Below are 144,179 nucleotides of genomic sequence, written 5' to 3'. Positions count from 1 at the left end.
AGTGCTTAAATAGTCTTGGAGTGGTCTACCTTTTATCGGCATGTCTTTTTGTAAGTCCCATTGAGAGTTATATGCCATTATAGGAGATTATAAAATGTATACCCCTTTAACATTCCTCTTTAATTTTACGAAAGCCAATGATTTTACTCATTAAATGCCTTTTAAGAGTATATTATATATATTTTTTGCCATAAGGTCTTTCAATTTAAGAGTGAAGTTGAGGCGTTCCTCGGTCCAAGGACGGTGCTGATTGAGGTACCCTCACTTTTTGTGAAGCGTAGATTGTTTTTCATAAACATAGAAGGTATTTGATTCATGCCATTCTACATTCTTTTTAAATATATATATATATATATATATATATATTTAAAAAGAATGGCATGAATCAAATACCTTCTATGTTTATGAAAAACAATATATATATATATATATATAAAATAGAAGACCCTCATTTAGAAAAATATGGTTTCTAAAACTCCCCTCAGTAATCTTGGGGTCCATTTAGAATAACTTCATGGGATAAAAGATATTCTTCATTCATTATTCATGGACAAAACTGTCTTTCTGATTTCTTTATCATCATTAAAATATCTTATACATTAATATTTATTACATATTATCACAAAAATAATATTAATATTAATATTGTTCGTCTTAATTATTATCTTTGATATTATTATTTATTATGATTATAAGTCCAACGAATTACTAAAAAAATATTATAATTATATACATAGACGCACATGTATGTGTGTATGTATTGTGTGCGTGTGCATAAGCATTGCAAGAGCATAGAGGTAATTATTGTTATAAGTTTGGAAATATTTTTGGTAATCTAATTAAACTAATATTATATATGCATGTTATATAGAAGGAGGGCTAAGGTGTAACGGTAAGCACTGTGTGACTTGGAGGTCACGAGTTTGAGGTATGGAAATAACTTTTTGAAAAAATGTAAGGTAAAATTGCGTACTAAACACATTATGATCTGTCCCTTCACTGAACCCCACATACGTAAAAGCTTTGTGCACTAGACTGCCCTTTAAATATGCATGTTATATATAGATCAAACACTATGATTATACACATAAATATAAATTTTGATAACCAAACCAAATAAATTTTTTTTTATGAGATAATAAATTTATATTAATGTTAAAAATAATTAATATTAATTTTAAAAGGAAATTATAATCCTTCAACAAGAGTGGCTTAGGTCGTAAACTCAATAATTTCTTGGTTAAATGATTGGAATTCGAGTTTTGGAGGTTATGATTTTTCATTTGAGATAATATCTTAATGTTTAGGGTAAAATAGAGCAACACCTCCTCACTTTTTGAAATATGACACTTCACCTCTTGAAGTTTTCGAAAACTACCACAAAACCCCCTCAAAATTTAATTTTATTGACAAAATGAATCTTTTGTTAGTTGAATGTTAGTTAATTGTTAAGTTTAGTGAAAAAAACTAAATTTTATTTTTATTAAAATAACAATTTTACCCTTCTACTCAATTTTAATAAGTTAAATTAAGAAAATAACATTAATTTAATAAATTAAGTTAAAAAAATTGATCATTTAATTGCAGTATATTTTAAAAATTAAACTTATAAATGAATTGAATGCCTAATAATTAAGCCAGGTCAATTAGTTGACATAAGCATGATAACATATTAAATTATTATTTTAAAAAAAATTAAAAATAAATAAATAAAATAAATAATAATTAGAAAAAAATTTAAATAATTATATTGTTACAAAATATTTGTTATATATATTTCATGAAAATTAAATAACTAAATATATATTTAAAAAAATAAAATATAGTTTTAAAAATTTGCTCGAATCAAATAGTTTACTAACTTGTGGGTTACTTTTTAAGTCTTATTGAACATCATATTTATAACATAGCAATTAGAATAAAATTAGGAAAAGTAGGTGGATTGTCTCAAACAATAGTTAACCAGTTAATATAAATTTTAGTTTTATTTACTTATTTAGCATTCATATTTTACACACAGATAATCTAACATCCTATTTTATAGTTTAATTTACAGAGAATGAATTTTAAAGTTTTAGTTTATTTTTTTAACACTATATTTGACAAGTTATTCGAATTTAAAGATATTGAACTATGTTTTATTTATTTTATAATGTGTTTAGCCATTAAATTTTTATGAAAATCATATATGACAACATTTTGTAGTATTATAATTATTTGGTGTTTTTATAAATTATTAGTAATTTTTATTTTCTCACATTTTTTTTTAAACTTTGGAATAATAATAGAATTTTTTTGTTTCGATGATGTCGCTAATCCAAAATGATTGGATAAGATGGACCAGCTAATTAGAAAATCAATTAAATTTTTGAATCGCTTACATAGTCTTTATGATATTATATTGAATAATTTTTAATTTAATTTATTAAATAGATATTATTTTAAAGAATTATTTTATTGTGATTAAAATTAATTTTTTTATATATATACTTAAACTAGTGGTGGACTAAAATTAAATATAAGAGGATTCTTTGATAATTTTTAAAAATACAGGCAGTGAAGTGCAATTTTCAAAAAAACTTAAAAGTATTACTGGATTTTATCCTAATTTAAGTGGGGAAGAGTAGGGTGAACGTATTATTCTAAAACATTTCTATAGTGAAAAACAATTTTTAAAAGAATGAACAAAAACAATCGCATGAATACGATTGGGCCGGAAAGAGAGGCTACGGAAGGGCATGCTGGGAATAGAACCCAACGAAGAGGGGCAAAATTGGAAGGCAATTTTCTTCAGCGCTAGTTCCCAGTCGGTGCCGCAGACTGCGAACCGGACTCCGCCACCGAGACTAATTTCCCACTCCACGCAGCAAGGGTGAGACAGAGGAGAGGGGGAGGGGGAGGGAGAGAGAGGCGCACACATATCGTGAAGATGAAGAAGGACAAGGCAGTGATAGTGTCAAACCCTAGCAATGCCGAAGAACCCTTCGATGACAAAGATGACTCTGTTTTGCCTTTCGTCAGATTCAACACTCGCAACGCTTCATCCAAATATGACTTCGTCAAAGTTTGGATTCGATCCTCTCAATCTCCAGTTCAATTTAATTACTTCAATTTGCAGTATATTTGTGCTGTGTGTTTGAATTTCTTGAGTAAGCTATGTTGTTTTCAGGTGAAAGTATGGTTAGGTGATAATGCAGATCACTACTACGTTCTGTCCAGGTTTCTTCTCAGCAGAATGTTGACTGTCACAAAAGTATGGAAATACACTCAATTCAGCCGTTTATGTATTTTTCTTGTGGTGCCTTCTTGTGATAGTTGTGCGCGTTATAGTTCCATTTGATAACTGTTTATGCCTTCTAGTTTTTGGGATTTGTTCATTATGATAATTTTTTTTCCAGATTCCTAATCATGTAGCAGTTAAAATAGCTCTTGAACTCAAAAAGCTTCTCATAGACAACAGCCTTCTGGATGTGTATGCCATCTCTCTCTCTCTCTCTCTCTCTCTCTCTCTCTCACACACACACACACACACACTCACACACACATTTTCTTTGCTTTGATGTCTTAAGTAATTTTTATATTACTATTTTGCAGCTCACAATCTGATTTGGAAGCTAATTTATTTAAGGTATGTCAGATGACTGCTTAATTTGTATTATATGTTATTTTACATCAAGAGGATCTGTTGTTGTTTTTCTGTACTTCTGACCACAGGAATTGGAGGCATGCCTGGGAATTTAAATGTGTGTCTTACTTCACTATTATTTGTTCGTTTGCACACAAACCTTTAGGTCAGCTGGGGAATTCATATACTAGTGCATTGCTAAGTTGTATATAAGCTTCATTTCAAACTACTTTAGAGTTGGCACCCCTTTTTTGCTTACCAGAATTTCCCATTGTTTTCTTCCTCCTAAAATGTCACCAGTACTTCTTTTCACTATTATTTATATTTTTAATATAGTGTAGTGTGTTGCCGGCCAATGATGGGAATTTCAGAAGTCCTACCTACTCATTTTCTTTCTATTTCCACATCCCAAATACTGCATGAGTCATATTTATGCTGAGAAGAGCCAAATCATAAGAAATAAGATATCTGATACTGCATTCTATTGTCCATATATGATATCTGGAGTTACAGCGATCCTGACTCAAAAAGAGAGGTATTTAATATTGTCATCCAATTTTTCCTCTTTACGTTGTGGGTGGTGGTGTTCGCATTTGTTTTTTTTGAAGACTTTGAGTGGGGGATTCTGTGCATTGCATTTCTTTTCCTTGTTTATTTCAGATTTCCTCATTGCATAATGGAAATATCTCATTTTTCTTTTTTTATAAATCTAGTGGAGATGATTTGTCTTCGAATTTCCATTTTCGTTGGGTTATGATAGGGAATTGATGGAGCTCTCTCTTTTGTTGTGCTTGTTGGAGGTTTTTTGTCCCTCTATTAGGAGGGACTTTCGGTCATGGGTCTTTGATTCTTAGTGGGGGTATTCTTGTCAATCTTTCTTTGAGCATTTGACTAGTGACAACATGACCTTTCCACTTCATTTTACCATTTGGATGGCTAAGGGGCCGTTTGGTATCACCGTCAAAAATTAGACAAACGAAAACTAAAAACGAAAACCAAAAATTAGAAATAGAAACTAAAAATTGGAAACCAACAATTTGTTTGGTTAACATTTATAAAACTAATAAAAATTTAAATTTTAATTAAAAAAATGCTCATTTTCATCTTTAAATCGAAATATTATAAAATATAATTAAAATAATAAAATTACAAATAAAACACATTAAAAAATTACTATAATAGAAATAAAATTTAATTTAATTATTATACTAAGTTGTTTTGCTTTCAAAATTTACTTTATAATGAAAATTTTATTGAATATGATAATTGAAAAATAGTAAAAGTATTTTATAATTGGCTTTATTATTATTTTTTTGAAATTTTTATATATTTTTATTTTAATTATATTTAAATTCATATGATCATTGCATTTTGATTTTAATTTTAAAGTGTATAAAATGAATAATTTAATACAAATAAATTTTTCTGGATATTAAAAGTCTTGGCAATAGGTTGCCAAAATAACTGAAAACCGTAAAATCTTGTTTTTAGTTTTTTAACAAGCAGCTGAAAATCGGCAACAATAACAGAAACTGATAATAGAAACAAACACGTTTTTATACTTTGTTTTTTCACTGTGGAGAAACAGAAATAGAAAACAAAAAACAACAATGATACCAAACATGCCCTAAAGTCCCCAATAAGATTAAGGCTTTTATTTGGTTAGTTGTAGTTAGCAGAGTTTACACTAACAATCTGTTAGCAAAGTAGGAGGCCTTCTAAGGTTTTATCCCTTTACGTATGTGTTCTTTGCTTCAACAGTTTAAAATCTGCATCTTGTCTTTTCCCACATTGTTCCTTTTCTTGGAGGGTTTGGAGTAAGTTGTTTGGGTTTTTTGGAGAGAGTTGGATTTGTCCCCAGTCGGTGAAGGAGTTGTTGGCTACTTCTTTTACTGCATTTGGTTGGAGTAGAGATGATTTGGCTTTGTGGAGGAGGGTTTTTTCGCTGTTTTTGTGGGGGTATTTGGTTGGAAGGGAATGCTCATTTAGTTACAAGGAAGAGGATGCCTTGGTATATGTTATGGGATTGGATTTGATATGTGGCTTCATTGTGGGCTTTTGCAGATGGTTGCTTTGAAGGGATGTGTTTTCTGGACTTACAGTGAGATGAGATGGCAATGTTGGATTGATTTAAATTTTTTACTTATCTCTGTGTTCATCTCTTCTAAGTGGCATTGCTTATGTTCCATTTTTGCATTTTCTTTATTATTAATAAAATCTCTTATTTTTCTATTGCAAACTTAGGCGTTCAATTTGATCTACTGCATGAACTGGATGGTGCTGTATGATGATGTACTGCACCATCACATTTGGATTTTTTAAATGGTCGCATAAAGAAGCTAGAGATAGCTCTTATTGAAAATTTGAATTGCATTCTCGCATATGCTATATTGTTACAGCTCAGGATAGGACATAGGATTGCAATGAAATTACTAAAGCAGCTATATTTAAAAAATTTAGATATTAGATGTAATTCCACTGAGAATTTTATATCACTCTATTTGCAGCTTATGGAGCGGCGTGGTTATGGGGAAGAGTATATAAATCGTTATAAGATGATGACTAGGTCAGTGAGCTTTCTTAGGATATAAGTGTATAACATTGGATCATGAGAGATCGCCTGTTACTTATTTCACCTTGCATGTTCCTTTAGTAATCATCCGACAAATTGCGCTTTATTCTTATTGCTTATGCTTGCTTCTATGCATTTGTTTCTTTGTTTTGCTGTTGACCATGTACATGAAAAAAATATCCTAAGAACATATGAATTCTAAGCATTATATTTTACTGGGCCCATGGTTTGGATATGTTGAGATGTATTCATATAGACTTGGGAATATAAAGAGAGTATATATTACAATGATTTGTATATATTAGCAGAAGAGGGTAGGAAAGGCTTAGAGACATAGATTGAAATGGATGCATATGTGAGATTACTCTCTGTAAAGCGTCACAGTCATCTACAGAGTATCAGTTGCTGAAATAGGATTTCATCAGGAATAATTACGTCTAAAAATTCACTTGCCAATGAGAGAAAAAAACCGTTCGCTCTATTTTCTGTTCTCTTTTCCCTCTTCTCTGCTTGCCTCAATGATACCATTGATGTCGGGCAATTGGTGGTGGAGCGCCGACAGCAAGCTGTCTCTCCGTTCTGATCTCTCCTCCTCTCCCACCGGGTTTCTGTCTCATCCCCTTCTATTACGGAGCTGGTGGCGGTGGCGCGACTACATCGCCTGATCTCTCTCTTCCTTTGCCTTAACAGATCTTATGCAGGGATCTGTAGATGAATCCAAAAGGAGGACCGAGCTCGTTGGGGGGCACTGGAACTACTGATTCTTCTGCTGCTCCCAAGCGGGATTCCAGGAAACCTAAATATTATAGACTTTTCAAATGAAGCTCAGTGAACCCTTTGCTCTCTCTTTCGAAGCCTGGACGAAGCTTGACGAAGCCGACGAAGCTCGGCGAACCCTCTGCTCTCTCTTTCGAAGCCTGGACAAAGCTCGACGAAGCCTCTGCTCTCTCTCGAAGCATCTTCTCTCTCTTGAAGCATCTTCTCTCTCTCTCTCTCTCTCTCTCTCTCTCTCTCTCTCTCGTTTTATTCGTCTCTCAGTTTTTTGATAGGAAGATATCCTTTCATGCATGATACAAATTCATCTTACATGAGATACTGGAAATTGATAACAATATCGCCATTGCCATGGGTAGAAGAACGCCATGTTCATGGAGGACGATAATTCTGAAGGTTCTTGCAGTTTTTGAGAAAGTTTGAAGATTAACTTAGAGTGGTTGATATATGCTCAAGAATGGGGGGTTCTATTTTCTTTTTCGTAGAATCCAAGACTTTTGAATTCTCAGTTGAGGAGGGTGGTTCTTATTTCATGTTACGCATTTTTGAGCAAAATCGATACTCTCTCCGATCAGTTTGCATGGGCAAAGAGATTGCAAAACTTTTGCTAGCTATTGTGGAGGAGCTAATGTCCAATGTAATTCTTGGTAATTTTGCACAAACATTCAGACATGGTGAGAAAGTATTTATTTTGCAGTTGGGATCCAATGCACATGGTTGTTTTTTAATGATCTCGGAACTTATACATGGCCGTCGGAAAGGATTTCTGGTGGCGCTAGAAGGAAAACTGGGCAGTGGGTGGAGAGGGTTTGGATTTCATCTACGGAAAGCCATTGCTCTTGAGACGCTAGCCAGCAAACAGACATTAGCCAACAAACAGACATCCCAATCTGCACTTGAACTCACAGGGGAGAATTCCAAAACTTTTTTGTTGGCAGCGGTGGAGTGGGGTCGGAGAGATGATGGTGGTAGCAAAAATGGAAAGCAATTAATGCCAATTTCTCAAAATTCAAAATTGAGAAATCATAGCCATGATATTCGTGATTTGGGTACTGGTAAGGAACAAGCAAAATGAAAGGCTAATGTTTCGGTGGAAATTACTGAGAACGTTAGTGGTAACACAAACTCTTATGTATCTCTGAATATAAGACTCAGATTGCATAGTGGGCCGGATGGAGGATGGGAGGTCATATGGTCCAAAGTTACTTAAGCTTAGGAAGTGGGTTGTACAGAGAAGATCAAGGAAAACAATAAAAGTTTTAAGCCCAAAGCTCCCTTCAAGCCAAAGCCCATACCTAATCCCAAGCCCATCTCAGTCTGGCGGTCGAAACCAACACAAGCCCTTCAAAACAATAAGACCCAAAATCCAAAATCGTCATCTTCAGCCTTGGGGAGTTTAGTGAGAAGGTGCGATGTTGTGGTTCTCGATTCGAAGCAATTTGAAGTTGATCACCGAAGCGCGTCGATGCTAGCCCGTAGATGAAATCTTCCGATGACACCGGGACTGACAATATCGGCACCGATGAGACCGATACTGAGCTCTTAGGCTCCAACGAGACCGTTTCAGAGCACTTAGGCTATGATGAGGCCGATAAAGAGTGCCTCGGCACTGGTGAGTCAGCAAACACATCTGATGGTGAGGAAAACTTGCAGCGAGACATCCAATTGATTCGTCAAGAACATTCTGGCAATATTTTCATTAAGTGGGGAAATTCTGAGCAGTGGGTGCTTGAGCTGCGAGATGGAATAAGAGTTGCAGTTCCAATTTAGATTTCTTTGCCACCTGGTGATGTTACAGAGGGTTTGGAAGAGCAAAACAAATTGTCCTTGGTTCCGTTGAAGCCTGCAAATATTTTGGAGGTGTTACTAGCTCAGTTTGATGGGAATGATGTACTTGTGGAGGATTGGGCCTCGGACAACGATACAGAGGTTGCTGAGCTACCTAACAAGAGGGGTTTGTCACCTTTAGTAGTGGAGCCACTAGCCTATTCTTTACCCTTGACTATGGAAGGATGGGAAGTTGTGGATGTGGAGAGTCTAGTGAGGGAAACACCTTATTCCGAGTGGTTCCAAAGAAGATTTAAAGGGTTTGACAAACTTCTGGGCACATCCTTACAAGGTTTGGAAAATCAAGTAACCACTTTTTTGCTGGCTGTTGAGGCTGAATTACACCGTAGGGCTACTTTGGAAAAAAATGCACGTGACTTGAAGAGAACTGTTGCGAAAGGTTTAAGAGAACTGAAAGGTTTATTCAGTTCAATTAATTATGGTTTTGCTTCATCTAGGCGCAGTGGTATTAATAGGGAGCGGGATCTCTCTGTTTCTAAATAAATATGAAGATACTTTCATGGAATGTTAGTGGATTGAATGAGGTTGAGAAGAGGCTTTAGATTCGTAATTTGTTGCGTACATGGAAACCTAATATTGTATGTTTGCAAGAGACTAAACTTGAATGGATTACTAGAGGAATTGTCCGAAGTATATGGAGTTGTCCATATGTAGACTGGTTGTACTTGGGTTCAGAATGTGCTTCTAGAGGTATTGCCTTGATGTGGGATCGAAGGGTAGTGGAAAAGGTGGAGGAAGCAATGGGGTATTTTTCTGTTTCATGCAAATTTAAAAATGTCGGTGATCAATTTGAGTGGGCTTTCACAGGTTTTTATGTGCCAAATTTGAACAAGAAGCGTAGGAAAATGTGGGAGGAGCTGATAGGGCTGATTAGTTGGTGGGATTCGCCATGGTGCCTAGGAGGTGATTTTAATATAATCAGCTTCACATCAGAAAGACTAGGGGCTGTAAGTTATACTTGGGCTATGCATGAATTTTTGGATTTTACCTCCTTTTCATGGGCTGATGGATATATCTATGGAAGGAGGCCTTTACACGTGGTCCAATTCTTCCTCCGCTTCTAGAATAGATCGGTTTCTTTTCTCTCCGTTCTTGGCGGATCACTTCACTCAATTTTCATAGAGAAGGCTGTCCAAAATACTTTCTGATCACTACCCAATTCTGTTGGAGGGGGGGAGTCATCGGAGATGTAGAACTCCTTTTCGCTTTGAAAATATGTGGTTGAGGGTGGAGAACTTTGTTGATAAAGTGACGGAGTTGGTGGGCATCCTATTCGTTCCAAGGAAATCCTAGTTTCATACTAGCTAAGAAATTGGCAGCATTGAAGTTGGATTTAAAAAAGTGGAACGAGGCAGAATTTGGGAATGTCACTGTTAAGATATAGAAACTTTGGAACAAATTGAATGACTTGGATGTTAGAGAGGGAATGCATCCTTTAATAGCTGAGGAAAAGTTAGAACAAGCTGCTCTCCGCACCAATATTGAAAAGCTCACTCTTTTAGAAGAGATTTGTTGGAGGCAGAAGTCTAGGGTGCTACATTTGAAGGAGGGGGATGCAAATACCAAATTTTTCCATAGAGTGGTTAATTCTAATACAAGAAATAATGGTATTGAGAGCCTTGTGGTTGATGGTGCCTTGTCTTCCGATCAAGGTATGATTGCTGATTACATCACTCAATTTTTCATGAATTTATACTCTGAGCAACAAGTTAGTCGACCATTCCCAGAAGGCTTAGTATTTCCAAGAATATCCGGTGATAATGTAGATTGGCTAGATAGATCATTTGAGGAGGCGGAAATTTTTGATGTCATACAAAATTTTAATGGTGATAAATTGCCTGGACCAGATGGATTTACAATTGCTTCTTCCAAGCTTGCTGGGGGATTCTCAAACCTGATCTTATGGCTGTGTTCCATCATTTTTTTTTTTGCTAAAGGCCAGTTTGAGGAAAGCCTGAATGCTACTTTCATCACTCTCATTCCTAAAAAAAATGAAGCAATTGAAGTAAAGGATTTTCGCCCTATTAGTCTTGTTGGGGGGGGGGGGGTGGGGGTTTATAAGATCATTGCTAAGGTCTTAACCACCAGACTTCGCACGGTTATGGAAGATATAATTTCAACTTCACAGAATGCTTTTGTGAGGAACAGGCAGATTCTTGACCCTGTACTTATTGCTAATGAATGCCTTGATAGTAGATGGAAAACTGGGATGCCAGGGCTACTTTGCAAATTAGATGTCGAGAGGGCTTTTGATAATGTAAATTGGGGTTTTCTTATGCAGTTACTAGAGCAGGGTGGGTTCTTTGCCAAATGGAGGCTGTGGATTTTCTTTTGTATATCTACAGTTCATTTCTCCATTCTGATAAATGGCACTCTTTGTGGGTTTTTTGAGAGCTCTAGGGGTTGAGACAAGGTGACCCATTGTCTCCTTCGTTGTTTGTCTTGGTTATGGAAGCCCTGGGGAGAATGTTGGATAAAGCTGTCCATGATGGTCACATGTCAAGCTTTGGTGTGGGGCATATAGAAGGAAGAGCTTTGGTGGTGTCTCATCTTCTCTTTGCGGACGATACTCTAATTTTTTGTGACGCTGATCTGGATCAGATTTTGTTTCTCCGTGTGATACTTATGTGGTTTGAGGCAGTCTCTGGTTTAAAGATAAATTTGGGCAAGTCAGAGTTGGTTCCTGTTGGTACGGTGTTTAATTTTGACTTATTCTTGCACGTCCTTGGCTGCAAACAAGGCAATCTTCCTATGAAATATTTGGGTCTTCCTTTAGGAGCCAAATTCAAGGACAAGACAACATAGAACCCAATTTTGGAGAAGATAGAATGAAGGTTAGCGGGGTGGAAACGTTTGTACTTATCTAAGGGAGGTAGAGTCACATTAATTAAAAGCACTCTATCTAATTTACCCACTTACTTTCTATCTTTATTTCCTCTTCCTGCTGCTGTGGCTAACCGTATTGAGAAACTTCAAAGGAATTTTTTATCGGGTGGCATTGGTGATGAACCAAAATTCCATTTGGTTAAATGGGATACTGTTTGCTTTCCCATTTCTTCGGGTGGTTTGGGGATAAGGAAGGTAAGACAGTTTAATGAAGCTTTGCTTGGGAAGTGGTTATGGAGATTTGGGATGGAGAAGGCTGCTCTTTGGAGGCAAGTGATAGAGGTGAAATACGGCTATGAATGGGGTGGTTGGTGTACTAGGCCTGTTAATGGTTCACATGGTGTTGGCTTGTGGAAAAATATTAGTAGGGGATGGCCTTCTTTTTCTTGCCACGTTCTATATGATATTGGAAATGGGTCTAAGGTGAAATTTTGGCAAGACCATTGGTGTGGTGAGACGTCTCTTGCAGTCAGCTATCCTGATTTGTATAGATTTTGCTGAGATAAAGAAGCTAGTGTGGCTGAGCTTATGAAGTTTGATAATGGTGTCTTGTTTTGGGATGTTAGTTTCTTTAGGGGTATGCATCTTCGGGAATTAGAGGCCTTGACTGGTTTTATGGATACCATATATGGTGCATAGGTGAAGGGGTTCAGTGAGGATAAGATGTGCTGGAAATCTGATAGAGAGAAGGGCTTCTTGGTTAAAGGTTATTATGGTATTTTAATGGGCTCCAAAGATTGTGGTTTTCCTTGGAAAAGTATTTGGAAACAGAAAATTCCATCTAGAGTAGCTTTTTTCGTTTGGACTGCTGCTTTAGGGAATTGCTTAACGATTGACAATTTATGAAAAAGAAAGGTTTGGATATTGGATTGCTGCTACATGTGCAAGTGTAATAATGAGACGGTTGATCATCTTTTTATTCATTGTCCGGTTGCAATGGACTTGTGGGTTATGGTGTTGGGTTTGTTTGGAGTGAGCTGGGTTATGCTGCAATCTGTAGTGGGACTTCTAGCATGTTGGCCAGACAGATTTGGTCGTTATCAAAATGTGTTTATTTGGTTGATAGTTCCTCATTGTTTATTGTGGTGTTTTTGGAGGGAGAGAAATAGTAGGTGTTTTGAAGATAAGGAAAGATCCATTTCGGACCTGAAGCTATTTTTCTTTACAACTTCGATGGATTGGTCGGCTGCTTTGCGAAACCAATCATTTTCTTCTGTTTTTGATTTACTAGATTCTTGTAATTTCTGTTTTTGATTTGTTTACCCCATGTACACTCCTTATGTACTTGGCGTTCATTTTTTATATCAATAAACTTATTACTTATAAAAAATAAAAAAAAATTTACGTCAATAATGTGTGGAATATGATTGAACCAATATTGTTTCCCTTGTTCTTTTAATAACTCTTATTATTTCTCTTGTTCTTTTAATAAACCTTGTTAGTTGTCACTGTTATAATGTCGAGAAAAATAATTAGGCAAAAAGGGGAGAGGGTGCTGCATTGTATTCAAATTCAAATCTAATGTTTCTTTTCCATATGCTACCTGTTCAGATTTCACCATCAAAGGGTACCGTTAGTAATCCTTGTTTGTGGAACCGCTTGTGTTGGAAAGTCTACTATTGCCACCCAACTTGCACAGAGGCTAAATTTGCCAAATGTCTTACAGGTAAACCTACCTTACAGGCTTCTGTGAAAGATAGTGTGCCTTTCAATTTTCTTCTTTATATTGATGCCTTGAACATTTGCATTTCTCAATGTTGCAGACAGATATGGTATACGAATTGCTCCGCACATCAACAGAGTATGTAATAAATTCAGTTTTTTTCTTCAAGATTTAATACCATACTGTTTATAGTATGAGAATTTTATTCATATATATGTACAAACATGAGATGTTCAAATATGGTTTGAAGAAAATGTATCCTAAGACGCCTTGCTTCATTTATAAAGGGTGTTAGTTACATCTTATTGCAATGTTTAAAAAGGTGAAGGCATTATTTGAGGTTCTATAACCCTTCTGAGGTGAGGCATAAGTGTTAAGGAAAAAGGCGTAATTTCATTTTCATATAAAACTGCATAAATAAATTACTTATGTACTGAAAAATAGGGAAAATAAGAAAAATTACTTATGTACTGAAAAATTGAAAAAAATTCAAAAATGATTTGTAAACTGCTTGTTGGTCATTCTAATACAACTACAAGCTTAAATTTATTCAACTAAACCATGCTAGGAGCTAATCATAAATACAAATTGTGTTCATGATCCAAGCTACAACTCTGTTGTTTTGGAAAAGTCTAGGTTCAAGAGTTAGAGCTCCTTAGAGTTTTTTTTTTTTTGGAATAACAGCTGAAGGTATTTTAGATAAAGAGAAGGTACAACATGCAGAACAAGGGGTCCACAAAAAAAAAACATGAATAAAGAAAGAAAGCAAAAAAAAATAAAAAGTAGGAAGAACAAAAAAATGAACGCTCACAAAGTAGAACTAGACAATTTTAGCCTATTGATCCCCTTTTCAATTTTTTTCCCTCATAGTTTACTGAGCTCTTCAAATTTGCTAACTCCCTTTCTCCCTTCATCTTTTGATTTTTACCGCCATCCATATGCACTTCATTTCCTCCAATGTCACTCAATTTTAAATCCATTTTATCCAAATGATTTTGTGCTTCTAAATCCTTCTTAGGAATCTCCACCATTGGTGTAGGCAGAATTCCAGCCCTGCACTGAAACTTAGTCACCAACCCATCATTATCAAAAATAGAAACTCCCTCCAAACCTTCCAATGGGGAGGATGAACATACAATAAATCCCTTATTTTCATCACAGGAATCAGAAATGTACCCATATTGTTCTCAAATCTCATTCAATAGCAACCCCCGCCACAGTCAAACGCACTAATATCTTCACTCACTGAATTTGAAAAATACCCCCATTTCTTTACCATTTTTCTCTTTACTAATCTCATTACTATGTCCAGCCTTCTCCGTAGCATTTGGGTCTTCCATAATACTTAACTCTCCTTTAGAATTTCTTCTTACTAACTTTGGCACTGACTTACCCAAAATTTCTTTCATTTCTTCAAGAACTTCCTTCATCTCAGCACCCATACAAGTGCCTCCTATGAGCATAAACCTTATTTCCATCAAATCTATTGGTGTTAAAACGATGATCAACAGATTTCTTCCCAAACCGAACTTCTTTTTTATTCTTTTCCATACCAACTTCTACTACCCCTTCAAAACTTGATACGATTTTAGCAACACCATCTTGTTTTGAAATTAAACTGCTAGAATTCTAAATTTGTTTATCATTCCGACGCAGATCTTGGGAGTTTGGATGCTGGATTTGGATTCCAATATCAGGATTTTTAGGGACCTCCCTCCCCCATACTCATTTTCTAATATCCAGGAGCAAAATTTTGTACCTGCCCTTTACCTGGAACCAATTAGTAGAATTACTTGAGGCACCCCTACTGCACACTTGGGCTTGAGGACCCTCTTGACCCTTCTGCTGGAAGCTCATATGAAGAGAGCCTTCCTTTGGATCCATAGAGTCAGACTTACAAGACATTGGGCATGCTCAAATAACTGGCCCAATTTAGTCCAAAAAGAAAAGCCTCCTTTTTCAATAACCTTGGCTAGGTCCAACACGAGTAACATACAATCCGACCCAATTATTTTCATAGCCTCCTCCCTGAAAACCACCGTAGCCACCTCTGAGATATTCGCAACACCATCTGAAACCCTAGAGGCCTTCACGCTCTGGTTGGTCAATTCCGAACAATTTGTGAAGGCCCCAGGATCGTTCAAATGTAGTGCATCTCCACACAGGGGACATAGTCCTTTCTCAGTCAATGCACCCTGATTTCCAGGATAAACTTGGCCACTACAATCCTTTCCTTCCCTCTGTTTGCTTTCCAGCACTACTCGACTCCACAACCTTAGGTGTGAAGAACTATCAGCACCAGTGTGTTGGTGGTGGTGAGGCTTCAATGGTTGGCGTGATGGTGCAGATCTTGATGGCACTGGCAGCTCTCGCGCAGGCGATGATGGAGCGGAGAGAGGAGATTGATGGTGGTGGTTCCTTGTGGTGAGAGAAAGAAAGTGTGGGGGAGAGAGAGAGGTACCGGAGAGGCTTTGCTGTGGCGGTGAAGAGCTTGGCGGCTAGCAGTGGTGACTGGCGTGTGATAGTGTGTGCAGGAGCCCTTAGGGTTGCAGCTTCTGTCCGGACCATCCAAATTTTAGAACCGAGCTTCTCAGATTAAATGCTTATAGCATTCCTTATTCCTTTCACATGTACATCTGATTAAAATTTGTTGTCCCTAGATTACCTACCAAATCTGATTAAAAATTCTCAAACCAAAAATTGCACAAGTCTTAATTAAGAAAAAGTAGAAGTGCACTTTTTGTACCAATGCATACCACGTACTTTACTAGCTGTTTGGATTTTAAGAAGTTAGTATTTCTAGACTATGCCTTGGTGTATTTTAGGCACACCTTGTCTTGACGTAAGCCTCAAAGTGATCCTTGATTGCACCTTTTGAAAGATTTCTTTATTGCAGTGTTGTGGCTATATGTTGATAATTTGAAAGATGCTGTTAGCTGAAAAGTGCTATGAATGAGAATGTGCCAAGTGACTTTATTTCTATGTCCACATGCTTTATGTATGGTTAAATATGATTTTCACAAAGAAGTCCATGTTGAGTTGTTTTTTATAAATAGATACATTAGTTTGCTAAAGGGAAGCTAGTAATATTTGATGGTGTGATATTTTAATGAGAATATATATATGAAAGCAATTGGCATGTTTCACAAATTCCTTATTTATTATGGAGCCTTTTGATGTATGAAATCGTCCATGGTTTTTTGTTGCTACTCATCTTGTGAAAAGAAATTGTTGCATATTCTAGCATGTTGGAAATATAATAGAAGGAAAAATATTTAATAATAAAGTTCATATTAAATAAAAAAATATAAATACTTATTAGAAGTTGAGGTGTGGAAGAACCACTATTCTTAAAGCCGATTTCGTGCCTGCGGAGAACATTTGTCAGTGCAAATGGTCATTGTGCGCATGACCTCCAAGATTACTTAGTTGGCTTGGTTTTGTGTGCCCTCACAAACACCAAGCTATAGGAGATGTAGTGTTATTTAGTTACCCAACAAAATAAAAATCTCAAGAAAGAGTAGAAGATAAAAGTTATTTCAAAGAAGAAAAAAACGTATCTTGAAATGAAGTTGGATCACAGTTTATATAGGTAAAATTAAGTATAACTTCCAGCTTCATAAATATGAAACCATTAAAGTAGTAGTTAATATTTAAAAACGTTAAAACTAATATATTAAATTTAAGGATACTTAATTAAAATAAAATCGAGGACTGTCATATAATATTCATTAAAAAAATAAATTTTTAATTTGAAACATCCATCATTAATACTGTAATACCAACATAACATACTACCGATCAAAATGTTAATTCTTTTTTGTCAGATTACCACTTTACCTAAGAGGTTAAGCTGTTAGGTTGTGGGCCAACAATGTAGATTAAGCTTTAACAATCCCCGAATGTGCAGCCTGATTGCATGTGGACATATAAAGCAAACGATGAATAAAACCCATTACAGGAAATAAGATAATTTTTAACACAACACAAGGAATGCGGGCAATAAGGCTAGAACCTAGAACCTCCTAGCAATTGTAGCTTTGATACCATGTTAGATTACCACTTTACTTAAAAGCTTAAGTTGTTAGGTTGTGGGCCAACAATGCATATCAAGCTTTAACATTTCACTTTGTTTTGGATGGGATGTGGGTTTAAAATTTTCATCTAAAGTAATGGTTATAAATTGAGAGTACTTTGTAGTTGAGGCGCTTTCTCTCCATCCTCATGCAATTTGAAAAGAGAGCGACTTTATTAATTGTAAGTGTAATTTTTTTTTTTTGCATTTATTATGTAGCTTTTAAAGAAATATGTTCATTTTTTTCCTGTTAGTTAATATAACTGTTGCAGTTAACCCATGTATTTTGATGGATCCCATTAAAATTTGTATGCTTATTGCATGTCACTTGCAGTGCACCATTGGCATCTGCTCCTGTATGGGCACGAGACATCAGCTCCTCTGAAGAACTAATTAGCGAATTTTGTAGAGAATGCAGAATTGTTCGTAAAGGTAATTTTTCTGTTTACTATTGAGTTATTCTTATCTGCCTTTCACTTCTATGTAATCACCAAAAAAATGATTTGAATAGTCAGCACTTTACAAGTTTCCCTGTTGATATTAGTGATTTTGTCCTTGTACTGTAACAGAATATTGAAACCTGATGTAATTTTTGTTCCCTATAGGTTTGGCCGGTGATTTGAAGAAGGCAATGAAAGATGGGAAACCTATTATAATTGAGGCATGGCTAGCAGACTTAATCTTGTGGATTGTGGCTATATATTATATTACTATGTGTACTTTATCTATTCTCATGTTTTCTACCCACCTTTCTAATTTTTGGCACTTTGTTTCAGCGTATATCAGTCATTAAGCACAAAATATTTTCAAGGAAAATAGAAAAATTATATTTTGGTTATTTATGCATCATTTGGCAGAGATGGAATCTGATAAACAAAAACTGGATGTGAGAGTGTTGTGTGGAGAACTTTTGGATGTCTTTGAGCATAGACTTGAGCAAGTTGGTAGATAATGCTACTGTCTGTGTTGAAATTTTGGTAAAATGGAAGACCTAACATGACGATAGGTCTCTCCCTCTATTTATAATATATATCAAGTACATTCCAATAAACATAATACCCCTATTGACTCTCACTTATTAACATAACACTAACACACTAATAATGCTAAATGACTAAAATAACCATTAACACTCCCCCTCAAGCTGGAGCATAGATGTCATATGCTCCTAGTTTGTTACAAATAAATTTAGTACGAGCACCCCCTAAAGCATTGGTAAAAACAAATCAGCAAGCTGCATATCGAACTTCATATAAGTGGTGGTAATGAGCTTTTGCACAAGTTTCTCCCGAAAAAAGAGGCAGTCACCTTCAATGTGTTTTGTTCACTCATGGAAGACTGGGTTGGAGGCAATACAAAGAGCAGCTTGATTGTCACTTGTAAACTCCATAGACTGAGAATGTGGAAAACTCAATTCTTCCACCATGTTTTCTAACTACAAGCTTTTATGTGGTGTGAGCCATGGCCTTACACTTTGACTCAACACTTGTCTTGGCCACTAAAATTTGTTTTTTACTCTTCTAGAAAACCAAGTTAGCACCAACAAAGATATAGTTCCTGGCTGTGGATCTTTTATCTGAAGGTGATTTGGCCCAATCTGCATTAGCATATCCATGAATATTAGTTCGAACCTGATCTTGATATAAGAGACCTCTCCCAGGTGCACCTTTGAGTTATCCTAGGACGCAAATTATTGCGTTCTGATGACCTGTTCTCGGAGAATCCAGTAATTGATTCACATGTTACTTGTGAAAGATGAGTATGGATGAGTGATTATGAGATAATTTAGCATTCTAACAGGTCTTTGGTATCGTCCTAGTTTAGGCAAATCACCTATATCCGACGCTAACTTCTTGTTGGGATCTATGGGCGTGTCAGCCGGTTTGGATCCCAATAGTCTAGCCTCATCCAAAAGATCAAGAACATATTTCCTCTGTGACAAAACTGTTCATGTACGAGATCCAAATACTTCTATACCAAGAATTATTTTAATAGTTCCAAATCTTTGGCTTGAAACTTAATTTATAGAAAGTGTTTTAGGCTTTGAATACCTTGATTATCATCACCTGTAACTACAATATCATCCACATACACAATAAGAAGAATTGTACCCAATGAAGTATGACGATAAAATACTGAGTGATTGCTATATATAGACCTCCTCCTCAAGATCATCATGCAAGACATTCTTTGCATATAATTGATGTAGAGGCTAGTGACAAGCGGTGGCCAAGGTCATGAATAAACATATTGAGGTAAGTGTGGCAACTGGGGAAAAAGCATTTGAATAATCCAAACCATACAACTAAGTATATCCCTTAGCAACAAGATGTGCCTTTTGATGAGCCATAAAACCATTACGGTTGACTTTCACAGTATATACCTAGCGACAAGCAACCATAGATTTTTCGGAGGAAGAGATACCAATTCCCATGTATCATTGTCTTATAATGCACTGTTCTTTTTAGCCATTGCATTCCTTCACCTAGAGTGGTCTAAGGATTTAGAAACAAATTTAGGAAGGGCAGTAGATGATAGAGTAGTAGCAAAACAATAATAGGAGGGTGACAAGAAGTCATAGCAAACAAAGTTTGAGATGGGATGTTGTGTACATATGTGTTTACCTTTCTGGACATCAAAAGGAGGATCAAAATCGAGTTAAATATGGTCATTTGATGAGGAAACCAAAGGCGTGGTAGTAGAAGCTAGAGGGGACTCTCTTTGTTGGAGCTGCTGCCATGAATACACCTGCAAATTAGGACAATTGAAATGATAAGAAGGACTCAAACTACATGGAAACATGGGTGGATGACTAGGCAAGGACAACACACTAGAATATGAAAGATTAGGCAAAGGAAGAGGTCTCATTGAGATCAGAAGCAATTAGGGCCTGAGAGTAGTGTGGTGTAGACTCAAAGAAAGTAAAATCACATAAACAAAAAAATGACACAAAGTAGGACTATAACAACAATATCCCTTTTGAGTGCATGAGTAACCCAAAAAGACTCATTTTATAGCACGAGGATCCAACTTTTCCACCCCGGGAGGTAGTTTAGGAACAAAGGACACATACTTGAACATACGAGGAAATGAAGAGAATAAAGGTGAATTAGGAAAGAGAAAAGAGTATGGAATTTAATCACTAAAAATAGAGGACGACATCCTATTGATAAGATAGCAACCATTAAGTGCAATATCACTTCAAAACACTTTAGGTTCATGCATTTGATAAAGTAAGGTGCGAGTGAGTTCATGGATATGTCTATATTTCCTCTCTGCAACCCTATTTTGTCGAGGAGTGTGGGCACAAGATGACTAATGAACAATATCAAATTGAATCATATAAGTAGTGAATTGAGTATTGAAATACTCTGTAGCTTTATCACTCTGAAGTATCCGAACTGGTAAACCAAATAGGGTCTTTATTTCATAACAGAAGGCACAAAATATATAAAATAATTTAGAACAATCTTTTATTAAAATATAAACTATTCATCCTTGAATAATCATCCACAAAGGTTAGAAAGTATCAGAAACCCAACTTGGAACAACTTGACTAGGACCTCAATCATTAGAATGGAGTAACATGAAAGGGCTTGATGCTCGATTATTGACTCGGGAAGCAAAGGGTACATAGTGATGCTTTCCCAATTGAAAAGGTTTATAATCAAGACTAGACACAAGACTAAAATTAGGAACTAGTAGTTTCAACTTTTCCAACAAAAGATGACTAGGGCAACAATGGATTTGGAGAAGTGTTGCAGTAGCAGTGCAGGTGGTAGAAGGAGATAGTGACTCAAAGTGATAAAGTACACCAGCTTCACGCCCTCTGCCAATCATCTCCCTTGTCTTCAAATCTTGAATGACTAGAGAATTATGGAAGAACGTTAGTGAACAATTCATGGATTTGGTAATCATGCTAACTGATATAAGATTGAAAGGAAACTTGGGAATATACAAAACTGAAGGGAGAGAAATAGAGGAAGTGGGATTAACAATCCTATTTCCCTTAATGGCAGTGTGGATGCATCAACAAGAATAACAAAAGGTAAGTTTTTAGGATATTGGAGAGTAGAGAAGAAATTAATTTTAGCTGTGATATGATCAATTGCAGGGGAATCTATAGCCAAAAGGATTAGGACGAGAAGTACGGGATGGCAGACAAGCTGTAGGGTTACCTATTTGGGCAAAGGACGGAATGGGAAGAGAAGCTGGCTGGGATGCTTGATACTGTTGGAATGTGGAATACTCTTCCTCGAACATAGATATAGTACGCTACTCCCCACTTGGCCCCAAAGGTGTGGAGTTTGTGGTGGTTGCATTAGCAACACGAGAAGGTTTACCATGGAGATCCCAGCACTACTCAATAGTATGATCTCCTTGTCCACAATGAGCTTACCATATAATGCCATATCACCTAGGCACTTTCGAACTTCATTTGGGATGTCAATTGATCCTATAGTTTTTCCATTTTTTATCTACTTTAAGGCAAACTTAACTTTATTAGCTCTAATTTTGAAAAAAAACATTCATATTTTTATCCTTTTCCTCATTTGTCAATTTTGAATTTAAGTCTTCTACTTGGTTATTCATTAAATAGCTTACTAAAGTAACTTTGCTGTTTTATTTTGTCTCTTCCTTAACCAAGACAGCATCATCCTCATTTAAAAAAAAAAATAAATTTACATTACCTAAGTCCTTGGTCTTTTTAATTTTCTCTAACTCTAGCAAGTTTAAATCCTCATTTAGTATCTACTTTAGCATATAAGTTATTACATGATGTATGTTTAGCTTCATTAATGACCTTTTTTGCATCTTTTCTTGCCTTTTTGTACTTTTCAAAGTTTTCAATTTCTACATTTTTGCCATGTTTTACATAAAATTAGCAAATTCTTTTGTCTTTATGACTTTTTGGACATCTTCATCCCATCGCCAACTTTCTTTACTATTTGAGATTCTTTCTTAAGATTCTCCTAAAATCTCTTCTTCTATTTTTTATTTATTTTTTAATAAAGTAACTATCCTACTCCAAAGAGCGTTTGCATCTACACTATCCCATCTTATCCAATCACTTTCTTTGATCATTTTATCTTGAAATTTTATTATATTTTCTTCCTTTAGGTTCCATCACCTACTCTTGCATTGATTTATATTACCCTGTGTGTGTGCGTGTGTGTACAACACTAAAACTCTATATTGTGTAGTTAAGTTTTCACTTAGGATAGCATTACAATCGTTATAGGATAAACGATCTACTCTCCTAGTTAAGAAAGAATCTACTTGACTTTATTTTACCCATTATCGAAGGTTATTAAGTGTTCTCTCTTTTCTCAAAGCAAGTAGTCATCCTAATAAGATCATATGACATAACGAAGTCTAAGATCATATTTACAAACTCATTTTTATCTCTATATCCACGTCTTCTATGTATCCTCTTATAACCTTTATTATCTTTTCTAATGTGTCCATTCAAATGAGCTTTTATGAATATTTTCTCAATCCATGATATCCCTTGTATAGTATCGTTTATATCTTTTGAAAATGGTATTTTAAGGTATTTCCCTAAGCCTATTTGAGGAGCATAAGCGCTATTGACATTTATTATCTCTTTGAGACTAACTTGATTTTTATAATTCTATCCCCTACTCTTTTAACATATACAAGACCAATGTTTTAAAAGGCGAAGGCGTAATGCGAGGCATTTTACCCTTTGTGAGGCAAGGCGTAAGCCTTAAGACGTTGAGGCATAAGCATTTTGGGACTATATTTTTTTAAATAATTAATAAATAATATCAATTTATATATAGTAAAAAAATGAGGAAAATTTTAGAATAATGGAGAAAAAAATAAAAACATAATTTTTAAATATCATATAGGCCAAAACATTACAAAAATAATAGAAAAAGCAAAATTAAAGCATTGCAATGTCTCATCATCCAAGATTCTAACTTCTAAGAATCAAAAGCAGTTGCACCGAACAAAACTGGAGAGAGCGAGAGTTGAATACTCGAAACAAAAAGGTTGTAGGGGGTCGCGGAGAGAGATGAGAGGCTGTGGAGGACTGTTGGAGAGAGACAAGTGGCTGGAGGAGTCTTCGAAGCCAGACCCTAGCTTGGAAAGAGATGAGAGCTCTGAAGGGGTTGTCTGAGAGAGACGATACTTCGGAAGCAGTCGACGACTTGTCGGAGAGAGGCGAGAAACTAGAGGAGTCTTCGAAGCCAGGCCCTAGCTTGGAAAGAGACGAGAGCTTCGAAGGGGTCGTTGGAGAGAGACGATACCTCAGAAGCAATTGACGACTCGTCGGAGAGAGGCAAGAAGCTGGAGGAGTCTTCGAAGCCAGACCCTAGCTTGGAAAGAGACAAGAGCTCCGAAGGGGTCGTTAGAGAGAGATGATACCTCGAAAGCAGTTGACGATTGGTCAGAGAGAGATGAGAAGGTGGAGGTGTCGTTGGAGAGATACAAAGCTTTGGAAGAAAGAAGCTTCGTCAAGAGAGGGGGGTTTTGACGCTCGTCAAAGCCCTATCAGTCTTTTAGTTTTTTTATTTTATTTTTTATTTTTTAATTTTAACTCAGGTGCTCCCAAAAGGCATATGCCTCCTAGTTGAGGTGTAAAAGGTGCAATTTTTTCCCTGAGGTGTACGCATTTGAGGGTTTATGCCTTTCAAATCATGCCTTAGGGCATTTTATGCCCAAAATGCCTCAATGGGCACGCCTCATTTACGCCTTTAAAACACTGTACAATACTATCTTTTCAGTCTTTAACTACAATGATTCCTACCCCATTCTTAGATTTTTCTTTTCAACCCTCACATACTTGACACTATATGCAGGCGAGAACATTGCATGTCACTTTGAGTCGACAACCTATCACTAATGACATTGATAATCTCTTTTCCTCTGTGTCATGTATGCCTAAATTTCCCTTGAATATAGTCAATGAACTAAATCTCTTAACTATTCAATGACATTCTTTCCTTCTTATTGTGTTTGTTCAATGGAGGGCTTGACAAGATTGAGAAAATAATGAGAGATGTGGGGTTTGTCCAGTGACGGTGGATGGAATGTTGGCTATCTCTTTTGAGGGTTTCGGAAGGAAAAAGGATAGAACTGCTCTGTGGAAGTGTGGAATATTTGTAGCACTGTGGCGCTTATGGTTGGAGAAAAATGCACAGATTTTGTTAGGGATGAAATTGAGCAGGCAGCTGGTTTGGGAGAAGATTCATTATTTGGCTTCTCTATGGTGCATTGGTTCTAGTTGTTTTAAGGGAGCGAGCTTTTAGGAAATTAAGCAAGATTGGAGAAATTTTTTTCTTTGATATTTCAAAATATTTTTTTTATTTTTTATTTTATAGATTTTGCTGTAATTTTGATGGGAGATGTCTTATTCTCCTATTTGTAAATTCTTCTCTTTCTAATGAAATCTCTTCTTTTGCTATGAAAAAAAGGATGACAATAACTATTTCAATTGTGATAGTGGTAGATCCAGTTCTTGACATATGACTTCTCCAATTTCTACTCATGATGTTTCTTTTGATCAATGGCATACTCGTTTGGGTCATCCATCCTTCGACAAAATTTTCCTAACGTTCAAATCTATTTTTCATGTGTCAATTAGGAAATCATATTATGACATCTTTTCTGTCTAGAGTCCGTTCTCGTAGTAATTTATTGGTTTCTCTTATTCATTTAGATATTTGTCGTCCATGTAAAGTTAAGAATTTGACTAGTAATCAATATTTTGTGTTTTTGATTATTTTGCTTTTGACCTGGATCTATTTGTTGAAAAGGATATGTTGGAATTTCTTAATGTATTTACTCAATAATACCAACAAATAAACACTCAATGGACATTAGTATTCAAATATTTCAATTTGAGAATGCACTTAAATTTGTTCAAATTGAGCTCTAGTATTTTTGCTTGGCCAAAGGAATTGTTCATAAAAAATCATGATATGTAACCCTCAGCAGAATGGAGTAGCTGAATGGAAAAATAGATATTTACTTGACATAGCATGACCTCTACTTTGTTATATGCATGTTCCTAAAACCCTTTTAGATAGATGTGCTTCTTTCAACCCATTTTTTGCTTAATAGGATGCCTTCTAGTGCTTCAAGAGGACAAATTCCCCTTGCCTGTGTACCCAAAAACATCCTTCTTGTCTATTGTGCCTCATGTCTTTGGGTGCACATTTGTTCTTCTTCCATATACTGGTTAACACAAGTTCTCTCTTTGTGCTATTACACGTGTCTTTGTTTGGTACTCGAGAACCCAAAGGATATAGATGTTATGATCCCGATGCTTGCAAGAAATATATTTGTGCAAATATTTTTAAGGGACACCTTATTTCTCTATTGACTGGTCTTCCTCGGATGAAAACAATTTGAGTCCATCAATCATTTCTCGTTCCCCTTTTTGCACTGATTTTCCTATCCTTAACCCTTAGGAGAAAAATTTTGATCCCCTTCTGTATCATTTAGTCACCGACCTAGAGAAAAAATTGAGAGTTTATCAATGACAAAAATCAAGCCAAGACATAGCTACCACCATGCAGACACCTCTTTTTTCCTTCATTGTTTCGGCTTCCGGTTATGGAAATCAATCCCAAAATGACTTAGATTTGCCAATTGCAGTAATTTTTTGCTTTATCGTATTGCTTACTTATTATGTTTCAGCTCTTCAGATTCCTAGTTCTATGCATGTGCCCTTGTCTATTCCTTTGTCTAACCCTTCTTGACATGTTGAAGCACTCGCTAATCCTAGGTGGAAGCATGTATTAAATGTAGAAATGGATGCCTTGGCCACTTGAGGGACATGAATTTTGGTGGATCTTCCTCTTGGTAAGGAGTTGGTTAAATTAGGGGTGTACAAAATTTACCGAAAAACCAAAAACCAACCCAAAACCAGACCGAAATAAGTTTCAGTTCGGTCTTTCAGTTTTGGTTTCGATTCTTGAAAATAGAAAATTTTGGTTTTTGGTTCAGTTTCGGTTTCCAACCCAAAACCGAACCAAGAAACTGGAAAACCGAAATATCTTATGAAAATATATATTAATACTGTCCTGCAATATAATAGAAAACATTTAACTTAAATTAATACATATATAAATAAGTTCTTTAACTAATAATTTCCCTGTAAATTCAGTTTTGAATAAAATAAATGCATTTCATTTTCTTAGCTCTTTAAATTTTAGTTATCATAATAGAAATCTAAAAAAAGAGAGAAATAGTTAGCTTTTATAAAGGTGGGGAGACTCCCCTCCCTCACAAATTTTTGATGTGGGACAACAAGAGCAGGAAAAACACACATGCTAACGGATTGCTCATTGCTCAATGCTCCCAGCCTCCCCATCCATTCTTGTCTCACATCAGATATGGTAGAGATTTGAAGTTTCTCCCTCATCTATAAATATAGGTTCTCCACCTCCCCTTGATCACCATCTCGGCTACTGGCTAGGCTTGTATTAATTGTGCCTGGCCCACATTTGATTCCCATAATGTGGTGGAGTCTTCCCAATGTTCCCAGCTTGCAGGCTTCCATGTAGTGCACCAAGCAGACTCCCCATTTGCGGTTGAGTCGTTCAAACTTCTAGAAAAATTTTGGAAGGTTCTAATTATTGGTTAATTATCCAAACCAAACCGTAGAACCGCTAAACTGATTAGAGAAAAAACTGTTAGTTGCGGTTCGGTTTCAGTTCAGTAATCTAAGAAACCGAATTTTGCAGTTCGGTGTTCAGTATTGGCTAAAACCGAACTGTACCGAACCAAATTCACCCCTAGGTTAAATGTTGTTTGGTACACCATCAAATATCTTCTTAACAACTCTATTGAACAACTTCAGGCTTGACTGCTTTCGAGGTACACTCAAATGCATGGTAATTATTATTTTAAGATCTTCTCTTTGGTTGCTCGATTATACTTTGTTGGTAGTTAATTTCAAGTGGACCTTATACTAGTTCGAGTGGACTGTATGCCTCCTTGTATGGAGTTTGCAGGAAGAAGTATACATAGAGCAACCTCCTGCTTATATTGCTTTGGGGGAGGATATTAAGGCATTCGATTGCACAAGGTTGATCATTTGGTCTTTGTCCGGAAAAACGAGACAAGTGTTTCCTATAGGAATTTATGTTGATGATATCGTCATCACTAATAGTGATCAAAGTGGGATTGCAAATGTCAAATAGTGGTTTCAAGCAAAATTTCAAAGCAAGGACTTGGGTCTTCTCTCTGTTACTTTCTTGATATTGAGATTGTACATTCTAAGGAATGGTTAAATGTACCTTAGAAAAGATATTTTGACTTGCAAAGTGCGAATGGTATGTTTGGAGCTAAATCAGTTGCTACGCCTTGTCGATCCATGAAGTTCTCTACGGATTTGGCAAATTGATCTAATTGTCATTAGACCTGTCATATCTTTAGCTGTGAGGGTGGTGATGCATTTATAGAAAATCCCAAACAACCTGCACATGATGCTATTTGTAGGATTCTAAGATATCTCGAACACTCTCTTTGTAGAGGTTTGATATATAAGTGTAGTAGAAACTGTGATATCGTGGGATACTAGCATACAAATTGGATTTGCTTCATTGACCATTGAAGGTCTAGTATTGGATGCTATACATTTGTGGGAGGTACTCTTATTCCTTGGTGTAACAAGAAACAAACTTTTTCAGTAACATCTAATGCTGAAGCAGAATACCAAGCTATGGCTTAATTGAGCTTGTGGTTGAAGTCTCTTATGTTAGACAAGATATTCTTGGTAATGATGCCCATAGATATGTTTTGTGATAATCAAGCTGCCATTTATATTGCTAGCAACCCAATGTTTCATCAGAGGACAAAGTCACATTGAAGTTGACTGTTATTTTGTGAAGGACGCTGTGTTGAAGAAGGTTGTGACTTATGAGGACTCTATATATGAAATATGTGGATCAGCTAGGCGATGTTTTCATGAAGGCATTATTTAAGCCTTGTCAAGTGGATGTGTTAAAGCTCGATATACATTGTTGGCCAACTTCGGTGAGGTATTGTCTGCTTTGGCCCACTGACCTCATAGTTTTGTCATAAAAAGGTGCCTAAGATAGTTGGAGACCAAACCATCTCTACAAGCTCAAGATTTCACTTGTGCACATCCGATGTGAGATTTTGACATTCTCCCTTGTCTAATCTCTGGCATGCTCGTTAGATTGCCTCCAAGTGCTCTCACATGGTAGTGTCCCCAGGGTGGCTTTGATACTAAATGTAACGGTCTTGGGCCCAACTTCAATGAGATATTGTCTGCTTTGACCCACTGGCCTAGCGGTATTGTCCTATAAAAGGCGTCTCACATAGTTGGAGCCCAAACCATCTTTATAAACCCAAGATTTTCCTTGTACACATCTGTTATGGGACTGTGACACCTCCCATGGTGTTTGCTTTGGGAGAGGGTGGTCTTCTATGCCTCTCCTGGGCGTATGTGTGCAGTGCTTTTCTTGGAGTTCCCATTGTTTCTTATACAGAGTTACTAGCAATATCTGTTATATTAATTACAACTTTTGTTCTATTCTATACTATTTTTCTTTTTCCTTTGATGCGTGGACTTAAAAAAGATACTGACTTTCGTAGGGTAACCTTTTGTGATTTTATATGATGGTAGAGTGAGCTGCTTTTGTATGCATGGAGTGTATGTGACTTAAGTAGGCCCTTTTTATTTGCATTGAAAACAGCTCTCATGCATGTTCTATGGTCCGTCATCAGCTTTCTATTTAGTGGCAGATTATATCTCAACTAAACTAGTTTAATTTATGCCTGTATCAATTGCCTTATTTTTTATGATAATTGCAGGGAATACATTTGGATCCAAGTATTTATTTAATGGATGATGATAATAGAATACCAACAAACCTGCCTTCAAAAACTGAAGAGCCAAATTCAGTTTCTGTGGCAAGGGATGATAGTACCACAGCACACAAGGAAAATGATTCAAGTGTTTGTGGAAATCATAGTGCGAACAGTAATTGTTCTCCTGGGAATGTAAGCACAGAAGAAGGGATATATGCTGACCAAGTTAATAAAGTTTCTGATTGTCTGGATTCTATTCATATTACAGGAAGTTTTTCTGAGAATAAAGGTTGATTCCTACTCCAAGTTTTGCTAAACCTTTTAGAATTCAGTTTATTTTATTCTCTCTACCTGTTCATTAGTGCAAATGTGTGAAGATGCAATTTGAGAAAATGGATTTTTTTTCCCTGACTGCTAATTGGGGAATGTAGGTGAAATTCCTAAAGATCTGAAGACTGAAAGAAATGTTCCTGTTAAGAAAGAGAAATCTGGAGGTGAACCAATAATTGTACCTATAGTTTTGAAGATGGCTGAATTTGATCACAAGGTGAGGTAATTATTTTACTTTAGTTTTCTTGGATACATTTAATTTGTTTTGTTGCTTTCACTTGTTTAGAGAGTAGCAAATTATATGTTCTGGTTGACCATGTTAAGTTCCAATTAGTACCTCCTGAAAGTTGGAGACTGGGAGCCAAATGGTGGAATATGATTTTTTTTTTTTAATAGTAAAAGAGGAGATTTCATTAGAAAGAGAAGAATTTACAAAGAGGAGAATGAGACATCTCCCATCAAAATTCTGGAAATATCCAGAGGAAAGAAACAAAAAGCACAAAAAAAAATACATTGAAGTATTATCAAAGTGAAAATTTCCTCCAATTTTGCTGAATTTCTGAAAAGCTTGCTCCATTAAGTCATCCAAGATCAACGCACCATAAAGAGGACTTTTCCCAAATCAACTACCTTCAATTTTTTCCCTGATAAAATCCATGCATTGTGCTCCAACCATAAACCCCACAGCGCTGCAGATATTCCACGTTTCCAAAGAGCAGCCCTATTCTTCCTTCTTCCAAAACCATATAAAGAGATAGCCAACATTCCTTCCACCGATGCTGGACAAACCCAAGCTTCTCCCAACGTACCAAATAGTTTATTCCAGTCAAAATGTACGAACAAATGAGATGCCGACTCAGAATTCAAGTAACAAAGCACACAAACATCTGAGATAAGGTCTTCAAAGATCTCCCGATTTGCAACAAATTATTAGTATTGATTCTATAAAGCAGAGTCAGCAAAATGAAGGCCTTAATCTTTGGGGAAGCTTTGGCCTTCCAAATACATGACAATAGAGGAAAGCAAGAGTTGGAATGGGTCAAAAACTTGAAGAGAGATTTACAAGTGTAAACCCTTGAATGATTCAAAGCAGCAAAGCCCAAGGCTGAGGACTCCAAGCTGAAGAAAGATGACAATTGTTCAATAACTCAAGGAGGAAAGTTCCATCAACTCTCTATCATTTAGAGATCTTCTGAAATGAAAGTTCCAAGAAACTTGACGGCTAACTGAATCAACCACAAAGAAAGAAACCATACTATCTTGCCCTGAGCTCAATCAAAACAGATGAAGGTAAGATGTACATAAAACATCATTCCCCGACCATGGATCTTTCCAAAATCAAATCCAAGAACCCTTCCCCACCACAAAAATTAATTTAAGGAGTGGATAAGGGATAAATTTGAGAGATAGATCTACATGGACTCTTCAAAGGACATTGCAAACTAACAATGGTTCCCCACCCATTCAACCCCAACCCATGCTTACTTCTAATCACTTTATGCCAAAGGGAATGATCTTCTAAGGGAAAACACCATAACCATTTAGCCATGAGAGTGATGTTTTTAGACACCAAATTCCAAGACCCAACCTTTCCCTCCATTTATACCTACAGACCTCCTCCCACCTAAGTGATCCTGAAAACCGCCAACTCTTGATCATAAGAAATCTCTCATAATTTTTTCTCAAATATTTTTGCAATCCTCGTTGGAATCTTAAAAATAGACAAATAATATAAGGGGATGCTTGATAAACAAGCCTGAATAAGGGTGATTCTGCCCCCAAGGGAAAAGATTGCCCCCTTCTAACCATCCAACCTCTTGGCTTCTCTTTTTACCACTGGGTTCCAAAATTCCATGGATCTAGGATTGCCCCCTAAAGGGACCCCCTAAGGAAGTCGAAGGCCACTCTAAAAAGACCATAACCCACTTCAGAAGCAGCACATTAATATTAGCTAGACCATTCTTCCCTAAATTTATTTTAAGCCCCGAAACCCTCTCAAGACATGGTGGATACCCAAAACACATCTAAAAGAAGGCCTATGATCCTCTAGAGAGAAAATAGTATCATCTGCAAATTGAAGATGAGATACCACCTCACCCTCTCTCCCCACTTCCAAACCCTTCACCAATCCCTGACCCACAACCCTATCCACCATTCTGCTCAACACATCAGCTGCTAGGACAAACAGAAAAGGGGAAAGTGGATCATCTAATGCCTCTAGAAGCCCTGAACCGAGACTTAGGTTCCTCATTCACAACCACTGAGAACCATACATTAGATAAACAATTCTTTAACCACTATTGCCAACACTAACAAAAATTTTATCCAAACAACACCAACTAACTTTGTCATAAGCCTTCTCAAAATCTAGTTTGAAGGTGAATCCCCTCTTTTCTTTCTCCTTCAAATATCCTTCACCACCTCATTAGCCACCGAAATGGAATCCACTATCTGTCTGCCCCTCACAAAAGCACTTTGAGCTGTAGATATGGTCTTATCAAGCACTGCACTCAGCCTATTAGCTAGAACTTCAGTGATAATCTTATAAACATTAGAGACTAGACTGATATGTCTGTAGTCCTCTATCTTAGTGGATCTTGATTTCTTAGATAAAAGATAATAAAAGTGGAGTTAATGCTCTTACCCAAAATCACATCCCATAAAATTCATCAAAAACTTTAAGCAAATCATCCTTAATAGTATCCCAGCAGTCTTGGAAAGAAGTTAAAAATAAAACCATCTAGACCCGGAGCGTTATCCCTATTCATCCCAAACTCTACCCCCCTCACCTCCTCCTCCTTAAAAGGTCTCTCTAATCAAAGCATTTGATCCCTCGAAACAGGGTCCCACTCTAAACCCTCAACCCATTGGTCTACAAACTCTTCTTCAAAATTAAGATTACTGAAAAAATTAGAGATGCTATTCTATCAGGATCATTTATATTTCCCCCTTCTCGCATGTTTAGTTCCCTAATCATATTTTTCCTCATCTTTCCATTTGCTAGCCTATGGAAGAAGCTGGTATTACAATGTCCTTCTTTGATCTATTTAAATTTAGTCTTCTGTCTCCAACTCTTAATTTCCTTGAAAATCACCTTCTCTAGATCATTCTTTAAAGGGATCCTTTTAGCTCCCTCACTTTCCGAGAGGTTAGTTTCCTCTTCCTTTCTATCCAAAAAATTTATCTCACTTAAGATGCTGGCTTTTCTAATTCTAACATCCCTAAACACTTCTTTATTCCAAATTTTCAAGTTCTCCTTCAAATGCTTCAACGTCCTTGTAAACCTAAAACCTTCCCAACCCCTCCCTATGTCTTCAACTCATGAGCTCTTCACCAAGGGCTTAAAAGAAGCATGGTTCTGCCATATATTCTGAAACCTAAAAGGAGTGGGACCCTATGAAACCCTACTAGATTCTAACACAATAGGGAAGTGATCATAAGTAGGTCGTGGGAGAAATGATTTGAGAAATGGTAGGGAACTCATCCTCCCACTCACTACAAAACATAAATCTATCCAATCTACTAGCCACCGCTCTAGCGCTCCCTAGGGACCAAATGAAGGTAGTGTTACTTAAAGGGAGATTGCTTAGGCTATACTCCTTTATAAGCAAATCAAATTGTTTTATCCTAGCATGCTAGCATTAAGTTTGTGCCCCCTTTTCTTCTCCCCCACAAACCTAACCACATTAAAATTCCATCCCACTACCTAGCTAGGAGAGCTACCAAAAAATATAATAGAGCTTATCCTAGAAAGCACTCCTAAGACTAGGTCTAGGAGAACCGTACATAGGATACCCACCATTGATCACTTCCTTTCACTTTCACAAGAACAAAAGGGGAAAATAACCCCACTAAATTATCCACTTTTGGGGTAGACTGAGAATCCTACTTGACAAGAACACCACTAGAGGCACCTCGAGAGGGTAAAAGTCTCATTCCCTCATATGTTCTAGGGCTCAAACACAACCTCACCTCTTTCCCTAAAGGGTCTACTAATTTCAGGATAAGGTCTTTTAGGAGCTTGTGCGAGTCTATCGAGTCTCTTTCACCTCCACCAGAGCTAAACTCACAGCCCTCCCCACTCCAAGAATCCTCCCTCTGGTGTAAAATATTAGAGACAAAACGAGGCTGGTTGGAAGGGATACCTGTATTTTTGGTAGAGGAACCTAGATCCCCCAAAGAAGCATCTACCTTCTCATCATTAACCACTTCCCCCCCCCCCTTCTTTGCCCAAGGAAGAAACCAAATTACTGACATGAAGGAGATTAAGCACAGGGTTAGAAGAAAAATAGCGCCTTTCAAATAAGGGATTCAATTGATCTGAACAGTGATTAATAGTCCTTACCTGTCTGTGTATGAGCAGGATCCCTATGTTGGCTATTATTCTCCATATGTAGTGAGGTGTTACCAGCTAGAGCATTCTGCCATAAGCCAAACAGACCCTCATTTTCATTTGCTCCTTCGAATAATGGGAAAAACCTGTTATCTTCAGCAAGTTCAAACTCAGGTCTTATCTGATCAGCTGCTGGAGTAAAATCTGAATCCAAATGATGACTAACCCTCTCCAAAGGCTGAGAACTCGTTACTGGAAAATACGCTTCATCTGGCCCAAATGGTGGAGTATGATTGCAGGAAGAAAATATGAGGAAGACTATATCCGGAAAGAGTGGGAAAATTTCTGTGGTCTGGAACTTATTTTCCCTCATAATTTTTTGTCTAGCTTGGCTTATTATGTATTAAGATACAGAATGCATGCATGGTTGATTGGCCGTGAGCTGTTGGAGGCTCTAACTTAGAGGGTACAGGTTATTGCTGTTGTACTTTGTGAAACTAATTATTGAAATAAACGTTAGTGGGGATTCTCCAACAATGTTGACACATGCTGGTTGCCTTCTAATATTGCATCTGGTGGTTGGCATATGCAGCATTCAGGAGCTCTCTTGATATGGCATGCATAAGCTTCCATATTTTCACTCAGTTATTCATCTTGTGGCCTATAAATATTATCTAATACATTTACACCTTGTGCCCCTAAGCAATCTTGAAAAATTCAACACAATACCCTGGTGTATTATTAAGGATAATTATTTCCATAAATTTAACCATCATTTGTTCTGTTAGATTACAACTACTTTCGGTCAACTGTACACCTAAAGTGAGTCATCCTTATCTGATGCAATACAGTAATGTCAAAAGTTTGGTAAATCATTCTTGTTGAGTACAGAAACTCTAATGCATGCAATGTCATGCAGTCCTGTTTCTCCCACTTAATGTTGTGTGGTTTTTGGTCTGAATTATGTTCCGTACAGAAGTATTCAAGCCGATGGGCTGTTTTACTGTGGGAAACAATGATAAGGTATATTTTCGCCTTGATGAGCAATTTTTTTTTTTTGGGGTGGGGGGTGGGGGGGTAGGGTGTTGTTTTGTATTTGTTGCTTAGTATATTGTTTGTATCTTTCTTGATGTTTGTGTAACATGTAGTATTACTGTTTTGGGAGGAAGTTGAAGCTTGACAAAATGTAAAATTATGAAAAGAGATTACTGTTTTGGGAGGAAGTTGAAGCTTGACAAAATGTAAAATTATGAAAAGAGATTCACATCCATTGCTCTTTCCCTCTCAAAGGCTAGGAAAATCAAAAACTAAAAAGAACAAATGAAACCAGTGCAATCTAACAATCAAGCAAATACTGGTATCATGGCTGAATATCTGAAAAGCTCATTCCCCTTAAAATTCCCATGATCCACACACTAAAGAGAAGCCAAATAATGTATTTTCTCGGTAGGTTGTGCTTAATATGATAAATACTAATGACTTGTTGCAGATGTGGAGACCTTTGAAGGCTTTCCTTCCTGATATTTGTATGCTGTGCTTTAATTGTTCGGAGTCTGTTTCACACCTTTTCCTGCACTGCGATTATGCATGAAGGTCTGGAACAAGTTATTTAATTACTTTGAAGAAAATTGGGTTTGTCCTAAAACAGTGGAGTTCTTGGCAATTTCTTTTGTGGGGTTTAGGAGGAAGGAAGGAAGGAATTGCATTATGGAATTGTGCTATATTTGCAGTGTTTTGGGGCTTGTGGAAGGAACGTAATGCACGTATATTTGCAGGGAAGAAGTTACCATATTGGTTGGTGTGGGAAAAGATTCTGTTTATGGCTTCTTTTTGGTGTATGACTATAGAAATTTCGAGAGAATGTGTGTTTCAGAAGTTCAGCGCTCTTGGAAGTCTCTTTTAAGGGTGTCTCGAGTTTTTGTCATTGGTTAATTTTGAAATTTTTGTTTTGGTTGTCCTAACTCCTGAGGATTATCAGACTTTGCTAAAAGATCTCCTCTGCTTGTAGATTCTATCTTTATTTAATGAATTTCTTTTTCAAAAAAAAAAACAAGTATTTTCTCCCAAACCAGCAAATACAGCAACTTCTTCACTGAAAAATTATGTGCATTGTGCTCCATCCACAGCCCCCAAAATATTGCAAAGAAAGCATATTTCCACAGCGCTGCCATTTCATTTTTGCTGCCAAAACTAACAAAAGAAACTGCCAAAAAGTCCTCCACCGTTTTGCACCCAACATTCACCTAACAAACCAAATAACTTACTTGATACTTTCCAACAATAATCACAATGTATAAATGTAGGAAAAGAAGCAAGACCTTGGGAAGATCCATGTTGGAGACTACTTAAAAAGAATTGGATTGATAATTGTTGGGTTTAACTAGTAGTTTATTACGTATTTAGTTTACTTAGTATAGTATTATGTGTATTTTGGGGGCTTGTTTATAATACTGTATTCTAGGGGTTTTTTTGTAATGTAATGTTGTAGTTTTAGGGGTTTTTATGTAATTTCATGTGAATAGGCTTTCTTATAAATAGTGTGTGAAAGCCATGTTGTAGGCAGTTACTGATGAATTTGAATTGAAATTGAACGTGAGTTCCCACTTGGTATCTCTTCTCTCCTCCCTTCCTTTTCCTTCCTCTCTTCTTTCTCCCATGACCGCAGAACCTTGATGCTGCCCCTGAATCAATAATAGATGCAATGCAGATTCTGAACAGTTAAAAGGAAGTACACAAACATCTGGAGAGAGAGCCTTCAAAGGTCTCCTGGTCTGCAGCATGATATTGGTACTAATTCTGTCAAGTGCAACCAACCAAATAAAAGCCTTGATTTTAGAGGGGAATTTGGCCTTCCAAATGGAATTATAGAGTGGAAAAGAAGAATTAGTTCTAGTAAAAAATTCACAAAAAGATTTGCAAGAATAAACCCCCAAAGGATCCAAAGACCAAGACTCACAATCCTCCTACAAAGGAAACCGACAATTATTCAACATGGCCAGCAAAGAAGATAGCTCTACCAACTCTCTATCATTCAACAACCTTCGAAAGTGAAAATCCCACGAATATATAGAACCTCCAGGATCGACAACAAAAGAAGAAATGGAATCATCTCGCCCTGAGCTCAAGCAAAAGAGATGAGAAAAAGAGGTGGACAAAACTACATTTCCTAACCGAGAATCTTTCCAAAATCGGGTATTACAAACCTACCCAATAGAAATTTATTGTGGGGAATGAAAAGGGGATAAATCTGAGAGAGAGCTCCAGGGACTCTCCAAAGAACATTTAAATCCCAAATTATTATCCCACCCACTCTCATCTAATTTATACTTCTAACAACTCTAAGCCACAGGGAAGAATTCTCTAGTGTAAACTGCCAAAGCCATTTGGCCATAAGAGCTGTGTTTTTAGACACCAAATTACCAAGACCCAAACCACCTGCCTGTTTAGACTTGCACACCACTTCCCTAAAGGTTCTTAGAAAAAAAAAATTTTAGTCAAGATTCCTTAAAGCTCTCTACCCTGACTACAAGAAATTCCTCATTATTTTCTCAATCTTACTGGCAACTCCCACAAGAATCTTGAAGATAAGAAATTTAATGGGATATTAGAAAGACTAGCCCGCATGAGAGTAAAAAAAAGGCTTCTAAGCTGTTGGGAAGTTTAAAATTTCCTTTTATAATTTTTATTTACTAGTGGGAATCCCCACGTGCTTGGCAGGTGGAGCTTATTCGTCTAATATTTTTTGAAAACATTTATGGCTTGTAATTATGATAAAATCTTTAACTGCTTGTGGCCATTACAAAGTTGAGAGGACATTCTTCTTTCTATTGTTAAAACCACATGATCACAATCCACTGTGAGTAGTTGGTATTTTTAAATGGGCGTTGCTTGGATTGGATTATATTATACAAAATCAATCTTAGAAATGAGAATAAAAATTGGAGGTTGTCTTTTGTTGTGCCGAGAATTGTTTATTTTGTCACTTGTGTGGGAAGATGGAGGGGATAACAATATTCAGTACATTGTGCTTTAATGCTAATAGGTTCACTCACTGAAAACTAGGCCAGTGCATTTAAGAAACAGAAAAAATGACAGGAGATGGTGTCCTGAGGTTTGATGAACAATAAACTCATATTGAGAACTGAGAGTTGAATTGAATTAGTATGAAATACACAAGGATCCTCAGAGGTGTTTTCTTTAATTCTGTGGATGGTTGCTTATCTTTTATTTTAAGGTGACAGAATGCTGGTTGAAATTTTTTAAAAAAATATTCAAGAAGTTATTCTATAGTTTCAGTACTCAAGGGCCTGTTTGTTATTATTTTTGTTTTTCATTTTGTAGTTTTTGTTAAGTGTAGAAACAGATTATGAAAAGCGTTTGTTTATGTTGCTAATTTTCTGCTTATGTTGGTTTTTAGCTGTTTTCAAAAAAATTGAAAACCAGATTTTATGGTTTACATCCATAATTAATTTTTGTGAATTAAATCATTCATTTTATACATACTTTAGTTAAAATTTTTTAAAAAATAACCATGTGATTTCAAATATAATTAAAACAAAAATACCCATGAAATTTTAAATAATTTTTTTTTTAAAAATAATTCATCCAAATTTTTTTTTTACCATTTTTTAATTGTTATGTACGATAAGATTGTTTTTGTAGCACTAAAAAGTGAGTTTTGAAATATAATAATTACTTTAATTATTATAATAATTTCTATTTTTTATGATGTTTTTATTTTATTTTATTTTTGAATTAGAAATTTGTTAAAAATAATAAGTCATTCAAAAAATATTTTTATCATTTTTCAATTTTCATGTATGATAAGATTGTTTTTTTTTTGTAGCACCAAAAAGTGAGTTTTGAAATATAATAATTTCTATTTATTATGGTTTGTTATTTTGATCATATTTAAATTTTGTTTGATTTAAGGACAAAATTAGCATTTTTTAAATAAAAGTTTTAATTTGTTTTAGTTTTAGAAATATTGACCGAATGGGTTGCTATTTTCCAATTTTTAGTTTTGGTTTCTGGCTTTCTATTTTGGTTTCTGACTGCATAATTTTTAAAAGTGATAGATGGCCCTAAAATTGCATATATTTAGCTCACAGCTTTGTCACGGCATTTTGAGCTGCATCAATTGAGTCTCATGGATCTTCATATCTAGAATCAGCAATATGATAAACCAGTTCACAATATATCAGTTACTAGTCTTCTTTTTAGGTTCTCATTTTGATTTATGGAGATTTTATGAAAATTTGATGCACGCTCTGGAAGAGCAGCTGAATTTGGACTTTCTTTCCAAAGATTTCTTTTTTTCCTGTTTCTTAATTTATTTGACCTTCTCTTACCTTGTCCAGGCATTGCTAGAGGAATGGATTTCTACCCGTACATTCAGTAACAAGTGCCCACTCCAGGTATACAGAGTTTTGGCATTTTCAGGTTGTTTAAGGAGCATAAGACTTTCAGCTTATGGCCTGTTGTAGCTTCTGTGCTATATGTTAATTTCTTTACAACAAATATGCTGCATGATTTTGTCCTTGTAGAAATTTGATGCTTGCTATTTTGGTGTTTCTTGCTATAGAAAAGTTTGTTTTGAAATTTCTATTTAGCATTCTTGTTGAGGGTACCCATAAAGTTTAATGTCTTAAGTGAATTCTGGAGCTTGTATGACTCATCATTCCCTTGTCACAAAGTGATAACATAAAAGTGAATGCTCTAAAGACACTTGTGGCACCGGTGAGAGAATCTTTTAATGCCATAAAATAGTGATTCCTTTTTGGTTACTTCATTAAGAAAATGACTGTAGTCACTGAAGATAAAAGTTGAAAATAAAAAATAACCCTTACCATTTTTATTAGTTTATGTAACTATGTATTTGGAAAGACTCTACGAATGCCTAGCCAAACATTCACGAGAAAAGGAAAGAAAAAACAGCAAAAGAGAAAGGGAATATTTTAAAGTGCACTAACAAAAAGGGTACTATAACCAAAAAGGCAGAAGCCCTTAAGTTAAAAATGTTAGGTGGAGCACACGTAATGGGCTTGGAAAGATAAATTGGGAAAAAAAAAATCAAATTGAAGCATATATATATATATATACACTATTAATGACTCGTGAATGCAAGATCATGAAAGCCCATAATAGTCAAATGTGCAAGGCGCACTGAGGCACAAAGCGTATCTAGAGCCTAGGCGTGAGGTGTGAGACGAAGGCATGTGCCTCACAGAGGTGAGGTGCACATTTATTAAAATTAACTGTTATACCCTATATAATGGATTCTTGATTGTAAACACATTAGTTTGACTTTTAAAATATCAAAATACTCAATTCTAGGACATAAAAATGAACACTATAACCATGGTCTTAAATTTCCACGAAATTGTCGAAATTTCCATCGAAATTTCCGATTTCCGTCACCCTCGAAATCAAAATGGCAGTCGATTTAATTTCCGTCGAAATCTCAACGAATCATCCGAAATTTATAGAAATCTCAAAATTTTAGTGAAACTTGTCAAAACTTTAACTATTCGATGAAATTTCATCAGAATTCAAATGAGAAATTTAGGAGTGAAGTGAAATTTCTATCATAATTTATTTTATTTTATTACAAGTGCTTTTGAAATTGTATGAAAAAATAAACTTACATAACATTCTATTTAACCATTCATGTCTATATTATCATTTTTTGTACAATAAATAATATTTAAATGATTTATGAATTTCATTTGTATTAACTGAATATATTTAATGTACATTACCTTACAAATATGTTTGATACATATTCTATTTTACAACTTTTCCACCTCATACAAAACATAGATGTATTTAATTTGTAATATATTAGTCCAGAAACTTATATTATTATGTTTGTTAACCATTTCTATAGTTTCACAAAGAATTCCATGCTTTATTACAAATTTCCGTTATTTTTTCAAATCGAAATCGAAATTTCCGTTGAAATCGCCGTAGTTTTGGACTTCGAAATTTAAGTCAAAATCGAAATTTAAGACCTTGAGTCTATAACACAAATTTTCATTAGTTTGTGATGTTCAAGCCATAAGTTGTACAAGATAGAAGCAGAAATAAGCACCATGGAAATAAAAAGAAACATCAAAAGCAGCAGCAGTGCAGTTCTGACTGCGATACCAGAAATTCCAGATCACAGAAGCTGAAATGATGAGAAAAAAAAAATGCTTTCAGGGGAAAAAAAACAGCTCAGTTTCAATTAAAACTGCCAAAAAAAAGTGAAAAAAAAAAAAAAAAAACATCAAAGAGGACACATAGAGCAGCAGAGCAGTTCAGAAGAAGGCTGGGGAGCAGCAGATCAGAAATTTCAGGAAAAGAAACAGAAATTAAAAAAAAAGAGGAAAGAAGAAAAATGGAATTCAAGAAAAATGATTTGCAGCTTTGACTGAGAGCAGCACAGCAGGCCAGAAGAAGAAGAACAGACTAAGAAACCTGAGAGCAGCTGGGTATATATGTCAGGAAAAAGTGGCTGAAATTCCATAAAACAGAAAAAAAAATGAAGAGAGAAAAAAAGAAAACAGATGGCTGAGATTAAAAGAGAAGGGGAAAAAACAATTATATTGTGAACATGTGTGAACTGCGCCTCTTAAAGGTTGCCTTGCCTCGACCGCTGTGAGGCGCAAGCCTTATCGCCTCATTGCACCTCTCACCTAGGCATGCCTTTTACTACTATGTGAAGCTGTGCATTATTTTGATTGGAACTTCATCATAAACTTTGATGTAAACTCGTGATTGATTTTTTTTTTTTTTTTTAGTAGTAAGAAGAATTTCTTTAATAGATTAAGAATATACAGCCAGGAGAATAAGACATCTCCTTAGCTAAGTCTGGAAAAATCCAGATTAAAAACATAGAAAAAACTGGAAAACTAAAAAAGGCAAATAAACCTAGCACAAACTAAGTTTCTAGACACTAAGTTTCAAATACCCAAACCACCTTCTCGTTTAGACCTACCCACTACTTCCTAACTTACCAAGTGATCCCTAAAGCCCCTAGACCCAATCACAAGAAACCCCTCATTATCTTCTTAATCTTGCTAGATGGCCCACCGAAATCTTAAAAGTAGAAAGTATAAGGGGATACTAGAAAGAAAAGTCTGGATGAGTGTAGTTCTTCCACTGAAAGAAAAAAGAACATCGTTTTGCCCATCTAGTCCCTTAGAAACCCTTTCCACAACAAAATCCAAAAAATTGACAGATCTAGAGTTAACACTCTAGAGAAACCCCTAAATAGAACAACGGCCAACTACAACCCACCTCTGTATACAACTCCCTAACACTCTTGTCAAGCATATTGATAGCCATGATACTGCTCTTCCTATATTAATCTTATGCCCATAAACCTTCTCGAAAACGTGGAGGAGACCTAAAATATTCAAAAAGGAGGGTCTATGATCCTCTAAAATAAGATAGTATCATAAGAAAATTGAAGGTAAGAGACCTTAACCCCCCTCTCTCCCCACCTCCAACCCTTCCACTAAACCTCAAACCGGCCTATCCATTGTCCTACTCAAAATATCAGCCACTAAAACAAAAAAAAAACGGGGAAAGAAGGTCACCTTGTCTAATCCCTTTCATATCCTTAGACCAAGGTTTAGACTCACCATTCAAAATAACCGAGTATCTCACGTTCTGCAAACAACCTCTAATCCAATGCCTCCATCTCTCACCAAACTCCTTTGTCACAAAAATCTTTTCGAGGAAATTCCAATTCACTATATCATAAGCTTTCTCAAAATCCAACTCAAAAATTATGCCTTCTTCCTACTTCAGGTATCCTCAACAATCTCATTGGCAGCCAAAATGGGATCCTATTGAGCACCATACTCATTCTGTTAGCTAAAACTTTTGTAATGATTTATAAACACTAGAAACTAAGCTAATAGGTCTATAGTTCGACATCTTGATGGATTTATTTTGCTCTGGTATAGAGTTATGCAAGTGGAATTGATACCCTTGCTTAAAATCCCATTTCCGTAAAATTCATTAAAAACCTTATGCATGTCATCCTTAACCACCTCCCAACAATCTTAGAAGAAAACCATATCAAATCTGTTAGACCTTGGAGCTTTATCCCTCTGCATCCCAAAAGCCGTGACCCTAACTTCCTCTTCCTTAAAAGGTATCCCCGACCAAGCTACCTCATCGCTAGACAGAGGGTCCCAAAATAAACCTTCAACCATTGATCTACTATCTTCCTCCTCAGAATACAAATTAGAATAAAACTTAGTGATTTTAGAAGCAATTTGAATATGATAAAAGATATTATCCCCCCTGGCCACATCCAACTCCCTAATCAAATTCTTCCTCATTTTTCCATAAGCTATCCTATGAAAAAATTTAGAATTATAATCACCATCTCCAATCCATTTAAACTTTGTCTTATGCCTCCAACTTCTTATTTTCACCTCCTCCAATTCATTCTTCAAATATACCCTTTTCATCTCTTCCTACTCCAAGAGAATACTATATTCTTCCTTCCTATCTTACTCGGCCAACTCTCCTGAAATACCAGCCTTTCTAAACCTTAAATCACCGAACGCCTCCCTATTCCATTCTTTCAACATCTTTTTTAATCTCTTCAAATTTTTAATGAATTTTAAATCTTCCCACTCCCTCTCCACATCCTCATCGAAGAATTCCTCACCGAGTACTAAAAGGAATCATGATGCAACCACATATTTTCAAACCTGAAAGGAGTAGGACCCCAAGAAACCTTCGTTGATTCCAACATGATGGTAAAGTGGTCAAAAGTAGGCCTAGGTAAAATAGGTTGAGATAGATTAGGGAATTCATCCTCCCTCTCCACGCAAAATTGGAATCTGTTGAGGCTGCTTGCTACTCCCGAGCACCTCCTACTGATTCTTTAATGGAAAAAAGTGGTAGGGAGCAGTTTTCTGTGCATTTTGGTCAAGTGGATCTTCTTATAACAACTTTGGTTGCTTTGTTTTTCTTGTACAGAGTGTGTTTTGTGATCTTTGGCTGTTCTTAAACAGTTTTCCATTTGAACGTGGGTGAATCCCTCTTGGAGTCCTTTAGTAATCCATCGACAGCAATGACTACAACAAACCAAGCCTTAAGTCCCACTATGTGGGGTTGGCAACAAGAATCCTTTTCTAGCAATTTTTTTAGATCCTTTAGTAATCCATGCCCATTTTATTTATTACAAGAAAGTTAAAATTTTGAAAAGATGAGTTCAAAGCCAGAGTAGATGTGGAGCATTCTGTGGGGCTGGTTTTTAAATCCACCTTAAGTTGCCCATAAATATCTCTAGAGCTCAATGAATTTTCTTCTTTGAAAATTTTGAAAAAAATTTGTAATGAAAGCTTTCTTTAGTTGTGTAAGTGTGGATTATGGCTTGGGACGGAAACAACGTCACGACCACCAAAATTTTGGATTCAATACTTTGCAAATGTGTTTACCATTCTAAAATATGTCTTTAATTTTGGACACCCTGTAGTCATGTTTAAGTCGGCAATAACAGCAACAGTGACTTCTATGCAATCTCCATTCATGTCTATGTTTTGACGTGATTACTCCTTGGATACATATGTGACACTTTATGATCATGTTTAAAATTCTAAATCTGTTTTTAATTTTGGACGCTTATCCAATTCTCCTTGGACATTTTATAACATGGCTTTTGTTTTGTTAAGATCACAGCTGTTCATTAAAAATAATCAAAATTTTTTTTTCTTTTGTCTTTTTGAGTCAATTAGTCAGTTTACTATATGTTAAATGTTTGTGTTTCTAACTGGACCAAATTTTCTCCCCTCTTTTTTACAGGACAAGGACAAGCTGATAAGCAACTTAAAAACCATTCAGGATTATCTTTGCTCATTCAAGTCGCAGGTATGGTTGTTTCTCTTGGTTAATAGCATGCAAGCTTGATTGTAAACCCATGGAAACAAAAGCATTATAATCGATAGAACTGCCCTGCTGGAAATATTCATGAACAGAATAGGCCTCTTCGAATATGGTTTATAAAAGTAAAATCATCGAAAGTGTACTGCCAGTAAATCTTGGTTCATCCATAATATTGAAATATGTGTTTTCTGTTTCCATGAAAGTTGAGAAATATACAAAGAGTATGGAAATTTTTTTTTTTTTTTTCTTGTCTATGTGAGAGAGGGAGCTTGAAAAATCACCATTCCATTTACCAAGTTGTAGAAAAAAAATTAACAGAGATCAACTCTTTGAGGCTCATGAAAGGGCAAGATTAGAAATAGGCCAAAATCTCAATTTCACAGGACATGAATAGAATGATGTCTCTTTTCCTCCCATTCCCTCTCTCCATTGGCTATAGTGGGCGGAGCATGGTTTTAAAATCCAGACCATGACCAATCTAGCGAAGTCACGAATTGGTTGAATTAATCGGATTGGTGGGTCAACCTAGTGGTTGGACTGGCAGCATGACATATGACAATTATAATGTCATACGAGTGTATGTACAATTTTTTTTTTTCCAGTTTTGAAATATATTAAATTCAAAATGTTAATTTATTGTTTTTTTTATAGAAAAGGAAAGTATGTTAAAGATTATTTAAATATATTATGTTCATTCTGGTGCAAGGCTCAAACCTTTCTCCCTGCAAGTATGCAACCCTAACAGTTTTGCAACTGGGTCAACTCGGTTGAGTGGCTAGGTTAGGCCGGTTTAGGGGAATTTGCACCAGGTTGACAGAGTGGAAGCTCTTTCAGATAAAAAATGGGATTCACCCTTGATCCAGACCAGCCTAGTGACCCGGGTTCATTGAACCCAATAGTGGATTAATGAGTGATTATTGTATTCTGATGTCAGGTTAGGCCGGTTTAGGGCAATTTGCACCAGGTTGACAGAGTGGAAGCTGGTTCAGATAAAAAATGGGATTCACCCTTGATCCAGACCAGCCTAGTTACCCAGGTTCATTGAATCAAATAGTGGATTAATGAGTGATTATTGTATTCTGATGTCAGGTAGTTTTTTTTTTTCCTGCCACCAAGATAAAGATGTTGTGCATTAACCAACGGGAAAGAGATCTAAATAATCAAGGAACCACCCCATAGCTGAACTTACGATACAGACAATAAAAAATAAAAAGTGAAAAGTGAAATGGACCAGCTCTACTCTGTACAAGTAACAAGTTTATCTACTGACTGTTCACTGAAGTCTGAAAAACGACAATCATTTTTGCTCGCTTGAATGCACAAGCAGCAGAATCTGAAACTATCACACAATTACAAAAAAAAAAGAAGCACTGAACAGATCTACAGTGTACAAGTTTATCTACAGACAGTTTTTCAGCTTGCACATGCTTCCCATGCTTGTCTTTGAAAATTCTCTCCCAAATTTATCCTGCCTTTATTACTTTGACAAGGTATAAGATGGTGGATGGTTCTAAATCTGGTTTTGGGAGGATCCAGATTTGTGGATCGGGTATACTTTTTTTTGTGATGCATTTCCATGGTTACATTATCCATCCATTATGCGCGATGCTTCAATTATAAACTTCTGCAGTCAGGATGATCTCATGTTTCTTGGAACCTTCAGGCCTTTTATCATTTTAATGATAGAGAGGTCAAAGAATTTAGTTCTTTGAACACTATTCTTGATTCTAGTTGGTTCCTTTCTTCTTTGGATAGGAGAGACTTTAGCCTTTTGATAGTTCTGGTTCTTTTTCTTATAAAGCCTTTATATCTTACTGTCGTTCAACTTGTAGTTACTAATTAAATCTAGATGCCTTAGAAGTGAGAAATGGTCACTCTGGTCTTGTAGAAGAGCTTGAATTGTTGCTTTGAAATCTGTCCATAAATCAAGATGACTCTCTGAATAGAGTAATGGGTCTAATATGTAGAAAATGGGTTCAAATCCTTTTATTGAGCGCCTGTGGGACCATGTAATGGAGCATAATGGCTACAATCGCCCATAGCAGTTGACACAAGTCCTGAACAGCCAGCATTCATGTAAAACTGAGAGAACTGGTCTACCATTGCGCATTGCGCTTGAATTTCAGCATAAACTTTTGCTAATCATCATGAACAATAAACAACAAAATGTCGATTATACAGTGCTTTTGAGCTAACTGTTAGACTAAACATGGAAATAAAATTCATGAAATATTCATACATTAGTTTTGAAAATTGTTGCAAATCCAGGTAATAGACCATTTATAATCATATTATGGCATGAACTAAGAATTTACTAGAAGCTGTGGAGAACAGCGATTCTCAGGTGCAGTAGTTGAAGTATCATGTAAGTTCAAATCTTGAGAGCAGCAATTAAATGCTAAATTTTTTTTGAAGGTAATAGAAGGTGCCAAATTCATCCAATTTAGGTTGATTTTAATCCACAGTTCAGATAATTTTTTTTTACTAATGCTTGTGCTACCATCTTGAGTTGGAGAAAAATGTCCAGGATAAGAATGGAGGAAAGTATTCTGGTCCTTTCAGTTTATACTTAAAAGGTTAATGAAGCTGTGATTTTGAGAATAGTCCTAGTTCTCCATTGGGGATGACTTAGATAAATTTAGATTGACTGAGAATAGTCCTAGTTCTCCAATTTAGGTTGATTTTAATCCATGGTTCGGATAAATTTTTTTTTACTAATGCTGGTGCTACCATCTTGAGTTTGAGAAAAATGTCGAGGATAAGAATGGAGGAAAGTATTCTGGTCCTTTCAGTTTATACTTGAAAGGTTAATGAAGCTGTGATTTTGAGAATAGTCCTAGTTCTCCATTGGGGATACAACAACAACAACAAAACCAAGCCTTAGTTCCACTAAGTGGGGTCGGCTATATGAATCTTTCTCCATTGCGGATGATTCAGATAATTTGATTAATGTATTTTAAGGCTTCTCTTTTAAGTATTATTTGAAAATACAGTAACATTGATGATAAGATGTTTGCGAGGATGTTGAGGTCCTACCAGTTGCTTCTTCTTGAGCCTAACCTACTCGCAGGCAAATGTTTTTCGAAAGTTCTTTCTGCCTCCATTTGTGGAAAAATATCCACATAAGCCTTTGCTTAATTTGATTCCTCTAGAATTTGCACATTAACTGTAATTACACTTAATTTTGTTAATGTAACAATGTTCTTCCCTTTTGATCTTGAACAGGGTTTATCAGTTGTCAATATATCTGCAACAACATTTCCACAAACACTGGATTGGCTGCACAGCTATCTTCTTCAGGTATGGTTATCTTCCAGTGAACTTTTTTTTTTACAGTATTGAATTAATTGGGCCATCTGGAGGCTTTGCTAAGGAAAGAGAAAGGCATGTACATGATATCCAGATGACTTCCATATGGAGAAATCATTGGAACTGACTGTGCTTGCACTTTGAATTGACAATAGCACACTTGAACCTCAAAAGTTGGCCCTTTTTCTCCCAAAGACAATGAAAAGAAAAGAAAAAGGAATTCTGGTAGTATCCTCAAGTTTTTAAAAGGAATTCTGGTAGTATCATCAAGTTTTTTATGGTGCATTGCTTGCTTAGTTGACCAACTAACATACTTTAGTTTGATCAAGTTCTGGTTAGCCGTCTGCAGACAGATTTTGTGCATTCTTATAGAGAACTGAGTTGACATATATTCAAAAAGTTTGAAAGGTGATCATTTTATGAATGAATAATACAAGTTTAGTATTTCATTTATGGAGAGAGCATAGCATTTCTTGAGAGGTTTCCAGTGTTATGGAACTTCAACTGGGTTTAGAGCCTGTCAGATGCTTTCTAGTGATTTGTGTTGTTGTTGTGTTTTTATTTTTGTTTTTTCCTCCAAGTAGAATAATGCTAATGTTGCCATCTGAGTAAACCTTCTCTATTTTCTTTTCTTTTGAAAAATTTAGATATCAGATCATATATGAGCACAATCTGACGTTCCTTTTCTTTGTACTCTTATCATCTTGAATGCTCCTGTGTCATTTCTTGTGTGTGCGTGTTCCTTGTTTCTCAACTAGCAATGAATGCTGGGTTAAAACCACATCTTGATTCGTTTGTTTTCTTTGTTAGTGTATTGAGCAAGGTACATCATCTGCATCCAATGACATTGGTAGACAGCCAGCTGAAAGTTAGATTTTGTGCAGATGTTAACCCAGACTATTACGGGTAACAGTCTTCAATTATCTACTATTTCATGGAAGTACTACGGTTTTGTGTTTGTTTAACATTATGCATTTTGTGCTGTCTGACATAAAGCTGCTTGCAATTAGGTCTTAGTAGAGATTGTTTACCATAAAGTGATTTTATTCGAATTTGATCCAGCCCATTGATTAACTTTACCTTGGCAAAAAACTATTGACCTTACATTTAATTATGTTTTTCTTGTTTCCTACGCATCTTCTTTTCTATTTTTTATTTTTATGAATAGCCAGAACTGGATTGAGCATATTGTTGCGCAACCGAAAGCCACTGCATGGGGACAATCTGCCAATGATTAACTGCCAGAAAGCAAATGAGCAGAGTTTTGTTAGGATGATGCTTCAACGTCCCTTATTATGACCCCTGCCAAGGGTTGTGTTCATTAATTAAGCGCTCTTTTCCAATGGCAAAATCTGACCTTTTCGAATGATCAAAAGCTTTTTCCAATGGACAGAGCAAGTCACAGAACTTCAATAAATAGGCAGATCCCTGGAATAATGGTCAAACGTGTCTATTCAGGCAAACATTATTGTATTGCACTCGGAAATTTTCTCTGGTCTGTAAGAGGTTTTCTGGTCTGAGAACCCAATTAATATATTCAATGTACCTGAGATGATGTTGCTGCTCTTGGAATAATGTGATGGTGCACGAGCCATACTATATATAATATATCTTTCATGTAAAGTTTTATCCACATTATCTCTACCCAAATACTATAAAACATTTCAAAAGCGAAGCAAGAAAAAGAAGAGAAAAATCCTTGTTCCCATGATATAATCAAATGGTAGAATGTCATACATCAGCAGCATGTTCACATATCTCCTGAACATTTAGTGCCTGCTAATTGCATTTTCTTCGACATCGGATGGATTAAAAAATTTATGCCCATTTTCTGATGTTTGGATTAGCATTATTTTGGCTTTCTTGATGTTTCAAAGCTGCAAATTATAATGCTTCGGTTATATATTCTTATAGCTTCATTCATGATGAATTATTTTTTTGCTTTGGCATGCCTAAACATACCCTCCTTAAATCTCACCATCCCATAGATCCCTGAGCGTTTTGTATGGGCTGCTTGTTTCGTTAACATAAACCTCTCCCCTCATAACCTTCCTCTCCTCCAGCTTCTCTATCTCAAGTAGATCCTGATCGTCCAATCTTAGATCATGGGCTCCCATGTTCTCTTTCAGCCTGTCTCGGTTGAAGCTCTTCACTATCACGCTCGATCCCTTCGATAATCCCCATCCTAGAGCAACCTGCACAGTTCGAAGCTTGTTACTAGAGAAAGTGAGGAAAGAAAGAACTCCACGATATATGAGAAACAATTGTCTTAATCTACTTCTGATAATTAATTTGTTCAGACACAGCAACATATTGCGAGTGATATAACTTGAGGGGTTGGTTTAGAAACCTGAGCGGGGGTGGCATTGTGCTTGAGGGCAATGGATTGAATGATAGGGTTATTGAGCACAGCAGTGGTTCCCCATGAGTTGCCTGGCCCCCCAAGTGGTGAGTACGCACTTACATGGATATTGTGCTCTCTGCAGAACTCCCTCAGCTTCGACTGCCTCCACATTGGATGCATTTCCACCTGTTTGTGAATCGTGAATCATGTGCCGACCAACGTAATGATCATAAATTATATATTCGAATTTGTTCATAAAAAAGTTTGTACGCATGCAGAAGAGTTGAAATTGGAATAATTCAAGTGACAATAATTTCGGCATCCTTGGCACTTTTCAATTCACTTCAATAAATATAATATGGTAATTTCATGTTTGAGATGTTAGAGTTTAGATCAAATATGCAAATTTGAATAAAAATGCAATAGAAAAACATTTTTGACTTCCTTTCAAATTCATATAGATCTAAATTGTACATTTAAATTTAGGGCAAAAGATATTGATATTTTCTAAGGTTTGACAAAAAGATAATAATCTCTCCCCAGATTTTAAAAATTTTAGTGACCTCTTTTGAGATTTTTCAAAAAGATGAAAATCCCCTTTTGTATTTTTTTTTAAATAAATTTTTTTAGGGGATGTCTATATCTTTTTGACCTCAGAAGGCATGTGATATTTTTGAAATTTCAGAGAAATTTTCTTTCTTTTTGTTAAACCTGAAGAAAAAATGAATGCGTTTTGCTCGAAAAATTATGCTCTCCAACATGACTATATTGTATATTTGGGAGCCCACAATTCGAAATTTAGATTTGAAATAAGACAAAATGCAATACAATTTTATAGTAGAACAATTTTATTTAAATTCATACAAAATAGGGTCTGAATTTTAAATGAGAGAATTTGAAAATATGACATTTAAGAATCCAAACAAGAAGCTAATAAGATTTTGGCCATCCAGCGTCATTATCATCCTGGTTATATTAAGATGCTATGGTTAATACTATATTATTCATTCTCAGAAATCATAGTTGCAAAATCACCATTGATTAGGGTGTATCTTTATAAAGTATATTATATACCTCCTCTTTCAATTATTATTTATTTATATTTTCTACAAGGAAGAACAAGTTGCATAAAAAAGTCACAGTAGACAGCTTTGTCTTCAGGTTTTGGCAACCACACTGTCTCATTTTTAACCTAGCTAGCTAGAGCCTACCACTGTGAAAAGTCAAACTCAAGATAGTTGTCTCTTTCTGTAGGGTCTTTAGGTTTTTTTTTTTTTTTTTGGAGGGAAAGAGAATTCATACAATGCCTTTGCCTTTTTGGGTCTGCATATCTTTTCTAATTTTTTTTAATTTTATATTGTCTTGTCAACCCCTATGAGGCTAATAGGTTGATAGAACTTAGAAGGGGCATTATCTTGTATATATATATATAGCATTGTAATCATGTGAGTATATATATTTTTTTCCTTTTAGGTTTTGAGTACTCAACCAATGCCCATTAATCATACTTTTAGGATCCTTATATCTTCAGAAAGTGCAAAGATATTCATATTACAAATCTTTACGAAATTAAAAAAATTCAAAAAATCTATAGATTGAGTAATCTCTTTCTTTATCCAAGAAATCCATGTAAAGGTATGCACCAACGTTTTGGTCTTTCAAAAAATGGAAATCAAAATTGAACCGTTTAAAACTTTAATTAAAATTCAATATCAAAACTGAACCGCTTAAAACTTTAATTAAAATTCAACCAACTAATTTTTATATTAATATCTAATGATTAACCAAATGGAACTTTCAAACAATTTAAAATTTTAAATTTATCACTAATAATAAATATTTTTTATTATAATTACTATGTAAATTTAAAATATTCATTATTAAATTTTAGGCATCAATCTTAAAGGAATTTAAATTTTTTTTCAAATTTGAATTATTAAAATTCTATATATTATCATATAAAATATTTTATTTTATATATATTTATAATATATTGATTCAAGTGGGTCAATTATGATTATTGAAGGGACTAAACTAAAAAAATATTCAACCGATTTTTGTTTTGTTTAATTTGGTGGTTTGATTTAGATTTTCAGTTTTTCTTATCGGTTCACTCCTAATGTCGGTCCCATATATATATATATATATATATATATATATATATATATATATAAGATATTAATTATTGATAGAATAATTAACGATAGAATATTAATTATTGATAGAATAATTAAATAAAAGAAAATAAGAATTAACGATATAATTAACGAATAACCTGATTAACGGCGGGAGGGACGGAAGCAAAATCCAAGAGGCGGAGGAGTTTGCGGGAGGAGAAATTGCTGACGCCAATGCACCTGCAGAGCCCCATGTCCAAGCATCTCTCCATGCCTGCCCAAGTGGTCTCCAGGTCTACCACTGCTTCGAACTCATCTTCCGCCGGCACCGCCTTGTACGTCCCCGGCTTCAGCTTCACCGGCCAGTGCACCAGGTACATGTCCACATACTCCATTCCCAGGCTCCTATACACACACACATACAAACCAGTGCATGCATTTAATATATATATATATATATATATATATATATGCATATTTTCATTCCCATACTAGTTTCAATCAGTGGAAAAATTGAATGCATGCATGCATGCGCGTATGTATGTAATCAATATACACATAAATGTGTTTGGCAGGAGAGAAATGGAGAGAAAAGAAGAGAAACCCTAGCTCTAAGAGAAATTTGAACTGATTGAATTCAGGTGAGAAAAGGCAAGCTTTGTTGTACGTATATATATATATATATATATATATGACTTTCTCTCCTTCGTACCTCCCCACCGCTCTCTCTCTCAAAAGTACTTCTATCTTTCTCTTTCTTTCTAGCTTATGACTTTTTTTCTCAACTTTTTTCCTCTGCAATAAGTCATCGAAGACGACTCACAAGCATTTCTCTGCCCTTCTATTCTCTCTTCTTCTCTCTTTGTTACCAAATGAACCACAAGAAAGTCATTGCTATGTTGCATGCAGTGTGCGTGTGCCAGTGCGTGTCAATGTGTGTATTCTTAACGTACTGCAGAGTTTGGTTGAGGGCGGAGACAGGGTCATGGTGGTCGCTTCCCCATAGCTTAGATGTAACAAAAACGTCCTCTCTCTCTACCATCCCATCCTCAATCGCCCTCGTTAGAGCTCCTCCTAGGGCCGCCTCCGACCCGTATATCTTTGCTGTATCAAAATGCCTGTAACCCATCTGCAGATTAAGAAGAGAGAGAGGGAGAGAGAGAGAGAGAGAGAGAGAGAGAGCGTGTGTATTTATAACATGCTAGTTTACTGAATCGAATAGCAAACAAAAAAAACATGGAGCATGAAGCATGTATGAGTTAATTAAAATGAGGTAGGTACGGAATAGTGTACTTGGAGAGCCATATGGACAGCCAGTTCAGTTGTCTCTCTATCATTCTCGAAGGAATAAGTGCCCAGACCAACCACTGGTACTGTTATCCCACACTTCAATCTACTTACCTCCTGCTCCTTCCTCCTTATCATCATCATCATCTCTCTCTCTCTCTCTCTCTCTCTCTCTCTCTCTCTCTCTCTCTCTCTCTCTCTCTCAACTTAACACAAATCAAATGTATTAATCTCCCAGCTAGCCATTCCCCTATTTATACACGCAATAAGTCAACGTCAATAGCTGTTATTTTAAGGCGCTGCAGCTCAAAAAAGTAATCATAAATTATAATGTGTTTGTGTGTGTATTTATAAATAAATGTTAATTGGGAGTATACAAAATCAAAGAAGGGGATCTTCCATGTCTTTAGGGATCTTATCAGATGGGAGATGGGCCGGTTCTTCATTTCAAGCAACTCTTTTAAAATAATGGGGGGGAAAAACATTGTACAACTTCACTGTTTTGTTCAATTTAAAAATATGAAGAAAAAAAAAACACTCTCTTAAAGAAATAAGAACATCAATTAATTCGTATACAACTCCAATACTCTTTCAACTCTTACCATAAATATCTCTTCCAATGGGCGGATCTGCAGGTCTTTCGGTGCAGGCAAATCCGCCCTTAGATTTAAAAATTCTCCAATATCCATGTGCATGTAGGTGGGTACATACGTACATACATAAACATATATATATATATATATATATATATATATATATATATATATATATAAAACTAAAAGAGGGCGGTACCTCCATTTATTTATTAATATACCCTCACTTTTGGCGAAAGAATACCGTAATTACAAGTTAAAACAAACCAACCAAAATTAGGACAAACAAAATTAAATATAACTAACAAAGGAGATAAAAATATAAAAACAACCAAAATCAAAACGAAATACATCAAACGAAACTCTAAAGTTGAACTAACGACGAACGGAAACGAGACCCTACCTATCCATCCAAGGGATACCTTTCAGATAACGTGCTAGAAGGTGTTGTTCTTCATAAATTACATTGTTTCTCATTTCTCCTTCTTTAACAAGAAAATCAGTCGCACTATTGCCTTCCCTATATTGATGCATCATCATGACATTCACTCCTTCTAACTCTGCCACAAGCTCCTCTCAAAATTCTCAAAGATACTACAAAGTACATGTACTTTTCCGAAGTCAATCAACTACAATTCACGAGTCACTTTCAATAATCACATTAACATAATGCAAACGTTGACACAAACGAATTCCTTCCGTGATTGCTTTTAATTCCACACTATTATTCGTACAATTGGCAAAATAACTTGAAAAAACCGTTTTTACCATGTCATGACAATTCCGAATAATTCCTCCACCTCCTAAAATACCCGGATTGCCCCTACAACTCTCATCACAATTAAGTTTTATCCACTCTACTGGAGGTTTAACCCACAAAATAATTTTTCCAGGCCTATTGCAAATTCTCTGATGCTTAATTTGAAACTCATTCAAAATCTTAATGTTTGACTTATTCAATTTTTTAAAAAAATTGGTGCTCTCAACAATAAAATTAACCCAAAATCGAACACTTCTCCACATCTAATCTGCACTTTGATAAACTTCTTTCATTCTCGCTTTACATCTTCGATTCCAGAGGCACCACGTAATCAAATATGGAATCAGCCCGATTAAAATACCTTTAATAGATGCTTTTTGAGCATAGTGGAACCAATTTGCCATTTTGTTTTTTCAGGAAAGAGATCATTGGAAAGGAATCCCAACGCCACATTAGCCCAACGCCAAACCTCTGAAGCTACCTCACCTAAAGAAAGGATATGATCAATGTTCTCCTGACTTCTCTGAACGCAGCAATCACAAGCCGAAGCCATTGATATTCCTTTGGTCTGAATTCTATCATCCACAACCAAGCATCTAAACCAAACTCTCCATAAACACATTGAGATTCTTCTAGACAATAAAGAATGTCAAAGCTAGTCATTCCACAAAAAAATATCACTTCTGCTACTCACTACCTCCCAAGCTATTTTTGTAAAAGTTACCATCCGGGGCAGGCTTCTAAACAAAAATATCCTGCCCACTTTTACTCGCCGGCACCTGATGCAAAATTTCCCTTGTTTTATCAATACCAACCAATTCCTGTACTAAATCAGAGTTCCAATTATTATTTAGCCAGCAATCCTTAATACACAGTTTCTTATTCAAAATATCCTTAGTGCTCACAGATAACGGGCCTGATGACAGCCACCTGTTGAACCAAAAAGAAGAGTTTCCACCTCTCACCAAAATTTTAACATTATCCATAACTTCTGGAATGGTGGCTATAATTGATTTCCAAAACCGAAAGTCATTTGGTCTCCCTTTCCTTATTAATAAATGATCATTTTTGTAATATTTAGCTCTGAAAAAACTTGCCCACAGATTGTTAGAAGTGAGCAATCTGAAAGCAAATTTCATGAGAAGAGATTTCTGAACTCCCTTAAGATCTCTCAGGCCCAGACCCCCTTTCGAGGTAGGTTTATAAATTTTTCCCCAAGAGTGCCAATGAATCTTCCTTTTATCTTTCACCTCCCCCCATAAAAAATTAGAAAGAAGAGAGTTAATGCGAGAATATGTGACCTGCAAAACCTTAATAACAGACATCAAATAAATAGGCATGCTAGACAACACATGTCTTAATAAAATCAATCTTCCACCTTACGATAACAACTTAGATTTTCACCCTACAATTTTCTTTCTAATCTTCTCTACAAGGGGCTCCAATGTCCTGGAAGACAGTTTTCTAGACATCAAAGGCACACCCAAATATGTAACAGGGAATTTACCTTCCATGAAACCTGTGATTCTCAATAAACCACGCTTCCGGGCGGGAGTGATGTATTTTGAAAGGAATAACGCTAACTTAGTCTTATTGATTTTTTGACCTGACCACTTCTCATACCTTTCCAGAGCGTAAACTAAATTTCTAATAGACCTCTTTCCACCATTCGCAAAAATAAGAATATCATCCACATATAACAAATGCGAAACCAATGGTATCCCAATCGGACGATTAAATTTACCAATCCAACCAGTCTCATAGTTTTTCCTAAGCAACCTTGTCAAAACCTCCTCCGTTGTGATGAATAAATAAGGAGAGAGTTGATCCCTTTGCCGCAAGCCTATCGTAGATTGAAAAAACCCTTTAAAGGTTCCATTCATCAAAACAGAAAACCATGGGGACTCCACACAATTTTTTATGAACTTGCAAAACCTCTCAGGGAAACCAAAAGCCTTAAGAACCTCCAGAAGAAAATTCCAATTCACTCTGTCATAAGCTTTAGTCATATTGAGTTTTATCATCACATTGCCGCCAACTATTTTTTTGTGCAAAGACTGAACCATTTCTTGAGCCAGTGTAATATTTTCAAAAATACTTCGTTCAGGAATAAAAGCACCTTGTTCATGTGAGACCAACTTAGCAACAACCTCGGTTAGTCTAAAAACAATAATCTTGGAAAAAATTTTATAAACCACAGAGCATAAACTAATAGGTCGGAATTTATCAAAACTAGAAGGATTATCCACCTTCAGAATTAAAACAATAAATGAAGAGGAAAAAAAAACTTAGAAAGAGTAGTGCCCTAAAAAAAATCCATTGCCGCATCCAAGAGATCTTTTTTTACAATGTCCCAGCAAGATTTATAAAATTCATATCCAAATCCATCCGGTCCTGAACTGCTTTCTTTGGGAATAGAGAATACCGTTCTTTTAACTTCTTCTTCTGTCGGTTTGGCATAGAGGAAATTATTATCAACATCTGAAATTTGCCTTTGAATTTATTCGGAGAGATCACATGGTTCAACCGCTGAAGACTCTGAAAGAAAATTCTGAAAAAAAATAGTTGCCTCATTATGAATTGCTTCCACACCCTCCAATATCCTCCCATCATTCAGAACCATACGGTCTATACGACTCTTATTCCGCTATTGATTGATAACTGAATGAAAGAATTTAGAATTTTGATCCCCCTCAGTCAACCATTTTTTTTTCGCAATTTGTCCTAGGCAAGATGCTTCCCTCTTTTCCCACACCTCAATCTCCAGCTTAGTAGTTAAGTAATCAACTTCGACGTCCTCAGAAAAATCTGCTTGTAGTTGATTTTCTAGATATTCCATCCTTTCCTCAAGAGCTTTTAAATTTTCTTCAACTTTCCTAAAGACATTTTTATTCCATGCACGTAAAGCAACTTTAGTTCTCTTAAGGCGAATAGCAAGTTTCAGAAGACCCGAGGCCAAGTCATTCCTGATCCAGACATCTTTAACGTACGACAAAAACATATCATGCGAGCTCCACATATTTAAGAACCGAAATAGGGTAGGGCCATACCGGGAGAAAGACGTATTTGTATACACCACCATAGAGCTATGATATGATGATTTACGACTCAGATATTTGAATTGAGCCGAACCATATAAGTTGGAAAAACCATTATTAATAAGAACATGATCAAACTTAGCCCAACTATAAGCCACCCCTTCATGGCCATTGCACCACAACATTTGTGAGCCTGTGTTTGATAAATCAAAGAGACCACAATGATGTAAGCAGTCATTAAACTCCATCATAGGTAACAGTGGTCTTGGATTTCCACCAATTCTTTTAGTATCCGTTCGAATCACATTAAAATAACCCATGACCAACCAAGGAAAATCTTATTGGCACTCCTCCAGTTGCCCCATAACTCTCTTCTTTCAACATGAGAACATTTGACATAGACAAAACTCACTAAAATTCTTTGTCCATCCTTAAAAAACACCCAGAAATCTTCTGAGTCGTGATTGAAATCACCTCAAAGGCATTTATATCCTTCCAAAATAGTCACAATTTATCGCCCTGATTTTCACTAGATATAAAATGGTGATAATTCAAAAAATTACCCAGCATTACCATCCGCTCCTCAGCTACGAACGGTTCTGAAATAGTAAACAACCCAACATTAAAATTTTTAATTAACTTCTTTAACTTGCCTCTAGACCTGCCCAACCCCCTAATATTCTAGAAAAGATATGTATCCATCATAAATTTAATTTATGCGGTCGGATGAAAACCCTCTGAGATTTCTGCACCGAATTTTTTTACGGAAATCCATCCTTGCCCTGTATCAGACTCATACATTTTTTCTTTACCCTTTAAAACTAATATTTCACCTTCTTCCCTCTCAAACGAATAACCCCGAGTCAATTCCTTCTGTTGCAAACCTTGGTCCCCACCTTCAGTTAGTTTAGAACTATCCACGTGATCCACTTCCTCTTGAGATAGAGGTTCATCATTTGAAACTTGAGGATCATCATCACATCTGACTTCTTCACACTCTCCTTCATTCCTCTCTATTGAATCTTCATTCCCATTATTTTCTAATGCTCTCTGCGGTATATCAAAGTTTTGCCTTGCATGATCCCCTTTTTCTTGAACTACAGGAATTTTCGCTATTTCAGGGCCCCTATCATTAATCTGTTTCGTCATATGCACATTACTGGGTCCTGCTTCTTACACCACCTTCTTTGCCCCTTTATCCATGTCAGTATTGGTTCTATTACACACACACACACACACACACACACACCCATATATATTTGAATTAAATTTGAGCAGGTAATTTATATAACAAGGAAAAATTAAGAGGGCGACTTTATAGATTTTCAAAGTTTGGGTGTGACTAGATGGATCATAGTCTCGTCATTTTTTTTTTTAAATAATAACCGTATGTTTAAAAATGTATTAGATTTTGATAGATTAATATAAAATTGTATTAAAATATGTTCAAATTCATTCAAATCCAAACTAATACAAAGTCCAAAGAATTTATACTTCCAAACTCAACGTTAAGATATAGAAATGAGGTTATCCTTAATACTTTATATATATAAATTTGGGGACTTCAGCCACTATTACGTCACTTTTGACACTATGGTGCGACACCAAACCTGTGGGGTGAAAGCCGTCCACCCATTGACATACCCCTTATAATTCACCGGCGTAATGTCTCAAGGGGAAATGGAATCCGTGTCCTCGAGATTCCTAACTAGCTTTCTTTGAAAACCTTATTATCATATCACAACTCTCCAATAATCTCCAGATCTCCACCTGTTGATATATTTACATGCGTTTGACCTAGTGGCCAAGTGCCTTAAGGCCCGAGCTAGGTAGCTCGAAGCTTTTTGGGTATTAAAAGTTTTTTAAAAAAAAAATTAAAAATGTTCAGTCTTATATTTCTTACATATAGCAAGTTAAATACATATGAGATAGAATAACTATCGTAACCAAGTTATAACTCATGAGTCCAATTCTATTATATCTACTTAAATCAACATTGCAAAACACAATTGCTCTAGTTTTTAAAAAATTTACTTAGTAAAAGAAACTCATATGATTGCACTTACCAAAAAACAAAAAAGGATCATTCATCCGGTGCCCATGTGACAACCCTGTTTATGACATGTGGCTGGCCCCGACTTCATCTAAAACCTGATGGAGGCACTAGGCTGGCAAGAATTTGTCTTACAAAATCATAATTTGAAAACTATTCAAAAATCCATTAAGAGTGAAGATTTGTTGAAAACATAAGATACACATAATATTTTCATAAAACAACTAAAAATATTTTGCTTTCAGCGACAAATTCTTCGGGTTGTACTTGACATGCTACAATTTTCACACTTCTTAGTCTACATGTATAATCGTCAACAAAATACATGCTTAGTAGCTCTATTATCTTGCTGTCAACCTATAATGCAGGTTAAAAATGGTAGTCTCTTGGAGAATCTATTATCTTGCTGTCAACCTATAATGCAGGTAAAAAATGGTAGTCTCTTGGAGAACTTAACAAGTAGAGCTCTCTTTCAGTTCAAATTTATATTTATTAAGAAATAGGGTGAGCAACCATGAAAAGATATTCTTAATTCTCCTTTATTTGAATTAAGAATTTCAATACTTAACAGATGATTTTTTACTACATGCATAATCATAATGTGCAAGAATACTCTCTTTTTTTTTTTTTTCTAGGCAATATGCATGAACATACTATTTATTTTAAGAAATCTCTTCATCTAAAGTTACCATCACAAAACATCCTAAAGCATGCATTTACACATTTTTTCAACATAGTAGCATTGTCCCAACTAAGCGCACATTTTATTTCAAATGACTGCCAAATTTCAAATTAGCCAATCACCACTTAATGCAGAAATACCAACAATTGCCAAATTTCAGCTTGGCCAACCATCGCTCAATGTGAGAAAACACTTCGGAGGTTTAAGACCTTTCACCCAAAGGAGACGCAATCCCTGCTTGTTCATATTCAAAAATATTACAGCTACAAATGACACATATTGTCAGCTATTTCACAGAATAGCAATTTAACATATGCGTACACAAGTTATGTCATAACAAGTAAAATTATCATCCTTATGAGATGAGTATCTATTACATGAAATTTCTAACTAGACAAAATTTGCAACTATCTCAAGTAATTAGGAAAAAATAAGCCTAAGCCCCTTACCAGGATTCAATTCTATGCAAGTTTCTACCCCTGTTTCCTTTGAATATCCAAAATCCTATGTGAATAAATGAAAATTAAGAACACCTACCTTGATTTCCAACTTCTTCAAACTCAATTTGAATATCTTATATTTTCTCTTGATTTTTTTTGGGATTAGCAGATATGTTAATTTGATTGCTTTCATGAACAGCTAATTGGTTCATATGCATATATAGATATATATTATTGTGCTTTGAATGTCGGTTAGTCCAACCATGCAATCTGGTTGACTTTTTTTTTTTTTGCATATATATATGCTGTGCCAAAAATTAAAAACTAGTTGACTTGAGTGAAAGTCTAAAGGGATTGATGGATTTGGATGATGTACAACTTCTCTCTTGCCAGCCTTGAGCATTAATATATATATATATATTGATAACTCAGCGACATTAGTCATTATCGTGCCACTTTGAACATTATGGTACGGCACCAAACTCAGAAGGGTGAAAGTCGTCAGTCCATTGACGCACCCTTGATAATTCATCAGGATAAAATCTCAATGGGAAATCGAACTCGTGACCTTGAAATCACTAAAGTCACAAATCATCCTTATCACTTGAGCCAACCTGACCATATGTACCTATCTCATTATTTGTTATTTTTGTGGATTCTCAGTGAAACAATTAATATTTGCATTAGTTAGCCTCTCTTTTATGGATTGATCACTTATTAATGCAGATAAAAATTAATTTTATATAGAGATCTCGGAATTAAGAATATTTCAAAGAATTTTTTATGGAATTTCATTCTAAGGTGCATAGTTAGACCACGCACAAAGTGGTTAAAGCTTTGGAACTTTAATTCTATTATAATCTAGCCAGGTCTCAGATTCAAAGAAGGGAAAAATAATAATTAAACAACAACAACGGTGCTAACTAGATGATTACACATTTTGTGATTTATTTTATAATTATTTATGAGATCACCAGCCACATCACACACCACACATCTTAAAAAAAGGAAGGCAAAAAGAGAAATGCAATGAATGTCGATGAGTTCCAAACAAAAACTTATTTTTTCTTTATTTTTTGATCATGTATATTATATAATTTTTATTTTTATTTTTAGCAGTATTAACTTATCAATATAGAGAAAAAATATAATAAATAATTTATTCTCCTTTCCTATTTGTTTACCAAACAAAATTCTTAATTTAAACTCGTACTCTAATCTACTACCAATTTTTTTTTTTTTTTTTTTTATTATATAGGAACTCCAGCTACCAAGTCCTTCGGACCCCTGGGTGCGGCACCAAACCTACGGATCAGCATCCTCCCCCTAAGTCTCGCTAATGAGGTGAAGTCCTTCACTACCAAATTTTCTTAACATGGTAGATAGTTGTCTGTGTATAATCTCACAGTATTATATGGCAAGAAGAAAAAGAAAAGGATTAAAAGGAAATAAATGGCAAGAAAAAAAATTAACTTTTAAGAATTAATAAACAAGAGAAAATTTAAATAAAAAATAAGAAAAATCTTTAGATCTTCCTCCAACACGAACACCCTGGCATGTTAAGTATCCTCATCAGTCATCCAACCTCCCCTATATATGTACGTAGATTGTAGATTGTGATATGATGGATGATCTGCAGAGTATAGCAATCGCACCTTGTTACTGAGTTTGACCGTCCAATCGTAACAATATTAAGTACATCCATCTGTCCTCTCTTTCTCCCTCTCTCTCTCTCTCTCTCTCTCTCTCTCTCTCTCTCTCTCTCTATATATATATATATATATATATATATATATATATAGGAATCCCAAATATCCTGCCATGTGAAAATAGGATTTTTTTTTTTTTTTTTTTTTGCACGTTGCTATAATCTCAAGCATGTCCACCGTCCCTTGACTAGTTCTATCGTATATACTTGGTGGTGCTTAATATTTACAGAGAAGGTGGATGCACTTGGGGAGTGATGATTTTATTTTGTTTTTTGTTTTTAAATAAAAGTTGAGTGTATATGTATAATATATATATGATGAAGAGATTTTCTGATTTATTTACCCTTTATTTTAATAAATTCTAAATTTGAAGCTGTATTGAGTTTGAATAAGATCTAATATAAATTTGTATTAAAATTTATTAAAATTCACTTAAATTTAAATTTAAAATTTAGAATTTATGCTCTCAAACATAATTTTAACTTTTTTAATAAAAATTATTCTATTCCAATGGATGCCTTTAATGTTTTTAAGTATTATAAGGACGTAATAGTCAAACTCTAAACATTATAAAAGCATATATAAAAGCAAATTTTCAATTGAAAAACTAAAAATAAGGGGGTAAGCTCTCCTTTTCTAAAAACTCATGAACCGGCAATCCTTTTTTCCTTTCACCATTAGGAGCATGTGTAGAACTCACATTACCACATTATATTATTGCTTCAACGATTTTGAACCATGCACAATCATTTGTTCCTCAGATGTCTCAAAACATCCACCATAAATTTTCATTGTTTAAATAAATTCATATTAAGGATTTTTTAAAAAATTGCTTAAATTGAGACTCAATATTTCTATAGAATTTTTATTCCTTAAAAACTTTCAAGAACTCATACCTCATGTTCGTGGGGTAGGTTCTTGATCCTTCGAATTTATATTCATCTAGGTTCGATAAAAATACATACAAATATACTAAATATTCTCTAAATTCATTCAAATCCAAATTCAAAGCTTGAAATCCTTGCTCTCAAATACAACAATAATTTCAATTTACATGGCACATCCCACAACTAGAAGTGTGTACACGAGAGAGAGAGAGAGAGAGAGAGAGAGAGAGAGAGAGAGAGAGAGAGGTCCCCAGGTAGCTGAAAACATAAACCCGAAAACTATCAAACGAGTTGCGAAATCTTCTCATTCTGTACATTTGACAGTTGATGGGGACGATGGAATAATATACATTCGGTTAGTAATCACAGATCTATTGTTTTGAGGGGAATTTACAGATCCCTAAATTACACAAATCAGATCTGGAAAAGTTCAGTGCATGTTGTCAGAGATTCCACCAGCCAAAATAGACTCATCCACAGGTTTAGGGCCACCACAGGATCTTGAAACAGATTCAAAAAGTTTCTCAATCTCCGGAGCACACCTCGTAAAGGATCGGTTCCAGAAGTTGTATCTAGAATTCTGCACAGGGAGAGGCAACTCAGTTGGTATGAAGAACAATGTGCCAGCAGCAAAAAACACACTTGGTATCCAACAGGCAACTAATCAAAAATGAGGGAAGGGGAAAAGGCTGGGAGCTTGGGTACAGTGCCCAAATTACCTTAATGAGTTCGATAAAGGTGATCAGAAGGCCCCATGGATGGGGTTTATTAACGATTAAACGTTCAAGCAGAACTCTTGTTATTTGCTCCTGGATAATTTCCTGGAAAACAAATTTAGGTACCAAAATAACTAGTAAAAACATCAAATCATTATCAGGAAATAAAACATAATTGGCACCAAGTTCCCTGTGGTTATTGCACAACATAGACACATCGTCATTAATTTCAAAACCATGACAGCTACAGCAGGCCATTGAGTAGAAGGGATCACCCAGCAGTAATGGGCTCACCCCCCAATGTACTTGAGTAGTTTCAAAACTCACCAACTCCCATTCTCACTTACCCATCACACGGGCACAGCGCCAAGGCTAAAAGGATTTTGTTTTTCCGAGTATTTCTACATCAATGACAAGCCATGATTCCACAGAAATACCAAGCAATAGCCATGACAATTACAGTACATAACCTGCTCTATTGCAACAGGATAAGGGCAGTAAATTAATCAGGTATGAGGAAATGAATCGACTAAAAGAGCATCCTGCATTTGGGTAAAATGGGCATGGCAGCAGTAGGGTTGGATAAGACCCCAAGAGGAAAAGGATGGGGGAAGGAACCAACATAGTTCTTAGACAAGGTTTATGCAAAGTGTCACGGACCCCCAATTTAAACTCAATTAACAGGCTGCGCGGAACTCATCAAGGCTCTCCCTCGACCGAGTCAGCCAATAACAACACACTCAATCCAGCTGTCATGAACATTCAAGAGGTTTTCGGAAGCCATTCATAGTCATGAAATATCGGTTCCAACAATAATGAATTCATTAAGACAAGCGACTTTCATACTCAATGATAAGTGGAACTAGTTATATTCAATCAACAAGACAACCACACAAGTCATCATCTGAATAATTCGACTAGTATAAAAATCTCTGACAAGGACGAGTGAAGACATCTCTCCTCCCCATTTAACCGAGGTCACACTGTCAAGCCCTAACATTCTCCCCCACTCACTCTATCAACAGCATCGTCGATGTATTTGTAAGAAGACTTCCCACTCTTCTTGTTGATGACCTTCGTCATTGACTACATGTCTACCAGGTTATACTCTACATATTTAGTCCCTACTCTATATGACTCATCCACAGCATGAGAGAAATACAACCACTGACTTGTAAAGACCTGAAAAGGGATACGACTCATCCACTGTGCTGAGTAATTACAACAACTGACTGGTAAAGAACTGATAAAAGTATTCGACTCATCCACTATGCAAGGTAACTACGCCAAATGGGAGGTAAAGGACTGAAAAGGATATGACTCATCGATTGTGTGAGATAACTATGAAAACTGACAGTTAAGGATCTGAAAAAGGATACAACTCGACTACGTGAGGTGACTACGACAACTACCAGGTAAAGAACCGAAAAGGTATACGACTCATCCACTCCAGTTGGTTGTCTTTTGGGCATTGAAATCTACCGAATCTCGCATCATACCATCGTTCAAGTCATCAGAGGCTTCCAATTCACTATATTAATTTGGCCAGAGCGTGCAACGTTCACCCTGCCTACCCTTTTCGCACTTTGGCATGTCACCCTGACTACTTTCCTAGGTACTTGGCATGAACCATTATCCTTTCCCTGCAATACTAATCGAAGCATGCATCGTTCACCTTGCCAACCCTTAGCACATGGTGACACCCTACCTACTTTCTTGGGCATTTGGCATGAACCATTACCCTTTCTCTGCCATGTTGACTTACCAGAGCGTGCAGCGTTCACCCCGGCCAACCCCTTTAGCACTTGGCATGACACCTTGCCTACTTTCATGGGTGCTTGGCGAGAACCATTACCATCTCTCTGTAGTCCTACTGGAAGTCCTCTGCTCACTTACCCATCAAATTGTCATGGATTCTTTTCCAATCTCTGCACGCACATACATAAGCAATGATCTCCGTAACTCCCGTAGGAAGGCCTCAAGCTCTATTGCCTCCACCCCATAGGATTATGGATGGCATCACGCCCATGATGTGTTTCAGCCTATTCAAGGTTTTCAACAGCTCCATATTCTTTGACAAACCTCAAGCTCTATTGGTCTGTTTCCCGTAGGGAGGCCTCAAGCTCTATTGGCTCTACCCTTTGGGACAATGAATTGCATCACGCCCTCGATATGTTTCCTACTCAAGGCTTCCAATGACTCAATATTCTCTAGCAAACCTCAAGCTCTATTGGTTTGCTTCCCGTAGGGAGGCCGCAAAGCTCTATTGGCACTAACCCTGGGGATGAAGAATGCCATCACGACCTTAATGTGTTTCAGGCTACTCAAGGCGACAGCTCAAAACTTTCTGGCATACATCAAGCTCTACTAGTCTGCTTCCCGTAGGGAGGCCTCAAGCTCTATTGGCACTACGCCTTGGGATTATGTATGGCCTCACACCCTCGATGAGTATCCGGCTGCTTAATCCTCCTTTCGAATACCGCAAGCTCTGTTTGTCTTTCTCCTTCATGAGTTGGCAGATGGCATCATGCCCTTAATGTTTTTCAACCTATTCTCGAGGCTTTCAACTACTCCATACCAAGGATTCTTATACATGGACTGAGGTACTCAAGTTCCACAATTCTATTTTCAAATTCAATTTTCCCTTTGGCGGCCTCAAACTCTATTGGCACACCTTTCTCTCGAGTCATCCTTTGTCTTACATGCCTTCGCATTGTTCTTTTTTACAAAATTTTAAATTCTCATTTTACAACTCAAAGTGTTCACGCACCCCGGGCTCACGCACACTGTGCTTTGATACCAAGTGTCACGGACCTCCAATTTAAACTCAATTAACGGGCCACGCGGCACTCATCAAGGCTCTCCCTCGACCGAGTCAACCAATAACTACCAAGTTCAATTCAGCTATCATGAACACTCGAGGTTTTCGGAAGCCATTCATAGTCATGAAACATCAGTTCCAAAAATAATGAATTCATGAAGACAAGTGACCTTCATACTCAATGATAAGTGGAACTAGTTGTTATATTCAATCAACAAGACAACCACACAAGCCATCATCCAAGTAATTCGACATCCACTATAAAAATCCTTGGTGAGGACAGGTGAAAACATCTCTCCTCCCCATTTAACCTATGTCACACTGTCAAGCCCCAACACAAAGCATTATTTTTCTTTTGAAAATGTTTTGACTAATCTGGGTAACATTGAACTTGGTAAAATAAAATGGTTGAATAATTGAAAATTGAGATTATTCAGGAATATACATTGAATGCTGAGATTACGCATTGAATTTCTGGTAGTCGATCTATAATCAAAAAAGTGTTTGTGATTGTTCCAAATCACCTAGCCCTACAAATCAGATTGAAGAGATCCCAATGACAATGGAGGGATGCTAAAAAGGAATGCACTTTTGCAATGGAAGACGAAAGCAATGGAAAATAATTGTGGTGGCATAAACAAGGCAGTTATTGGGCATATCAGCTGCAAAAAATTTCAATTCATCATAATTGTATCTGTAGCTTGTCAGAAAGGGCTGAGGAAGAGACCCAGCTGATAATGCAATCAATGGACTCATAAACTATGTGACGCAAAGAATAAATGTGATCATATAATTCTGTTATTCCAATGTTCTGTAGTTTGTGACGAAAAAAACTAGTCCCAATAGCAGGAAAGACAGCAGAGTCTCTTTAGAAAGTGTTGCCTCTAGTAATCTAATTTTTATTTCAAGTAGACAATGGAAGCAACTTGTACTCTGGCACATCTTATAAAATAACAAAATAGGAATTTATTGAAAACAATTAGCCAATCTACCCTGCACCCTTTTCTCTATTGGAGACAGGTATAAGAACAACAAATATTCCCAGTCATCCATAGACACTCGAATCCTGGCCCCTTCTCAACCCATATACAACAATCACAACCACCATGCCTTCACTCCCATTAAGTGGGCTTGGCTACATAAATCCTCTCCCCACATTCTGCAACATCTAGGACAATATTCTCCAAAATCTAGTGTTGTTAAATCCTAATTATCTCAGTCCAAGTTATTCAAGGTCAATCCCTCCATTCCTTCTATCACTAACAACGACTCACTCAGGACTTCTCACTCGTTTGTTATTTGACTACATTGCAAGGGCCAAAACCTTTTTAACCACCCTTTTATTCCCTACAGGAACTATTGCCCAGCTTAGTGCAAATATGTTCACTCCTTGTCTTTTAGAGTTACACCATATTCATTTCTACCATTTTACTTTTTCGATATGTTGCTTCTTAGTTGTCCAAAATTATGGCCCATATAACATAGCTGATCTTATAGTCATCCTATAGAACTTCCTTTCTAATTTCAATGATATTTTGAGATCATAGAACATGCCCAAAGTACTTCTCATTTTTACAAACTGCTTTAACTTTGTGTTAAAGTACAATCAACTAGAGCTAAGAGTTTATTGAACATCAACTTTAATTTTTTCTCCAATATTCCCCCCAAAAAGGCTAGAAACTACATTTTATTATTCTATTTTGCAATTGCGCCTGCTTATCCTAAAACCTCTAGGATTCTAAAACTTCTCTCCATATTTCCAACTTAAATTCTACTCCACAATTAATTTCATCAATTCAGATTATAATATCTGCAAAAATATACACCATGGAACCTCATTTAATATTCCAAATAAGTTCATCCATAAGTATAACAAAAAAGAAAATAACTTCAGTGAACCCTTGATGTACCCATTGTGATTGAAAACTCAAATAAACCCTCCACATGTAGTCCTAACAGTAGTAGTCACTACTCCATCGTACGTATCCTTAATTGGCATCAGTAATAAATACTACATACATTTCTTTTATAGAAACCCCATCAATAGCAACTACTACAAACATTTTTTTTTTTTATAGAACCCACCATAGAACTTATCTAGTTACCTTTTTAAGTCGATAAAACCCATGTGTAAGTCTCTCTTTTTTTCCCAACACTTTTCTGTCAATCTTCGTGATAGATATATAGCTCCAATAGTTGACTTCCCAAGCATAAAACTAAATTAATTTTCAAAAACCATCACTTATAACATATCACATTTGGTTCACAAAATGGAATAGGGTAAAAATGGAATGGAAATATATATATATATATATATATATATATAATTAAGAACATGCATAAATCAAGTGACAAATTGGATTCCATTCCTTTTCCAATTTGTTCCTAAATACAAAATGTATGATTAGCCTTTGTTCAATAATCCTTCCCCTAAGTTTCATGACTCAAAATTTCAATTCCAAGACAATTAGTACAATTTGAATATTCTTTCTATTTTGTATAAAACTATTGAACAACTTGTTCTCCATTCATCCAACATTTTGTTAGTCATTCCTTAAAATCAAGTATTTAACCATATTTTTCCATTATTTCTTAAGCATTTTTGAATATGAATTAGGATGTCATTCGGCCCTATCCATCCTTTACATTTTTCACCTTCTTTAACGCGCACATGTATTTTCATTCACATTAATTTTGGTGCATAAATCTCAAATTTTTAGCCTTTTCCTCCTACTTAAAAAAAAAAAAAAGAAGAAGCAAACAAACTGAAATAAAGAAGAGAAAAAACAAGCAAAAAGATAGAGGGAAGAAAACCATGCTTTATTTCAACATTTTAAAGTGGTGGTGCACTATAAAATCTATCCAATCCAGAGTGGCTAAGTTTCAAATACATTTAGTTTTAAACTGTTTATTACAATCAATGAATGATGAGCCAGTATAAACAAGTTCTAAGACAAAACCAAAAAAAATATAATCAATGTAGGCAGGCATTTGCATATGCGGGAGAGAGGGGGGGGGGGGGGTTATCACCTGATTTGCTTCAACAAACAAGTAGAGAAGAACAAAGGAAAAGAAATGTGTATGGTTGTTTGGATAGCGCAGCTGATTAGCAATTGCATTGAGGAAGAGATAACGTCCTTCAGTATCTAAATCCACAATCAGAGTTTGGAAAATATCCAAGACAGCGCCCATTGAATACAACTCCATTGGACCATTGTGGGCCATCTGTTGTGCAAGAGAAGGTGGAGTTTTTGTTTGTAGTTGCTGAATTGTCTGCAATGAAACCCACACCAATGAGCTTCAAATGAAAGACTCATTCTTTGAACAAGATAAAAGAATATTTACCATGTTACATTCATTAACCTATAAATATAGGCAGAAAGAGTTCTAAAAGACAACGCACTATGCTTCCGTTCCAGTTAAATCAAAAGTTTGTTATAAAATCAGAAGGCAATAGGAATCAGTACTCAGAGGCCCCATTCGCTCTCAACAATTATTTGTTTTTTATCGAAAAAAAAATTGAGAGAGAGAGAGAGAGGATGAATATGAAGAAGAAGATAAAATTAATGTGATTGTTTCAAATTGCATCAATCTTCTGCAAACAAACTAATGGGAAAATCCTAAGAGATGTCTGAGATCTGCTTCTCAGCTTACCTAGTTGACCTTGTGGCTATTTCCACTATACAAGCATAAAAAACAATGAAGATGTAGGTTAGGGCCTGTTTAGTTGTGGAAACAATTCTCATTTTTCATTTAGTTTTCCAAAAAATAAGAAAGAAATCATTTTTTTTTTTTTACAACATTTGTATCAAACAAATGAACAACAATAAAAAGTTTTGGCACTATTTTCTTGTGGAAACAATATTATTTTTCATTTCTAATTTTCAAATAATTACAAAAATGTCACCTTGTGTTCCAATTTTATAAATTTATATAGAAAATTTGGAAAACATCTTTTACTATTTTCAAGATTTCTAACTCTTGCTTTGCGTATGAGATTGTGAAATTCAGATCTTGGGCTTTTATTTGTGTAGATTATGTACTGAGTTTCTTCAAAATCCAAATAAATCCAAATTCAACACCCAAAATATATGATCCTAAATATGGTATTATATAATTTTTGAAAAATCAGAAAACAAGTTATCTCTCTAGTAATTATCTTGAAATTTAGAAATTAAAATTAAAAACTTTTTCACACATTTAAACAAACTCTTTATTTTATGCCTTTTAATATGAATCTTCAAAAACTTAAAATAAGATAAATTTTTACAATTCTTTGAAAACTAAAAAATGGAATAAACGGACCCTAAAAGTTACTGACGCATACTATGAGGCAAAATTGAACTTTACCTGCATCCCCGTGTAAAGCACAAGGGAGTTCATCAAGGGCACATTGTAACGAGTTCCAGCTTGTGCTGCCTCATTTTGTGGCAGCATCAATCTCGACTTCAGCTCTGATAAAAATGAAGATGCCTGATGCCTTGTCTGCAGATTAATCTCAGAATTATATTTCTGGACAAATGGTGATTCTGCTGCTTGTTTTTGTATTCTTTTTTTTTTTTTTCTAGTTGGGATTTGTCTTTCTTGGGGAAGGGGGTGATTATGGGGAAGGGGGTGATTATTGGTGCTGGAGGGGCTCAAAAGTTCTTTTGGGGTGGATTAGAAAGTGCAGAACAAAAAATTTGATTACCTTGAGATATTCATCTACATCAGACTTCATCTGCTTAACTTTGAGAGCAGCATCAACCTCCGAGAAAATACGTGGTGATTGATTGATCTCTGCTAGCAAATCAATCTACAGAAACTAATTGAGTGAGAGAGAGAGAGAGACAGAACAGTGGGGTAAAAACAGAACACCCGACTGCTGGTGCAAGGTTGATAACTGGGAAAGCTAAAACACGCAAAAAGAAATGTATGAACACAACACCTTCAAATTAGGAGTAGAAGGATCAGGCAGCTTCATATTACGTGGAAACGCACTGAGAATAACATTTCGCATCTGGATGCAGCTGGAGGGAATAACATCACAGAAACTGAAGTGATAGTCACAGAGAAACTCTGGGAAATCATGAAGCAGCACAAGCAGCACCCTCAGAGTGCCTTTATACAGAACATGTGTCTGCACAAAATAGAAACCAGTTATTCCATCGTAGAAAATATCAAATTAACACATTTGGAAGTACAAAAGGATTGAGTGATCGGGGGCAGGGGCACGCCAGGGGTGGGGGAGGAGGACTTGGAATGAGAATTAAAGTATAAATAAATTAGTAAGCCAAACAAACCGATTCTCCTAGCTCAGCATTCCTCAGATATGGTTCCATGAATTTGAACAAATCCACTAGCAAGCGTTGAACATAAACCCAACCCTTTGGCGGGCTAACCATGAGCAATTTAGGCATAAAACTCCTGTGACTAACCAGCTCAAGCCATGCAAAGCTGCAGTGAATTTAATGAAGTAATTAGAAAATAAAATTAAGAAAATCAGAAAATTACTCAGCACAGGATAATTCAGATATAAAGCCTACAATCCCCTATAGAGTTGAACATGTCAGAACAGAATCTACACATTCAGATGCAAAAATGCAAACACCTTTGAGTGATATTCAGGACCATGGTTATCAAAGTCTCAATCTGGATCATATAATCCTACAGCCCAACGATCCAACTCGCCTAATGGATCCAGATCGTATGTAGAATCAGAATCAAATAGGATCCTAGGATCCCAATAGGATCATAGGATCGCAATCCTTCTTGGGATCCTACCCATCCTACTTGGGCAACAACTGTATGGGAATTGAAAGAAGAAGTACCAAATTATATTTTATTGGCCCAAACACTTTGCTTTTGCAATAGACACAAAAATTGGTCCAGTTGGCCAAAATGCATCAAAATTAGGGCAAAATAACGAGCATCCATCTCCCGGGATTAGTTTGTTCCAAGTCAAGAGAGCAGCTGAGCATCTCTTGAAAGCTCTCTTCTTCCAAAACTGAAAGCTCTCTTACGAGTTTAGGGTTCCTCTTGATAAGCAGACCCCAAGTTATGTATCAGCAGGCTAGGACTGTTACTTCTTCCAGCAGCAGAGACAGCTGAGAGCTTTGAGATCAGCAGAGAGCTTCAACAACCAGGGAGTGTAGCTGAGAGCACAAAGTTGCAAGCTGGTAGTAATCTGAGTAGCTTTTTTCTTATCATTGAGAAGCCAGAGATTTTTTTTTTCCCCAAAGCAGAGAGCAGAGAGCAGATAGCTTTCTTCTTTTTCGTTTCGACTAACAAAAGTTCTTATTCCTTCAACAAAAGGATTTTATTTTTCTTCTTTTCTTCCTCTTCCTATATTTGCTCTTTTTTTTCTTCTCATGGTCTGATGACAAAGCCACAGAAGTTGACAAGTTTACAAAAGTTTGAATTAAGATTAACAGTTTCTTCTTCCTTTTCAATTACAATAATTGAATGAACAAGCTAGCAACAGTTTGCCCCTTTGAGGAGCACTTCGCAATTCAGACCATTTAGACTCCTTTTTAGAGTCAACATTGTTGAAGAAACTTGCTAGGTGCTAGCTAGCAAGCTACCTACATTCCTGAAATTTGTTTTAATTTCTCAAGCTAACTACCAAGTTTTTAGGCTTATTCTATTGACAACTGTCATAAAATGACAAATACATAAATTTTTAATTTATTTTACATTGCAAGTAGAATCTTCCGATTTGCGATCCTATCCTGCCGACTCCCCCTATGATCGTACATAGGACCCCAATTCTAACAACCTTGTTCAGGATAGATACCATTTTTTATAATAGAAAGATGTATTAGATAGAAAAAAGAGAAATTACAACCTAATGGGGGCAGGAAGTCTTCCAAGAATTGAGAAAAAAAAAAAAAAAAAACATCAACAGAAAAAAAAAGAGAGAACAAAAACAGTGAAATAAAAAACTAACAAAACTTTAACAAGAAAACCATTTTTAATCTCTTTCAACCATAGTTCACAAAGCATTTCAAATTAGTGAGTTCCCTTTGGCCCTTATTCACCTTGCTATTACGACCATCAAGTCGCACTTTATTTCCTACGGGATCAGGCAGCAGCAAACTCGTCTTATCCATTAATGTCTGAGCTTCTAAATCCTTCCCAAAGATCTCCTCCACAGGGGTCGGCAGAATTCCATCCTTACACCGTTATTTATTAACCAATCCATCATCCTCAAAAATAGAAACCACCTCCAATCCTTACATAGGAGATGGATGCACGTGTGGTGAATCCCCAAAGTAAATCCGAAAAATCTGAACCATACCATATTATTCCCAAGTCTCATCCAAAAGCAGTCCATCAAACTCACCAAGGTCCTCGCTATCATTATCTGAGAGATTCTTCTCCTTATTGCCCTCTGGAGTTGCACCATCTACACCCTTCTTAGCATGAATTTTCCACCATACATAACTTTCCTTTCATTTCTCCCCCTAAGAACTTTGGCACTGCCTCCCCAGATTGCGAACTTCTCTTCAAACCCTTTCCTCGTTTCCACACCCACATGAACCCCATTCCCACGAGCCTAAACCTTTTGGCCCCAAAATTTACCCAATTATGTTCCCATACCAAAAGAATCCTCCCAAGCAACCATCATTCTTCCTACCTTCCAGGAAAGCATCATTGAGAAAAATGCTGAACATAGCAAAAAGATTTTGCAGGAAATAGTTGACAACAACATAGGAACAAGACTTATCGATAACATAATTTCCATACATGTTTAGACTAAAAGCAACAACATACATGATGGACATAGCAACAGCAACATGCTCAGTAATCAGATGCTCCCCCCCCCCCCCCCCGGCTCCCCAAAAAACCAAAAATAAAATAAAATAAAATAGGTATCATGACATAGCAATCAAAACACACCCTCTCCCAAAAGAAATAGAAACTCCAGATAATTCTTTTACATTACCAATGACAGGTGAACCAACATAAGAAGCATCATGACAAGCATCTAAGCAGCACTTCAAACATGTTCAATTTTCCTTGTTTCGTAACATCTTTTTCCATAAGTTAGATGACTAATGAGGCGCTAAAAACACTAGCTAGCACTATCTTCGCAGATCTTGATAGTGATAAGCATGATGCACAAGCACATGAAATTATAAAACCGCATTAAAACAGTGGAAAGCAGACCATTTGGAGAACTCTACCAGCAGGACCAACCAGCGTCAGGCTAGGTCAAAGTTGGCAGGCTACTGCTGAATCACAGTGGAAAGCACAAAGGTTTTAAAAAAATTTTAGAAACAGCATCAACCAGAGCATCATTTCAAATGATTCACAGGTCGGCAGGCTTAACAAGCGTGTCATGGTGACTCAATCATCATGAATTTCAACAGGTGTCCTAATGGTTAAAATAAACACCAGGTACCTACCCTCGTGATGAGCAAAATAACAGGATGAAAATTGTGTGAATGAAAGGCTAGCACCATAAAACCATGGGGCAAGCCCCAACAAAGATACAATTTCCTTCAATAAGGTAAACAAGCCATCACGCTCAAAGGAATAGCTCATCTTACAGACAAGATACGTGACAACTCAGACTGAACCCCCATTCCAAATTAGGTGTAGGGAAAGAAGTTCATGGTTAGATCATTGCATATAATATAGACTTCTTGAAACACAACTACGAGTGTTTGGCACACTAACCTGAATGCAGGAATTTTAAGAGGTTGCAATGCATGAAAAGCATTCGCAAAAGCAACCAACACCTGAAAAAACAACCCGCCTAAATTAGTGTTATGTGGAGGGTATAATAACAAAGGATTAAAAAATATACCCTTCAGACCTGAAGGTTAGCACCATCTAGAATGGAGTCAGAAGAAACAAGGTCAAAAAGCCAATCAATGAATAGCCTGAAATATGGCCTTGGGTTAAAAGATGCCCTCTTCTCCTCTGCATCTCTTTGAATGACTCTCACAGTTATTGATAAAATCTGACAAATTGCAAAAGTGCTTCATTAACTAATGATCCCAAACAAGCGTGAAGAGTACCAAGACCAAGTCAAGCAGGCTCACCTTTGGTAAAAGGACAAGTTTGCTTGGCCCCTGCTCCATGATACAGTACTGATAATCAGGAAGTAAACCACAAATTTAGTTACGGTGATGGAAAATATATTCTGAAAAATGTAACAGGGTCCTGATGCAGGGAAAACATACCCTAACTAGATTTACTGTAAAAGAGAGCAAGAGAATTAAAAGATGGAGCAATAAAGAACAAAAACTTAGACCTGAGGCTTGTCTTCTGGATTCTACAGGAAGGAAGATTGTATATTTTTCACAATATTATTTCAAACAATAATTCCCCAATTCCCCCTTATATTCCTGGGAACAAAAGTACCTTCAGAATCAAAACAGCGAGCTTTGCATACACATCTATAGCAAGAAACGATATGCTCTGGGGTGTTGACAATGATCCAGAACTTAGCACCTCAGAGGAAAGGCAATGTGCGACAGAAAGTTCCTGAAACCAGTACAAGAGTGATGATACATACATAAGAATTTTGGTTCTTCACCAAAATAGATGCAAACAGGATGGAGATATTACTGTGAGGTGGCGGAAAAAACGATCTGACATGTCATCTCCATTTAAAAATCCAGTTTGCTGCAATTGCGCTATAAAATGAGTACAAGCAGCATCGTTCGTACTGTGAAGTTCATATATCTGGTACCATTCAGTAAATAGAACAGAAACCTACAATATAATCACATAATAAGTACGGAGTTAAGTTGGAAGTTTCAATGAGCTCAAAAAGGAAAAGGCACAAAATATCATCAGAGAACTCTTAATCAAATCAAGGAAAATTCACTTCTGTTTTCTCTTTTTTAAAAATTCCACGCCATAAAATGCCACATCACATTCTCATATTTTAAAGCATAACCATGAAACTTTGCATAATAAGAGAATGAAAATCTTAGAAACACTGGGAGATTTTCTTTGAAAAGAATTACAATGAAAAAATATATATGTCAATGGTTGTTTAGTCAATTAGCATTATTATTTATGTGTTATGTTTGCAAGTGTGAGTTAGTAAGGGTATTTTGGTCATTGGAATTCTACTTGACATATATTATAAATAAAAAGAGAGACCTATCATTGAAGGTAGGTCTTCCATTTTACCCAATTATTCAACATTGAATCAGAGCAAGATCCAAACTAAGCCTTAATTGCATGACCGCTGCTAAATCAAATGCTATTTATCATAATACCAAGCAACCTGCTGCTGTAGAAGCGTCATCAGCATCACCAAAGCCCAGAAGCAGGTTCAGCAGTTGCCAGAAAAAGCTGCAGTGGCCGGAAAAATCCTGGACACCACTATCCTCTTCAACACCTCAAGAAATACCTTATATTTTGCAAAACTAACCACATAGCAAGCCACAGAACCGCTGATCTGTCAGCCCCCAAAATTCCACAGCCAGAGGAACCTCCATGCGCCGGCCAAAAGATAGCAGTGCCGGACCCACGTGCCAGCGCATGAAACACTTTTGGGCAGCCATTTTGTGCTGATTTCCTCCCAAATGTCTTGAACCCTTCCTCACACCATAACCGAGTTGTTTTTCATAACTTTTTTTGCCCAGAGTTATAACGTTTTTTCAGTTGCTCATATGCGGCATTCTGGGAATGATTGCTTGCTAATGCCTGAAGCTGTTGGTCAATGCTTTATAGGGTTCATTGAGGCCTGAAACAGTGGTATTGCTGTGTTCTTGATTTGGTTTTATCTTTCTTGCTCATTCTGTGCTCATGGTTTGCTCCAATTGTCGAACGTTGTGTGTTGGGATGGTGTCCATGAATTTCAGAAGGATGTTGTTCACTGTGTACTTCAGATTTTATACTGTATAGAGGCTGTTTGGTACTGTTAGAGCTGTGTTTGGTTTCTTAGGACAGTGTCTAAGTCTCTTGGAGCAGTGGCAGCATTCATACATTGATTTTGCAGGGTTGTGGCAGTGTTCTGTCCAGTTGTTGGTGACTCATTTGTGGTTGAATCAGCAGGGGACTCATTTGTGTTTGGTTCAGTTGGTCTGGATGTTCACTTGTGGTTGTTTCTGTTGGTCCAAAAGTTCACTTTTGATATCCCAATAGTATTTTGTCTGCTGAGTATTTCTAACTTCTTGTTGTATCATGGTTGTGTGTGTGTTGGGATAGCGTCCTCGAATCCCAAAAGCATGTTTCCATCATGAGGCATTTGTTAATGTGAGCAGCACACTATAACTATCTCGGAGGAAGTATTCAAGGTTCCTGTATCAAACATCCCAACAAGCATCTCATCAGGTCGCATTTTTCGCTCAGAGGGTTAATCCTATAGCTTGTATGTCATCTCATCTCTCTCCCACTAGTCCTTCGATTATCGATTCTGCGGCCATTGACCATATAACAGGAGCAACCAACTTCTTTTTGCCCTCCAATATCCTAAAAATCTACCTCAAGTTACCCTTACTGATGGGTCCACTATTGCTGTTAAGGGGATAGGAATAATAAATCCTAGTCCTTCCATCTCTTTTTCTTCTGTTTTATACACTCCTAAATCTCTTCTCAATCTCATGTCAGTTAGTCAGCTTACATAGTCACTAAATTGTTTCATCAATTTCTTTCCCAATTACGTGGTTATTCAAGATCTGAAGACGAGGAAGACTATTGGCAAAGGATGTAAAGCTCATGGGCTTTTAACTACTTTGAGTCACTTTCTCCTCCCATTGCCTGCACAGCCGCAGCTACACCACATCAAAATCAATTGTTGCCGCCTTGGTCATCTGTCCTTGGACAAATTGAAACAACTAGTTCCTACATTGAATTTTGTGTCTAATCTTCAGCATGAGTCTTGTCAATTGGGAAAACATCATTTTGTTCCTTTCACTTCCTGCAACAACAAATGAGTAGTTAGCTCTTTCATGCTAGTCCATATGATATTTGAGGTCCTAGTCATGTCGCATCAAAGTTGGGATTTCAGTACTTTGTTACATTTGTTGACGACTACTTCAGGATGACTTGGTTATATTTAATGAAAGATCATCCTGAGTTGTTTAATATCTTTTGTGTCTTCTATTCTCAAATAAAGACTCAATTTGATATGCTAGTCAGGATACTTCATAGTGATAATATCAAGGAGTACTTCAGTATACTAATTTTGGTATGATCCATCAGTCCCCTTGTTCCCACACTCCACAGCAAAATGGAGTTGCAAAGTGGAAAAATAGACATATTCTTGAAGTCACTCGTATCGTATTGTATCAAATGAATGTCCCCAAAGTTTTTTGGACTAATAATGTGCTCACTACTTGCTCCCTCATCAATAAAATGACATTCTTAGTCCTTGGTGGTAAAATCTCATATTCAATTATCTTCCTTAAGGCTCCTTTGTACTCCCTTCCTCCTTGTATATTCGGTTGTGCGTCCTTCACCCATCAGTTAACTCCAGGAACGGATAAGTTTGATCCTCGTACTAATGTATTTTTCTATGCTATTCCTATACTCAAACGAGATATCAGTGTTATAGCCCTACTTTACATCAATATTATTTGTCTCTGTTGATGTCACCATTTTTTGAGTCTACACCATACTACTCTAATTCCTTGAGTTCTATTGACCTTGATGAGTCCCTTCTTCTACCTTGCCTTCAAGATCCCAACCTATTCTCTGTGCCCAATCCTCCTACATTTTCCTCTAGTTTAAGTCCTCCTCGTCGCTTGGATCATAGTTGTTAGAATCGTACAATTCTTGATTCGAAACGTACGATTCGTATTGAGAAAGGCATAAATTTGTTCGAATCGCATGGGAGAATCGTAGAAGGCAGTGAATCAAGGTGAATCGGTAAATTGAATCAAATTGTACGAATTGTAAGATTTAGATGCAACTCCTCTAACACCCAACTTAAAGATTTTTAAAGCCTTTTCTTTTTCATGTTGGCCTTCCATTTACTATTTACATGAGTTCTGTCCTTCAAGAGGGAAGAAAGAAGTTTGCTGGCCCTCTCATTCTGCACCTCTTATTTCTTCCATTAGGTAAGATTAGAATAAAACCAGAGTTAAAGAAGGAAACCTGTCTTGAGAAGAAAACCAAAGTCAACTAGGTGGGTGAGCTTTTGGTTGGCACGTAGCCCTCTCCACTTCTTTGGATTTAAAGATCTATTTTTCATTAGTTTCTATATTTTAGTAAGTTTTGTTTGTGTTTTTTATTTGCTTTCTCTTCTTGTTTTAGTTATTAGAGCAAGCCTATGCATTAAAAATGACTTTTCTTATCAAACACCATGAAGTTCAACCTTTTGATTGTTGTTCATTGATTCATTCCCTTAAAATCCATAAAGTTCAACTTTTCATTAAGTTTTTCTTGTTTCCTCTCCTTGTTGATTTTTAAAGAAAGCATACACATGAATATTTTTATTGTTAAACTTGTAAACTGACACCATAAGCATGAATTTCAATTTTTAAAAACTTTTTGTGTCCTTATCTTACTTTTTAGTGTATCATGAACTCTTAAACTTGGTGCTTTAGTTCTGAGTAACCTAACAAGTGTAATAGTTTCATAAAAATTAGCTTAGCTTGATACTTTATAGAGGGGGAATGGTTAGATCACAGTATATCTTGTTTATATGGCTACTTTTATTTTTATGTCAATATATGTATAATGGTAGGATTTAGACCTACAAAACTTGCTTCGAAGGCAAGCACCATTCCAATGATCAACATGAATGATCCATATTTGTTGAAATTTCAATTTGTTTTACTATTTTACTTGTTTTACATATATGCAAGTCATTAGGAATCGATTTTTCAATTTTTGCACCGAATCTTACGATTCGATTCGATTCTTGATTCATGAAATTGGGATTTCGATTCACGATTCCAATCTTGATTTGACAACTATGGCTTGGATCATCCCAATTTATAGGTATACACACGGCAACTCAAGGGAGGAGAGCCTCCTCCAACTTCTACTATTGCACCTCTAGTTCCCTTGCAGATGATCTTAATTCCCATGATATTGATCTTCCAATAGCTGTTTTGGAAAGGTAAACACACTTGTACCCGACATCCAATCTCTAGTTTTGTTTGTTAAGATTTCTTTTCACCCTCGTTTCACTGTTTTGTTAGTACTCCGTCTTCTATTGCTCTTCCAAAATCTATTTGTGAAGCCCTATCCCATTCTGGGTGGAGGACTACAATGGTTGAAGATATGTGTGCGCTACATGATAATGATATTTGGGATTTGGTACTACTTCCTCCTAGTAAGTTTATGGTTGGTTGTCATTGGGTGTATAATGTTAAAGTCAATCTTGACATTTTGAGGCCCGTTTAAAGGCCCCCTTTGTTCCTAAGGGATATTCTCAAGTGTACGGTTTGGATTATTCTAACACATTCTCTCTAGTCACTAAACTTGCCTCAGTACATTTGTTCATCTCTTTAGCCACTACACGTCATTGGCCTCTACTTCAGTTAGATGTGAAGAAGTTTTCCTACATGGTGATTTTCATGAGGAGGTCTATATGAAGCAACCACCTGGGCTTGTTGCTAAGGGGAGTAAGGCTCGGTGAGTTGACTTAAGAAACCATTATATGGGTTAAAACAATCTCCTAGAGCATGGTTTGGCCGATTTAGTGTTGTAGTACTTGAGTTTGGCCTCCGACAATGTGTAACAGATCACTTTATATTTTATCAACATACCCCATCTAGCAAGATTTTGCTTATTGTGTATGTAGATGACATTGCGATCACTGGTGACTATGATCGAGGCATCTAGGACTTGGAGTTTTTCGTAAAAAGTAAGTTTCAGACCAAGGACAGGGGACCATTGAAGTACTTCTTGTACATAGAAGTATCGAGATATCATATAGGAACTATCTAGTCGCAGAAGAAGAATGTTCTTGATCTTTTAGATGAGATAGGGTTGTTGAGATCCAAACTTGTTGATACACCCATGGATCCCCATAGTAAGTTAGTACCAGATTTGGGTGATTTGTTGCCTAACTCAAAGACCGTACTGAAGATTAGTTGGAAAGTTGAATTATCTCACAGTCACTCGAACGGATATATCCTTCACAACAAGTGTTGTGAGTTAGTTTCTTTCCTCGAGCAAGTCATTGCGATGCAATAACTTGCATGTTGAGATACCTCAAAGGCGCACATAGGAGAGGTCCCTTATATCAGGATTTGGGTCTCACTCGTATTCAAGGATATACAGATGTAGATTGGGTCGCGTCACCTTCCGACAAAAGATCCACAACCACGTACTATTTATTTGTCGGTGGTAATTTGATGTCTTGAACAAGTAAGAAACAAACTAAGGTGGCCACGTCAAGTGTTGAGTCAAAGTATACGGTTATGGCACACACTACATGTGAACTTGTTTGATTGAAGAACATGTTGAAAAAACTAGGATTTCCACATTCTCAACCTATGGAGTTGATGTGTGATAATCAAGTTGCTATTCATATTGCCTCCGACCCAGTCTTCCATGAGTGGACAAAGTATATTGAAGTTCATTGCCACTTTATTCAAGAGAAATCCGTACAAAAGCTCATTATTACCACTCATGTTAAGTCTGAGTTTCATCTTCCTGATTTGTTCACTAAAGTTTTGGGAGGTGGTCGTGTGTAATTCATTAGTAACAAGCTAGGAGCATATGATACATATACACCAGCTTGAGGGGGGAGTGTTAATAGTTATTTAGTCATTTAGTATGATTATTATTTGCTAGAATTATGCAAGTGTGAGTTAGCAAGGGTATTATAGTCATTGGCATTGTACTTGACATATATTATAAATAGAGAGAGAGACCTATCATTGAAGGCAGGCCTTCCATTTTACCAAATTATTCAACAATATAAATAAACAAGGGTGAAAGAAACGTATTAATAAACAAGTGCAATGGAGAGGGGAACACATTGATGAGTAAAACTCAAATATATAGTCAAAGACCAAACTGAAATACAACACCATCATGAAACAGACCAAATTATTATTTGCAAAATTAAATAAACTAGAAAGTAAATAAATAACATAGTTTCAACAAGTGTGTAAACAAACTATAAATAAACAAGTGTAATGGATAAAGGAACACACCGATGAGTAAACCTAAAAGAAAAACAGTCCATCAAAAACCAATCCCATCATGAAGTAGACCAAATTACTATTTGCAAATTAAATAAATTTAGAAAGTAAAAAAGTGACAAACATAGCATGCATTAATAAAATAAATCATGAATACAGGACTATGTCATAACACAACCATATAAAACTTCAGAATAGTGTGTCAGACAATAGCTTATATTCAAAACCCTAAATTGATGCTTAAATATAAATGGTAAGTTGGTAACTAATGTATATCGATATTAAATTTAAAAACTTGAAAAATGTTAAATGCATAATAAAAAAAACGAAGACAAAATATTCTTCTAAACAATAGGTGTTGCATATGTGAATAGACACATCATTATATTATCCACCCCTCCCAAGAACATAGTTACACAATATAAGAGGAAAAGCAGGAACAAGAGCAGGTGCAGTAGCAGCAATGAGCCAGAGAGGAATTGAGGAGGCGTAGAAGAGTAAAATGCTATGATTAGGAATAATCTAAATGAGTTATACATAAAATAATAAGAAAAATGGTGATGCAAAAATCCTAAGACACATAAAACCATTAACCAAACCTAACTCCAAGAACTAAATTAACAAAATTACGAGAGGATGGGGATACCATAATTTTCCCAAACAATGTACAAGATGTTGCAAAACTACAATGTGGCTCCATCTCTATTCAATTAAAAATAATATACTTTTAGACCTACTAAAAGTATTTCATGGATTATAATTACAAGGGTGAGACTCCATCATGATTGGAAGAGGAACAAAAGGTTTGAAAGCTTCTATAAGGTTCCATGTAGGAAGCTCAGAATTAAGATTCTAAAATGGGAAGGAAACATCAACTAGATAGAAGGCTACTGTAACCAAGCCCAAGTCCAGAATTTGCAGGACTAGAACTGGGTAAAGGCCATTTCATAGCTATATCAATGGATATTTCTCACTGTTTGTGCCAACATATACCTGTTCACGGAAACCAGCAGGTTCCACTCCCATGGATTCTGAATTGCTATGATCCTCCTTGCTTGCCATGGAACGATCAGAAGCCTGCACCAAAAGCTACAGAGTAACATTTTTTTCCCAATAAATTTCACTGAACCAAGAAATTAGTTAAAAACCAACACTATGGCAATAAACCTTCTTTTCTCGAGATTGCTTGGCCTTGTCCTCCTTGCCAACAGTTAAACCACTAAGAATTGCCACATTAGCCGTGGGATTTTTTGCAATCTCAACTAGCTGTTGTAAAGAGTCAGGGTATCCAGGTCTCGTTGCAAGCTGCAGGTTGCCATCAATTATTAATCATAAATATGTTGAGCATTAAAACAATCCTAATGCAAAAAAATGATGAAAAAAACACGATACCTTTGCCAAAGCATCAACAAGGTTGGGAAGTTCTGATACGCTGACTCTTGACTCCTGAACTAATAAAGCCTGGAGGAGAGAAACTGCAAACTCCGTAGCAGCTTCTGCACATAAAATGCAACTAGTTAGCTACGTTTTGAGGCTTACAAAGATATCCACAGCCATACATTCTTAGCACATACTATTTCTTCCAGCATCAATTAGCTTTGCCATGTGCATGTTGTATTCTGCAAGGTTTAGTAAGTCCTTGCGAATGAGACCAACAATTATATCCGTGTTAAACTTCCTTTCCTCATCTGAATAAATCACCTGGAGGGGATTAAAGAATGATCACATAAACTGATAAAAAATTCAAGCAAGATTGACAATGGAGTCGTCCTCCAAAAGAATATGGCTTTCCAGATGATCTGAAAGTATTTCAATATCCATCGCATTGAAACCTACCCAACTTGTGAGCTCCTTAACAACAAGCTTGCAGACATCTCGAATTGCAGCCAGGATTACAAGATGTGCACCAACATGTAAACTGTTTGATGCATTCTCGTATAAACTCTTAAAAACCTGTCACAACAGTATATACATAATCAGAAAAGGGAAGATGAAGTATAAATTTTGGCGGCATGGAAAATAGCACACCTTTTGGGCAACAGCCAATGCAGCCTCATCTCTGCTTACGCATTTAAGTATTATTTCAGGAATCTGAGCAACTATTCCCTGTACATATGCAGACTAAATTATTTTTTAATCAACCTGATAAATTTCTGTAATGAATTAATGCAGAAATTAGAATAAGAGAATGAAAAGATGCAAGATAAGGTTTCCTCCCATTGTCAAGTAGGCACCTGACCATATTAACCAGATTTTGCAAACTTGTCTCAACTTAAACCAAGCAGGAAGACGAAAGAATACCTGAATCTCCGCATCTCCAGTCTCCTTGCTTATCAAGGTTTCCACCTAAGTTGAAAAGCATCTCAAAAAGTGAGAAGAAGAAGAAGAAGAATGAAACAAATAAGACAGCATGGGAGAAGCTAAAATAGAAAGATACGAAACTGAATTAGTAAAATAACATAGTATAAAATATAAATAAAAGCATAGAAATTGAAAACAATTAGTGCAATTAAAACAAAAAAAAAAATTGTTAATATTTTAAAAGTCTACATGAGAACAACATAAACTGCTCCACACACTTAGAAACCAACTGTGATACAAACTGAACAAGATATAAATAGTAAAACCAACAGCATAAAACCGACCTGAGAAAAATGCAAATACTGCATAAGGTGAAAAAAGGAAATTTGAGAACAATTACCTTCTGTGCAATGTTTTGGTACTTCTCTAACACATCCCCCATGTTCAAGAGGGGTTCTGAAATGGAACTTCCCAGGTGCTCAGTACTTGCAGGCAATGACAATGCTGCACCTCCCAAGTCCTTGCACACAAGAGAATGCATCAACATAAATGAGTCCAGAATCATAAGATATAAACACAGACAAACTTTTAAGGAAAATAAATAGTAAATGAAAATTCATAACTAACTTTAACAGCAGGAGTCATCTCTGCCAAATGCACATCAGAGGCGGCAGCTGTTGAAGCAAATGAAGCAACTGAATTGAGCTTAGAAGAGTTAACACCATCAACTGCTCCAATACGTGCTGAGGAGCCACTGTGAGAGAAACACAAATAGATAAGAATGTGAAGCTCTCAAGCTGAACACTGCAAAACAGATCATCCAAATTTCACCTAAGAAGCTGTGCAGAATTAGCATCCATATCCTCAGGAACAATGTCTAAAGGTTGAGTAACAGCACTCAATCCAGTAGCAGCAAGCCCAGATGAATAGAAGCCAGGATTAAGCTGTCTTCCAGATGGAGCATAACCATGAGATATAGCAGAACTGACAGAACTACTAGATGAAGCAGGCGAACCAGCAGGCACAACATTTGAATTTTGTCCAGGTTGATTTTGCCAGGGAAACCGAACAAAATCCTAAAACAAAACAGAGTAAGGCAACAATGCAATAGAGGGGAAAAGAATTTCAATCCCATACTGGACATCACCTAACATAAAATGACAGAAATATTACCTCATAAACTCGCTGCTGCGAATGGGACAAATGACCAGGCCTGGGCCGGAGCGCTTCAGGTATCACACCCATTGGACCTTGGGTGTACATGCTTGCATCATAATATGAAGGACCAACACCCTCCCTATGCTTCCTCCTTAAAGAAAGTTGTTGAGCTATTTCCCCATCAATGGTTTGCAATGCCTAAATCGCATTCAAATGTGCAAGAGGGAAAATTACATGAGGTAGAACTAATATTACAAAACTATTTCTATAGCTAACTGATCATTTCACGATTTTTATCTGTATGTCCAAAACAAATCTCGAACAAAATATTAAGAAACTAATCTTGAACAGAGACGATTCTATGTAATACTCTTATTTATACCTCAGTGAGGAGCATAATAAACACATGAATTACTAATTGTTAGCAGGTTTATTTGTCTGAACCAAAAATTGTATAACACTGCCACAGAAATATTTCACGAATGTAAAACACAATTCCTAGAGAACATTTGGTTTGGTTAACTAACCATTTCAAAGCAATTTTCAGCAGAAAATTTTCTTTGATCATCATTAACCACCTGGGTTGCTTATTCTCATCGGCACAACAAAACATTCGTGAAGATTTCCCCATCACACACTGATGTAGTACAAGAAGCAAGACCTTGTGAAGATCCTTGTTGGAGAATAATTAAAAAGAATTGGGCCAAAGGATTATTGCGTTTAGTTTACACTTTATTATGTGTTCAGTTCAATTAGTAGTATTATGTGTACACGGGGGCTTGTTTGTAGTATTTGTGTATTCTACGGGTTTTTTTTGTAATGTAATGTAGTTTTATGGGTATATGCGTAATTTCATGTGTTTAGAGCCATTCGTATATGTGAAATGCAATTGCAGACAGTTGTTGATGAATTTGAATTGAGTTGAATGTGATTTTCCCCCTCGTATCTCCTCCCCCCACCCCTCCCCCTCCCCCTTCCCCTTCAATTCCTTCTTATCTCTCCCATGGCTGCAGATCCTTGATGCTGCCCCTGCATCACATTCTTTTGTTCTTCATTTTCTGTCCTGTCTGCTACATGCAGACAAACTATTACGAGATTTCAGAGAGGTTTACAACAAGTGTTTAGTAAAGGCATTATCGACCCTTGCTGTACATAAAATATATTATAAATAAAATGGAAGACCTAACTGTTCAGTAAGTTATCAGCTATTAAAAATTCTTCACCGCAGTATCAGAGAAAAGATGTCTTATTTAAAACCCCACAAAGCCACTGTCCCCGCTAAACCAAGCGCTATGTCCCTTAGGCTTAGTCCCCACCCCCACCCCACAGTGGCTTATGAAAACAACTTTTACATGGAAAGGGAGCTGTTAGAAATAAAAAGCAAATTCTGAGTGTTTGGTGAAAGTTATAGAGTGCCTACAAATATTCAAATGGCAGCTTCTCATCTTCTTTTGCAATGTGAATTTGCTTGGAGGATAGGGAATATGCCTTATGGCATTATGGGAGAAAGCTGGGTTTGTCCTCCTTTGGTGGAAAATTTTTTAGATATATCCTTTGTAGGCTTTGGTAGAAAGAAGGATAGGGCAGCTTTATGGAAGTGTGGTTTTTCGCGGTAGTATGGGGATTATGGACAGAACGTAATACTCGGATATTTTCGGGGAAAAAATTAAACCAGATGCTGGTTTGGGAAAAAATTAAGTACTTGGCCTCACTGTGGTGTGTCGATTATGGATTTTTTAGAGAGGCAAGCATTCAGAAGTTTCAGAGAGATTGGAGGAATGCGCTGACTTGATAATCTCTTTTCTCTTGGGTATTTTCATTTGCCTAGTTTTGGAATGTCCCAGCTTGTCTCAGGAGACATCTCATTCACCCTATTGTAAATTCTTTATCTTTTAATGAAATCTTCTTTTGCTATGAAAAATATATGTATTTAAAATGACAAACAGATATATATTTTTAGGAAATGTAATTAATGCATTGATAATTTTGTAATATTTAAACAAACTAAGAGCAACAATGGAATAGAATAATTTGTTCCAAGAAAAAGCTAGCTTTTATCTTTTAAAAGCTTCAAATCCATAATTTTTTAAAAGTTCCCAAAAATGCTAAAAGCTGGCTTTTTGAAAGTTGAAACTTGTTTACCAAACACATTATATGCAACTTTGAAAAAGGAGAAGATGAGGCAAAAGGGGGTGAAGAGAGAGGAGGAGGGGGGGGGGGGGGAGCAAACTCACCATCAATCCTATGTCTTTCCATCATCCCAAGAGTGCTATTAGTACCTAGACAAGCAAGAATAACTGACAGACCCATACAATAACCTCCTGATGTCATTCTAGTTCATTCAACAAGCTCTGGTGACTTCAAAAAGCCACCATTGCAATCCATATCAGACACTGTTGATCTTCCTGGCCCTCAAACATCATCTCTGGCAGCAGTCTTCCACGCCAATTGAGGGCCCACCCTTGCTTTGCCCCCATTTAGTTTGTAATGGTTTGAATCCTTCCATAAGAAACGCTAACAGGTTGATTTCCATGTTATCTTGCCCAAGGATCAAGCTTAGTGATTTCTTGCTTGCCCATGCTTAGATAGTGCACGTAGAAGCAGCATGCCTCTGACTTATACTGTTTGTTAGTCCAAGCACCTCATCGGTGATCGTTAGGATGTCGGTGTGTCTTTAATTTCATTATGCCTTCTTGAGCATGACCATAAAGTTTGTGGTTGTATCACTACGTTTGCTCCTAGCTGCTTTTCAGTTTTCCCTTTGGAATGGAGTCCATGAATCCCAAGAGTAATTCTCTCCCTCATTCCCACAAATCACAACATAGAACTAGAGATGACATGAGGAAGGATAAAGGGATTCAAGAAAATGTGTATGTTGTTTTGTTGCTATGAACTTCTGTCGAACCCAAACTGCAAGGATGTCTATGCACCTTGATCTATGTATGATCTTTGGAGTACTTCCAGCTGCAACCTGTAAGTGCAAATATCTATGAAATGCAGAAACGGACAAAACAGATTACAGTACTTGAAGTCTTGGCATGTTTGAAGCCTGAATTTGAGTCCGTCCAGTCGCAGATTCTCTGCAGTACAAAATTACTATCATTTTCTGATGCTTATTCTCATGTGTTTCATGCTTCCCCAAGCACCCATACTTCAAGTCTTCCTAATCTGGCATTCCTAATTCTCACTTAGATATCTGCCCATACTTACCGGGAAATGAATGTATTTCGAGTCGTGCTATAGGTACAGGTACAACATATGCAGTCTCAGCATGGTAGGCTTACTCAGTATGCTGTTTCAGGTTGTGGTATGCTTGAACCACTATGTTGGATCCCAGTTGTTTAGATTATTTACTTATTATCAATATTTTTCCTATATCTGTGTGTTGTACCACACTAACAATTACAATTTTTTTTTTTTAAATTCAAATTTTTTTACAAAATTTCAGCGAGAGAAATGTAACTATATAACTATTATTCCTAAATAAACAATATTAACTAGTAAATTAACTTATTTCATTTATTACTTCGTAAAAAAAATTTCAAATTTTTTTACAAAATTTCAGCGAGAGAAATGTAACTATATAACTATTATTCCTAAATAAACCATAATTAACTAGTAAATTAGCTTATTTCATTTATTACTTCGTCGAGTCAGATCCATCCATGATTGCAGCAGGCCACCAGCAGGAAGTCAGAGCCTCTTCTATGTGTCACACTGTATGGAGCAGCAGGAAATCCTCTTTTCTCATCATTGCAAACTTCACAGCAGTTTCTGACAGTGATTTCATCTATAGTCTAGAGTTATTCCTTCAAGGTTCACGCACAACTCCATTTGCAATTTTTATACAATTCATCTTAAATCATCTGAATATTTTCGTACGATTTTTATATGAAAATTGTTAATTAATTTGGGTCGCCACTTCTATAGTGACGACCCCCACTGTTTCAGGACACTATCAATCACCGAACTGGTACCTCCAATCTGGATTGGGCTTCGAGGAGGGGGTAGAGTGGGGTGGGAGGGTGTGGTTAAGCAACCCAGTAACTAAGGATCTGCCTTCATTACTGAGGGTGTTTCAGGTACACAAATGAAAAGTACCAGATTAAAACTCAGTAATGATTCACCAATCATCTTGTGCTCATACTCCACAAAAAAATGGGGTTGCTAGAAGGAAAAACAGACATTCTGCAAGTCACTCATACTGGGTTATACAAAATGAATGTGCCTGAAGTGTTCTCTAATGATGCAGTTCTAACTGCTTGCTCTCTTATCAATAGGATGACAACATCTGTTTTTGGAGGTAAAATACCACATGCCATCCTATTTCCTGACAAATCTTTTGTTCTCCATACCTCCTTCAATATTGAGTTGTGTGTCCTTTCATTCATCAGTCAACTCCTAAACAATTATGATCCCCGTGATTTTGAGTGTGCTTTTTTCTAGAGTATTGATTTTCTCAAAAGGGCATCAACGTTATTGTCCTACCTTGCACCATTTCTTTGTCTCCACCGACATCACAATCTTTGAGGCTGCTCCCTACTACTATGAATCTTTGAGCCTCAAGGACCTTGATGATCCCTTTCCATTGCCTACTTTTCTTTCCCCTCCTGATTTGGGCTTTCTGTCTCTGCTTGCTCCTCGTTCTTCTGAGCCTTCATCTCAATAGAGTCCTTTTGGCTGTCAGGATTATCCTAATTTGCAGGTATATACACAGCAACTACAAAAAATAGGTGAGAACCCTCCAAATTCTAGTGCTACATCTTCATCTCCTTTGTCTACAAAACATGTTTCTCTTGCCATTGATCAATTTATTGTGGTTTGGAACTGTGAACACACCTACTCAACATCATATCTCAAACTTCGTGTCTTATAATTCTTTGGCACCTATATTACGGTTTTGTTTTTTCTTGATCATCCATTTCTATTCCCAAATATGCGCCTGAAGGTTTGTCACACTCTGAGTGGAGAACTGCGATGTATAAAGAGATGCATGCATTGAAGGCTACTGATACTCAGGAGCTTGAGCAACTTCCAGGTAATAAGTTTGTGGTTTGTTTGGCGTATACAGTGTACGTTGCACAATTGAAGGCTTGACTTGTAGACAAAGGGTACACTAGTGTATGGTTTTAATTATTCACATACATTCTCCCATGTGGACAAACTCACTTCGTGCGTCTACATATATCTTTGCCACTACATTTCATTAGCTTTAACACAAATTGAATGTGAAGAATGCATTGTTAAATGGTGATCTTCAATACAAGGTCTACATGATGCAGCCTGCCAGATTTATTGCTCAAGGGAAGTTAGGGATGATGTGTCCTCTGGAAAAGTTTTTACAGATTGAAGCAGTATCCCAGAAAATGGTTTGGTCCAGTTAGTGCATAGTGATTGATTTTGATCTTTGAAAATGCGCACTAGATTATTCTGTATTCTACCAGTGCAAGTTTTATGTGGATCATATTTTAGGAATAGATTGTCATCAGAGTAATGATAGACATGGTATATAACATTTAAAGCACTTCTTCACACTTCCAGACTAAGATTTGAGACCATTGAAGTACTTCTTAAATAAGTGGTATCTAGATATTGTTTTGGAGTGGACTATTTGGTCACAGGGGAAACATGTTCTTAGTTCATTGCATGAGAAAGGGTTGTTTGTGCCTAAATATGTTGACAAATCCAAAGATCCTAGCAACAAACTAATGTCAGGTGAGGGTGTAAATTGTTGACTGATCAGACCTAACACTTGTTAGGAAGTTACATTATCAGTCATTTAGCCAGATATTTACTTTAGAACGAGTCTTGTGATTACGTTCTTTTATTCTCCTTGAACCATTTGCAGAGACGCTATCATTTGTGTGTTGAAATGTCTCAAACATGAGCACACATGAGAAGTCTCTCATATCAGGATCAAAGTCATACTCGTTTAGGAATATGCAGATGCAGATTGGGCTGGATCACCCTTTGACAGCAGATTCACAACCGGCTACTGTGTATTGTAGGAGGCAACTTGGTGTCTTCGAAAAGTAAGAACCACTGCCACGTCAAGGTAAAGAGTGGAGTTTGAGTATAGGGCCATGGCAGATACTCCCAAGGAAATGGTTTGGTTAAATAAATTCTGGAAGAGCTTGGACTTAGCATTCACAGCATATGGAGATTGAGTGATAACAAGCCACAGCTGTTCATATTGCTTAAAAAATAAATTTTCAGAGGACAAAACACGGTGAAGTTGATTTGTCAAAAGCTTGTGCAAAAGCACACTAGAACCACTCATGTTTCGCGTATCTATCAATTAGCCGATTGTTTACAAAGTCCTTGAGGGCGCCCAAATCCAGTTTATTTGTAACAAGAGCAGGGAATGCTAACATGCAACACTATATACGTATATTGCTAATCATCCCCTTCTCAATCATCTATCTGTGTCTTTCACACACAACCGAGCAAGTGGGTGCATGTCACCAGTTGGCAATTGCAGTGGCTCCAGGGAGACCCTTATCAGGCTGGGTGATACAGAACACACCACATACCCGCTCCATCCAACTGCAAAATGCACACCTCAATGCCAGGCCACACTTTATCAATTTTCAGATCCTTATTCGTCACTTTGGGCTGGAGGTGAGCAACAATCACTAAAATCTCTTCTTTAAAATACCCAACAAGTTCCCCTGCCAACCCTCAATAAAGGCCAACTGACATTGGGAATTCACAAGGATTGTGATAATATATAAAAGTATGCATGGATATCAGTGCGCACAGAACAAAATGGAATATAGCTTTTCTCATTTGGACCAAAGAGCAGCAAGGGAACAAACCTTCTCTGTGGCAGCATGCTCAATGGCTGCACATCCCAAATCCAAGTTATCATTCATAACAAGAGGCACAGCTTGTTCCAGAAGTTCACTAGCGATGTTTAAACCTTGAAATGAATTCCGGAGTTGAGTTGAAATGGAAGTGCGAAGGGGTTCCTGGCAATGACAGAAAACATTATAATCCCAATTAGAAGCAAACAAGGATAAGTTGACCATTTTACAGCAAAATTTCAGAGTTTTAAAACATAAGAAACAAAAGGAACTTCACAATGAACCTTGCACGTGACATGAGCTAGACTTCCGGCCAAACTTGCAACCATCAAGTGTGCAGCATTATATATGCGAGTCTCATCTGACTCCATGGCATAGTCCTGCAATTGCATATGGCACATTAAATACAACAGTCAATATATGACAAGTCTAACAGTCTTGATCCCAACTTCAATGAGGTATTGTCTGCTTTGGCCCATAGCCTCACAAGTTTGCCCCTATAAAAAACGCCTCACATAGTTGGAGCTCAAACCATCCTTATAAGCCCAAGATTTTCCTAGCACACATCCGATATGTGACTATGGCATCCTCCCCCATATAATTTCTGATGCCCACATTAAAGTGCCTCCAAGCAAGATCCCACATGATAGTATCCCCAAAGGGACTCTGATACCAAATGTAATGGTCTTAGGCCTAACTCCAATGAGGTATTGTCCGCTTTGGCCCACTAGCCTCACAGGTTTGTCATATAAAAGGCGCCTCACATAATTGGAGCCCAAGATTTACCTGGTACACATCTGATGTGGATGTGGGACTGTGACAATAAGCCAAATGATGAAACACACACACACACAATTTAACTGAAATTACCAATATGTGTGTGCGTGTGTACAGAGAGAGAGAGCAGAGAGTAGCTGAACTAACTTTTAAAACAAGTTCCTTTGTTGTCTGGATTGCTATGGCAACACTCCGTTGAACAACAGGTATTGTTACCTCTTTAATAGCCCTCTCAATGGCAATGGGAACAACTCTGCCACAGTTAGCATATTAGGATTTTTTGCAGGACAATTGGTCAAACTAGCCAGAAAAAATAATGATGATATCAGCATTTTCAAACCTCTGAAAATAATGCAAACCCAAAGTACTTAGTTTTTGGTTCAAAATTATATGACTTCCAATATTGGGGATCGGTGCTGGAAGCTGCTGCACAGATCACAGATAGATGAGCAGAGAACAGTGATTATAACACTATTTAGGAACAAAATACAGAAGCAACAAACATACCTGGCCAACTGAATAGGGTGACTGAGATGGAGCAACCTGAGAAAGCCCTTGACCAGAAGGAAGCCGATCAGAAAGGCTTAAGGTTGCCATCTTTTCATCCTCTGCCAACTGTCCAGAGGCAAGATGAAGACCAGCAGGATACTGGAGTTCACCAGATAAATTGACTTCAACATTTTTAAAGTTGAAGATAAAAGCTTATGATGACTATCAAAGATTAGGAATAACAAACCTGAGACAGAACATTTAAATGACCACCTGGATGAGACTGGTTGACAATTTCAGTCTGTAAATCAACCTGATTCAGTGTAGACATGATTCCAGAATTCATTTCAGAAACTATTTGTGATTGAGATTGCCCAACATCTTTATTGGAAAAATCAGGGTTGCCTTCTATTTCCCGTACTCGGTCTTTGAGAAGAGAAGTTGGTTTCACTTCCTTCATATCCACACCAAGGTTCTTAAAAAGGACCTACAATCCAAAATATCATTAAAATATGAGAGAGACTGAATGAGTAGTGAATACCACAACTCATTTTCAATGGGTTAGAAACGAGATAACAACAGTATTCACATACCTCAATGTCAAACTTAAGATTCATTTTCAGATTTGGCAGTGCATAAATTTCAGTCAGTAAACCAAGAATTGCCATGGTCCAAGGATTGGGAGGCCGATATGCGAGACTACTTTGGCATGGTTCCAATATCTGCCACAAGTATTAGACAGTAAAATAACACACTATCAAGCTGAAAGCAACAGATCAAATATGTAAAGCAAAATATACCTTTGAGGTAAATGGAATCACTGCAATCATCAATCCTTTCTCATATGCCTGGCCAATACAAAATATACAAGACTCTTGAGAAAAGGCTGAAAATGTTGCGGGTGTGCATATTTGAAAATAATATATAAGATGCTAGAAAACAAAACGGATTAAAGGAACACTCACCTCTATTATCAAAGATTTTGGATCTATTTCTCGAGCCCTGAGAACTTGATTTCTACCAATAGTGAATTTCCCAAGCCAGCTGCCCAGGTTCTTCAGCAAGGAGCGCTCTTCTGAACTAGATTTTATAAGATCTGATCTCAAAAGAACCTATAGAAATATTGTTTTAGATAAACAGCCTATATATAGACATATATATATAATGATATATAGACAAACTATATATGAACGCACACACACACATATATGCATACGAGTGGATGGGTGTGTGGGTGGGTGGGTGTGTAAACAACCTATGTATTTATATATATTGTTTGCAATCACTTCTATATATACACATATTACAAGGCTGGATCCGAGTGTCGTAGCATATAAACCTTGCAGTTCTCATATGCAGCTTTGACAATCTCCTTATTTAATGCTTTTGAATTAACTTTGTCCAGAAACTTCAAGTACAAATCATGGAAATTTGGTTCAATGCTTGCCCTGAAAAGAAGTTTGGTTGACAGTTAAAACAAGTAGGATAACAACATAAATTTAAGGAAGACAAGAACACACACAAAAAATATATATATATAAATATGCTAAAAAGTAAAATGGAGATTAAGATTATGCACAAGCTTACATGCATGTGTGTGCATGCACACACACACACACACACACATATATATATATATAAATGTATTTACATGTGCATCTGTCTCAGTATGTATTTACATATAATCTTACCTTTTCATAACCATGTACTGTGCAAACCATGGATAGTACTGCTCGTTTAGAATCTCATTGAATTCTTTGGATTTAGCCTCAATATTTGCAGAAGAAATATTATTGATCATAAATAATATCTTGTCCTGTGTATCCGATGCAGGAGCCTGTATAGAAAAACCATAAATAAAAAGAATTGATATGAAAAGTAACATAATTAACAAATATATAACAAGAACACAGTGAGGAGATCCACTATCCAACACATTCTTGATGGACAAGTTCTTATTACGTATACAAAGGTCTTATCAAGAACAACAAAGGCAGGAATATTATAAAAATTGAGAAATAAAAAAAAAATTAAACAAGAGATGAAAAACACTACACGTCAATTTGTATGTGAGCAAGCTCTTATTCTAATTCCTAGCTCACTTAAAAAAATCACCTAGCTTTGAGAATGCACCAGACTAATCACCATATCCACCCAGAGTGAATTGGCATTCACGTATACAGACAACGCATCAGAACATCCAAATACCTGTGACCTGGTCATCAAGATGCAGCCTAGCATATAAGCACCCACAACTTCGTCATCACAGCCAAGCAAAAGAAGACAGTTATCTAGACAGGCAAAGCAATCTAGTGATAAAAATCCAACTTGCAGAGTTTTTTTATTATATCAAGAATTTCTGATCCCCCATTTCATAATCTTTATTTATTGTTCTTAACATCTCTTTTTAAAGCCCAAAAAAAAATACAAGTGAACAATATTTCAGGTAAACTAAAACAGTGATATTTATGCACAACAACATTTTTGTTGTTCAAGTCTCAACAACCAGAATCCTAACATGAAATCAGTTTCTCAATGCCTAAGAACTTCATCCCAAACTTTTATTTCTAAGACGTCAAGAATTTTCCAGTGCATTTCCAAAAAAAAAATCATCAAACAAAGCAGATACATAGATATTTGCATTATTACATAGGTAGCAGAAAAAGCATCGACACGTAAACACACATGATAGAAAAAGAGAGCTGCTCCAATTTAGAATTTGAACAATTAACTGATTGCCAGGAAGAATTATGATACTAGAAGGCAGTGAGGGGAACCTCCCTCTCCCCAACAACACCCCCCCCCCCCCCCAAAAAAAAAAAAACACACCTCCAAAAAAAACCTAGAAATCACAGCCATAAAATGGAATAAGTGGCACCAGTCATACATAAAAAATAGAGACCTAGATGCAGGGCTTGGAAACAGGGGTACAAGGGACAACTGAACAATAAAAAAAATTCAGTTCATTCTGGAAATCAAAGTTCAATAAGTAAATGATGCAAGGAGAACATGAAGCAAATATGTAATATGGTAATATATGCCTACACCCGTCCAATCTATCGTTCACCTTTCCAAGCACTTGGAACAAAGTCATGAAAAGATAATGATTTTTGAGAACTCACCAACAATATACAGCGGTATATATTTCACATTTTTTTTTTTTTGGAAAATAAGTAACTGCATTTTTTGTAAATCCACAAATGTCTTGAATTATTGCAATAGGGTGGATGCTAATAGTAAGTGCAAATAATTTAACATTCAAGAAACACAAAAGGTCCTCCACTCCATACATTTATGTGGTGTAAGTGCAAAAACCAGATAAATTTAATGAAAAAGTTGCATTAGGTCATGCACACAATGATGAACAATAGTTGGCAAAAAGTATGCATATGGTCAATTAAGATTTTTTATAACTTAATAGAGATAGTACACCAAGGATATGATTTATATATGATCTCTAACAAGACAAAGGGAGCAAGAGACGAGTAAATAGAAACAAGAAACAAAGCAATAGACACAATAAGGGAGAGAAAAGGGGAATCAACAAGAGAGGAAGAGAAAACATAGACAAACAGCTGCACCACAGGTTAAACTCTAGAATTCCAATTTCAATTTTTTCTCCAATCCATCACATAACCTGGGTATTTAAGACCCCTAATATGCTCAGGAAACAAAGCAAATTGAAATTATATTACTTAAAAAACACCAGGATACTTCTTCCCTGGTAATATCCCATATCTACAAAGTTAAGAACTTATGACCAATAAAGTACTGCTAATAAATACCACAAGATAGAAAATTAAAACTACAGCAATATCCACTACCCCCAAAATCCCAATCTCAGGCCTCATTCCTCACACTGCATCATCCTCCCTTGTAGGAAAACATTCAACCTTGAATATTATCGAGAATTACCCAAAAATGTGATAATAACGTTGATCAAACAAAAATTGATCCCAAGTTCCCAACAAGAAACTAAAAAGCAGTTCTAGCTCGCCCATATTGCCACAGACTCAATGTGTAATGATGACCCAAGATTAGGAATTTCTAAGAGCTTTTAAGCATTCTTAGTCACTGAATAATTCTCAGGCAAATCTTAAGTTTTGGTTAGCTTGGAGAGTTTTGCGATGGATCTGATGCAGACCAAGCTCTTAAACATTCTTAGTCACTGGCTCATTCTAAAAGTTCTCTCTCGGCAGTAATTCCTTACTGCTGTTCTGCTTCAAGATGTTTTAACTTTGCCCCTGGATAGTACAAACAAAGCCATAAAAAATTTACCTGCAAGGTTTTCCGCTTTTATCATAATTTTCGCCGCAGCATGTGCTGGACTAGCCATTCTCTCTTAATTCAAAATGGTTTATTTCTCACAATGTTGAACACACAATTCTTTGATATAAAATAAAAGTACCAAAAAGAGCTCAAGAAGTCAAGTGCTTACCCATTTCAATAGAAGCCAAACATCTCTACATGACTAATAGATTTGTCTTGGTCACCCAAGTAAAAGTAAGTGGGTTGATTTGGTTAGGTTGGCAACTCAGTTGTTTAACAGCAGCTTCTGACACTAATTTTGAGGAATATCAGTGCTCAAACACAATCCTACAAAGTTTAACTGCCCTTAGATGTGTATGGATGGATCTGATCTGATCCCAAGCATGACATACTCTAAGATAGGAGTAAATGCAATACATGATGATTGCACCTTGGAGAATATCTCAAATTACAAATATCCATGATCATTTAAAAGCAAAAAACTTTTTTCTAAGCCTACTTTCCTTTTTTTTTTGCAACAACTTTTTTTCTATTCCCCAACCCACCCCCCCCCCCCCCACCCAAAAAAAAAAATATTGGGTGATGGATAGGCTTGGGCTAAATGGACATAAATTTAAATCAGTCAAGCTAGAAAAGAAGGAAATTTTGCATTTCAATAAAGCTGTGGTGTGAGATTCAGTCAAATGTTAAGAGCGCACAACATCTGTTAAAGGAAAAAGATATGTGTGAACGAAATATATATATATAAAAGCCTGCAAAGACCTGAAAAGGAGCGATGAGGGCAGCTACTTGCAATAAGGAATACAGTACAGCAAAGCTTGCTCTCAAAAGTGGATTTCTTGATAAGAGGTTAAGGATATCTGCAATGTGAATCAAATCCAAGATTTGTTTGAATTGTTCTTCTCCTCAGGCTCTCATGGCATTGGGACTGCTGTGCACTGCTGGGATGATTGAGGGTGATTCCAAGCCTTTGTCACTATTGATGGCTCTAAATGGCAGCAACTAGACCACAAGGATCAGAGCAGCTGGGATCACCTTCAATTGCAACCCTTAGGCTCAATTGATTATTGTGCCAAGAAAGGTCGTAGCAGCACTCTGATTTTGTTCAGTGGCAACATTGGTTTTTCTTCTTTAAAAACTAAGAATATTAATGGACTGCAGTTGAAATGTGAACAATGATCGAATTGATGTTGAATGGAGGAGATGGTGGTGGTCAATTTTGATGGATAATGAATTATAAGAACAGGGAAAGCTTTGATGGATGAAGGAATCATAACCAAGGGTAGGGTACCAATTGACAGAAGCACAAATTCATACACAGAGAATGGCAGAGGAGAAGAAACAAGATGAGGGAGAACAGACATAAGCATGCATCTACACCAAAGGATAAAACCCTAGAATTCCAATTCCAATCCCAAGTCTTTTTTTGTTTTTAATAACAAAAGAGGATATCATTAATGGAAAGAGAATTTACAAGAGGGAGACTGAGAAATCTCCCGAGACAAACTGAGACATTCCAAGACTAAACAAAAAATACGAAAAATGCCCAAGCAAAAAATCAACCAGTCAACATGTTCCTCCAATCTCTTTGAAACTCTTGAAAGCTTGCCTCATTAAAAAAATCCATACCCAACACACCACAAAGAGGCCAAATATTTTTTTTTTTCCCCGAACCAGCATCTAGTTTTTTTTTTTCCCCAAAAAAATCCAAGTAATATGTTCCATCCATAAACCCCACAACACATAGAAAAAGTCACACCTCCATAAAGTTGCCCTGTCCTTTCTCCTACCAAAGCCTGTGAAGGATATTTCTAGAAAGTCTTCCACCGAGGGAGGACAAACCCAGCTTTCTCCCCTAACGCCAAAAAGCAAGTTCCAAATACTCCAAGAAAATTTGCATTGCAAAAAGAGGTGATAAGTTGTCTCAAAGTTCTTGTAACAGAGCACATACATTGGGGAAGAGAACCTTCATAGGTCTCCTAACTTGCAACAAGTTATTAGTATTTATCTTATTAAGCACAATCAACCAAGTGAAAGACTTTATTTTAGGGGAAACCTTAGCCTTCCAAATAGTATAGCGAGAATTTCAAAAAATATTTACAAGAAAACACGCATGATTGGTCCAATGACCAAGAACGAACGCCCCTCCCCGAAGAAAGGTTACTCCCACTCAATAAAGATAACAAAGATGACAATTCCACCGTCTCCCTACCGTTCAGAGGTCTCCTAAATTAAGATTTCAAGAAACCAAAGGGCTACCCTATTCACCAACAAAAAATAAATAATAAAATAAAATAAGGCTTCATTTTGTTCAAAACATAGATGAAAAAAACAAGGGAAAGAAGTAGAAAATGGTACATTTCCCAGCCAAGGGTCCAAAAACGAGTATGAGAACCCCTCCCCACCTCAAACTTAGTGTGAGGGATGAAAGAAGCATAGATCTGAGAAATGGATCTCCACAAACACCCTAAAGAGCATATTAAATTAGCATTGGTATCCCACCTCATCCATCCCAAACTTACTTCATATTACTTTACGCCAGAGGGACAATTCTTCTAGAGGGAAGCCCCTTAGCCATTTAGCTAGAAGAGCGGTGCTTTTAGACACCAACTTGGAAAGACCCAAACCCCCCTCCTTTTTTCGATCTACAAACCTCATTCCAACTCACTAAATGGTCCCCATGACTCCCCTTGCCAGACCACAAAAACTCTCATGATCCTCTCAAGCCAGCTAGCAAGCCCCACTAGAATCTTAAAGACAGATAGGAAATTTAATCGGATGCTAGCAAGACAAGCCTGAGTCGAAGTAATTCTACCCCCAAAGAGAGAAGAGGACTCCTTTCCACCCATCTAATCTCTTCGTCGCCCTTTCCACTATCGGGTTCCAAAAATCAGCTGCTCTAGGGTTACCCCCCAAAGGGACACCTAAGTATGTCAAAGGGTATGTCAAAGGCCAATCCGAAGTACCACACCCACTTTGTTAGCCCGCTCCCTAACATGCTTGCAACAGGCACATTCATAGCCGCTAAACCACTCTTCCCCATATTGATTTTGAGCCCAGACACTCTCAAAAATGTGAAGAATACCCAAAATACTCCTAAATAAAGACTGATCGTCTACAAAGAAGATGGTGTCATGAACGAACTGCAGGCGTGAAACCACCCCCCTCTCTTCCAACTTCTAGACCTCTAACCAGACCCCTTTCCACCATCCTATCCACCAACCTACTCAAAACATCAGCTACAAGGACAAACAAAACATGGGTACGTAAAGGCCTAATATCCTTAGAAATCAAGCAAATAAAAATTAAGAAAAATTAATAATATTGGGATACAACTTTCTTAACATATAAAACATAAATTTTGATGTATTGATGACTTAATAAAATACTACTAGATACAATAAAAATAGGAACTTGAAAATTACAGCTCTATCCAAAAATCCCAAATATCTAAGATTTAGAGCTTCAGTGACATTCTTACATTGCATCAGATGGTCCCTGTCACAAGACTGTAGACATATAGCTATTCAACTAAAGAAACATCCTTCTAGCACACATTAAAATGACCTAGTATAATTCAGAAACAGATAAATGGCATGTTTAACGATTGCTTTTATGCAAGTAAATAGAGGAAAGGAAAGATGTAAATTTAAAACAAACATTAAGATACCTCAATGGGTGTATCCCTTCTCTCAGCTGCTGCAATGAGAGTTTCAATGTTTAATGCAGAACCAAACCCTGTATTATATGAAGGTTGTCTAAGCATGCCTACAGAGAAGGAATATATAAAAATCAGAAGCAGAAAAGTGAAGTAAGGGATTTTAGATTGACTGTGAGGAAGATATATAATCCAGAATTTCAGCCATATCATTACGAAGTATAGAAACGTTATAATTGAGATTAATACAGCCATATCATTTGAATGAAGCAGAGAAACTTACTAGTTGAACTAATTCCACGGGAGGAATGAAGAAACCCAGAAGATGATGAAGCAGACGCAGGAACACTTGCGGAACTTTGTGATGGCCCTGCTTGCAAGGACTGGGAGACGGTTGACTGTAGAGGGAGCAAATCACAATTTTATTTTTTTTTTTTTGAAACAAAAAGTTACACAATATAAATGGCTATAATAAAAATAAAATTAAAGCAAGAAATACCTTCAGATTACTGGCTAAATCACCAGTGGGAACATTTAATGAGTGTCCAGAGGGGGATATAAGTGGTTTTGAATATCCAATGGATGCTGCAGATGTTTTATGCCTATCACCAAGGAAACCTTGATGTCTCTGTTGCATCTGAAGTTGGGAGGAGAGTTGCTGTCCAGGCTGTGTAGACCTAGATCCCAATAACTGCCATGAGGAATCAGGCACCTACAACAGTGAGAAGAACATCATAAAGATCGTTATTGAAGGTGTTTTACTTGAAAAACCATAGTATCTGAACAAAAATAATACAAAATAACACCTTATGCTCTGAAAAAAAGATTGAAAACAAATCAAAAGAGAGAGGAGTGCATTCATCTTTTGAGCCTTTTACTAGATGACACTCAGCAAAATAAACATATCCCCCTGTGTGCAATGCTCCCACGCCACATCAGGGGTCTAGGGAGGAAAAAACATGCACAGCATTACCCCCCACACATTGGAGATGCTGGAGCTCTCCAAAATGAGTGGATCACCGTTACCATTGGGCCAAGGCTTCCCCCCAAATAATACATTGCTGAAATGTCTACTCCTGGCATGCCTTTGTGGAAAAGCCAAAGGAAAGATTTCTGCAATTTCAGTTGGCTCTTGCTTCAAATGCATCCTTATTACTTGAGAATTTCAAAATGGAGAGGTGATTTGGCAACTGTTGCTCAGGTCATTTTAAGACGTCGAGATTTACTCAGGTAGATAGGTTGTCACAGTGGTTCCAAGAGGTCAAAACTCCTGCAGAAGTTTGGCTTGGAATAGGCTGGTCGGGGCTACTTCTTAATAACAAGCTCTATCTATGGCTGTAGAGGTAAATTTTCTGCAGAAGGAATTTAGAAGACTGAAGGAAGTGACTATGGCTAGTTTTTAATACCAAGCCCAGCCTATGGCTAGCTCTTAATACCTAGTCCTGTGATTTGGGAAGGTGAAGGAGATAAAAGCTGTGTTATGGAAAGAGAAATGCAAGAATTTTTAAGGCTGTGGTTACTTCTCTAAATTTGCTTTGGAGTAGAGTGGTGTTTCTTGCTTCATTGGACTGTTCAGTGAATTGCTTCTTTTGGCTTAAACTATGGCAGATTTGCAGTGGATGGGATTGCTTTGCTCTGTTAGAGCTGTATTCTAATGATCCCCTTTTTTTGTCTTCTTGTTTCACTTGTGTATTGGAAACATATCTTATTCCCCCTAATTCCATTTATATTTTTCTTTGCATTCTTTATCTCTTTCTCTAATACATTTCTTTGTTTGTCAAAAGTAGGGGTGTTAATTGACTAAGTTCAGTTTGGTTTTGACCCATACTGATAACTGAACCAAAAAACTCAGTTTTCTAAAATAATAAACCGTAACCGACAGTTCTAGCACTGTAAGAATTAGCGATTCAGTGGTTCAGTTTGGTTCTTAAACCGATAACTGAACCAAAACCCAAATATTTAAAATTTCTAACGAAAGAAAACTATTTCATATTAATTACTGCTCTTCCGTGCTTGTTTTGGCCCGCTTTGAATGAATTCAGGCCACGCAGAAGGATGCAGTGAATCACGGGGAAGAGGGGGCAATTTGAATTTATAAGGGGAAGAAAGCTAGAACAATTCTAATGTGGGACTAGGATAGGGACTCAGGAGCAATTGCAATCAGGCAGAGGCAGTAGTTAACGTGTGCTTCCTTAGCTCCATGTCCCACATCGAAAAATGGGAAGCTCTCTCCTCTATAAAACCTCACCCACTCCCTTATTAACTCCCTGTGTAACGAGAATTAAAATTTAACAAGAGTAGAAAATGAAGGAAAATAATAATTCAATATTAAGGCAAGTTATAATTAAAATTATGAGGACAATATATTAATGTATAAGTGTAAAACCAGATTTTGACATGTAATATATATCATAGCTCAAATATTTTTTTACTATTTATTAATACAATTTTTCGGTTCAGTTATGGGTTAGAAACCAAAACCAAAACCGAAAACCGAGATTTTCAATTTTTAAGAACTGAAACCGAATCAAAACCAGAAAAACCGAATCAAAGCTTATTTTGGTCCAGTTTCAGAACAGTTTTCGGTTTTTCAGTAATTTTGGCACACCCTTAGCAAAAGGAGGAGCATGAGAGAGTACTTCTTTGCTTGGGAGAAGTGCTGGAACATGATCTCATGATATAATTTTACAGCAAGAGACTAAGTGGCCTTCAACTGGCAAGCATCTGTTCTATGTGCAAAGTGGAATAAGAACCCAAATTTTTCTATAGAAGCTTGTCTTTTTTTTTCTTTTCTTTTTTTCCTTCTGTTTTTTGCATTTGAAGAGAGAGGAAAAGAATATTTTTTAGATTCCAGAGTTCATTGTTGCCACATTAAAACATTCTACTTCGAGACTATCGTTTTTTGTGGATTACAGGAAATATGAATATCAATGTGGATTCCTTTGTTGGTTTTTAACCTTTTTTGGTGTTTCAAACAAGGGCACGTAAGAGAAATTTGTGCGTAGCCCCTATTTTTTTTGTGCACCCTTCGTGTACATAGATTGTTCCTCTGCAATGGCACATTTCTTCATAGATACAAATTAAAAAATATAGAACAACAAAAAAAAACCAAGTCCAAGTTCCACTAGGTGGGTCCGATACATGAATCATTATATGATCTTGGACAGTTTCCTCTAACAATTTGAAGCCTGCTAAATCCTTACAAACTCATTCCAAGTTATTTTAGGTCTACCTTTACCCCTTATAATCAAACTAAAAATAACTAGCTCACTCCTATTTAGTGCAATATTTGACCTACATTTCAAGTGCCCAAACCATCTCATACGACACCCCCCCCCCAATCTCATATCTTCTACAAGCGCTACGCTTAACTTACGAAATAAGTTCATTACTTAATTTTTCCTTTAATGCATATACTTATACCACCAATCAGCCTTAGCATTCTCATTTTGGATTTGTTGTTTCTTAGTTGCCCAACATTCTAATCCATATAGCATAGCCGGTATTATAACCATTCTATAAAACTTTTTTTTTAATTTTAAGGGTATCATACGATCATACAACATATTCGAAGCGCTTCTCCATTGTACCCAACCTATTTTAACTTTATGTATTAGATCTTCTTCAATTTCTCCTTCAGCTTGCATAATAGATCCAAGGTATCAAACTCTACTAGTGCTATTAATTTCTTGACCATCAAATTTAATCTTTCTCCAATATTCCTCCTACCATGACTGAAACAACATTTTATATACTATGTCTTATTTCTATTTTCATAAAACCTCTAGATTCTAAAGCATCCCTCCACAATTCTAACTTAAATTCTAGTACGCACCTAGCTTCCTCAATCAAGACAATACCATCTGCCAACAAGCATTTAACAAACCTCATTTTGCATACTTACTAATGCAAAAAGATAAGGCCTCAAAACAAATTCTCAAGATACACATGTTGTGATTGGAAATCCCTCAACTCCACATGCAGTCCTAACACTATTCATTAATCTTACATATCCTTAACGACATCGGTATGCCTACATCATACTCTCTTTTTATATAGAATCCATCGTTGAAATTCCCAAGGTATCTATCATCCGCACATCAAAATAAATAAATAAATAAATAAAATGTAAAATCATGTTTAGTGGAAATGCAATATGTTCAGCATAGCAAGGAACCTCCCTAGGGTTTTGAATCTAGCCGGTGTTGCTCCAACAATTTCCAAGCAGTGCTCTGATGCTGGTGCCACTATGCAATCAATGGCCCTATTCGTCTCTCTCTCCCCCTCTCTTTCCCCCTCGCAATACCATTCCTCCCTCCCCTCATGCATTTGCTGCGACAAAGATTGGGTAGGTTTTGATGAGCCGAGCAATTCAGATCGAAGGAAATCTTTGATCTATGTCTAGATAAGGGTGAGGGGAGATCATTGTTGCTCATGGTCGAGAAGAATTATGTTCATAACAGATGGGTTCAATAATCGGAAGAGGCTGTTTCATGGCTTTTCAAAGGATTGATGGTTTTTGGTCGGGCGGAGAGGGGTCTTCAGAGTTTTCGCAAGGGTATTCCAAACTATTGGCTGTCGATTAGGTAGACGAAGGTGGGAAGTTTGTGGAGTTAGGGTTGGGTTCGATTCGTAGGAGATTTTATGTGTTCATTCCCGGCGGCACAAAAGGTGAGGGATGGAGAAGATTTGCAAATGTTTTCTGCGACTTGGCAAAGGAGTTACAAAAAGACTTGGGAGCAATGGTCATTAACATTTCAGATCATAGAGGCAGGGCATGCTGGAAGGTAATATACAGGGAGGCAAGGGTTGCAATAGTCAAACCCTCCCTGGAGACCGAGTTATGGCAACCGTTAAGGAGGATAGGAGCTGTAGGTGTGGTGGTGTAGTTCAGATGAACAAGGCTGAGCTTCCTAAGTCAGCAGTAGTTGCTGTTAATCTGCAGGAACCAACCATAGCCAACCAGTCATCAGTGGAAGGAGTGGAAGGAGGAGGTTAGGAAACAAGCAGTGGAAGGAGGAGGTTAAAATTCACGTTCAGAGTTCATCACTTCAAACTTCAAGTCGAGATGACCAAACTCGGGCACATACCCAGATTACTAATAGTTCAGAGCTAAAATTAGACTATGGGATTAAATATGTAAAAAAGCTGGAAGAGTATTCAAAAAATGGGGAGGTAAGATGTAAAAATCCAAGAGCAATTATGGCGGAGATTGATAATATCTTGAGCCCGGATCTTGATAGATTTGAGGGTAGCAAGGTGTATGCTCGCCAGAAGCTAGTTTGTATGGGCGCCAAGATGAGGAAGGTGTCTGATGAAAAGAGAAAATTCTGGTGCGACAGAAACAAAGCTTTTAAGGACAGACTCTAGAGGAGAATTTAGCATAATGGAAGACTCTCTCACAAGGGAGGAGGTTGGGTGCAACAATAGGGAAAGGAAATAAAAGGAGGTTAAGAAATAGGGGGATATTTCAGATTCAGAAAGTGACGATTTGAGTGAATTTGACTCTGGTGGGGGGTTACTGTTGGATGAGATTCGGAAACAATATCGTACGCTTCTGATTATTGTGACGAAGTAGGGGATTTATCTTATTTTCATCCTGCCCTGTTGGAAGGCTTGGAGGGCGCCAAGATGAGGAAGGTGTTTGATGAAAAGAGAAAATTTTGGTGCAACAGAAACAAAGCTTTTAGGGACGGACTCTAGAGGAGAATTTAGCATAATGGAAGACTCTTACAATGGAGGAGGTTGGGTGCAACAATAGGGAAAGGAAATAAAAGGAGGTTAAGAAATAGGGGGATATTTCAGATTCAGAAAGTGATGATTTGAGTGAATTTGACTCTGGTGGGGGGTTATTGTTGGATGAGATTCGAAAACAATATTGTACGCTTCTGATTATTGCAACAAAGTAAGGGATTTATCTTATTTTCATCCTGCCCCGTTGGAAGGGTTGGAAGGAGTTTTTTTTTTTAAAATGATGGTTTCATCCATGGTCTTAAATTTCCACGAAATTGTCGAAATTTCCATCGAAATTTCCGATTTCCGTCACCCTCGAAATCAAAATGGCAGTCGATTTCCGTCTTGCATAATTTCCATTGAAATCTCAACGAATCATCCGAAATTTATAGAAATCTCAAAATTTTAGCGAAACTTGTCAAAACTTTAACTATTCGATGAAATTTCATCAGAATTCAAATGAGAAATTTAGGAGTGAAGTGAAATTTCTATCATAATTTATTTTATTTTATTACAAGTGCTTTTGAAATTGTATGAAAAAATAAACTTACATAACATTCTATTTAACCATTCATGTCTATATTATCATTTTTTGTACAATAAATAATATTTAAATGATTTATGAATTTCATTTGTATTAACTGAATAAATTTAATGTACATTATCTTACAAATATGTTTGATACACATTCTATTTTACAACTTTTCCACCTCATACAAAACATAGATGTATTTAATTTGTAATATATTAGTCCTAAAACTTATATTATTATGTTTGTTAACCATTTCTAAAGTTTCACAAAGAATTCCATGCTTTATTACAAATTTCCGTTATTTTTTCAAATCAAAATTGAAATCAAAATTTCTGTCGAAATTTCCGTAGTTTTGGAGCTTCGAAATTTAAGTCGAAATCGAAATTTAAGACCTTGGTTTCATCAATAATTCACAGCAAAGGGATGGAATATTGCCTACTACTATGAAAGAAATTCCCAAGGAGGATTTAGAAGCCCAAGATCTTGTGGAGAAGCTGAATTTAAAGTTGAGTGAAATTGGAGGATATAAGGTTCGCTTAGATGGTGGCAAAAGTTGCAAATTGGAGGGTCAAAATGAATTAGCAAGTTTGAAAACTTCGATAAATTATGTTGGAAAGGGTCTAAAAAGGGGCTTTCTTGGTTAATTTTATGTAGTTTTATGGTGTGATCTTCTGTTTTTTGCTTTTATTTTTATTTTTTATTTTATTTATTTTTCCTGTTTTTTTTTTGTGGATTCCTTGTCCCCGCACATTGTACCTTCTTTTGCCCTATCTATATGCTTTCTTTTATTATAAAAAAAAAAACCAATGGAAGTCTTGCAGTGCCTTTTGCAATGACATCCCACACATTTTACGTAGTATCAGGTAGTTTTTTTCATAGCATCATAGGTTAAGGAGGGTGATTCTAATTCATGTTTTTCATAGGTTGGATGATGGCAAGAGGAGAAAGAACACGATTAGGGAATTGGAATTTTGTGTGCATGTTTTATTCTGGGAGGGGGTTAACTGCTGATTCTTGCATGACAGCCTATGAGATTACAGATTTTTTGGCTAATTTGTTAACCAAGGATGATCTTTCTAGGCCTATGATCAATGAGTTGGAGTGGAGTCCCATATCTAGAGATCAGGTAATTTCGGAGAAACATGCATTTGAGGAAAGGGAGGTGAAGGCCATTGTGTTTAGGACGGATAGGGACAAAGCTCTCGTTCCGTATGGGTTTAGTGTGGCATTCTTTTAGGATTGTTGAGATGTGATTGGAAGGGAGTTGACAAAGATTTTTAATAAGCACTGCTTTAATAGGATGTTGGGCAAGAGTATTAACTCAAATTTTTACCACCTTGGTGTGTAAGAAGAATAGGTCCACTAGCAGAAGATTTTCAGCCTATTAGTCTACTTACCAGTGTATATTAAGATCATTGTAAAGGTTCTGCAGATGAGTCTGGTTTTGTGATAGGAGACCCTATTTTTGAGGTTCAAAGTGCTTTTGTGGGCGGCAGGTGGATGCTATTTTTAGTAGCTAGTGGGATAGTTGAGGATTTTGTAGAGGGGGAAAGAGTGGGGCCTTCTGTTTAAAGTGGACTTTGAGAAGGCATATGACCAAGTTAGAAATTTTTTTAATCGAGGTTTAATTAGGAAGGTTTTGATGAGAGATGGCAGACTTGGATGAGGATATGCTTATATAATGCCACTTTTTCAGTTATTATTAATAGACAAATCGTTGTTCAGAGCTTCAAGAGGGGTTAGGAAGTTTTCCTTAGGGACTTCCCATTGGCACAAAGTTCTTGAAAATAAAATTAGGCATGCAGGGTAATGAGAGAGATACTAGTTTTTTTTTTTTTTGGGGATAAACAAAGAATTTTATTTTAGAGAGAGAGAAGAAGAAGATTACAACAAGAAAAAACATGAAGGAAAACAGGGAGGATGAGATATATCCTGCCAAAACAACAGAAAAAAAAACAAACTAGAAAAACAGAGAACAGAGATGCTAATATGGGGTTAACATGTTCCTTTCAGGAGACTTGGAAGTCTATTTCACAGTTATCCTCTTTTTATCCCTTGCACTAAATTTATAGTGGGTAATGGATATTGCATTCGGTTCTGGGAAAGCATTTTAGTGAGTGATTCTGTGCTTTGCAGTTCCTTTCCTCATTTGTAAATGGAACTACCTCTTCCTTTTCATTTGAAATGGGGCTGATTTCTCTTGGGATGTTCAATTTTGTAGGTCTCTTGATGATAAGGCATGTTTGAGCGCTCCTCTTTTGTTTTTGTCATCTTTCCATCAGGAACATGGTTTTAAATCGCGGTAGCGGGTAGCATAACGTAACGGTAACGGGTGTAACGGGAAGCAGAAGTAGCGCATGTTACATAACGGGAAGCAGGTGTAACGGCTGTAAATTTTTTTGAACCATGCACAACCTTGTGCATATTAGCTTACTTGCATGTTTTAAGCTTTTAGCCATTCTTAGAAAGAGATTTAGTGTATTTTGGATCCTTTAGTTCGGGAAACTAAGTTATTTTGTAAGGGCAACAAGTTTACATTTGTTTTAAACCACCATTGATAGAAAATTACGTGTGTGTGTGTGTGTGCACGCGTATTTATACTTCTCATTGTTCTTATATGTGATAAATTCTCATGTGTGCTAAATTAATTAATAAAACAAAATACATTATACATTCCATTAATCTATTAGAGACATAATACATACAAATAATATAAACATAAAATAGCTAGAAAAGAAAGAAGGTTGAAGTTACAAAAAAAAGAACATAAATATCACATTACTAATGTTATCCAAAAAAAAAATTTTCATAACAAGTAAGTATTTTGAAATTGTTAATTAATGCATCTATTGTGAGTATTTAAAGAAATAGTAAATTTTGTATCATTGTCAACCTCATCATAATCTTTTTCCCCTCTTACCACTTGGTATATTGAGAATGATATGTGAAAGAGAGAGAAAAAGTGAGACGAAAAACTAAAATAAAATATTTTTTTGGTGTAACAGTCCTGTAGCGGTTATGTAACGGTCGTAGCGGCCTTTATGTAACGGTCGCGGTCCGTAATGGCCACTACGGCCATAATTTTTCTTCCCACCGATTTCGCGGTGTGTAACAGTATTGGTAACCCAAAAAACCATTACGTAATGGCATTACGTAACGGTCACAGCCTTTATTTAAAACCATTAGAAATGACTGGCGATAATAGCTTCTAGACTCTTCAGGGGTGTATTCTTGCAAGTCATTTTTTGAACATTTAATCCTTGAAAAATATGTCTCTTCTCCTTTACTGTGCTATTTGGAAGGCTTCCCCTCAAAGATTAACGCTTCTATCCAATCAGTTGCTTTTTATAGAGTAGTTAACACTAACAATCTGTTGCCATGTTCGAGGCTTTCTAGGGCTTTTATCTCCAGGCATACGTTAATTGTTCAGAATCTTTTTCCCACCTGTTCCTTCATTGCTCCTTTTCCTGGAGGTTTTGGAACAAATTATTTGGGCTCAGAGAGAACTGGATTTGTCTAGACTGGGTGGAGCATTTGTCGGCTATTTCATTCAAAGGTTCTTAGGAGTAAAGATGGTTCAGTTTTGTAGAGTTATTTGACAAGGGTTTGTGTTGCAGCCTTGCAGGCCCAACAGGGCATCAAGTAAAGTTACTGAGATCAGGAATTCAAGCCCTGCTGTGGATGACTCCACCATCTGGACAATTGATTCTACAGGGTCTCTTAATTCAGCCAGGAACTATCAGAGACAGAAGAAATCCTGAGGTGGGGTGGCACTCCATGGTCTGATTCAAACTCAATATCCCAAAGCACTCCTTCATAGGCTGGCTTGCCATGTTGAGAAGGCCTCCAACCTTGGAAAGAATGGTCTCTTGGGGGGGCGTGCACTCTCCCTAATTGTTTTGTAAAACACATCCTGAAAATAGGAACATATTTTTCAGCTGTGTTGTCTCAAAGAGTCAAAAAAGATCTATCAACAAGTCACGGCATCTTTAAAATGTGCAAGTATTTTCACCAGTTGGAATGAGGAGGTTCCGGTTATCAATCCTAGGAAATTCATACTCCGCCACCGAAAGCTGATTTATAATTCTGCAATTTAACATGTGTGAGGAGCAAAAATACCTGGCTTTTTGATAATTCTCTTACTTGTGTGAACAATATTTTGATGTTTTTCAGCTTGTTTCGAGTGGTTGCATCCTTGTACGTCCATTCGTTGTTTTTAGCTTTTAAGCTAATATATTCTCCTTAACTCTATCTAAAAATATACTGAGCTAAATATTACCCCATTAGATGCAATAGCATTCAGATAATTTCCAAATAAAAATCTGAATCATTGGAGACAAATATACCTCTACATTTTCCAAGGTAGCTGAAGTAGAACCGCTGTGCGGGTCATTAGCACTATTGCCACCATTTGCTTCTGAATGGCCTGATGATATTCTAGCAAGAGCACGTTCAATAAACGCAACAAGCTCTGGATGAGTATTACGTAGATGAGATATTTGCAAAATGTGATTGCAATACTGCGGCCACTCCACCAATCGGTCCAAAAATTGCTCCAAAGCCTTGGTCCCAAAAGCAAATATCTACAAGCAGAAACAAAAAAAATTGTCAAGCATTGACAAGAAATAATTAAATAGAAAAATAGAAGAGCCATGCTAACTTTTGAATCTGTGGGCTTGCGCAACGCATCCAACACACCACGCAGAGCAATACCAAGTGTAAGATGAGTTACGAGTTGATGCTTTATTAGGGAACCTGCAAAACAATAAAAATCAATATCTTTCTTTTATGCTTTCTCTTGGTCACTGCGAGAGGACCTCTGGTCCTCCTGATGATTGTAGTTTCTCTTTCCTCCCTTTTAATAATTTTCTTTTGTTGTCAAAGATAAATAAAAAAATAAAGATCAGTATGATAAAACTAGCCAACTTCTAAAGAAAAAGATATATAGGGTCATTTTACTAGAATAGTTTTGCATTTTTATTTTTGATTAGTCTGCCAAGAAATTCATATAAAATCTTGTGGTAGACATAGAACTATTTTCAGAAGGAAATTTATGTGATTTTACTTTACTCTAGGTCCAGCCATAGCTGCACATTAGGTTAGACCTCTTTCAAGGTCTTTATGATTAAGAAATTAAGTCTGCATAAGGCTTGATATTGGGACTGATTTTTTCTTTCTTCATTTTTTTTTGTTTGGGGAGGAGGGAAGAGAATAAAGGCATAAAAAGGAAGATATTATCCTCCTTGGGAAAACAAAAGAACAAGAAAGAAGCAAAGCAGCAAAGAGATATTAACAATAAAAATATCAGGCTAGCAAAGCCATCCAATTGCACTGAAAATGCAAGATGTAAATTTTGTTAAAGCATCCAAAAGAATAGACCTACAGAGAAGCAAGAAAAACAATTATATCCCAAATAAAGTGGAAAGGTAGAGAGAAACCATTAACAATACAAGCATTCTTATCCAACCAATGCCTCAAACACAGTGCACACAAACACTGCCAACTAGCATTCTTATTCCTCCCAAAAACTCTAAAAGAAATCAACAAAAGCATCTCCCAGGAGTTCAAAGTTTACAAACACACCTCAACATTCATGACAAAACCAAATAACTTATTCAATAAGCTCCGAGCTGCAGCTTAATGCACAAATATATGAGAATATGACTCCTCATTACACACATATCAAGAGAAAAAAGTCTCCGAATTGGCAACAGATTGTTAGTGCTAACTCTCTTAAGTGGGGGGGTGGGGAATCCTTGACCTTTGAAAGTAAAGGTTACCCAAAAAAATGACCTTGGAAAGAACCTTAACTCCCAAAATACCATTAACAAGAGGGAAAGGGATAAGGAAAAGAAACATCTGGGAGTAGAATGATTTACAAGATAATGCTCCAAAAACACCCAAAGCTTAGATCCCCCTCCCCCTTTCTCTCTCCTTCCAGTTTCCTTTGTACCTTTTGCTCACAATTATTTATACCTTCACCCTAATTTTCCTATACTCGACCATCCAACTTTAATTTCATAACCCTAACTTTAACAAAGAGGAGGATGCACCATACCCCCGACATATTTACATACTTCCAATTATCAATCATGAATTTCTAAAATTTGTTTTCCCTTTCAACAATTTGTATTTGTATCCCTGCTATTCCAATCTTTGGTTGGAGAGAAGTGAAGAGAAGAAAAGAGAAAACAAATTGATTCCCCTTCACTTCTCTCATTTCATTCAACATAAAATGGAGAGGAGAAAAGAAGTGAAGAAAAGAGAAAAGGTGACGAAATAGCCATTTTTTCCTCCCCCAAAAATCAGACAAACTGGGAGAAGCTAAAGACAAACAACCTTAAACAATTCTTAAAAGTAGCCTTGCGGGAGGGGTATTCCTGTAAATGACAACGGATATCTGTTTTTCCCCCATGTTTCTTTCCACTCTCTCTTATTAAACCAAACAATGTGGAGATGAACTAGTTTCTTTTCTCCTCTTCTTGTACAAGTTTCTTTTCTCTTCTATCCATTTCTCCAACCGAAGTCATTAAACTCTTATCAAGTTGACTAAAGGACTAAAACAACCTTAATCATGTCTGCTCAAAGGCACATGGCAAACATTGGATGACATAAAAGATAGGCCTCGAAACCAGCAAACAATGTACCTAAATTTTGCCCCAGAATCAACATATTGAACTTTTGAGTTTGGTATCACTTTCAAAAATTACAAAAATGAAAACCAGAAACGAAAACCAAAAACTAAAAACCAGAAGCAGGCAACCTAGTTGGTTAATATTTTTTTTTTTTTAAACCAAATAATATTATAATAATATGATTAAAATAATAAATTTTCAAAATAATACACATTTAAAAAATACTATAATAAAAATAAAACTTATTATAATCATTTTACTTTATTGATATACTTTCAAATTTTACTTTACAATAAAAATTTTATTGGACATGGCAATTGAAAATAGTAAAATTATATTGTAATTGGATTTATTATTATTTTTTGAACTTTATGCATATTTTTATTTTAATTATATTTAAATTCATATGATCATTTCATTTTAATTTTTATTTTTATTTTAACATGCATAAAATGAATGATTAAATCCAGAGCTATTTCTGAATATTAAAATTTCTGGCAACATGTTACCAAAGCAACTGAAAACCATAAAATCTAGTTTTCAAATTTTTCGCAAACAGTTGAAAATTGACAACAAAAACAGAAAACCTGTAACACAAACAAACACATTTTTTATAATCTGTTTCTTCAACTCTAAATCACTACAAGGTTAGCAGAAGCAAGTACCGCACTGGTTCAAGAGAAGAAAAAAAAAAAGAGGTTCCAATCCTACGAGCAACAGGATAAAATTTTAGTAACCCATACCTAATAGAACTGCTGCAATCTTAAGCTGCCTTTCTGGATACCTAGGGAAGAACCTGTACTCCTCAAACAGATTTTGAATCATGCACTCAAATATCGCTTGTTCCCTGCAATTTTACAGGATCAAGTTAGAATATATTGTTTCCAAGTTTACAATTAAAACAACAACTAATTTATAAAACCAGCACACATGGCTCAAGTTCTTTTAACATTTTGGTTTACGATACAGAAGTTCACAAGTTTCTACATAAAAATATAAAATTAAGTAGGCAGAATTTGATCCTGTGATTTATTTCATTAAAAAAAATGAAAATTTTACCACTAAACAAAATAATAATAATAATAACATTAAATAACATACGAGTGATATGAAAACAGCCATGAAAACCATTCTATAAATAAATCTTAAAAGTAAAGTAGTTAGGGGAGGGGGTTTGTTGGTTCTGAAGACTCTTAATTTGTATGATAAAAATATTATCAGGAATCCAATGATGAGATAGAAATCAACCTTTTCTCTGATGATTCCTTGAAACGAGCAAGCATTTGAATCATTGCATCAATAGTCAACTGACCAGAGAATATTTGATGGAAGTAAGAATTTGCTTCTGCCTCTATGTCATCTGCATATCCATCAGGTGGTTGTGAATCAGAAGCCCCAACATTCTGTAGTCTGGGGCTAACATGTAGAGATTCTCCTTGCAATCTTTTCAATTCCTCAGATAGCTGGGTGGAGCAAACTTGTTCAGTATTAGCTTGAAGGACCTGAAAATTTTTTATATGTTACAAAGTGTAAAATGGTCACAAATTATATAAATAAGTCTACACACCCACATACAGAGAAAGAGAGAGGGGCAGAGAGAGAGAGAGTGAGAGAGAGAGAGAAACACACACACACAGAAGGAGGATAATTAATATGGGGGGAAAGAAACTCAAGTAAAGCAGCAGAACCCTCAAAAAGGTTGAACTTGTGTCCGAATACAAATTTCCAGCAGCACCAGAATGCTGAAATGGATTGGCAGAGACATCATCTGCTGCATCCAAGGATATCTCCTTCAAAAACTTGAGGCACTCCTGAAAAGTGGCAGGATGAGAACAAGAAAGTTACAGATTTTCCTAAATATTTCAGTGATTTTGATAAGCCTTTAAAAAAAAGGACTTAAGAAGCCAACCTCAAAGAAAACATCTCTGTAAGTACTTAAATTATCATTCAACCATTTTTCGAGACTTATGTATTCTTTAAGAGAAGCAAGGGCAGCCAGTCGAATACTAAAAGGAAATGGAATCTGCTCCAACAGAGATGAAAGAATCTGTGATAGGGAGGGAAAGGACAAAAGGTTAGAGCAGCAGAAATCAGGAATAACAACAAAGCAAATGAAAAATAAACAATCAAAGCTTAAATCGCACAAAATGGGATTGCCTATATGAATCCTTTCCCCATTCCACATGATCTAGGGCAAGACCCTCACAAAGTTGAAGCACTGTCAAGCCTTTATTTACAACCCTATCAAGTTATCCTTTGTCCACCCTTTCCCATCCTACAGCCACAAACATGAACCATATCATTTTTTTCTCACTAGGGGATAAATTGGTCCAAATTGTGAGTACCCAAACCAGAGGGGAGTGAAGTACAAGACAAAAATAACAGTTACTACCAATAATAACCCCAAAGAAGAGCAACCAAACTCATATTTCACAAAATTACAGACAGAACAATTATAAAAAGGCAAAAAAAAAATTAACAACAACATGCATTTGTATTCATAATATCAGAGGAACATATATGATCTGTCACTTTCATTATGTGCATTACACCTTGACTCAAAACAAGCATGACCACTTGAAGAAGAGGGAGACTATTCGTTTTATGCTACAATTAAGTATGATTCTATCAACCTCTTAATCACTGACTTCCCACAGGCAAGTTTCAACATATCAAATTTCAGTTACTGTATGATGGTATCACATTGATACTCACATGCCCTCTTGCATTTTCCATTTGATGACCTATCTAGCCCTGAAGGCAAAGGGCACAAAAAAAAAAGTGAATATCCCAGCAGAGACAAGTATAATTCAAATCAGTAATTCATCAAATCAAACATTGTTGTTTCAGCCATGCAACATTCTTGTGCATGAACAATTGGCACTAGGTTGTGCAAAGCATCAATATTCCAATCGATATTTAAAATATACTACAAGAATTAAAAGCATTCAAGGAAAATATATATTGTAAAAAGGGATCTCTGTAAGGTTAACTTGTCCAGATCAAAGCTTTCACCTTTAACTCTTGGCAGATGTCCAAAATTCGAACGATACTGCCTTGATCTGTTCTAACCATATCCGTGAATCCATGCAATACAAGCTTCGGGTTAGAATGCCAAAGGTGAAGAATCGTACCACTTCCCATGACATTTCCAACTATCAAGGGAAAAACCGTGGAAGACACTTCACATTGGAGGAGGTTATATGCGGTCTGAAATAATTAAGCGAAATTTTATCATTCATCACCAATAGTCCCAAGCAAAAAAGTAACATAATAAACAAAATGCACAACTTTATATACAGATCAATTACATTAATTTGTGCAATTCCAAGAAGTAAAGTTTCAGGACAGTGCTTGAGAGGAAATTCAAGCATAGGTCGCACTGTGCCAGCATGGCCCCTCTCAGCTAGCTGACATAGAACCTCCAAAAGGTCAAGGGAAAACCACGCATGATTTGATTGTCCATGTGGAAACTCATGACCACTCAATGCATCAACATATCCCTGCAAAGAAATAAATATCCATAATTAAAGTGCAAAAAAAAGGTAAAATAAAACAGAATTAGACATGGATATTCAACAAAACATACCAGCTGTCGAACAGAATGTGAGAACGTAAAAATTTCTGGTGGAGCTGATACAGCATGTCTTAGAAAAGATAGCTGCCCATCAATGTTCTTCCAGACAGATCCACAAATGGTATGGAGTGGGAAAGGATCCTGCACAGAATACAGTTTACTATATAAGGTTAACTTCCACAAAAAAAATGTGTTTTACTCTACCAACTTACCAAGAGAAGGCAAAAGGATCAAATACAAATGCCACTTACCTGACATGCATGGGAATAAATAGACATGAAAAAGGAAAATGCCTCCTCGTTGGGAAAGTAAAATCCCTCATGGTCTAAATTTTCCATAACAAGCACCCAATTGGTTCGAGGAGCCTGCAGTTCAAAATTCACTTTCCAAATGAAAAATGCACTTTACTCTTTCACATTATCATTGCAAGAATGAGCTCAAAATGAAATTAAAGATTTCTAATAAAACTTACAAGTTGCTTGATAGTATCTACAAGGACATCAATATTCCAAGAGCTCAAATATGGTGAATCATACATGCAGTTGCTACCAATAGCAGAGCAGAATGTTGTATATGAATTTTCATTGTCCTCAAGACCAGTGTGGGTGCGGACAATTGTGCCAAGTATTCTAGAGAGAGTGACCTCAGTCAGAGGTAAGAAAAGAGATAACACCTCTTTGCAGTGGGAAGCATTAAGTGTGCATGCATATCCAAGTTCTCTCATAATATCTGCCATACTTGTTTCTGTTTCCATCTCTGCTAGAATGGCATCAAATTCATTTACTCTGCAACCATAGAATACATCCAGGTTCCTAGTGTTGAGGGGGAGGGAGAATAAGAAGCACCATCACCAGAAAATTAATATGAATTCCAAAAAAATAAATTATAGCAAGAGCACAATCAGTGTCATGGTTATCATCCATCAGAAATCAACAAGCAACAGAAAGATGACAACCTTGAAATCTTAGATTCACATAAATCATCTGACAGCAGCGGAGCTAATATACATGGATTAGTCTCATTCAGCTCCATCAAAGATAACATTTTCATGAAGGAATCCACATGTTTGGCAAGGCTCTCGGAACGATACAGGAACAAAATAATATTCTGAATTTGCTCAGCAGAATCAACTGGAGCAGGATTTCCACACAACTCCTCAATCTGAGCCACGCAGAAGTTTTGCCCTGACAAATAAATAACAGTCATCCAAATCATAAGAATTCAGAAAAAAACTCAAGAAAGAATAATTGAGTTAAAACTGAAGAAAAATCCAACAAAGAATAAATGCTCAGAAAAGCAGCTTACCACTTGTTCTGATGTCAAGGTTTTCCGAGTCTGCCAAAGCAAGACCAACACTAATTTTCTCAGACATCGACAATTGTAAAGCATCGCAGAAGTCTGTAAGAAACGCTTCACTTATCGTTGCACATCTTAATGCTTCACAAAACACAGTACTGAAATTTGGACGAACTAACAAATATCGAAGAACTGCAGCTAGAAGATCGGGTTTCAACTGCATATTGTGCATGTCTCCCCCATGAAAATTCATATGATCCAAGCAATTCTGAAGCAGCAAAATGCTTCCATCACCACCATACTCAACAAACTGCTCAGAAGAAACAGTGTATACGAGTCATTAGAGTTGGAATTTATTAAATCGAATACAAAACTATCATTTTGCAAAGCGGTAAACTACATTTGTCCAAATATCAACACCTCTTGTCACACCAATCCTCAAACTCAAAAAAGGTAAATCAATTATAACACAAATGCAATATTCATTGTTAAATTCTTTTCCAATATAAAATTATGCAGAAGAGAAGAGGAAGGAGAAATAATAAAGAATCCGACAACACAAAAGTGAGAAGAAGGAATAGGAGCACTAATCACTATTTCATTCATAAAAGAGAGGATTACAACCAAAGTATCTCTAATAACTATATACCTCCTTATATAGGTGCCTAATACATAATTACTATCAACAACCAATAATTATGACAAAATACAACAATGGCAACAAGACAATTTACTGACGGAATGACTATTCTGTAAAGTCAGAATATAGGTCAACATTGCTGGCAAAAATTATTTAAATCAGGTAGTTCTAGGCAAATTAAGTACCATTAGAAAGGTCAATGAAACTTCCTTTCAATGCATAGAACACATTATTTTATGGCCATTTTGCCAAAACTAGTCAATACTAACAACGAAGAATGAAGTTCAGGGCTTGTTTGGTGCCGTTATTGCTCTTTGTTTTCTGTTTTCTGTTTCTGCTTTTGCACAGTGAAGAAACAAATTATCAAAACATGTTTGTTCATGTAGCCAATTTTCTGTTATTGTTATGGTTTTCAATTGTTTTAGCAACCTGTTGCTAGAATTTAAATATCCAGAAATAATTCTTTTGGATTAAATCATTCATTTTATTAACAAAGTTAAAATTATAATAAAATGATCATATAAATTTAAATATAATTAAAATAAAATTATACATAAATTTCAAAAATAATAATGCCAATTACATAATATTTTTCCTATTTTTTAATTGTCATTTCAAATAAAATTTTTATTATATTGTAAAGTAAATTTTGAAAGCATAACAATTAAGTAAAATAATTATAATAATTTTTATTCTTATTATAGCATTTTTTAATGTGTATTATTTCGCAATTTTATTATTTTAATCATATGTTTAAAATATTATTTGATTTAAATACAAAAATAAGAATTTTTTAAATAAGTTTTTAATTTATTTTAGTTTTATATTAACCAAATAAGTTGTTAGTTTCCAGTTTTTGGTTTATAGTTCTGGTTTTTGGTTTTCGTTACTTTTTTTCGTTTATGTAATTTTTGACAGTGATACCAAACGGCCCCTCAGCATTTGCTCTTATTCTTGAAATCTCGTTCCTGATAGTCGACACTACATCAATGTCCCCAAGTGGAAGTAAACTAGTCCTCAAGTTCTTTTCAAACATCTCTTTGGAAGGGATTCATATGTGAACTTATTAACATCAACAATGCAAATTGCTCAACCCTATTTGATTGATGATGAATGTGGAATTTACCAATTTTGGTGAAAATGCCCGTATATTTAAGCCAAAAACTTGCAACATAATGTTCAAGAAATTCTTGATTATCCATAATGAAAAAATGAGTTGGATGAAGGAAGATCACAAGGATCATTATAGAAGTAATGATTGAAACCAACCTTGCTGCTCACGAGAAAGATGCCTCTAATGTGAAAAGTTGCTCCTTGCAACCTTGTCACTTCAACAAAATTTGATGGTTGATCATGGTTGATAGAAAATACACTCCCCAAAACCATTCATAGATAAGGAGGACTCCATAAGAACTAGCCCATCATGAACTGGAAGTTTTCCACTCAGCAAATACTTGTTGGACTATTGATTAGCTTGCAAATGTAGAACCATCTAACAAATCGTCTTCAAATTCATCTAAAGTGGCAGGTGATTTATGAATCATCACTTAGGTTTCTTCAGCTCAATTTTTTCATGTTCAAAATCTCTTCATTAAATATAGGATGATCACATCAAAGAAGTTGTTCTTACCTTAAACTAAAAGGCCTTTGGTATTCATTTATGCTTTCAATTTCTTAGCAATACAGTAAAAAGTGGTGGAAACGCGTTCTGCATTGCTAGTTTTCAGTTTATATTGTCAACTTGCAGCTCTTGATTTAAGAATCAAAGGTTTTTAATCTCCACAAGTCAGGAAGAAGTGAAGAATATTTCCTTTAGGCTTTTCAGTATCTTCTCCCAATGCCCATGTCAAACACTTCCCTATTCTCCTCGATACAAGAGATATAAAATGGGGGCCAACTCCTTTATGGTTTGAGAACATGTGGCTCAAACACAATGGTTTTGGTGATCTGATTCAACAATGGTGGTCTTCTCTTCACTCCAAGGGGAAAGCAAGTTTTGTAGCTGTCTCGAAATTTATGGATCTAAAGGAAAATTTGAAATGCTGGGCTAAAAGTACCTTTAGGAATAATTTCAAATGAAAAACACTGCGATACTTAAAAGGTATCAACAAGTTGAATGATAAGGGATTTGGTCAAGGCCTCAATGCTGCGAGTAAGGCAAGAAGGGGGACACTAGATTTGCTCATACCATCAATATGGAAGAAATCACTTGGAGACAAAAATCTAGAGCTTCATGGCTTAAAGAAGGGGGACAAAAACACTAGAACCAATTCTCGATTACCACCATGGCAGAAGACAGAGGGTGACAGCTAAAAGCATAGCACTGGCCCTAATACCAAACGATACAAGAGGGAAGAGGAAGAAGAAGAGCAACACAAAAGATAAAATAAAATAAATAAAACAATAACGCAACAAAGAGAAGAAGGGAATAGGATCACTGGTCACTAATTCAATCATATGGACAACATTGCAATCAAAGATACTCCCGATAGCTTAATACTGATTTATATGGGTTCCTAATATATCATTAGTTCATTACTACTTCAACTACCCTAAATTATGACAAATTACAAGATAGTCAACAACACATTTTACCATACTCAGGAAAGAAGAACTACTCTGCAGATACCAACTTTTGGTCAAACTTTTTTTTGGATAGAAAAAGAAGCTTTATTGAGACTAGAATTGAGGATAGAATTGAAATCATTAAACATGATATAACTTAATGAATGTTTTTTTCCCTTAACGTGCTCTTGCATTTGGGTTTTAGTCATTTCTAGCTTTTGTTTACTTTATAATAACTACACCTTTCATCCCAATTACTTGGGGTCAACTATATGGATCCACTTACTCCATTCAAAACAATTGAAGAAAATTTCTTATGATAATAAATTGTATTTTATTAAATATTTTCTTCTAGCCTTGATCCATGTTCTTCTTTGTTCTCCGATCTTAATTGCGCCCTCTACGTCAATCAAATAACTTCCTCATGAATGCATCTAATTGTCATGGACCATGCAGGTCCAGCCATCTAAATCAGTTTTCCTTATGAATGCATCTAAACCACTCTTCCTTATAAAAGCTCTAATAGCCATAACCCTCACTTAACGACCATATAAGGGGATTGACCCAAGCACTGAGATCAGGAATGTTTAGATTAACGAAAAAAATACTTTGCTCAATCACTTGGGATTCAACACATCCTGTATAAGGATGCAAATTATTATCATTATCCTGATCATATATTGTAGCTCCAACCACGACCACTAGGACAGCAAGGGTTCCAAAATAGTAATAATTCATAGGCAAGTGGCAACAACCATTTTTTGTCAAGCAACATGAGTTTACTCTTTACCTTCTGAATAATGTATAAGAGCTGTTCCAATAATTTCTGTTTTATAAGTGCCATTCCAATGAATTCTTTTTTTTTTTTTCGTTTGTTAAGGGTACATTTTGAACTGAAGGGCACCAAATGGGTCCAACCTAGAGAAAACAAAGCCAAAGGATGTAAAAAGAAAATGCATCGCAGATCAGAAAACTGAACCAAAGACTAAGATCTGCTGAAATTCTTCAGCTCCAAAAAAGTATACAGTATTCAGAAGAGCATATCTCAATATCAATACGGTCCACTCCTTCCCTTTGAAAGCTCTACGGTATCTTTCCTTCTGAATGCACCAAAACACGAAGAGGAAGATATTTATCATACCCTCTTGTTCTGACAGCAACCCTAAGCTTCCAGCCAAGAAGAAAGGAGGAAATATTCAGTAGCATCATCCATTTACCTCAAGCCGCTGCCAAATAAAGCTCTTGATGTCCAAGGGTACATTGCAATGCATGTCAAAGATAGTCTGCAACTCTCCTGCCTCTTTACGCAAAAAACATCTATGAAATAGAATCACCCCTCTTCTCCTTGCCCCTTGAGAATAGCCCACCAAGAAACCTCACATGCAAAGGAAGCAACTCTTTTAGGAACTTTGGTCCTCAACATAGCAGGTCCTCAACATAGCCTTCCAAGGGAATTCACTATTGCTTCTACAGTTTATCAATTTCAAAAATATTTTGTTTTAAAGATAACAAAACAGATCTATTAATGAGATTTTGATTGAAAACTTTTGAGCAAGTTGTTATCTTAGGATTCACAATTCTACAATTCATATCAATTCCCCACCAAATTGATTCGAAACATACTTGGCAATTGAAAAACAAATGCATTGTTAATGAATCAATCCATTCACCCCCTGAATCAAACAGATCAATCAGAATCGACCTATCAAATCTAGTAAGACCTGGCTAGTTTAAAACCCAACATAAGCCTTTTTTATAGAAAAAAGATGAAATTTTATTGAAGAGAAGAGAGAGTAAAAAAAAAAAGGAGCATGAAAATCCTCCTTAGAATATAAAAGAACAAAATCAAAACAGCCCTGCCCTCAAGTCAGGCTGTGAGCTTGAGAAAGACAATCCTTTAAAACAACCAGCCACAAAAGCCCACAAAGGCTGTCAAATACTGAATCCTGTGAATTTACGAGCATTCCGCTCCAACCAAATCTCCCATAACATGGCAAAGAGCCCCACACCTCCACAATAGTACACCATCTCAACTACTCTCAAAACCTGAAAAAGATATAGCCAATGGATCCTCCACCAACACTGGACACACCTTATTCTCTCCAAATAGTCCAAACAAATTGTTCCACACCCTCCATGAAAAGGAACAACTGAGAGAGGGGTCTGAATTATTAAAACAAAATAAACGAACACTCAGAGATAAAACCTTAAGAAGCCGCCTACTCTGCAACAGATTATTAGTGGCAACTCTACTAAGAACAACTAACCAAATAAAAGCATTAATCTTAGAGGGGACTTTAGCCTTCAAATTGGTACAATGAAGCAGAAAAGACATGTTTTTATGGGTCAAGTATACTGCACTGCTCCCTTGAATTTCATTCTTCGAAATCCCCCTCCACTTCTCTGCGCACTAGACTATTCCAAGCCCTCCAACCATCAACCTTCCTTTCGTGGAAATGAAATTCTTAAGCCAAAGAATCATAGTCTGGTACTAGAAGTACTGACTACCCTCCAACAAACATAATAAAGAAGTGAGCTCCAAGACCTCCATATCATTAAGAGAATCCCCATTAAAAATTTAAAAATAAAAATAATAAGAAATAAGATCATTACACAAAAGGGACAGCCCACATGAACGAGCAAAAGAAGTACAAAGCGCAGGATCTCCCACCCAAATGTCTTCCAAAAACCAAATGTGGTACCATTATCCACAATAAGTTTAGTATAAGGAATAAAATGAGGATAAATCTGCAAAATATACTAACAAGGACTCTCGAAAGAACATCTCAACCCAAAATTAGCATCCCACGCATTATCCTCCATGGGTAGCCATGCAAAATGCATATGATTTTTTGTTTGTGAGATATCAGAGCTTTGGGGAAAGTAGAAATGGGAGGACTTTATGGACTTGTGCAGTTCTCTGATTTTACTTTGGGACAAAGTTACATTTCTTGCTTCTTTTCCAGGCACAATCTTTTGGGGCTTTTAGGAGGGTCATTGCTCTCAAATCTTCAAAGGGATTGGAGGCAGCTTTATTGTAACCATTTATTGTTTTTGATGAGGATGCTTTATCCCCCATCTCTTGTACTTTTTTAGCCTTTACTGTAATTTTCTTACTTCAAAATTACTATAAGAACTTTTTGCCAAAAGAAGCCTTCTTCACTACTTGTATTACGCAATTTCCTCCCATTCCTTCTCTGTGGTGGTTTTGTATTGAAAAAAAGGAGAAAACAGAACGTAAACCTTCTGTTGCCTTCACACAACCATTATTCATTTTCAGTATTATATAGTTTGGCAGTATATTGTTCTGCCAATTGAAAGAAAGGGGCAGAACACTGGTTGCATAAGGTGCTATTAACATTTCGTCATGTTCACAAGATTCAAAATTGTTATGTTATCAGTTATTTTTTGAATTATTTATTAGTTTCATTTTTTATTTACTTTATCTCACTTTAAATAAAGAAAACATGTGCATGAAATATGATTTTGTATCTTTAACATCAAAAGTTCTGTGTTTTGTTAATTTTTTTTTATTCTTTCCCTTGAAACATCATAGAGTTCAGTTTTTATTACTTTTTTCTTGAGTCATTCCCTCATTTGTTTTCGGTATAGAGAAAGCATACGCAACATAAGATCATATTTTTGCTATTTTTTTTGTTTTACATATATGCATGTCATTGATTCTGAAAATTGTAAATATTACGATTTGATTCCATTCCTGATTCTTGAAATTGGAATTTCAATTCACAATCTGAATCTCAATTTGACAGCTGTGCCTCTGAGTTTTTGCCACCCAACTGCTATCTAGGATTTTCCTTTTCTGCAATAATCCTGGTCCTGAACAATTGCTTGGCAGGATCTCCACCCTATCTAATTTGCAGTCCACGAACATCCCTTCTGAAAAGCAAACTCCATGCAACCCTGCTTTCCCCAATGGGAAGCTTATTAGCCACAACTTCATTTTTATCTCTCACCAAGCCAAGCAATGCTAGAAAGGAGTCTTTGCAAATTGTGTCACCACATCAAATCTCCAAAGCCACTTGCCAAGAACTTGATTGAAGCCCAAGCACTCCTCAAACAACTGAAAAGCACACACTATTCCAATCCACCAGGTGGAACTCCCTTTCTCCATCATTGCTTTCCCATTAAAAATTAAATAAATCTCTCCAAAGCTTCTCAAACCTCTTGGGTGGCATCAAGGAAGGTACCATAAAACTGACAACGTGAATAACTAGTTAGGCAGGCAAGAATGCTCTTAAACAAACATTTAAGCCCCTTCTAAAACTTGAAAACATGGAGGAAAGGAGAGGACAAACATGAGGAAGTTCACTTTTTCTTGTTTGATCTTCAAAGAATACAGATAGAAATAAAATATATACCAACTAAAACAACAGATTTCTCATTAAATATGTCATTAACCTTTGAATTTTCTAAGTTTTTAATCATATTTGAACAAGTTTTCTAGAGACAATACTATGGCAAAATGATTTCCTTCTTATTTTCTTTTCTTCTCATTTTCTCTCACCAAATCATTGATGATCCAAATGGAGCCTAAATCAGACACACGCTAAAACCATCCTCGTTTTTGTTGATACTAACTAATGTCACCTTAAAACATGCATACATGCATCCATACATGCATTTGTAGATGTATATCTTCTTTCTCATAGAAATAAATTATTAGAACAAGGAGAAAAATCCATCAAAGAGGACAACGAATCCTCAAACAGAAAGGAAAAAACAGTAGAACAAAATACAATTAGCATCCCAAAGCAACAGCCCTTGAAACACTCATGCTAAAAGCCCAAAGAAATGCCAAAAACTGAACTCTGTGCTCATGGTCTTCAATTTCAGCAATTAAATTGCTGATATTTTGGAGCTTGAGAAGGAATGAAAGGGAAATCAGGGTCCAATGTGAGGATTTCAGCCAGAATTTTGGAATACTAAGTTACTAACCAAAATTTCAGAAAATTAAAAATACAATCTTAACAAAGGAGCAAACTTTGAGACTATTTTTTTTTTTCTAAATTGTTCACAGACACTCATTTTGACATTTTGCAGCGTTTCATTCATAATTTCCATAATTTATTGTAAGTTTCCAATGTCTCTTTAAATTGAAATTCAAAATTCCATTAAAATTTTCGTAAATTGAGACCCATGAAATTTCTGTTCAAATCTATATTTTAGCCCTTGAGGACTGGTTAGAAAAATTCTGGCAAGTCATTTTATTGTTCAAAATATTTGAGCAGATCTTAGGATTAAAAACCGAGTTATCCAAGAGTGGGATTTCCAGCGTCAATATGTGGGAGAGGATCTGCCAGAATTTCAAATTGGTAGCGGATTTCGATTCCCTTGAATGGCGCCTATCCAACCTCAGCCCCTCTCTTGGAGGTAACCCAAACTAAAGCCTCATGGGATCTTGTGCTAGTAAAGGTGGCTAGAAGATTAGAGGGTTGGAAGAGGGCATACTTTTCACTTGGGAACTGTGCCACTCCCACTATTGCTTCACTCTCCAACATCCCAATTTACTACCTCTCTTTGTTTAGAATTCCCTTGAAAGTAGCCAAATATTTAGAGAATATGATGCTTAATTTGCTTTGTTCAGGTCCAAAGGATGGTAGGAGAGAGTCGAGAGACCATCTAGTTATCTGGGAGATGGTTAGCAAACCTACACCTGAGGGGGTCTAGGCATTAGGGATGTGGTATCCTAAAACATCTCCCTATTAGGCAAGTGGCTTCAGACATTCCTCTGGAAGTTGATTCCTCGTGGAAAAGGTGATAGAGAGCGAGTACGGATCCAACAAAACAAGTAGGAGAAGAGAGGCAGTGATATCATCTCTTATACAGGTCCCTAAAAATTCATGTCGAAAGTAGCTAGCTAATTAATTCCTCTTATCTGGTTTAAAATGGATAACAGTAAAAATAAAAATAAAAATAAAAAATGGTTTGGGAGGATTTGAGTGCAGGAGTTCTCGTTGGAGCTAAAGGCTCCTCATCTATTTAAGCTTCCATTGCAACATAACGCTCCAATCAACTCCTCCATTTCTTCTGTAGGGATTCTTCACCATGAGATATCCTACCATTGGAGAGGATGAGAGTGTGAGGGTGATTCATCGGGTATGTTCACTTCTAAATCCTACCCCTCAGACCTTCTCAAATCCATCCCCAAGCCTTTTCCCTTGGAACGAAATTGTTCAAAGGGCTAGGTGCCCAAGAAGATTCAAGCCATTGTCTAGACCATGATACTAGAAAGGATTACTAAGCATGATTTGCTTCAGAGAAGAAGGCCCTATAATGCTCTCAATCCTAACATGTGCATCATGTGTTGTGAAGGCAACGAAAAGAACACTCATCTCTTCATGCATCAAGGCAGCATTGCAACTTTGGAACGCCCTCTTCTCTTATGCAAGGGGAGAGTGGGTGGCACCAGGAAAGGTGGGAGAGCTATAGTTGGTTAACTTCAGGGGTTTTGGAAAGAATAGAAATGGTGAAGCTCTTTGGAGCACAAGAGTTTTTGCCAATTTTGGACCTTGGGGATTGAGAGGAATGTTAGGTTTTTCAAGGTCGCTCAACAGTCAACTAGCTCATGGCTATTATGGGATAGAGTGATATTCCTTGTTTCCTTTTGATTACACTATCTTGTAAATTTTTGGGGACTATTGCTGTCCAACCTCATAAGAGATTGGATGGCATCGCTTTTGTAATTAATACTCAGATCGCTATTATTTCTTTGGTGTATTTTATTTTTTTGTTTTGCAGTCCTTTGGATCTTTAGAGAGGATTCCTTGTCCTCCGAGTCATGAACTTTGCTTTTTGAATCATACGAAAATTGTCTTCTTTTATCCTAAAGTAGAAGAGAAACAAATAGACCTAAAATGAATTAGAATGAGGTAGTGAAGAAGGATTTAACCGCTCTTATGCCAATTGAAGAAAATTCTCTTGACGGAGTGAATTGGCAGAAAAGGATTATTATAGCTAACTCCACTAATGGGACTTAAGGATTCATACAACAAAAGAGCATGCCTCTACAACCTACAAGCATCCTTACTATTCCCAAAATTTATAAAAGAGGTACCCAAAAGCTCCATAACCAACTTTAGTCACACCCAAATCTCACCAAGTCTCCAAATCCAAGTACTCTATTGCATATATCCCAAGCAAATGAACAATGTAAAAACAAATGGGAAACATTCTCTTAACTGCTTCAACATAAAAGACACATATTAGGAGACAAAGCCTCAGAATGCCTCCTACTCAACAACAGATCGTCAATGTTACTCTGTCAAGACTCGAGGGACATCAATCAAACAAATGGCTAAATCTTTGAAGGGGCTATCGTCTCCCACATGCAATATGAAGGGGAAATGATACATTAGACCAGGGTGATAAAATAAGGACTTACACAAACAACCCCCCCCCCCAAACAAAAAAATAAAATAAAAAGAGAAATTTAAAACCCACGTCCAAACATCACTCCACAACAAGTAGAGAAGAAAGATCCTCCAACTCCCAATCATTTAAATCTCAAGAAAAAGAGTCCCAGAACTAGAAAGGAAGAAACAACATCATTTTTGAGGGAAAATAGATGATGCGGGCGAGCAAAGGTGCACAACAATGCAGATTTCCCACCAAATAACAAATTTAAATACCTCTTCCCAATTGAAACTTTGTCAAATGAATAAACACAAGGTAAACCAGTGAATGAACCTGCAAGGCCTCATAAAAAAACATCTAAGATCCATATTAATGTCCCACCCATTCACTTACAAGCCCAATTTACTTCTTACTCTGTGGCAAAGGGAGTTTACCTCTTAAGGAAAGTATGTATATCTTTTATTAAAACATTAACGCGGTATGGAACTCTCAAAGCTGTTACAACTTTTCCAACCTAGCTTTTCTATCCACCGCTACTCCCATCCAAGTGAACTTTTGAATTTAGAAAAAGAAAATGTCAAATTCAAACTGTAATATTTTTTATAATTCACAATTCATTGCGCGCTCCATCACGTGCGCTTGTACAACAACCCTCCCCCCCCCCCCCAAAACACACACACACACACACAAACAAACATAAATGGTCTTATTAATATGCCAAAGCAAATAAACCCTCGTTAAAGCAAAAGAGAAAATGAAAGCCAAAATCAGCCACTGTGTTTTTCAACTTTTCAACTCAAACATTCCAGTTGTAATGAGCTCAATTCACTAAACCCCTCATTTCGTATGATTCCAAACAACAAAAACTCAAATTTCTTTTCTTTTCCGTCGTTTTCTCAGCAACCAAACAGAGCTAGCAATCACTTAGGGCTCACAAAATATAAAGATCAACAATTTGAGAACTAAGAACAACAGAAGATGCACAGTGAGAAGAGAAATAGAGAAATTTGAGAAGCACCTCGTAGAGCTCGCGAAGCACGAGATCGAAGTTGGAATCGGTGAGGCTCTGGAGGAGGAAGCGTATCTGATTGGAGACGAGCGATGAGAACGGAATCATCGTGAGATTTTGAGTTCGAGCGGTGAATTTGTGAGAAGAAGCTGAGGGTCGGAGATGGGGATTGAGCAGTCCTATCCTATGAGACAAAAGTTTCGGGAGGTGCGTGAAGGTGACGAAGGAGTTGTGGGACTGGGAGACGAGAGGGTTTTCAATATACCCAAGTGATCTGTGATCACGTGACAGCGCACGTTTTCTGATTGTATATCAAAACTAAATTCAATTTTCTAATGAAGATTGGTTTATACAAATTGTAAATATATTTGAATTAAGCTAAGTTCTCAAGAATTATTTTAAATACGACTGAAAATATTAACACCAAATTAGTTGTGGTGTGTGTCACATTATTTAAAATTTAGTATTTTTAGTTGATTAAATGGAGGTAAAAACATGATTGGAACTTATTAAAATTTATTTAAATTTTAAGTGCTTTACTTTTTAAAATTTATTATTTAGGAATAATAGGGAATTAAAAAAACGAGAAGTTATAGAAATTTGTTTAAATTTTAAGTATAAGAAAATGAGAAGTTATAAAAATTGATTATGATGAGTTTTGAATTCGAATGATGATTGTGGATTGTTTGAATTTTCTAAATTTATTTGGTAAAATCAAATATTACATGTTGATTCCTTTTTAAAAGTGTTTGTAAATTTTGAGGAGAAGTAAAGAAAATTTGTGGGAAGATGACTAAAAAGAAGAAAATATCTCTAAAGATAATAAAAAGCAAAAGATTATGCAAGTTGTAAATATTTTTAAAAATTTTTAAACAAAATATAATTTATTAAATTACTTATACCCATAATTTTAAATATTTTAACTAAAAAATAATTTTTAAAATAAGTATGTTTTAATAAAAATGATTGAGTTAGAATAAATGAATGACAAAACTCCTTTAATTAATAAAAGAGATATACACTTAAATTTTTTATTTTTTTAAAATAAAAATTTCGTTGCATTTTGTTTATTGTCATAGTACAAGTAAAAATATAATTAACTCTGATTAGTTTAGTTGTTTTAAGCAATTATTTTTTGTTTGCTTACGAAAAAGGAGGTTAAATATTATGGTACTTATATCATTGATAAAAATAGTTACTCAAATAAAATATATGACAAAAAAGGTTCGAATTAAATGATAGTCATGGACTCGTATTAATTGCTGATTATGAGAACTCCTCTTTCTGAGGTAAAACAAGTCTAATTTAATATTTGTGATTGTCATTTAGTCCAAATAAGTCAAATGACCAAAATATTACTAATCTTTTTTTATCCTACCTCTTGTTGACGGCATCCCAAAGCAATATTCAAAAAATAAAAATAAATTAAAAACTAAAAATAGCAACAAGAACTTTGATTCAAATGAGCTGAACAACCTTTTAGGCAATCTTAGTTCAAATTCAAAATGAAAAGAGATCTCTTGACTCCTTTATTTATACCTAGTCAATCTCTGCCCTTAGGCATAGAAACAAGGAGCCAAGCGAGAGACTCCCAGGGTGTGGTTCAGGTGGTAGTGCGGGTTTCAGAAGTGTCTTTCACAAAGTCAGGTGTTCAAACCCTCCTGGACTCGTTTCTGCTTCTGGACTCCTAAATTTACCCTCCCTTTGGAGTTGTGGGGTCAACTTCAAGGGGCGCAGGATTAGTCACGTGGACCGTAAAACGGACGCGTGGATACCCGGTGCGTATTCCCAAAAAACAAAGGAGCCAAGCGAGAGGGGCACTTCCCATCTAACCATTGCTTGTCCATCCCTCCTCTCTTTCCTATTCTTCCTATTCAAATCATATTATTTTTTGCTAAGGTATTTAGGATTTGTTTAGCATTGGTATTGTTTTCTGTTTTTTATTTTTTGTTTCTGTGTTTTCCACGATGAAGAAACTGATTATAAGAACACGTTTGTTTAGTGACTACTTGGTATCGTTGTTGTTTTTTGGTTTTTATTTTTATTTCTTTACAGTGAACAAACAAATTATAAAAACACATTTATTTATGTTGTCATTTTTTTGTTTCCGTTTCGCTTTTTAATTGTTTGTCAAAAAACTAAAAATCAGATTTTATGATTTTCAGTTGCTTTGGTGACCCATTGCCACAAGTTTTAATTTTCATAAATAATTTTTTGAAATAAATTATTAATTTTATACACTTTTAAATTAAATTTAAATGATCATGTGAATTTAAATATAATTGAAAAACATATATAAATTTCAAAATAATAATAACGAAGCCAACTAAACAATACCTTTACTACTTTTCAATTGTCATATCCAATAATTTTTTTATTATAAAGGAAAATTTGGAAGTAGAATAATTAAGTAAAATAATTATAATAAATTTTATTTTTATCATAGTAATTTTTTAATGTGTATTATTTCTAATTTTATTATGTTAATCATATTTGAATAATATTATTTTATTTAAAGATGAAATTAGCATTTTTAATTAAAATTTTAATTTATCTTAGTTTTAAAAATGTTAACTTGTTTACGTTGCTAGTTTCTAGTTTTTAGTTTATATTTCTGGTTTTTTTTTTTTTTAATTTCTCTATCTTTTGATAGTGATACCAAATAGCCCCCTATGTTGTCAATTTTTTTTGTTATCTCTTGTCAATTTTTAGTTTGCAAAAAGAAAAAATGAAAACTATATTTTATGATTATCACTTATTTTGACAACTAGTGGTCATAAATTTTAATATCCATAAATAGTTTTTTTTGGATTAAAGTATTTATTTTATACACTTTTAAATTAAAATCAAAATCAAATTATCATGTGAATTTAAATAAAATAAAAATAAAAATTATGTAGAAATTTTTTAAAATAATAATAAAGTCAGTTACAAAATATTTTTACTATTTTTCAATTGTCATGTCAATTAGTAGTAATTAGGTGATCTAACCATACATAAGAAAATAATATGTTAGTGGTGACCTCATCAAACCAAACAAAAGATAAAACCAAAAGTCTCGCCATCTTCGAGTTAAGGCAGTCAAGCCCCCAATCCCACAGCTAGCATATCGCAACACATATTTAATAAACCTATAAAAGATGTTAATGAAGTTTCTCTCTAGTCAATGTCATGTAAGACGGGGGAGGGTGACCTAGTCCTATTATTAACCGTCAAATCAACACATACATTAGAAATACTTTAAATTGAGAATTGTATCAACCAAACTTAAACAATATAAAGTAGGTTATGCTTCACATGTTTAAGAATTTTGAAAGAGTATATAATTTGTTCCGAAATTCAATCTCAACGGTTCTTTCACAAAAAAATCAAGTTATATGTTGTAAAGATGTTATTTCAATCATTCAATAACATAAGTTTACGTTAGCATAGCAATATTCCCACAATTGACAAAGAAATAAGTGTATAATTATTGAAAGTTAAGGTTCTGGGTGACTTCAATTGCCTAGACTACAGAGTTAATTGCCTAAAAAATTTAGAAATAGAATTCCAAATTGGCAGTAGCGAGTCAGTCGATTGAGCCAATGACCTCAGTTGCATGATGAAATTTTAAACATAATTCTGGGAAGGCAGTAGCAGCTTAGTCGACTAAGGTTACGACCTCAGGTGCCTGAACTCCTATGGGTTTGAATAAAATTGCAGGAATTCAAGGGCTAATTCTCAACTAAAGACTATGGGGCTTCAAATAAGGGTTTACAACTAGTTAAGGGTTAAGTAAAGAACAATTTTACCGAAGGAAGCTATTGGATGACTTAATATGGTTCACCACAAACTCCAATCACAACAGAAAATTTCCTTGGAACAAGCTTTGAACAATGAGGATGTAAACTGCGATATGTATATGAAAGTGACGTGGGGTAAGGGAAGAGATAGTGGTAGAAATGATGGATAGTTAGTGGTCTCTTACCACTTGATCTCCGAAGAGAACGCGTAGTCTCTCATTACTCAATCACTAGGATTGTCTCTCACTACTCAATCACTAGGATTGGACAAAGCTCATCAAGCTTCACAATGGAAATCCCTTTTAATTTAATATCAATGTCTTAGCTTAATTTCAGCTCTTAGAATGGAGATATATGTAAGCTAACATGAGGGAAGGAGAGACAAAGTAATAAACACACTTGCACTTCCCACACAAGCATGGGAGACAAGCTAACTAACTATAACAACTTATTAGACATATTAAATCCTACACAACTTACTAACACTCGCAACTTACTAAGACAAACACATACAAGCAAGTTGTTTTGCAACATTACAAATTAAAGACAAACATAAGTCAAAAGGGAGGCCTAATGGAGCCATGTGGGGCTCACATGATTGTGTGGAACCCACATGGGTCTTGAACTTGAACTTACTACAGCATAATAACTCGAGGTTTCTCACACTGAAAATCTTCATGATACTCCATGTGTACCTGCAAGGGTCACCAACCAATGTGGCCATCCGGAGGCTGTCCACGTGTAACCATGTCGGCGAAGGACAAGATTAAAGGTTGTTGATCTCCATCACAATGTAAGCTTCTTAATGGAGTTAGGCCGTTAGGGTAGAAGAAGAAACAAAGAGAAGACTAAAAAGCCAAAAATGTAGAGCTAAAATATTTGATCCTCATTTTTTACTCTTTTTTTAAAAAAAAATAAACTATTCAAAAATTTCTAATAATTGAGTGTAACCCTTACTCTTTTCTCTTTGAGTGGGAAAAAATTGAAAATAAAATAAAATTTCCCTAATAATTTGTATAGGTACGAATTAAATTTTTAGAAACTAAGGGTAGTTACCTACACCGGTTTGAACATGGCTAGGCCATATAATTATACAAGTTCAAGAATTTAGATTAGAAGAGGTGGGAAAGGGAGATAAGGGATATATTTAAGATAGAAAAAGACAAAGATAAAGAGGATTAAAAGTATTGGGGCTTGTTCTAACACTGCACCATTACATTACGTGTCGAATTGATTGAAAGATATTCTTACAAGATCGATCATAAACCTATTTATGCCCATTACAAGTCAAGGTTAGAATTACAACTAACTTCCAAATTATGTCTAAATCATTACTACCCATCATAAATTTATACTATTAATCCTATTTATGAATTCGGGTTAGTTTATAAATAGTAAAGATCCCAATTATTGTAGTTAACAAAACTTTATATAATTAGTATGTTTGTCTAATGCTTGTTCTCCTTGTCCCTCGATGACTGGGTGACGTGTACCTGATTACTAGGTGACCATCATCGCTTAATGACTACATAATTTCTGTTAGACTGTTACTTGGAGGCTACTTATGATTCTTGTGTTGCCTGGGTAATAAGTGATTTGCCTCCTTCAACCGAATTTTTATTGTAACTCCTTGGACAATTTCCTAAACCAGGCGATTATCACCATACTACAAAAAGAGGTGCACAAAAATGACACAAACAACAACATAAAAAATATTCTCATAGAAAGTTATTTTTGAGAATGGATGTCTACCTTATAATAATATTTTTATTTTTCCCATCCTAAGATTTCTAGAAATATACTCTAATACTTTTTTTTAGACATGTATTATCATTATATGAAGAGTAATTAGATTTTTAATATAAAATCCTACTAAGAATATGGACTTAAGTAAATCCATGTTCTAAAATTTTTGACAATCATAAGTTTTAAAAATTCAACACTTACCCACAAAGGAAGGATGGGACCCTTATAGAAAGTGAGAATTTTTACCACATTAGATTTTCATGTTCAAATAAAGGTGGGAATGAAAGATTTCGTGAAATTCAAGGTGATTGAATAAGGTTTTAGAAAAATCCTTTTATGCTTAAGTTAATAGGGTTGACAAAGAAATTAAAGAGCATAGAGCAGTTAGGTTTTTCTTTCTCACTTACCTCTCTATTTGGTCTTTACTTGGCGATTTGGCATGACATGCGTAAATGTCCAAAGAGCCCCCCCCCCCATTTGGTCATACGCCTCTCTCTCTCTCTCTCTCTCTCTCTCTCTCTAAATTTCTCCTTCATTTCTTGGCCAAATTGAAAAACGAACATCATTACCGGCTTCCAGCTCCGCTCCTCAACGTTTAACCGGAGAGATTTCATCATTTGGACATCGTAGACACCACTCCAGGGTTAAGATAAGGGGAATAGATTATGTCATGATTTATTTTAAATTTATATTTCTGATTTAAATTAATTATGTTAATTCAATTATTTCCATATGCCTGAGTTTTTAAGTATTGTGGAATTAAATTAAACTGTAGAGATTTGATCATATTTGGGAATTTAAATATATTGGGGATTAAATTTAAAAATGGGAAGTTGATCATACCCGCATTATAATTAAATTTACCAATTATATATTTTGAAAATTTCGCAAGCAATTTTGTAAAATTATAATTATTGAATAAATTGTGTGGCATGAGAATATTTCCTCTTTATTTCATAATTAAGCTTATTGGGATTTTTATGATGTTATACAGTGAATGTTATGGTATTATACTGATTTCTGGAAATGTTGAGAATAATGTGGAATTTTGAAAACGACAGTTTAAATACCGAGTTATGAAATTGACGGTTTAATACCGAGTAATGGATATGACGGTTTGATACCGAGTTGTGAATTTGATGGTTTGATACGATCACATGACTGATTGGAAATTGTAGAAATATTGATGTTTGTTAAAGTAATTTTGGAGGTATCAAGGCAAAAGGGGATGGCGATACGTAACGCCCCAATCTTCAGAACTTTAGTATGAGGGCTTGCTGAATTGGGGGACGGCGATACATAACGCTTCAATCTTAGCAAGTGCTTTAATATATACCAGATGTTACCACTAAAAGATAGGCAAATGGGGATGGCGATACGTAACGCCCCAATTCTCGGGACTTTAGCTCGAGGGTTTGCTGAATTGGGGTACGACGATATGTAACGCCTCAATCTCAGCGAGTGCTTGATATGAACGGTGATGTACGGATCATGTGATTTGTAGATTTATATAAATGGTGCAAAGTATGGGCCGGTTTTTACAAATAGAAAGGAAAATATGTATTTTTCAATTATATAGGTGTGAGTAAAGTTTATAAATGTTGTCTCATTTAAAGTTAATTAATAGATGTATTTTGCTTACACTAAAACTCATGTTAGTCACACACTGATAATAATTTATTCCGTCTTACTAAAAGATGTCTCATCCCAATAAATATTTTCACATTTCAGGACATACAGGAAACCAAGCCTAGTGAGTTTCGGGGCAGGAGTTAGATAAGTTAGTTTAAAGTAAGGGTTTGTGTAAAAACCAGTGATGTATGTTTTATGTGAGGTAATATTGATATTGGGAGATACCTATGTATTTTGTGGGGATTTAGTACTTTGGTATGGTATATGAGGTTTAGATTATTTTTCGCTACTAGTTTTAAATTAATTTATGGAAAGGTATACCCTGAACCCCACTGGGTTTCGGGTCGTTACAGTTGTGGTATCAGATATTATATTTATATTATTATTATTATTTTTCGGGACGTTACATTTCTTCCCTCTTGAGTAGGGTACTCTCTTTTTTTCCACATTTTGCCGTCCTCATATTTCATTTTTTTTATGACCAAGAACTTCAATCTAATCAATATTTTTACACCCATCTTCATGGCGCTAAACTGAGGAATGAAAATGCTGTCATACGTCCATTAAAATAAGTTAAACAAGTAAAATTATATTTTACGAATTTATATTCCTTATTAAATAAATCAACTTCATTATTTTCAGGTAAAATAGTTTTCAAAATTAAAAATTCTTGGGAAAAACAATTTCTTCTACGTATTTCTCTTCTAAAATATGTCAACCATTTCATATATTTTTTTAAAACATAAAAACTTGATAAAGTAACTTTAAATTTAAATTCTTAAGTAATCTTAAAATTCTCCTAAGTTGTATGTATGGCTTGGAGGGAGATTTTTGAAACAAAAGAGACTAAAGAGGAACAAGGGAGATGATGAAGAAGAGCGGATTTGGACAAAATTGCTGAAACGGAAGCAGAAGAGATCAGAATGAATGGAAAGGAAATGACCCATCTAGTAACTTGCACAACATGCTCATCCACACACCAATCCATTATTTTTTGATGGAGCAGTGTGCTAAAACTACAAAACATGATTTAAGATTTGGACACTTCAAATTGTTCATATTTTAAATAAAAAAAATTAATTAATACATATTGTCGCGACGTCCTGGACCCGCTAACACTGGTGGGTGCGGATGCGAACTGGGAAAAATGGGGTGAATTTTGAAAAGAATATTTTCGTGAAAAATATGGTGTGACGGAGTCGCCACTAACCTTTTGAAGTGTGGTTAGAACATTTGATTGCTACCCAATTAAGGGTAGAATTGGTCTGTATTGCCAAAGTCGGGATCGGGAGTACGGTTACGCGAGGGGAAGGTATTAGCACCCCTTACACGCCCGTTCTTAGGAACAGTACTAGATTAATTGAAAATTATCCCACAAATTAAATGTAATAAGTCTTTAAGATTACTCTTTTCCAAAAATCAAAAAATGGAGATACTATATAGGTATTCTCTCAGATGCGGGGCATAATATACTCCGGAGAGTTCATGCCTCCCTTTGAAATCATTGGGATTGGAAAATCGAGAACATAAGGTATAAAATACACTTCTGAGGTTTTGAAATCTTTATAAAATTTTCTAAAGGAGAAGTAATATTCTAGGAGGTTTGAAATTTACTTGGGGATGAAAAAATGAGTTTCTCAACTCAAAAATATTTTTTGTATTTTTTTGAGATTTTTCTAAATTTTTATATCAATTTTCCTTATATTTTTTTCAAAAAAATTTTAAAATAGCAAAAAGGTAATTAAGCAAAAATAATAAAAATCAAGTTAAAAATATTTTTAGAATTTTTTCTTAATTTTATGTATTTTTATGATTTTTTAAAATATTTTTATGATTTTTATTGAAATTTTTATGAATTTTATTTGAAATATTAAAAATAAAACGAAAGAAGAACCGGAGTAATCCGGTTCAGGGGGCGGATTGGTCAAACTTTGACCTATTAGAATTGGTGTATTCCCAAGAGGGGGGATGAATTGGAATTTTAAATTTTTTCTCTTAAGTTAAGTAAGATATCAGTATTATTTCGCAACTTAGGGTCTTTCTAAGCAATCACAAATGTGCAAATAAGATTAATATGCGGAAAGTAAATCTTGCGCAACATTCACAATATAACATACACGTGCAGTAAATAAATTTGTAAAAAAATAAATGTACATACGATATGTAATCAGGGTTCGGCCAATACTGCCTATGTCCCCACCTTGGCTTACAAGTACAAGGATTACCACTATTGCTCACTTAACAGGTGGAGTGATACCGGTTACAACCAAGTCAATTAACAGGGCTGACTTCAACCTAAACACACCTTAACAGGATGGTACACCTAACTTTCCTAACCGGATCAAAGCCAATCTGAGACTATTTACCAAGGCTAGTCTCCCTCTTCAACCCCTTGCCTGGAATACAATAATGAAATACAAATTTGTGTGTACAACCAAATATGCTTCTTAAACTAAGCAGATGTGTATCAATATGCTCAATCAAATAATGCACTCACATATGATAGGATATCAAGCTCAAGTGAGATTTTGTTAACTAATGTGGTAACTCTCAAACAAGATGTAAATCAATGTGTGTATGTGAGAGTGATGCTTTTGATGTCAAGCCAACGTTCCTGTAATGTGATTAATCATAAGCTTTCTATAACCCTAACAGATATCTCAAACAATATTTCTTAAATATCAAGCACAGTAGATAATAGTGTTTTCAATCTTACTAAAAATGTTTTCATCAAAGCACAAATCAAGCTTATGAAAACTTGCAATGAGGATGCAAGATCTTAATCCACACAAGGGTTTTTCCCAATCAAATATTTATGAATGAAATATTATGGGAAAAATCTTAACTAACTCTCCAAAAATCAACACATAATCAAATATAAACAAGGGAGAGTTTAGCTTATACAAAGAGTATGAAGAACGCTACCTTCTCTCAAGATTAATGACAATATGAGTATAGGAGGTAGATTTTTGTAATAGGATTAAAGAGGTATGAAGATATAGAGATTGTGGACAAAGATATTTTCAGAGAATTTTTCCTAATCTCAAATCCTAATCCATGCTTAATTTTTGCAAATAAAGGGTTATATATAGAATTTGGAGAAAATATAGCCATTGGGGACACGCTGGTATTGTTGAAAAAGATTAAGTAAGTTTAATTAAAGTTAACCCAGTTTAAACCTCGATAAAAATTCAACAACCTGAGAGGCTCGGTCGACCAAACTTGAGGTTCGGTTAACCGTGGAAAAATTGAACAGAATGTATGGTTAACCATCTTGAGGGTTTCAAAGGCGATTTTCTAAATCCACGCGGTTCCGTCGATCAGGTCATTTTGAACTAGGAGATTCGGTTGACTAGGAGGTTGGCATTTCCCACGTGGGGGTTTGGTTGACCAGGGCGTTGCCCATATTGTAATGACTCTAAGAATAATGATATTTAAATAATAAAGAGGGAGGGAAATGGAAATAGAAACAGAAACAGAAACAGAAACAGAAGGAGGCAGCAAATTTCATCGACGAACGCGAATTGCACTTTGCTAGTAATAACTGAGGAATTTAATCAAGGACTCGTCGACGAATACAGAGGATTCGTCGACGAGGATAATATAGGGTCTTGTCAACGAGGGTATGTTTCGTCGACGAGAAAATACTGAAAGGATATTTGAGCGACTTTGAATTTCGTCAACGAAGGGTAGGGTTCGTTGATGAATTGTCTCTTGACTTGGTCGACGAGGTGACGTGGCTCGTCGATGAGGGAAAGTGTATAAAAATGTCAAACTTCATTTTTTTCAGTAGAATTTTGACGCTCAACCCTCTCTCTCTCTCTCCTCCCTACGGTTCCTCCCTCTTCTCTCTTCGATTTCGGCCCCATTAGTCGCCGGATCGACGATCTAAGGCCACCACGACGCTCCTGGGGAAATTCTCTCCAAATTTGTCAGAGCAGAACGTTGGTGGAAGCAAGTTGAAATTCATCCCTGAGTTGAGGTAAGGTTTTTTATTTGAAATTTGGTCTTTCCACAGTTGAAGGAAATGATGTACTCGAATAAATACTGAAATTTAGTTCTGGGAGTTATCATTTCAGGGTACTACTCAGGGTTTCCTACGGGTGTAAGACCAGTATTATAGAGGGGCTTTTCAGTTGTCAGGTAAGGGGATAAATTAAAGTAGTTATTTTCCATTGAAATTACTATTATTTAATAGTAGACTAATTTTCAGAAAGCATGTGATTATATATGAGTATAATTGAGAAAATGTAAGTTTGGGAAAATACTGCAATTGTACACGAAATGTGATTTCAGAACGGAATATATGGTTTCGTTCAACTCGTGTGGCGTGAATATTATTTTATATATATATATATTATACCATGTTAAGTTAGATTTACAAAATAAAGCATGTTTACAAATATTTTCAGGAATAACATGATAAACACGGTAAATTATGATTTCAGAATATATGATATAGTCGGCACAAAGCCACAATTACTCATGTTATTCGGTGCAAGACCGCATTTTTTCATGTTTTTGGTGCAACACCGTAATTATTATGTTAATGTAGGATTCATAAAATGCTATT

At 35.9% G+C, this 144,179-nt stretch overlaps 3 protein-coding genes across 11 annotated transcripts; 1 reads left to right on the top strand and 2 right to left on the bottom strand.

Moving 5' to 3' along the window:
• Nucleotides 1-2,776: 2,776 nt before the first annotated feature.
• LOC131146777 (uncharacterized) lies at nt 2,777-49,758 on the top strand. 3 transcript variants are annotated; one of them, XM_058096558.1, is made up of 16 exons: nt 2,777-3,064; nt 3,170-3,253; nt 3,399-3,472; nt 3,595-3,628; nt 6,133-6,191; nt 13,257-13,371; nt 13,469-13,506; nt 17,778-17,875; nt 18,049-18,104; nt 29,264-29,549; nt 29,692-29,807; nt 39,284-39,340; nt 44,736-44,801; nt 48,042-48,116; nt 48,936-49,031; nt 49,298-49,758. In XM_058096558.1, the coding sequence occupies exons 1-15, from the start codon at nt 2,930-2,932 to the stop codon at nt 48,996-48,998; spliced, it is 1,356 nt and encodes a 451-aa protein (XP_057952541.1). In that variant the 5' UTR covers nt 2,777-2,929; the 3' UTR covers nt 48,999-49,031; nt 49,298-49,758. The 3 variants fall into 3 exon arrangements, 2 of the variants coding, with proteins under 2 accessions (XP_057952541.1, XP_057952540.1); XM_058096557.1 differs by having other exon boundaries at nt 2,813-3,064; nt 49,294-49,758; XR_009134454.1 differs by lacking the exons at nt 48,936-49,031; nt 49,298-49,758 and having other exon boundaries at nt 2,813-3,064; nt 29,692-29,812; nt 48,042-48,066.
• A 334-nt stretch (nt 49,759-50,092) lies between these two features.
• LOC131145733 (NADPH-dependent aldo-keto reductase, chloroplastic) lies at nt 50,093-54,011 on the bottom strand. The gene is made up of 5 exons (XM_058094924.1): nt 53,880-54,011; nt 53,540-53,715; nt 52,745-52,991; nt 50,476-50,655; nt 50,093-50,320 (listed from the first exon to the last, which is right to left on the bottom strand). The coding sequence occupies exons 1-5, from the start codon at nt 54,009-54,011 to the stop codon at nt 50,093-50,095; spliced, it is 963 nt and encodes a 320-aa protein (XP_057950907.1).
• A 10,141-nt stretch (nt 54,012-64,152) lies between these two features.
• LOC131146551 (uncharacterized) lies at nt 64,153-132,671 on the bottom strand. Of its 7 annotated transcripts, none has more exons than XM_058096205.1 (51): nt 132,456-132,671; nt 120,868-121,168; nt 120,518-120,746; nt 120,035-120,374; nt 119,814-119,927; nt 119,575-119,703; nt 119,297-119,488; nt 119,001-119,195; nt 117,895-118,032; nt 117,674-117,796; nt 117,234-117,487; nt 116,729-116,832; nt 114,011-114,105; nt 113,697-113,933; nt 103,585-103,797; nt 103,369-103,483; nt 103,098-103,195; nt 96,850-96,995; nt 96,498-96,606; nt 96,124-96,270; nt 95,959-96,006; nt 95,752-95,880; nt 95,406-95,645; nt 95,177-95,317; nt 95,010-95,095; nt 94,817-94,922; nt 94,177-94,272; nt 93,905-94,057; nt 87,102-87,284; nt 86,760-87,004; nt 86,556-86,682; nt 86,329-86,448; nt 85,929-85,973; nt 85,656-85,733; nt 85,464-85,580; nt 85,202-85,328; nt 85,020-85,123; nt 84,795-84,932; nt 84,621-84,716; nt 77,134-77,280; nt 76,927-77,049; nt 76,605-76,652; nt 76,376-76,522; nt 76,237-76,298; nt 72,855-73,008; nt 72,500-72,691; nt 72,263-72,367; nt 71,923-72,057; nt 70,603-70,845; nt 64,755-64,856; nt 64,153-64,615 (listed from the first exon to the last, which is right to left on the bottom strand). In XM_058096205.1, exons 1-51 carry the CDS (start codon nt 132,552-132,554, stop codon nt 64,466-64,468), a joined length of 7,365 nt encoding a protein of 2,454 aa, XP_057952188.1. In that variant the 5' UTR covers nt 132,555-132,671; the 3' UTR covers nt 64,153-64,465. The 7 variants fall into 7 exon arrangements, with proteins under 7 accessions (XP_057952188.1, XP_057952189.1, XP_057952190.1 ...); XM_058096206.1 differs by having other exon boundaries at nt 95,010-95,092; XM_058096207.1 differs by having other exon boundaries at nt 84,621-84,704; nt 132,456-132,658.
• Between the last annotated feature and the right edge of the window lie 11,508 nt (nt 132,672-144,179).

The sequence above is a fragment of the Malania oleifera genome, chromosome 13, assembly GCF_029873635.1.
Source record: "Malania oleifera isolate guangnan ecotype guangnan chromosome 13, ASM2987363v1, whole genome shotgun sequence".
NCBI classification, from domain to species: domain Eukaryota; kingdom Viridiplantae; phylum Streptophyta; class Magnoliopsida; order Santalales; family Ximeniaceae; genus Malania; species Malania oleifera.
Note: the sequence above shows the minus strand (reverse complement) of the source record. Positions and strands in the feature narration are given on the sequence as shown.

What these genes read in the sequence shown, in the direction of transcription:
- LOC131146777 (XM_058096558.1), top strand. Translation starts at nt 2,930, where the DNA reads ATGAAGAAGGACAAGGCAGTGATAGTGTCAAACCCTAGCAATGCCGAA. An exon ending in CGTTATAAGATGATGACTAG is followed by an intron (nt 6,192 to 13,256) that starts GTCAGTGAGCTT and finishes CTACCTGTTCAG; the next exon opens with ATTTCACCATCAAAGGGTAC. An exon ending in AAGTTTTTCTGAGAATAAAG is followed by an intron (nt 29,550 to 29,691) that starts GTTGATTCCTAC and finishes TGGGGAATGTAG; the next exon opens with GTGAAATTCCTAAAGATCTG.
- LOC131145733 (XM_058094924.1), bottom strand. Translation starts at nt 54,011, where the DNA reads ATGATAAGGAGGAAGGAGCAGGAGGTAAGTAGATTGAAGTGTGGGATA. An exon ending in CTGTCCATATGGCTCTCCAA is followed by an intron (nt 53,716 to 53,879) that starts GTACACTATTCC and finishes CTTAATCTGCAG; the next exon opens with ATGGGTTACAGGCATTTTGA. An exon ending in TCCCTCCCGCCGTTAATCAG is followed by an intron (nt 50,656 to 52,744) that starts GTTATTCGTTAA and finishes ATTCACAAACAG; the next exon opens with GTGGAAATGCATCCAATGTG.
- LOC131146551 (XM_058096205.1), bottom strand. Translation starts at nt 132,554, where the DNA reads ATGATTCCGTTCTCATCGCTCGTCTCCAATCAGATACGCTTCCTCCTC. An exon ending in TAGATACTATCAAGCAACTT is followed by an intron (nt 119,928 to 120,034) that starts GTAAGTTTTATT and finishes TTTGAACTGCAG; the next exon opens with GCTCCTCGAACCAATTGGGT. An exon ending in CCGTGGAATTAGTTCAACTA is followed by an intron (nt 103,196 to 103,368) that starts GTAAGTTTCTCT and finishes CCTTCTCTGTAG; the next exon opens with GCATGCTTAGACAACCTTCA.